The 120,392-nt window shown below is 42.4% G+C and overlaps 7 protein-coding genes and 1 long non-coding RNA gene across 10 annotated transcripts; 2 read left to right on the top strand and 6 right to left on the bottom strand.

The window, feature by feature from the left end:
* Positions 1-4,870: 4,870 nt before the first annotated feature.
* Positions 4,871-46,854, bottom strand: pde8b (phosphodiesterase 8B). 2 transcript variants are annotated; one of them, XM_030084504.1, is made up of 22 exons: positions 46,658-46,854; positions 30,718-30,774; positions 23,898-24,088; positions 22,230-22,289; positions 21,363-21,420; positions 21,016-21,104; positions 20,719-20,797; positions 20,072-20,212; positions 19,893-19,981; positions 19,756-19,810; positions 16,187-16,238; positions 15,646-15,723; positions 15,248-15,324; positions 14,009-14,173; positions 13,408-13,453; positions 12,437-12,566; positions 11,363-11,561; positions 10,527-10,744; positions 10,277-10,415; positions 9,322-9,489; positions 8,994-9,123; positions 4,871-7,153 (listed from the first exon to the last, which is right to left on the bottom strand). In XM_030084504.1, the coding sequence occupies exons 1-22, from the start codon at positions 46,703-46,705 to the stop codon at positions 7,044-7,046; spliced, it is 2,379 nt and encodes a 792-aa protein (XP_029940364.1). In that variant the 5' UTR covers positions 46,706-46,854; the 3' UTR covers positions 4,871-7,043. The 2 variants fall into 2 exon arrangements, with proteins under 2 accessions (XP_029940364.1, XP_029940363.1); XM_030084503.1 differs by lacking the exon at positions 46,658-46,854 and adding an exon at positions 42,776-43,595.
* A 3,622-nt stretch (positions 46,855-50,476) lies between these two features.
* Positions 50,477-80,000, bottom strand: LOC115383072 (uncharacterized). Its single transcript, XR_003930628.1, has 4 exons — positions 79,869-80,000; positions 77,581-77,693; positions 51,361-51,450; positions 50,477-50,653 (listed from the first exon to the last, which is right to left on the bottom strand). It is a non-coding gene; the product is annotated as an uncharacterized LOC115383072 (long non-coding RNA).
* crhbp (corticotropin releasing hormone binding protein) lies at positions 58,695-86,574 on the top strand. Of its 2 annotated transcripts, XR_003930627.1 has the most exons (9): positions 58,695-58,843; positions 58,933-59,026; positions 59,602-59,759; positions 60,161-60,371; positions 60,602-60,747; positions 63,418-63,535; positions 63,619-64,097; positions 74,015-74,021; positions 86,561-86,574. XR_003930627.1 is itself a non-coding variant. In XM_030085096.1 (7 exons), the coding sequence occupies exons 1-7, from the start codon at positions 58,742-58,744 to the stop codon at positions 63,771-63,773; spliced, it is 984 nt and encodes a 327-aa protein (XP_029940956.1). In that variant the 5' UTR covers positions 58,695-58,741; the 3' UTR covers positions 63,774-64,215. The 2 variants fall into 2 exon arrangements, 1 of the variants encoding a protein (XP_029940956.1); XM_030085096.1 differs by lacking the exons at positions 74,015-74,021; positions 86,561-86,574 and having other exon boundaries at positions 63,619-64,215.
* On the bottom strand, positions 71,304-74,285 carry s100z (S100 calcium binding protein Z). The gene is made up of 2 exons (XM_030085098.1): positions 74,133-74,285; positions 71,304-72,946 (listed from the first exon to the last, which is right to left on the bottom strand). Exons 1-2 carry the CDS (start codon positions 74,271-74,273, stop codon positions 72,788-72,790), a joined length of 300 nt encoding a protein of 99 aa, XP_029940958.1. The 5' UTR covers positions 74,274-74,285; the 3' UTR covers positions 71,304-72,787.
* ch25hl2 (cholesterol 25-hydroxylase like 2) lies at positions 84,031-85,474 on the top strand. The gene has a single exon (XM_030085097.1). The coding sequence runs from the start codon at positions 84,180-84,182 to the stop codon at positions 85,077-85,079; it is 900 nt and encodes a 299-aa protein (XP_029940957.1). The 5' UTR covers positions 84,031-84,179; the 3' UTR covers positions 85,080-85,474.
* A 2,605-nt stretch (positions 86,575-89,179) lies between the features above and the next one.
* On the bottom strand, positions 89,180-91,770 carry LOC115383474 (proteinase-activated receptor 2-like). The gene is made up of 2 exons (XM_030085665.1): positions 91,632-91,770; positions 89,180-90,862 (listed from the first exon to the last, which is right to left on the bottom strand). Exons 1-2 carry the CDS (start codon positions 91,696-91,698, stop codon positions 89,772-89,774), a joined length of 1,158 nt encoding a protein of 385 aa, XP_029941525.1. The 5' UTR covers positions 91,699-91,770; the 3' UTR covers positions 89,180-89,771.
* Positions 91,771-93,834: 2,064 nt separating this feature from the next.
* LOC115383481 (proteinase-activated receptor 2-like) lies at positions 93,835-96,853 on the bottom strand. Its single transcript, XM_030085671.1, has 2 exons — positions 96,687-96,853; positions 93,835-96,364 (listed from the first exon to the last, which is right to left on the bottom strand). Exons 1-2 carry the CDS (start codon positions 96,757-96,759, stop codon positions 95,310-95,312), a joined length of 1,128 nt encoding a protein of 375 aa, XP_029941531.1. The 5' UTR covers positions 96,760-96,853; the 3' UTR covers positions 93,835-95,309.
* A 798-nt stretch (positions 96,854-97,651) lies between these two features.
* Positions 97,652-100,765, bottom strand: LOC115383276 (proteinase-activated receptor 1-like). Its single transcript, XM_030085409.1, has 2 exons — positions 100,613-100,765; positions 97,652-99,458 (listed from the first exon to the last, which is right to left on the bottom strand). Exons 1-2 carry the CDS (start codon positions 100,680-100,682, stop codon positions 98,209-98,211), a joined length of 1,320 nt encoding a protein of 439 aa, XP_029941269.1. The 5' UTR covers positions 100,683-100,765; the 3' UTR covers positions 97,652-98,208.
* Between the last annotated feature and the right edge of the window lie 19,627 nt (positions 100,766-120,392).

Here is a 120,392-nt window from a genome sequence, read left to right as displayed (position 1 = left end):
ACCAATTTGAAGCTAAAAAAGGCTGGTTGTTTGCAGTGCTGTCAAAAAACAAATGGTTCCAACTTTAACAAAAGTAAAATATAAAGCATGCTTTGTCTTATTTCACACTCGATATGTATTCATTCATAGTTTTGATACCTTCACTGAAAATCTATCATGTAAATAGTCGTGAAAATAAAGAAAAGAAAAAAAAACATTGAAAGAGAAAGTGTCTAAAGTTTGGACTGGTAGAGTTCTTCCATGTCAAACAACTACTGCAGCTTCCTGTCTCTGCTGTCACGACTGGAAATATCCTGATAGGTTATGTCAAGGTGTCAGACTCTGCACTTGGCAGTTTCTTCATACTTACGCCCGACAAACCCATAACTCCTGCTTGATGCTAAAGTCCTTTTGCAGGCAACTAGGAGTGAGAAAAAAAATTGATTTATTGAATGTTCGTGTGATTTAAAATATGCAAACGATAAATAAACACTTGCAAATTGGTAGAGTTTGGGATGGAGTCAGAGGTGGAGCGTGGGTCTCAGTACAGAGGGGGCGGAGCATTCTCGATGGGCCCTCATGATAGTAATTTTACCATTCAAACAATACCTCATGCTACCATCAAACAACACACTAATGCTCACTTTTATTGAGCCAAGCAAACCTCTATGCCTCAGAAAGCAGAATAAAGTCACAAACCAGTTCACAAACTTGTTCTGAAGAACAAATACACATATGCACGCACACACACACACAAATGCAGCCTGACAGGTGCCAATCTCATAGCGTCCGCTGTCCATGGTGCTGAAAACTCAGACAGAAACTCACGGGCTAAATCTGTACCATCTTTGATACGGCTTAAATATAAAATGAACACAGCTGGTTTAAAATTACATAATCTATTCAGATAGATATAGACACAGCTATCTATATCTTTTGGAATTCACGTATATTAGAGAAAAAAAAATAGACTCGGAGGTCTCTTACAGTTGAGAGCAACACAAGGCACATTCAAATAGGCAGGTGTTCAAGACCACAGCATTCTGATAAAGATCATATTTTTGAAGGTTTCACTGACTCACCAGTGGCTCCGATGTTAGGGTTTGGGTAGTACCGCTAGCGGCTAGCATAGTGTTTAGCATGCTGTTTAACTTCACTCCAAAGAGTTCAGATCAAGAGCCAATCAGCGCTGGCTTACAGCTCTGATGCATTCACGGACAGTCGTAAGGTAAAAATTGGCAAATTGGAGCACACAATCATATGCATATACCTTCTCGCACACACTGCACATTTTATTATAATAATTTATTTACGAGTATATGTGAACACATCACATGAAACGGGGCCCTATGACCTTCAGGGCCCTGAGGCGACCGCCCGCTTGCCCCCACTCTGGCTCTGCTACAGGATGGAGTCTTTCAGTGTAGAAAGACTCCACAGGCTGACAGATACCTACAGTCTGAGAGCATGAGTTCACACTGCTGACAGGAGACGACCATCAGAAAGGATACTGACCATTCCCAAGCACAGATAAGAGGACTGATGCTCATCGCAGATTATATATTATTATTATAGTTCAGAACAAGGGAAGTGTGGCCAAATTCTTTTATATTAATTGTGCCTGCACTGGAAAGGACAAACTGTCCAATCTCACTGTACACTGTATAACAACAACAAAGATCATTCTGATTCTGATGGCTCTAGTTTCAGTGTTCATGAAAATGAAGCATGATTCTTTTCTACCAGAAGTTTGGTTTGAAATGTGTATTGATGAAGCCAGCTTTGTACTGGTTTAATGATCTTCACATGGTAAAACATGAGAATAATATCACAATAACCCGCTTCAAAAACAAAAGCTACAGTAACCCAAACCTGCCAACATTGGACTGAGAAAAAAGGGTGATTTTCTAGGAGTGGTTGGTTCGCTCCACAGAAAATCTGTCACAGATAAACGGAATTGGGGACGAAATTCGTTCCTCTGAGCAACGTATTTGAGGATGCAGTTTAGTTGTCTCTGAATGTAATTTTGGGAAGGTACAGCTGCAATAACAGATTCTTTAAAGTGCTTTGTGATATATTTCTTCATTGTGAAAGTTAATCATTCAGCACCACAAATTTAAAACAAACATCACCATAAATGTTATTACAGTGCTAAAATTTAAATTGTATGTCTGCAAAGTTAGACTCTTGTGCTGATGTTGAGCAAGTAGTGTTCAATGAACACATGCGGGGTAGAAAAAGTGTTTTTATTAATGAATATATGATATTCAACTATATATAATACAAATATTAAATTATATATAATTATTATAATACACAATATATAAATACAATATATAATATGTGGACACTATGGGCAATTCTAGTTCCTTTGTTGTTGCTCTGAGGGCCTGCGCTGGCAGAGCAACACCCTGTGGAAATGTGGAAAGGCCCGGCTGTGTTGCTCTAGCAGAGTGAGCAGACGTACGTCATGCTGTCTTGCTACATGTGCATCCTTCCGGGGGACACTGCAGGTGCTTGACGCTGCAGGTCCTGGTCCAGTTTGGCCTGGATCTCTCTCAGGACCGCCGTCAAATCGCATTGATGATCCTGCAAAGCACTGGCACCTATAACACTGCATTTATTCCTAAGATAGAGTCTTGATGTTGATGTTACAGTCAGTCACCTTCATGGGACCAAAACTGGATGTGCAAATGACATGAAGAGTGTGTATTTAAAGAATGCTTTTAATGTCTCTCATAATACAGTTTTGTGTTTGACATAAAACACCAAAATAAGACATGATCCAGAGAGAGCAATATACATAAAACGTCTCAAACAAACATGGGCGAATTCAGGTGACTCTAACATAAAGCTGTTGTAACTACGAGGCTTGAGGCAGTAAGATCTTTCAAAAAACACGCATTAAAAATCTCATGGCCGAATAACGATGAATTTCTTTGAAAAATAATTTCTGTACCATATATAATGTGACTTTCTAATTGTTTACAAATGATACAAAACACAGAATTGGCACGTATTTGCTGCCACGGCCATCAGTGTCACGGAGGAGAGAGAGAAACCACTGGAAGTGATGAAGGCTTATCATGACATAACTGGCAGTTCTACAATCTGGTTCCGTCTCAGTCAACTCAAAGCGAGGTGTTCGAGGACCCGCCGTCATTTCATATAATCGATCTCGTCGTATTCCAGTTGTCACTGCTCGCAGGATCAAGGCAGGGACAGTCGATCTCAAATATTCAAATCGTCTGAGTGAAATAGAAATGTTCATCGTAGATTAGCAAAAATATCTTCTCATGATCAGTGATAGCAGCTGTGAAACATTCAGAGGGGGTGGAGCCACGTTTCAAGTCACTGTGAGGAGCTGTTTTTCTTTGTGGGGGGAAGTCAACAGCAACATTTAACATTCAACACAAAGAAGTAAGCAAAATTTAATAAAATGCAAAGCAAAAAAATGATAATTGGCAAAGTATTTACAAGAACAGCAGGTACATTAGGTAGTTTACAGTGTATCGCAACAACGGCAGACCTAAAAATGTGAGACGAGTCAAGATTAAGGCGTCTGTTAAAAAAAGCGACTGTTTTAATCATGAAAACACTGAACACGGATGTGAGCAGATTCAGCTGTTTGAAGTGTATTAAAACTAATTGACAACAGTTACAAAAGAAAATGCACGTTAGATCCCATTTACACATGGCATTAAGATGTGTTGTAAATGTGCAAACATGCTCATGATGCATTCAAGGACTTGTTAATCTGTCTATAAATTTAGAGGAAACTAAAATTGGAAGTTGGCCATTTGGATCTCTTGCTGTCTGTCTGCAATCGATTAACATGACAAGCACATCTTTGGGTTGTGCGAGGATTTAGGGGAAGCTCACACACACACACACACACACACATGCAGGGAGAACATGCAAACTCCAGTCGTCAGGCCCCGGCCTGGCAGCAAACACACCCCATTTTATTTTATAAGGTCTGATGAAGTTTTCTTTGGTGAATGCCGAATCACAACACAAATGAGTACAAACAGTTAACTTTACGCAGAATTTCTGTGGAAGGAGTGGCAGCACGGGGCAGGTGTTCGGGAATTTAAAGGCTCTCTATCGGAGCGTTCAGATTCAGAGAGGAAAACATGGAGCAGTGGTCAAGTCTCCTGCATCACAACGAAGCAGCTCCTGGTCTGATTCTGATCGGACTCTTTCTCTGAAGAGTTTGCGTGTCCTCCCAAAATCACAGTTACTCCACTTTCCTCTCAGTCTAAAATATTTATTTGGTGACACTGAAATTGCCTGAAAAAACAAACATGAATTTCTTTGTTCATCTTCTATCTTGCCTCAATCTTAACCTTCTACAGTCTTAACCTTCATACATCCTGCAAAAAAAAAAATTTGAATTTGGTTTTTGTGCCCTCGGTAAGATTTTTATTCTCTTAAGAAACTGTGTGAATGAAAAAGTTTCTTAATTTGTAATGATCTCACTTTCACGGCGGCAGCAACCCGCGACGCTGAACTGAATAAAGAAATATAAAAGATTAATGGATGGATGTCTTAAGGCTGCAGCAGGTGATATGGCCAATTCCATGACCTGATTGAGAAGATTTTATCTTTCTTTTGTGGTTATACAAGGCTACATAAGTCAGCTGAATATCGTGGGAACGCTTTTCAGTATGACACGTGGATGTCAGTAGACTGTTCTCTTTATATGAGACACATTTGAATGCCAGATGTAAAGAGATGCTTTCATTCAGTCGCACTAGATTTTACCTTCAGCCCCATTTGTTACAAAACACAGGATAAGACGTGAAGACCTTCGTGACGGGACAATCAACACGGACTCGCCGACTGAAAACTGCAGCACAGGCCATGAAGCAACATTTTCCACCTCAGATTTGTTTTTTTGAAAAATATCTAGAACACATATGGCTTTTCTTGCTTTTTTTTTTTTTTTTTTCTTTTAGCTTATACAGGAGTGGAGGAGCCGTCGCAACCAAAACAGCTAAGTTTCTGTAAAAGAGAATGAAAAAATAAGGCACCTGTAATAAGCTCTCTGTGCCTTTGGTTAACACTGCAGTGTGTGTGTCCTCGGGGTTAAAAACACACATATTCTACACACAGAGCTACATGTCCTCCTACTTCACTACCAACCTCCACGTGGATGGAAATATGGAACCGCCGACACATTTTAATGAAACTACATAATCTCTGCGCAGCTGTGGTTCACTCAGAAATTTCCTATTTTGATTTCTAATTGAAAGGTGAAACTTTACAGACGCAGGGCCAGCAGCGGTGGTTTCAACACCTTCGCAAGTGAAAACTTGAGGAAAGTGATGCAGAAAAAAAAGCTGATTTAATGTCGTTTCTGTTTGGAAAGATAGTGGGTCAGTTCTTACTTCTCTAATAGATAATACACAGCTTTATGTGCGCACGTCTATACGAAATACTTTCACAGAGCCAGCAGGGGGCAAGCACCTCAAAGGAATTCTATGATCTACTCTCTAATCTACTTTTTTTTTCTATATGCCCTAATTTTCTGACTTCTTTCCGACGCCTGCAGATCGGTGGTGTGCGATGCCACAATGTGGCCTCTGAGCCCGTTTTTAGGCTTTTAGAAGCTTCTTCTTTTTACATTTAAAGCTGATATTTATTGTAAATACACTGTAGATTGCATTTAAATCTTTCTCTGGCCGTCTGGTCGTAGGAGGAGATGCGCTGGAGATTTTCCTCCAGGTGAGAGGGAGTCTGTCTTCTCCACTGATTGTTCGGGTCGTTTTATGATAATAAAAATTATTTGAGCTGAAATGATTCACAGAGTGAGTGGAAGGTGAACGCACAGACGCAGTAAAAGTGAACAGAAGCTACGGCGAGAGGCAGAGCCGGAGGAGGCGTGGATCGGCAGTCCACACTCCACCACAAATACTTCACTGGGTTTGCTTAACGTCACTACAGCCAGTGTCCTTAAATTATTCATTCATTTATTATTTTCTCCTCTGGGTGTAAGTGTCTACAGTTAGTGTCACGAAGCTATGGATGTAGTGTCTGATTGCTAAACAGCTCTGATACAGTGCAAGTAGGGCTGTTCTGACGTTACGCTCAACTGGCTGCTTTCACAGTGCACAAAGAATGGTGATCGAGAAGAAAGTACAACAGTGAGTTTTAACCTGGTGAGACGTTTAACAATCGATCCTGCAGCTACATGATGTAAAAATCCAGCAATAAACACCCCCCCAAAAAAAACCAAAAAAGTATAAAGTAGACGTTGAGCAGCCCTCCTTCGACGGCACCTCAGTCTGTGAGGCTGGGTCTTTAGAAAACCTGGTACTGCATCATCCTGCTCGGCCAACCGCGCGCAGAGTTCCTTATTATTAAATCTTTTTCCTGCGGAAATCAGGGATTGTTAGCAATTTGGTCCTAGACGCAGGTCAGAGAGTTTCTCACACTGAAATCCGTGAAATCTGACGAGTTGGCCACTTGAAAAGGAGGCTGGACGAGGCGCCCTCACTCACATTTACAGTCCGTGCCTGCAGCTTCTCCTTCATATATCTTTTACCAACATGTACAGAAATATCATGAAAAAGTGTTTTTTTAAACTGTGAAAAGCAAAAAACAAGCAAAATAAAGAGCAGAGAAGGAAAAAAATATCTGGATCCGCTGAAGTGCAGGTTTTCCTGCGCGTTACACTGTACGGTACAGATTGTCACGAGGGCCGCGAGGGCCACAGTTTCATAGAGGTGCTCTAAGGAATACTTCACGGGGGTCATAAAGTGACAACGGAGGGGTGGGGGGGTGGGGCTCAAATGACAACCTGTTCTCCGCTGGCGGGACGCCGCGTCCAGCTGGAGCCACACGAGAAAAGAGGCTGTGATTTGAGACGGAGACGGTTTCCCCCCCGGCGTCGGCTCCCGGAGTCCCCCTCCCCCGCCCGCCGCCGCCGGACCGCCGACCGGGTCCCGGGAGGTTCGCGGAGCTCCGCCGAAGATGGCCGAACCGTCCCGCTCGCGGCGCTGCGTTCACTGTCCTGCCCTGCCCGGACCGACGGGCGCCAGGAGGCGACGGCGGCGCGGTCAGGACGGAGGCGGCGGGCGCAGGCTCTTACACTTCATCTCGTCCAAGTTCTTCCAGTACTTGTAGTTCTCCGACAGGTGCTCCATCAAACCCGGCAGGCTGGCAAAGGCTGCGAGGGCAAACCATCAGACACAAAGAAGTCACGTTGACAAACGCAAACACAGGTTTAGTCTTCTTTTATTCTATTATTATAATTTCAATCCAAATGGTTTCAATCTAATGCCTTTCAATATTCATTTTTAATTAATATAGAGACCGAGATTCTTCTGTAGCATTTCAATTTCCCATTGGGATTATTACAGTATCTACTCACCAACCGAGAAGCAAGATGTAAACATGAACACGAGATAAAATCAATAAATACAAAAGCAATAAGCATAAAATATTAACTTGTATTAATGTGACTGAAGATAAAAGGTCCCGACTAATTTATTTTAAAGCTGTAATCACATCTATCTCTCTATCTATCTATTTTGAAAGGGTTATTGTGTGCGTGTGTGTGTGTGTGTGTGTGTGTGTGTGTGTGTGTGTGTGTGTGTGTGTGTGTGTGTGTGTGTGTGTGTGTATGGTGGCTGATGTTATGTACACTCCGCAGTGTTGCTCCCACATTAGAAGGCCTTCTGTGGTTAAAAGGTTGAACAAACACACACACACACACACACACACACACACACGGCCCGCTTTGTTTACATCCTCCTTTCCGGCTTGTCGATGACCCACGCCGCTTCTCTGGAAGTAACAGTGACCTCCTGCTCTGACCCTGCGGTGACCCCGCGGTGACCCTGCGGTGACCCCGGCCATTTGGAAGCGGCTGCATGTGCGTTTCTGCGTTTACGAGTGTGTGAAGTTCTGCTCCGCCGCTCGTCCCTCAGCACATCCAGCGATGGTGAACCCTCGTCCCAGCTCTGCAGCCGTGTTTTTAAATTTCTCTTTTTCATGTCTAAGCCCCCCTCCCCGGACGCTCTGGCACTTTGCGTTTGTCCCACTGGCTTTCGGGATCTTTCCGTGACATCAGAGCCGTGTTGACAGTAAACACCATTCCTCTTGGGGAGACGATGCTGAGACGGGAATTCAGTGGGAATAGGGGAGCTGGTAAAAACCCGTTCCCACTTTTCCTGACTTCTCCTCCTCTGAGGATGTGACTGCAGCAGGTTTTTTTGTCAGCGAGGCTGAATTAAACTCTTTGCTTCATTCATTCTAAAGTGCAAATACGATCCAGCTGTGGGAAATATTTGAATTAGTCCGAATCCAAATTTAGAGAAATCAGTTTACTGTCATGAAGCCACTACGATAATAACTTAGTAATAATGTAATAAAATACTGAAAACATTTTTACAACTACAGCCATAATTTATGTCCTCAATAAATCAATAAATATGGTAATCGTGTCATCCACTAGATCTATTTTTGGTCAGCAAATGTATCAAGAATTACTGCTAGTTATGTATTTTTAAATTATTGGCTGCATCAATAACTTTTTTCTTATATTTAAAAAAAGAAACATACAATAACATCCACTCATAATGTATTACACTTTTATATATTATAGTCAATTATTTTAATTCTACTTCAATAATGTAATTATTTATTACACGATTGCCAAAATATTTTTGAATTATTGGTTCAAATATTATAGTACACTATTGGCAAATTATTACATTATTGGATTGATTATATTCAAAATGGCCCAAATTATTACGTCATTGCCCATTATTACAGTATTGGTTGATCCACACATTGACTGTGGTCATGTTGACGCTCTTAAATGCACGCAATAGTCTGCATGTTGATAATTTAACAATCTGTTGCTGCTTTCGAGCAGTTTCCTCCAATTAACCGAAGCATTTTCAGCTCGGCTGGACGGACACACGGACGGATTGGACAGCTTGTTCCGTCCAGGAGAAAAAAATACAATGAAACCAAACAGAGACCGAAGGCGTTGCTCTCACCATCCCAGGCGTCGAACATGTCGGTGATGAAGTAGTCTATGAAGGAAATCTGCGATTTGGGAACGCTGCAGGTGTTCCTGTCGAACACTGGCATCACCACCGGCAGCCCCTGTCTCTTCTCCTCGTCCGTCTGCACCAAAAACACACAAATGAAGACACGCTGAAGACGCATCGACATGAATCATCACCCGAGTTAAACATTCAACAGAGGGCTAAAGGCCGCAGATGAATTTAATTATGCAAAATGTCACAATAAACAGACTCCGGCCTGCAGTTTTCTCGTCGTAACACTCGATTAAACGGAGCCGAATCAGCGCTGCCTCCACACCTGCGCAAAGTACTCCTCGGAGATCCGTCCGGCCCACTCGATGCAGAGCTCCAGGGGTCTGCAGGGGTTTGCCACATCTGCACACTTGATCAGCATCCTTTTTATCAGCAGGCGGTTCTCTGGGGAGTTCCTGATGTTGGCCTGACCCTCGCAGTCGCTGTTTATGCTCTGTGGGAGAAACGCAGCGCACATGAGCATCTGTACATCCCGGAACGCATGGCACAGCACGTTCTTTACACTCTGTTAGCTCAAACACACATACCGAAAAGATGCATGTTTCTCCGGCGTCCACTGAAGGTTTGTTGAAAGGAACTAATTTATAAGAGATTTTAAATAATTTGTAACATCTAGATTAAACTGTGATAGATTAGTTTTTTTTTTATGCACTGTTACTTTTATGTTCTGCAAACTCAAAATGAATCTAAATCGAAAGAAAAGAGCAATACATTTCAACTAATTCAAAAAAATTGAGCTATGATATTTATTGATTGACAGCCTGAAATACTTCATATCTGACAGCAGCAGAGCAGAAGTCTGAAACAGAAAAATCAAGAAAAACTGACCAAAAATAACAAAGTCAGCAAACTGTTACAGTTACGAAGCTGCTGGTGAAAACTACAAACACTCATATGATGAGAAAAAAAGGGTTTTAAAAAAAAATGGTGGCTCATTTAGCATTGAATATGACCTTTGTTGAACTTGATTATTTTTAGGATTTTTCCAGACTCGACTCAGTCTTTGATCTTGGGTTATTTGGCTCATCCTGCATCCTTCACCCACTGTTTATATGACATCCATTCAACTGATTTTTGGGTCGACTCTCACAAGCTTATTCATTTCTTAGAGCATTTCTTTCCTATTATACCTGTGCAATGGAGAATTTATCAGTTTTTTGGTTTTTTTTTTTAATAAATGGATGAAATGTTCTTCGTTTTTCCCCGGCAGCCTCACTCACACTCGTGCTGGTCTCCTCGATGGCCGCCATCGGCTTGTTGATGCTGTTGACGAACTTGCTGACGTGCTCAAAGTGTCTGGTCATCTCCGTGGCCAGCACCATGTCGATGATGGCCTGCCGCAGCGTCCGGAACTGATTCCTGTCGTGAGACAAAAAAAAAACGGGTTTTAGGCCTTCCGATTCTCCCGGGGAGTCTCAACTTTCCCACATAAGCCAAAAAGTCTCGCTATCGGCATATATTTGAGCCGACCTGTCGATGTTCTTGAAGATGTTGCTCTTGCCGTCCCGGACGGTGAGCTGGAAGGCGAGGGCGGCGTGGTGGCTCTCCAGGACGGCCGTGTCGTTGTACAGGATGGCCAGCTCGCTGCCGGCGTTGCACAGGAAGGAGTTGGTGCGGCCCGGGTGGTCCACGTCGTGCACCGTCGCCGCGATCAGCGCCGCCACCTCGTCCAGCTGGTCCAGACTGCTCTGGAGTGAGCAGCGGGGAGGAACGGCGACGTCAGAAACTTGATTGACAAAAAAAACCTGTTCACATTAACATTACGGTTCATGTTTTCCTGATTATCTGGACACATAATTCTGAGGAAAATGGTGGAGATTCATTTCTGGTATTATACTCTGGTTTGTTATGTAAAACATATGCATATATGCATTTTTTTTTTCACTTCCAACAGCTAATGAATGAGATATGGCTATTCAAATACAAATGAGGCTTTCTATTCTATCTATGCAAATGCATTTTTTAATAGAATAAAAACGCCTCAAAACGAGTGCTGAATGAATGTGAGATTTGCAGAAGCTGCAGTAACACTTGTTGAAGGTGGTGCACAGATGATTTACCTGTATCCACAATGTTTTATAGAATAAAGGTTACTATAATAGAGTTATTTCATGAAGCTTAAAATGCTAAATAATCATTTTTGTCATCTTTGGCCACTTTATTTGAAAAAAAAAAGTTGTAAAAACAAATGTCATCGATAAAGGTTTAGTCTTCTTGAATGAAGCACAAATTCCCTTTATTGTCTGTTTGTGTAAAAGTGGTGCCGGTTGAGAATGTGCGCGGTCATGTTGCCAGATTGCGCCAACCTTGACTCTCTCCTTGCGTAGGAAGTACGCGGTGGCGTGCAGCACGTCGGCGGCGTGCGTGGAGTTGTGGTAGGAGTTGGAGGAGTGGTAACTGGCCTCGATCAGCTGCAGCCAGGAGCGCAGCATCGCCTCCGAGCAGTTCAAGAAGTCACACACGCCGAAGCTGGTGAAAATCTTCAGGCCCAGGTACGTGAGAGGTCTGCGGGGAAACACACAGAAACACACGCATGAACGTGAGGAAGAAATATTAAATTCCATCTTGAACATGTCTTTCTTTACTCTCTAACCGGGATGACTTCAAACCACTAAATTCTGTTCAAAGCTTTATTGTTTTTAAAAAGGACATTTTCTGTAAGTGGAAATACTTCAAATATTTCTTCAGCTTTATTAAATCTCTGCCAAAATTAAGTGTAAAATCAGATGATTTTGTTTGTTTTTTTATTAGTACCATGATTCAGGGAAGAACTCACTGATAACTCACCTGGTAAATGTTTGTGATGTTGGAGAATTCATGACTAACATGAAGCTGGTGTTGTAAAAAAAAAAAAAACCTCCCAATTGATCACACTTAACATGAAAATAAACACATTTCTGTTTCTGCATTTGTTTCTATTCTACAGTTTTCTGTGCACGTAGAGGTGAAGTATTTAAATTAAATTGCTTTTGCAATTGCCTTGTTATCGCTTTAAACTGGTTCGTGAGTAAACAATATTTTAGAAAACCAGAAGCCAAACAGTTAAAACTTCAGTCAACAAAATTTGAGAATGATCAGAAACATGAAGTACATGTAAAAGTATATTCTCTGTGAAATTCACATTAACCTTCCTTCTTGTTGATTCATTTTAAAAACAGCAAAATACCTCCACCCAAATGTGATCCTTTATTTTAACTCTTTTATGTCATGAGTATGGATAAGCTTAAATGACTCACTTTATATTTCAGTATAGTGTCATAACAGCTACATTGGGCTGCAGGAGTGATTGCTAAATTGAACTTTTACCGAATGACGCTATCTTTACCAAACTCCAGAATACCTGAGGCGTTGTTGGTTTCTGAGTTCTTTCCTTCTCGTACCTTTTGTGCGTGGCCGCCTCCAGCTCCAGGATGTTGAACTCCCAGCACTCCTCATCATTCAGCATCTCGGCGATGGACGGAGGGACGTCGTTCAGAGTGACTGGAATGGCCAGCTGGCTCTGGCTCATATCTAGCCGGCAGACAGACAAAGGCGTTGGCACACACACACACACACACACACATACACTCGCACGCCTGTGTGGCTCAAGGTTATTTGACCATAAAAGGAGCACGCTGTGTGGGGTTTGACAGGTAAATAATGAACAACCGTACCGATCTTGGCCCTGGAAACATGTGCAAACACAAAGTGGCTCATTCTGTAAATCTGGATCTCTAAGTCTGAGCTGGAAAGGCGGTTTTGCAGAAGTGGAATTGTTTAAAGAACCGTATGAGTGCTGACGGAGTTCTAGGCCTCAAGTACGAACACAGTCTTCATTTTGATGAAAAATGAGACGATTTCTCAGAAAATAGACACTTGATTTAGATCTTGTCCCTGCTAAGTGCTCTTGTGGCTTTAATCACTGTAATGGGCTTACATAACAGGGCGAGATGGTAACAAAGACATTGTGGAACGCTGCGAGAACATGTTTCTGCTTTAATCAAGGCCTTTTAATTCTAATATTCATGCATGAGATTCAATCAAGACCGAAGATCTCTAAAACATATGCAAAGAAGAAAAGACATTCTGTAGGCCCACTTCGTCTTTAACCCTTGAGCTGCTTTGTTCTTGTCTTCATTTTGCTGCTAATATAACGTTTCATAATACTGTAATACAATGGAAGACTTATTTTTCATGAATTGTTTGATTTTTACACTTTTAGTCTTGTAAATCCAAATACACTTGATGTAAATTTTCTCAGCTCAGTTTGAAATGCACAGTTTTCAAGTTGTTGAAACACAACAAATTCAAAGTAATAGATTATTCTTAATTTCCAGTCATTAGGAGTCTTTTGAGATTCTTCCAAACTTACTTTTACAGAAAACATATTCATTCCCCGAGAGTCGCCGCAGCCCATCCTGGAGGGGAAACAGAAACAGGAAAACATCTGAATTCACTGATTAATTAATTTCAAAAGCAAAATGTTCGGGTCAAACTTGTGACCAATTTGAATTACTTATAGAATACTGACACAAGATGTTTGACAGTAAAACCCACAATGCTATGTGAATTTCAATTTTCTAAATTAGCCATTTGTTTGAACGAAAATTATTAATTTACAGACAATAAAACACAACTTGACCAGGAAAACACAGATCTTCCAGCTGTCAGCAGAAGTGAACCGATCCCGTCAGAATACACACATCTGCATGCAGGGACTCACAACACATTTAAAAAGATGACGTTGAGCAAACCGGAGTGTGTTGCTGCTTCAAACACTACTGATTCCGTTTGGAAGCCAAAGATTTTGTGGGTCAAGAAGAATGCACGTTCAATTTCTCAAGCATGATGCAACATTTTTACTACGTGATTAAAAAAAAAGTACAATTTCATCTCCTTATAAAGGGTTTAAAGAGCGTGTTCTTATAAATTCAGCTAGATATTATAGAGTGACAGTACTGACTGCCTCTTACACTCATGAGCCCCCCGACTAGGTCGTTGGTGTGGGGGTCGTCCTCTTTGGAGGCGAGCTGAGGGGAGTAGAGCTCCGTGGTTCTCAGGATCTCCAGCACGCGGTCCAGCGCCTCGGCCACGGTGACCGGGCTGCTCTCCTGGGCGGCGTTGATGATGTTTATTACCTGCGGACGAGGACAGAGCGGGACCCCTTATTCTGCCGGTGGAACTTTCACCCCATTTAAAAGTGTACAAAGAGCCTCGATGCTAATAACAAAGTGTGCCTTTGTTTGCGGGTGTGTCACGGAGTTACGCATGTGATGCTGTGGAAATCTCATCCAGGGCAAAACAGCATCACAGGGCTCAGCGTGGGAGACAATGTCACACAGTGTTGAACCGAGAGACGAGCCTTGACCTGTGTTTTTACTGATACTGCGTCTGATCCCATCACGATACCAGCAGTCAGGGAGGATTCAGCAAAAAGTCCCATTTGAAATGCTTAGAAAAAAAAATCCATCTGCCAAAATAACTTTGAGAACAAGTAAAATGCAGCTCATGGTACAATCTAATTCTTTAGAAGGAGAAACAAAACATTTAAGAATTATTTTCACTCTAAAATGACTTAAGTCTGACATTCCTGAAAGGTGGTTAACATCTGGAATGAGAAAAACTAATATTTTACCAAGCTTCTTTTGGACGTGACACATCTTACATTTTCACATCATCCCTGTTTTTTTCCACCTCAAGCGAGCCAGACTTCACCTCCTCGGACAGTCTTGCTTCATTCCTGCAGGTGGGAAAGCTCACCCGCACCCCGGAGCAGACCGAACAAGTCTGGTCCCAGTCAAAACGCAAGTCTCCGTTCGCTCGGAGGTGAACTCTGGTGCGCTTCGTTTACAGTGGGAAATACAGTAAACACAGGAAGTGAACCGAAGAGGGTGAGGCTGCAACTTGAGTTGGAAAAAATAAAAAGTGAGCTGCCTGAAGAAACTGAAGAAAACAAAGAAAAAGTGAAAAAAATCCCTTTTTTTTGTGTTTTTAGTTTGAGGCTAAAAGGTCTTGACTCTCTCTATATCAGTGCTTCTGAAAATATTTGACATCCACTGGATGTAGAGAGGCTTTTAAAACCACAAGAGAAATAAGTCAGCTGGGAGAATATGACTGTTGCTGCGAAGAGAGCCAAAAAAAAGCAAATAAAGAGTCGATTCTTTGAACCGACTGGGACTTCTGTGTGATCTGAACAGTAAAAAGCTTCATACCTTTGTGATGGGAGCCTCGATTGTCATTGAATGAATCCGGGCGACTGAGGAATATCTTCGATTCTGTAAACTGGGAGCTGCAACACAGAAAATAATGAGAAAATCATTTCGTTTCTGTCGCAGAAGCGACGTCGGAGAGAGTCGAGGAGGGAGGCACGCGTGCCATCCGCCATCGGCCCACAGCGTCTCTTCAGGAGCTCTTTAGTTCAAATGCTAATCACAACGCAGTCTGACTCACTGCGATGGTCCATCTCCCACCACACCGCCCCCCTTCTTCCTCCGTGCTCCATCCTTCACCTTGTTCACTCCCTCTCTCCACTGTCTCCACAGAAAGTGGGGCTTCATCCGTTCAAACTGCGGCTCTATAGAAAGATAATGTACTTTTGAAAAAGGCTTACCGTCACTGCCGCGGGAGCTGAGCGATCTGGCGTCCATGGAGTCTTTCCTGCGGTCTCGGTGACGTAGAGAATGGCACTCTGCAGAGGGAGGTAATGGGCAATAAATGGACTTTATGTATTGTCCGGCGAAGAGACGCATTTTTTTTTTTTTTTACTGGTCCTGGGACGCCTCAGTAATTAATTTAATTTAACAACAGGCATTCGAGAGACAGACTCACTCAGCTTTCAGTTCTATTTACTGACTATTGCACTCACAGCATATAAAGTTTTTAAAAGGATTTTCTCTCAAGACTTCAAGACAATAACCTCATGGGTTTGTCAAAGTCGTGGCTCAGTGTTAATATGGAATATCAAGCGTCATCTGATAAATGTTGGGATTGCAGATATTCGGGACACGAGCAAATGTCTTCCAGGCAGATAGAAACTTCATTATATTTCTGTACATTACTGTAAACAGCAGAGGTGTAACAGTTATGTCATTTCAAACACTGTTGATATTTGTGCATTATATCAAAAAGCAGAGGTGGAGGTGTTCAGTTACCGGACTGAGAATGCTCCCCGCTGCACCGCTCGTCTTTGTTGGACTTGTGGACCTGAGCGACACAGAGCAACGAGACGATTTAAGTTACAAAGTCGAAGTTTGACGCCTTAAAACAAAGTTCAGAAACATAATTCACTGAGCTGATTTTCACCATCCTTCCACGCACAATGAAACAGATGGAACTGAGGACTGATCAGGAAGACGATTCTTCTTCTGAAAACTACGCGTCGGTGGCAATTAAAGTGATGAGTTCCTTGAAAACTGACGCTGCATTTCACCAGGATTGAAGAAATATGTTCTCCTGCAGCAGACAGTGTGTTCAGTACATCCTGTTAGTCACACTCGGGTTGTGCCAATGTGGAGGTGTCGAGCCTCTAATCTGAGATTACAGGAGATTTTCCTCACCCGGTGACTCACTGCTCCTCTACAACTCGCTGACAGGGCAGGACGCACATTTATGTAATGATTCATGTTTACAGCAAAACACGCTGGAGAATAGAGTCAAAGACTTCAGATCAAACCTCTCATGAGATCAAATATCAGCGAGACTTTGACAGATCGCTTTCAAATCTATTTCATCAGTCAACTGTAACTCATTTTGACTTATTTTTCTTAGGTTGTGCGGTCTCAGGTCTCTTTTGCCTCCCAGACTGAGTAAATATGATTAAGACAGCGTAAACACTTCTAATGAAAAGAGCATCTTGGGCTGTGAAGCACAAACAGACATGAATAACATTCAATAAAACCATATTCTGACTTAACTGGACTCTCAAGCTCGGTTAAAATAGTTGAGATCACGATGGCTCTGAACTAAGAGTCAAACAAAAGTGAACCGAAACCTGCTGTAATTCTGGAGTGTGGAGCAAACACGACAAACTAAACAACACAATGAAATGAAATCAGCAAACCGCAGCCCAACGACTGGGCGGGATGAAGACGAGAAGACGAGGAGAGGAGCAGCGATGTCTGGTTTTTAGTGCTCAGCGAGGAGACAATATCAGATCAGACGGATCAGCGGTATCCTGAAAGGACCTCTGGGTTGCTGGATGGGTTTTATTTAGGGGAAAAACACAGTCCACGCTGCATGACTCACTCGAAAAGAGGCTCTCAACACTGAACTTTACTTCCTGCTTTGCTCTAGTTCAATGTTAGGGCTCAGGTCACGACGCTTTATTTTTAAGTCCTCTGTCTGATGTCTCTGTGTGGCGCTGACTCGTCTGCAGCGTCGGCTCATGTGGGATCGCCTGACAGCTGTGCAGTGAAAAGGCTTCTTAAGCTGCGGGTTTCTGGTCAGATGACAGGAAAGAGACTTGAGCACTGCTGAGAATCGGCCCACCGCCCGTCAGACTGAACGAGATTCTTCACAATAGAAGTAATAGCTGTTTTTTTTAATACTTCTAAGTTTTGCATTTTATTGCTTTGTAACATAGTTTCATCTTGTTTTCAACCGACGAAACCTTATTTCAGGACTTTACATGTAGTCCTTTACAGAAGATTGGTACAGTCACAGCGCGACAAAACAAGGAAACAGAAATCATTTTAAAAGGTTGTTCGACAAATTGAAATCTGAGGTAAATCCATAGAGAAACAAGTTAATTTTAGCAATAAGTTAAGAAATATGTGTGATTTTTTTCAATACACACAAGCCATATATTAATGAGATTTAATTAATTAAATTTTTTTTACTGTTGTTACTTCAAAACCACTTCAAAAATTTTAACTTCAGGTGTCTTTATAGGCGTCCTTTAAGAGACTTATATGAAGCTAGATGACAAATACGTTTAAGAGGACAAATCAATAAGAAAAATATTAAAACCATTGCAAGTTTTAACTACATTGAACTGAATTTAAAAAAAAAATCTAAATAAATTGAAAAATCCTACATAGAAACTAAGCTTTCGGGTGCTTTGAGTGTACAATATTGATAAATGTAGAATATTCTGATAAGTTATGATTTTGTTTAGTTGGTTTACAATTTATTTTTCACAAATTTTCTTCCGTTTGACTTTCTTAGTTAGCAAACAATATTTTTGGTTAATTCTGTGCTGAAGCTGTTTTTTAATGTTTCAGCCGGAGCCAACCCTGAATCTATTCTCCTTGTTGAGACTTTCTGTTGTGAGGAGTCATTTTGATTTCTCACATCTGACTGATTTTTTCCACCATTACCTCTTGTTTTTATTTCAAGCATTTAAATCCCTTGCTGCCTTTCATTTATGTTGTGCCCTCACACCAGGTAGATAAAACATCCCTGTTTAGAACATCTACTACTTTAAAAGGTGGAAGTTGATGAAATCCTGACTGTAACAAATGTAAAAAAACAACAACAACAAAAAAAACAGTTTTTTAATGCTTCTTCCTTCTTGACACTTGTCAGAATCTTGTTTAACTGACAGAAGGCGGCTCAGGCTGCGGGTGATGATTTCCACGATGTGGGGAATGGGATCAGTTCCTGCCGTGTCGGAGGATTCCCGATCCCGGGCAGCAGGAATGAACGCCATGTGGCTTTGGCAGGCAGACGCCAGCGGCTGACTCACCTTCGTGCACACATGATGAAAGAGAGCAGCGAGCTAGAGCTGGTCCCTGTGTAGCCCCGCCAGGCGTATAAATAGCTCTGGCGCCTGGCTGCTAGCCTTGCTAGGCCTTAGCGGGGAATCCTGGTGCTTAGTCGTAGCTTAGCATAGCATGACGTTATTGGCCGGGAACCCAGCTGAGCGCAGCGACACACCTGCTCCAGCGAGCTGGAAGGCCGATGAGGCCTCATGCGCCGGTATTTAAGTCTGGCCTCCAGTTTACTTTAAGTATTTACGTAAAAGGAGCTGCCAGCAGTTTGCAGTCCGTGACGAAGTGCCGCTTGGACGGCGTCGCTCACGTCTTCACAGGACTTGATTGGGCCAAGCTGTACCGAAGCATTACAGTGACTGACGTTTGTTTAAGCTCCACAACAGAAAAAAATCAACTCGCTATTAAAGTTTATTCTTTGGCAAATGACTTTTAGCTGCCAGCAGGCTTATGTGAGCGGACGGTTTATCATGTGAGCTTACAAGTCAGAATTCTGGGCACATTTCAGAGAGAGGGATTCGAGGCAAAAGTGTGCAGCTAATGTTGAGGAAACACATTGGTACGAGGAAAATGAGGATGGAGACTTTCAACCATGATGTGTAAACCCTTGTTCTATGAAAATACCATATTTGGTAACGACACTGATGAGTGACAGAATACTAAAGAAAACGCAAAGAAGGGTGGATCTGCTACTCTGGAGTTTGTGGGAATTCCAGAATGTGTAAGGGTTTTAAAACATGAGAGTTAAAAAATGTGATGAACATTTGGATTGTCTTGGAATATTCGTACACAACCCCCTGGAATGGGTTAACATAAAGTCAATGTCAAAAAATTACAACTTCTAAAAGCTTTTAATTGAAACAAGTATTGCTGTGGGTTATGGGTTAAACTTAAATCTAATTTTACATTTTAAATTGTCTCTGTAATTTCAATATTTCATCCTGTTCATTTATCTCTTTGAAAGTATTGCAGTGATTGTCTTTCTATGAGGCCTCTGAGACTCGACTCACCTGATTGTTGTTGTCAATATGAGGCCTCTTGATAGCTACAAAATGGCGAATTTTCCTGCAGGAAGAGACAGAAGTTCATGTAAGAGTTCCCATTCACGCTGAGTTCATGATGATGCTGGATTTTTTTCTCCTCTTACCCTCCCTGGCCGATGACTGGCGTTATCTTCACGTGCTGCTGTATACTGTCGCCCGTCTTCTTCCTGGCGTAGTAAATACCTTGCCATTCCTGTCATTCACAAACAGCGAAACGGTCAGGAAAACGAGACACCGACTCACCTGGCGGACGGAGGTGACTGCCTGGAGACGGGTGACCCACCTTTCCTTTTTTGATGCAGGTGTTGATGGTGTCCAGCAGGTCCGCTCGGTTCTTGTCGCTCTTGGGAAGTTCGGTCAGCTCCTTCCCGATCAGCTCCCCCTTATGATAGCCCATCATCCGCTCGAACGCTGGGTTCACATACTGCCACAGGGAGAGGAGAGTTACGGAGGGTCGTTAGTGTTTAAGAACGCCGGTGCAGTTTTTTAATCTCTTATAAAAAGAAATGAAAGTAAACACATTATACCTGCATTAAAAATTGTTTTGCATGGTGTTTCTATTGTATTTGACTGAATTGCTCAGGGGTTATGCTGTAGTGTAGTAGCATTCTGTCAATGTGATCGCTGCTAGGCCCTGCAACCCTAAACTGGATCAAAATCCATGGGAAAAGTGATATATTTATAGGCCCTTTATCTGTGTTCTTTAAGAAGTTGGGTTATTTTAGTGTGATCGTTTGATTTCAAATTATGTTGAAGTCTCTCTACTCACTGATCTATACTTTCAAATATTATAATGACAGAATGAAATATGAACTGAAAAGAAATATTACCTGTGTTGTAGTAATACAATAACTGTGCACCAATAAAAAATGGGTTAAAAAGAATGGAGTTGAATTGGATTGAGTTGCGTTGCACATGTATATGACCCACCTGTATGATGTGGTCTTCACTGGTGATCTCCACAGCTTCCTGACAGTGCTCCAGAGCAGTGAAGACTGAGTTACAAGCCCTGTGGGTGAAAAAAAAGAAGAAAAAAAAAACCCAACTGTAGCTTAAAATAAAAACCTTCAGCATCAAGTGGTGTACTTGTGCATGTAGCTACACCAATCATCCATAACATTAAGACCACTTGACAGGCCGATATAGCAACAAAAAGCTAGTGGTTATAATGTTTTGGCTGATCAGTGAATATCTACATGGCTCAGGGTCCCTTCCCGTTCATCGTACCTGAGTTTGAACTGACAGCGCACCTCTCCATGTTCAATCTGGATGAGCTCGTTGTAGCAGGCCGACACGCTGCTGTTCTCCACAAACCTCTGGAGAGCAAAGCAGGTGGAGAGAGGGGAAAGAGCGAGAGAGCGAGGGAGAGGGGAGTGGAAAATGGAGTGAGTCACTATTCACTTGGTAGCAAGTTGTTCTGAAACGTTCGACGTCATTTTCACACCATTGAACACCACCGACACGAAGAGCCTGTTTGAAAACTGGCAACATGCTGCTATTTCAGAGTATGGAATCTCTTTAGATGGCCGGAAAAAAAAAAAAAAAGAAGAAGAAGAGCGAGTTGTTGAACGTACTCTGCTGAATCCAGCACAGAGGAGAGGAAGAACAGATGGCTCCTCCTGGTCCGGCGGTCTGCACATCGACAAAAGAGAAACATTATTATCATCTGCAACCGCAAACATTTGTCACCAACATATCTCCAGTACAAAGAAAACAAGACAACATTTTCTCTAACCGAGTGGCTGCGTCCGGCTTGATGCAGTTTGAGTCATTCCACTGAACGGAATTCTGTAGTTCCATTGACTTTTTCACACACTTAATGAGACTTTTTGCTGAATGTTTTTCCACTTTTTCATTTTTAAGTTGTCATTATTTCACTTGGCGCTGTCATTCAGCTCAAGATCTATTTTCAGTTTTAAATTACTATTGATTGTTGTTATCGAAAGTACAAAATGTTACATATGTTGTCTTTAAACATCTCTTTTTTTTTTGTTCTTGTCTGAATAAATTCAAATTTTTTTCTATACATTAAAAGTCCCCAAGTACTTTTTGGAATTTGATTTAATTATCGTGGATATATTTGAATGGATGTATGCATGATAAATACGTGTGTATGTTTGCAAATACATTTCTTTTTAATATATTGTCTATTATGTCTAAAGCAATTTTAGGCCCTGTATGAAAAAAGAATAATTGACTGATATTATTGCATATTGGCAGATCAGTATGGGAGAGGTTATGGCCAAATTAATGAAAGGAAAGAGGTCTAACCAGGCATCAAGGGGTCAAAGGTTGGTTTATAATGAAAAAAAGTTAATATTGCCAGTATAAATATTAATCAAACATAATGGAAAGACACATTTGCAGAATCTCTGAAGCCTAATCTCAAATATATCCTTTTCAATAACACAGAATGTCGATACTGACTGAATGAAACTTACTTTTGTGGAAGAACGGCGAGAATGACCGTGTTCTCAGACGGCTTTGTGGCACGGATCATCCTGTAAAACGAAACGAAGGCCGATTAAAAGCCAGCTCTGAGCTGAGGAGAGGCGGCCTGGACCCGCGAGCGGGCGGGATCAACACGTGGCCGGACCGGGGCCTGACGTCACCACCGCAGGAGAACGTTTCACCAAACACAACGTGCGCCTCAGAGGTTCGGCCACAAAGCCACACGGCGGGCAGGACGTACGGGAAAGCGGCCTGAAGGAGGAGGAGGAGGAGGGATGAAGAGACAGTGATGGAGAACGAGGGCACAGATGATGGAGGAGAGAGAGATGGGGGGAGGAAAAGCGGTGCTGGGGAAAGGAGCGAGCAAACGGACAAACGGGGAGGAGCTGCCAGGCGGCGGCGATCAGGAGACAGGCGAGACCAGTGCGTCTGTTCTTTCACTCTGGGAAATAATGAAGCACTTACAATAAATCACTCAACAAAATATACGGTGGTGGCTTTCTGTGTTGAGCTCTGGACGGGTCTAACAATAACCGAAACCCAAAAGGTCTGCAGAAAAGACTGACTCTGACAGAACGAGCTGCCACAAGTCACAGCTAAAATAATAAGGGATAGGTTGTCTTTTAAACAGATGTCAGGGAGCCGAACGGCGTCCAGCCTTCATTCGCTGTTTGCATTAATCATTGACAGCATTAAATCAGACGAGGACATGAAAACCAAGCAAATATTTTGAAGGAACTGGGCAGGAAGGGGAGGAAACATTTTACGATGTGCAAATTTGAACGAAAAGCATGACTAAAAATACTTCCTAAATAAATCCCGGAGTGCTCGGTAAAAGGAGACAGGCCGGTGTGCCCGGCTTGACTTCAGCTAACAGCTGAGAACAAGCAATGAATTAAGTTATTCTACAATCAAATGATTCTGTAGAAACAGCGGCCCGGGGCGTTCCATGTGAGAAAAATAAACCGAAGAGGTCGAAACGTACAAGGGTCTTCCTGTGTTTGGCTTCCTGGGCCACAATTCAGCTTTCATCTCCGCAAACAAACAACCTGCAGTTCGTTCTGACTGAAATGTCTCTTTTCTGTAGCTGCAGGATCAGCTGCTGCTTTCTGAACCGATCGACCTGTTCGAACCCTCAGCTCAGAGGCCTGCGGTGCTTCTACTGAACACCAGATGGCACCAACGAGCCCCACACAGCAGATTCACACAGTTTTAATCACAGGAGAAATAATCAATATGGCAACAAATGGATTTTATGGAAAAAGTAAAAAATCAAAGTATCTGATAATATTTTACTGAAATAAAGAGCAGAGATCAAGGTCACTGTATTATAAACAAAAGCGAATTGAGCATCAGTATTGTTTTTATTAGAGGAAATGTTCATCTTTAATATCCCGGAGACGAGCAGGGCAGTAATCTGTGTTCACACAATGAGGATCTTTCTTCTGTATTGATGAGGAAACAGCTAAATGCATCAAATAAAATACCTCAAACAAATTAAAAAATGCTGACTAAGCTTATATATAACTCATGTTGTCACGAGGGAGCTGGTTTAAACTAACTAACTCCATAGATTGTTGATTTGGTGACATTTTGGAGCAACGAAAAGCTTTTTTTGGACTGATAAAAAAAATCCACAAACACACGCAGGCTCTCACCGGCAGACCGCCTCGGGCTCAAAGTAGCGTGAGTGGCGCCCGTCGATGACGATGATCTCGTGATGCTTGTCGAGGAAGCATTCCACCGCAGACTCGGGCGTGCGGGCGATGTTGCACCTGAAGCCGGCGCGGTCGCACGCCCACCAGAAGGCGTCGCTCTGGCTGTCCTCCTTGGCGAACACCAGCAGGACCTGAGGGACGGGGAGGGAAGACACATCGGGGTGAGGCGAGGCTGCAGATGCTGAAGCAGCTGCTCCGTCCAGTTGTTAAGTTAAATTGGTGTGTCTGGTTTTGTGTGAATCTGTGAGAATATTTTCTATATACACACACCCCCTTTGTCACCTATTAAGCTAAGATGAAAGCTGAAATATACATGCAGGTTGCTTGGTTTTTACTTTGCCTAAAAAACAGTCGTCAGGTTAGAAGTCATTGCAAAGTGAGACAGCTTGTTCATGTCTACAGTCTGCACCTCCACGCCTGGAAAGACTCCAACCGCCCTGCACCATTCTAAAAATGGAGTTTGAAATGAATAGAAGCGGCAGCCGAATTACCACGACGGCGTCGACGTCGCCGTGACGCCGTCTCGTGCCGTATCGCTCTCTCAGCCGAGGCCGAGCCTCACAGAGTCGCAGACAAATCCCGTGTTTCACACGCGAGTCCAGCGGAGCGCCGACTGCTGTTTTTGATCCCACAGAGCACTCCGGCAACCTTTGCTACAGTGGTGAGGAAACGCAACACACACACACACAGCAAGAGGGATGTGCGCTCCTACACACACACACACACTCACACACACTCGCACAGGCAGCTGGGCCGCAGCCAGAAGCAATAGCACTCGGCTCTGCCTCGCAGCAGCATCACCTCCTGACTCTCTCTAAGGACAACAAAGGATAGAGTGACGGAGCGAGAGCGAGCGAGGGAGGGAGGGAGGGAAAAAAAAACGAAACAAGCATGAGCGTCGACCCTGCATGCTTCCTGCAGCGTTTTAAAGCCTGGTGGAGCGATGGCAGTGGATGTTATCCACATGGGGCCTGTTTCAGTGAGAGGGAACTGTCAAAACCTGGAGCCTGGCTCGGAGAAGAGTCACTTTCAGAAAGTGAGCCAAGTCAAACTGTTAAGATCCATTAAAGATCTGTAAACTGTACCTACCGGCCGGAGGGTTTTTATTCCTCATTTCCACTCTCTCCATCTTTTCTTTCTTCTTTAACGTGACTCATGTTGTGTCAAAGTTCAATTCATTTGCACTAGAAGATGTTTTTAAAACAGCAACACACGGTCGAGGGGGCGTGCTCCAGAATTGATTGACATTGATCTTATCCACAATTAAGCTGATAACCCTAAAGCCAAGGAGAGGACAGAGGGCAAGGCTGCATGTTTTCCTGTTCTGATATCAGTCATTCAACATCCCTGGATTGATTGTTCAGAAGCAGAAATGTCCAATTTCTGTATCTCGGGATTGGTCGTCGCAGTCGAGCCTTCCTGAAACACGCTGCGGGGGCTACGAAAGGCAGAAAACGTCAAAACAACAGGTGAGAGTGGTGAAAGGAGACGTAAAAAGAAGGCGAGGACAGAGGAGGGAGAAGACGGGGTTGTACTGGTGAGTGGCTGTGAAAGGTCCACAGTCTTTGATCCCGCGCTGGCTTGTGTAACCACGGTGCGAGCATGTGAAATTCCACACACGGCGTACCCGGCGGGCCCTGGGACGACACACACACCGCACACACATCTCTGACCCGCCACCCGAACATGTCGCCAATGATAAGCCTGGCAGGAGGCGCCGTCGGGCTGAAGACCCCAGCTCACGAACACACGGTGAAACAGATTTACAGCGGTGGCTGCGCCCCATCACGACTGTCACTGGAACACACCCCTCCAAAATAAAACTCTCTGTTAACAGTGCGCGAGAGAACATGAGATGACTTTTCTCCATTCTGAAAGAACCGGTCTTTACAGAGAGCTGAAGGTTCGTATGACCACACGGCGCGGTTGGCGTTCAGCTGGTGCAGCTCCTCTTTGACTGCCGCTGCGAGCCGACTCACATTTGCAGAGTTCAAAGGTTAATCTGCCACCTTTGCACAAGCCAACCAGATGCTGCCTCCCACCGGGAGACTCCCGAACGCGGCGTCGCCGGGCTAACGAAGCAACGAGGTTCAGGTGTGGCGAGAGAGAACGTCACGAGCACATTTGAAATATTTATTCAATATTTTCGTTCTATCTTTTGAACAGTTGATGTTAATCGCTCTGATTTGTGACTATCATATGCTGCTTTTTGTAATTGCTGATTTAGTTGATTTAGTTTGGTGTGTTTGGTGATTTAACGCAACGCAAAACCTTACGGTGTACACTTCCTACAGAATAATCAAAATGTAAAACTGAAAAAAAAAATGCATGCAAGTGCATCTAACTAATGAAGATGTGAGGACTAAAAATCATCAACAAAGCTACTAAATGTGCATGGGGTTACCATGGATGGAGTTCACAAAACTTGTGAACTGTTTCTCAAAGTGAACGAGTGGAGCCTCAGCTGAAGAGTGGCTGTTTCAGACTAACTGTGTCAGCTCGTCTGATGACTGATTCACTCGTTTGAGGTTACATAAGTTAAAAGAAGAGGGTCTTAAATATGGATGCCACAGCTTCTCGGAAGAAAGAGATTTATGAGCTCGTGACGACCAGAACGGAGAGCAACCAGCAACACGCAGAGACGACACGCATTAGGCAGATCTAATAAAGGGAATTTAATGCTGGTTTAAGGCTCATCAGGCCGCTGCTGTGAACACAGACGAGCGCTGATATTCCTCACTGTGGGACAGGATCCGTGCTGCCGTCAGGAGAGCCGATTCAGTTCAGGATTAAAGAGGCCACAGCTTCAGATGAAGCTGAAGTTAAGAGTTGCACAGATTTTTCAACTAATTTCTTGACAGGTAATAAGTCATTCATTAAAAATGCAGTTTGAAGGTTTTCAATTGTTCTTACGGCTTAAAACTGTTGCTTTTAATGATTACTGTTTCTGACTGGATTCGAAAAGAGAAAAATAGTTTGCTTAGGATATTGTGAGGTACCTTCTTTATTGCTGCAATATTTCACATCACTGGATTTTTAAAAATGCGACTGAGTGATAAAAAGTGTGCGTCCATTGCTGCACACAGACTTTATTACATTAAGCAGACGATAAAGTCCTCAGCCTTGTAAAGTTCAGTCAAGCTGTTGACCTTTGGATGCTCATCAAGCATTTAGAGGTCATGTAGATAAATGTGGCAAAAAAAAAAAAAAAAAAATACATTTTTGATTCTCCCAAAGGATTATATAATCCAGGATTACAAACATAGGGTTAATAAGAGAGCAAGGACTGCTGTTTTCAATTTTAATCTCAGGGCTGTAAAGATTACTTGTGTATGTTTTTCATTTAATTCCATAAATAAATATGTCTTCACGTGCTTTTTATGTCCCAACTGATTAAGAGACGTTCCGCTCCATTTGTAACTGGGCGTTTTAATCCTGCTCACTTCCACTGTCCTGCCGACACCCTGCAGGTTGGACACGTTGGTGCTCGGAGAATAACTCGACTCCCAATCTTTGCAACCACGTGAAAAGATCTGTACGTACGTCGACAGGAAATACGCTAATATATGACTTGTTTTACATTTGCTTATCTGTGTAACGGCTGAAAGGCATGAAGGCGTAGATAAAGGCGAAGGAGGCGGGCTGTGGAGCAGCTGACACTCCACAGGGCTGCGAGGCCGCCGCAGCAGATGTCAAGGAAACCTCCCGATGTATAACTCTCTCCTGCACCGCGGTTTATCTCTCTTTTCATCTCTCTGTTCCTGGGGAAGGATTGCAGTGGGAGAGGGGCGGGTCAGGTCACGCATCCAGCACAGGTCTGGAGGTCTAAAGTGGGCTGTTTTTTTTTTTTTTTTTTTGAGCAGGGGGGAACAGTTTAGGGGTTTTATGGAGCATGAGATGAGATCTTACAAGACTTTTTTTTAATAAAACCCTCAGCCTCTCCACCTGCCTGCATGCGGCCAGAGATTCCTGCTTCAGTGCTTCTTGGCGAGATGAACCGGGGGGAGGAGGGGGAGGAGGAGGAGGAGGAGGGCGACGGGATCGAGCAGGAACACCAGTGGCGTGCCAGGCCTCTCACATCACCTCACCGGGCTGAACTCACAAACCCCCGGAGTTCAGCTCGAAAACCCGGGCAAATTAAATCAAAGCAATAAACCGGCACCTAATAAAGCAGCCGGTTCTGCGAGCGGGAGCCGTCAGATCGGAGGAATGCTTTGTGTTAGCAGCTGGTAACCTGCAGTCCAGGAGCTCTTACTTTCTGTGTTACATAAGGATAAATCTCACTAGCGCACGTCCTAATCCCCGAGCAGAGGGATGAGCACAGACAATCCCTGACTCAGTCCTGCCTACCCTTGCCGTATTCCTAAGGTCTTGAGTCCCAGCCGGGGCGGTGTTAGAGGACACACAAGGTGCCTGGAGGCCATCCGGGATCAAGACCAGACTCCAGCAGAACAACAACAGCCTCGAAACGCAGCTAATCCAGAAAACATCTGAGTCAGGAGGCCACAGCGGCGTCCAAAACTATTGATCAGCAGAAGGTTTAAGTCACTGCAGCGCAAAACAATAAGCAGACGGCCTCACAACTTTTTAAAGTTGCTAAAATCTGTGTCAATAACACCAGAAGTACATTTCAAAGCTTCTTAAAGAATTTGTACTGAGCGTAGTCTTTCTCACAACTTTCTGCAACTTTCGTCTTGGCTGTTTTAGTTTTCCTTTATAAAGAGCTCTTAATGTGTTTGTCCCATCATCTTCGCCTTTCTAGAAAAACGCAATTCTTTTGAGTGATTCATAACAGATGGAAAAAAGACAAAAATGAGGCAAATTAAAAAACACACTCTTTCTCTCATATCTTTAATCTCTTCCTCCTTGGTTGTACTTATTGTTCATGTATGTATGTGCAGGTGTGTATATATGTGTTATATGTATGTATACATATACAGGTGTTTGTATATGGGTATGTAAATATATGTATGTAGACTTCATTGCATATAAATTTTTATAAATTATATATTTTTACTTTTGTTTGCATGCTGCTGATGCTGCTGCAACAGTTTGGGATTAACAGAGTAACACTCTGCTCTTTTTAATTAATTCACACCACACACTTAATCTTTTAAAATCCTCAGAATTCTGATATTTTGTTACTACATCATTATACTCATCAACTAATCTGTAAAATTGAGGACTTTATGTGCATAACTATTCATTCGTTATGACGTTGCATCTTTAACTTACAGTTTTACTCCCAAAAATTATGTTTTAAAGTTTCACATCACGGACTGAATAATCTGCAATTCTGATGCAGTTTTCCACATAACTGACTTCATATCTCATGCCTACGACCCGGTATTTCAGATTCAACTGAACACTCTCACCTGACAGCGAAAACGTTCAGCGGCGGGCTGACAGGCCTTTCTCTGTGCAGTCTGCATGTTCTCCCTGTGCACGTGTAGGTTTTCCTCCAGCTACTCCGGTTTCCTCCCGCAGTCCAAACACCTGCTTTGATGTGTCCGCCGGCGTGAACGTGCGCCGCCGGCCGCGTCTCTGTGTTTGCACTGTGATGAACTGGTGACCTGTCCACGGTGTACCTCCCATTATTCATCTGGGATTAGCTTCCGTCTAAGGCTCTCAGGTGGATGAAGCAGTAAAGCAGATGAATGAGTGGAGGGCCGCGATGATGACATAATATTCTAGATAAACAATTTAATATTCCATAATCCCAGCATTTAAATGAAATATTTTTCAGGGTTATGTTTGACATAGTAAAAAAAAGAAGTTACATTTCCGACATGACTTTGCCCACATCTAAATCTGAAAATTAGCATATATATGAATTATTTTACAATCCACAATTTTGAACATTACAGCTAAACATGACTCGGTATGTTACATGAATGACTTTATCTCATACTTTTGATGTGAAATTTGCTAAAAATGATTAAGATTTAGTATATTTCATATAAAGGCACCTCCTTATTTATAAAAAAAATGTATGAATTTGTCAGATCAAAGATCTCTGAAAACTTCTGTCTGCGTAAATAAGGTGTGTCTGTAGTCTGTCTGCCTGTGGAATGGAGGATTTCTGCAGCCTCTCTTCGTCATTCTGAGGGAATTGTCCCACATTAAAGTGTCTCTCCTGCTTCGCCAGGGGAACATCTGCTCCCTCTGTAACATTGCTTCATCCCTTTTCCTGCTTTTATCATTTATTTATTCATATTTTCATGCAAGCATCTTGTACTCCAAGTAAAGAGAGTGTGTAGCTGTGCGTCTAGGCTTACAATCCAAAGTCACGTCAAAGCAGGGCTATTAAGGACTGCGGTCTCAAAAGGCTCATTTCTTTGTTAACCATTCTTTACATGCACTCACTTGTAAACATTAGACTTTGAAAGCATTTCCACTTTGCTCACTCAGGAAGTTGCTGGAGCTGGCTTTCCCAGTGGGGAGACATATTTGCGCGATCCCAGTGTGACCTGAACTTGTCAAAAGAGCACAAGCAGTGTATTGGCGCTCTCTCCCCAACTCTATATGGAATTTGTGTGTATAAATAGCAACTGAATAAACATCTGCAGATGAAAGTGTGAGAGAAAGACGATTGGGAAATCTTTTTCAAAAAGATACTGGAGATTGCATGATGCTTTGATCCGGAACCAATATATTCAGTAATATATAAAAAGATGCATAACTCAGCAAATGATGCATTTGACTATTGTTATTTGTGAAATGGTGCAGAGAAATTCAGCCTCAAGCTTTTTCCTCCTACCTGAATGGGCTCTTGGGTCAGTCTCATAGGTCCTACACATTCTTCTGTGGATGAGACCTGCGGGAAAAACAGTGACGACAGTTTAGAAAAGCATCCTCAAAAACAGTGCGCATAAATCACGCGTACAAAATAAACACTTCTCACCATTTTACCATTGATGTCCAGAAGCATACTGGCATATTGCTTTTCCTGTTTCCTGCACAACCTGACCGTCCCTGCTGCTTCTCCGACACCTTTAATCTTCTTTCTCACCGCCCACTTTCAGTTTTAAGTCCACAGAGCAACAAGCCGAGTGTTTCCTCCACTGCCAGACAGATGTGTGGACTCAAGCGAGGCGACAGCGGCCCCTCAAAACGGCCGAGGTTTGCACATCTGGATTCCGCACGACTTCTTTCTTGGATTGACCTTTCATATACGCGACACACGCATATGTCTGAGCAGCATAAGTAGCCCCAGAAGAGAGCCGTCAACTGAAAACCTCTTTGCAGGGTATTAGCCACCAGCCGCAGATTGAACTCACAGGTTTACCTGCATAATCCCACTGCAGGAGCATCGCACACTGTGCTGTATATATGCGCGTGTGTGTGTGTGTGTGTGTGTGTGTGTGTGTGTGTTTTGCAGTCCGTCTGGGCAGCTTCAACAGGCGTCTTAGCCGCATGCGTCATCCCAGTGTGAATAAGCAACTCAGCTCCATGTGCATCCTTTCAGCGTATGCATGCACACTCATGTTTACACCACAGTCCAAACACACAGTGAATCAGCAGTGTAACATAACACACTGTCTCATAGCGCCGGGTGCCACGCCCAGCCATTAATCAGCACGTGTACAGGTATTCTGGTGCAGCGTCCTGCAGGAATGAGTCATTTTTCACATGCTTTTTTTTTTATTTTTTATAGCTGTTGCTATTTTCACAAACAGCCAGACAAAAAAAAAAAAGTTTCTGTTTGATAACAAATACAGATTTCCATGCACCACTTCATGTTCTGTTTTCAATTAAAAATGCTTCAGAAACAACTGACTTGGTATTAACGCTTTTGAATTGTTATAAAATATGTGTCCATCCATACATTTCGCCTTCTACATCACTTTAACCAAAATAGGGCTGAAATGGAGCAATAGAGCCGGACATCGGCAGAGGCAGGGGACGCGCTGGACAGGTCACTCGTCCATCACAGAGTATGTTTTTTGGACAGTAGGAGGAACTCGAAGCAGACATGAAGTACACACGTACAGGAGGAACGAGCATATTCACAAAGAAATCCCCTCTAAGCTCCAAGGAGACAGAACTAATCCTTACAACACCGGGCAGCCCCGGTTTATGTCCTACACACAAGGAAATATAAGGTTCAAATCATTTGCACATCTCATAGTTTAGTTTAATTTGCAATTTCCACAGGATCCCTGGTTATTCAGATATTGTGGATGGATAATTTGTCTGTTAAACACACATATGAATAGAAAAGACAGAGTGACAGAAGTGATATGACATAAAATATGGATATTTCCAAGATGAGAAGGACTTTTTTTTTTTCTAATCTAAATGTTTGGTATCGAAAATCAAAGTAAAAGTGAAAACTTCAACAGAAAATGATCTAGCATGAACATTTAGCAATGTTTAAAGTGGAAAGCTGATACTGTGGCATTAAGTGTATAGAGAAAAGATGTATTAATTCAGTACACACTCATATAATTTGATGACTACTCTCACTGTAACAGCATTTTGAAAGAAAGAAAATAGCAATGAAAAAATAAATTAATATTAACAATGAATATTTGCCAGGTTTATAGAAAAAGTTACTGGATTTCCCTGCGCTCCTGTCCTTGGATTTTCTTGAAAGTTTAATATTTGACCTTCATCCATTTAATTAAGTCACAGAAAAAGAACAAGAAATCCCTCAAACACAAGTTTTACAGTTCAACTCGAAAAAAAAAAAACTTTACTTTTTGTTTTTTTTTCCTCAAACAAATAACCTGGCTCAGTGTCTGTATTTCTACTAAAGAGATACTTTTGCCAACTCTGCTCATAATGGCCTTCATTAACGTCTCTCTCCCACTGAAAACAAGCATCATTCCCTCCTTACAAAAAGAGAACAGAAAGATTGGAAAGGGAGGAGGAAGATTTGAGTTAATTCCACTGGAGGTATGAGTTCCATAATGATGCAGGCCATGCACAACCTCGACAAATTGCATGGCTACAGCTTGGAGGGAGGCAGAAGCTGGTGACTCAGCCTCCCATCATTACAGCGTTATTTGTCAGAGGCAATTAGGCTTAAAGGCGGACACGTTTTGACCACATCTCGTCTCGAGCAGCCGCTGCCGGTCACTCGTGTCATCGGAAACATTTCAGGGGGCCTGTCTGGATATTTCCTGCTCGTGTTATTTTGGTAAAAATCACAAAACAATGAGGGAAGAAATAAGCGCGCACACAAACCAGCTCGGTATTTAAAGCTTACATGTACAGTGTTGCCTCTTGGATGCTTCAGTTCGATAATATAAAAGCACGTTGTGAGTTTATCTGCTGCTCATATTGGCTGTTTCTAAACAATTCATGGAGACTAATACAAAAGAAATTTTACTTCAGCACATCATCTACACTGATAAGTAAAACAATGTCTCAAATGATCAACTTCAAACTGTCCATCTATCCATCTGTCTGACAGGGAAAACAGGTAAGCCACACTAAAAGATCAAAAAAAGACTGGATACAAACAAATGTTCCAGTACAAAATGATCCAGACCAGCGTTTATAAGTGTTACATTGCTGTTAAACCATTTCTTCAGTCAGTAATGTGCTGGTAGCTGATTATGAGTAATGCCATTACAGCTGAAGAATTTTAAATGGGGATGCTGCTAAATGTTGCGAGCGCCTTTGCTGTCTCCTTCTGTCCTGCTCATTTAGCCCTTGCATTATTCAGAGCTGTAATCTCCAGTGAGGAACAGCTCTGTTATTTTTGCACTAAACTCATGTTAGTTTTAGTTGGGGGGGTACGAGTGGTGAAAGAGCTGCAGAGCTGCTGTCTCTGCATCAGCTGATGAGCCTCAGTCGTAGTTAAAACATTTTTCATGTGTGGTTTTGATGATGAGAGGATGGTGCCTCACGCCGCCGAGCACAACGACAGCAAGAACCACGGTCAGCAACCGTTTTGTGGCTTAACGCAGCAAAACACCGACGTCAGCCTCCGAATGAGCGGATCGGAGGACAGTGAGGAGGAGCGGGAGCATCTGGTGGCTCGGCGTCAAAAGGCAAAAGACTGGTAATAAAAAGAAAATCCCTGCTAAGTGCTCTGGTGACAACAGCAGGCAGGGGCTCCAAATATATCAGCGGGTCTGACAGCCGAATATGAGTAATTGTGTTTTACTTGAGGTCGGCGCAGCCAGAGCCAGACGTGAAACAGAACAGGAAGGAAAGCTGCAGAAATGAGCAGAGTTCAGGCATCGCCGCCGCCGCTGGGAGGGGTTATTTGGAGAGAGATCAGACCGCAGGGTCTGGAGATGATGGAGGAAGTGGCGGGCCGAGCCGTCACTGGTCGCCGTCACTTCTTACAGAGTAGGTGACAAAATCCTCACGAAGAGATGGGAGGAGGGAGAGAGAGCGAAGGAGTCTGGATAGAGGAAAAAAGAGCTAAAGCCACTTAAAAGAAGTGGCAGGGAGAGGTGGACGGAGACGAAGAGGAAGCAGGAAGGCTGACAGCTCGTATACTTTATTCATGATTCTTCACTAAACCAAAAACAAGTGAAAAAAGGAAGAGGAGAGAGGGTTTGAGGAGGGAAGATAAAGTGAATGGAGATCAAATGCAAGAATCTGTAAGGACAGTGAAGAATGCCAAATGAAAGTAATTTACACACTGGAAAGAAAAACTTGAGACCTGATTCCTCAACAGTTTCCTTCAACTACTGTGCGACCGGTCTGAAGTTTGAAGATATAATGTTAGATAATTCATTGCAGAAACTGTTTTCTCAGTTGTATGTATCCACCTTTAGTATCGACGGGCATTTTCTACATTTTCTGATATCTACAGAGCAAACAGTGGTCAAAGAAACCAACATTATTCAGCTGGCAAAAACAATTCAACTGTACACTAAGAGGGTAAAAAAACATGATTTTCTTTAACTTTGATTTAAGAGAAGTGACCTGGAAGGAGATGGCATTGATTACTGAATAGGTCCAATAAAAAAGTGACAGGAAAAAAAACCACTTCAAAGACAAACAATCTCATAAACCGGAGCAAGAGTGTACAAAACACAGCGACACATGAAAACATCAGAAAGAAACACACAAGAGTCTAAATGTTCACAGAGACAGAAAGTGACACTAAAGACCATTTAGAGACATAAAACCTCCTAAAGGAGACAAAATGACGACAATAACAGAAGAAATGATCCTTAAGAAAGGGAGAATGAGCACAAAAAGTCCCACAGTGACGATCACAAGACAGAAAGCAGCCATAAAATCAGACTGTGACCACAGCTGAGACACCACTGAATGATACACTGAACGATGAGAAAGAATCAACACAAATAAACCCAGGAAAACAAAGTAAGACAGAATCGCTGAACAGAAATTGTCCCACAGGAAAAGACTGTGACACAACGGGCAGAGAGGAGCAGCAGAGCAGAACTGCAGGAAGCGGTCGGGATGTTCGCTTCTTCTTCTGCAGGTGGAAGCTGTAAATATAAAATGAAACCTTCAGAAACGCAGCTTCCTGCTGCACGAACCCATCTTAAGATACGAGGAAAGGTCAAAACCACATCCTGTATGTCCCCGAACGCAACCGATGGCCTCGTTTCGCTTCTTGCTTGGTATAAAGCACAGCAAAAACTCAGACAGCACTGGTGGACTTTAATTTGAGAATTCACACACGATGCAGGGTGGCGATATCTTCCCACCAGTATGTGTGATGTTTCAGTGACCCTGGATCTAAAAATATGTGCACCCTGTCTCTCCCAGCAGCAGCTGCTGCAGCTGTTGCTGCCGCAGGTGAGCGGTCAGACTTCAATAACCTCGCAGTGCACCCCTGCTCCTTTTAACCTGGCGCTATATTCTCCTCGTATCCACCCCTTCATGCCTCCTCCTCTCCTCCTCTCCTGGATAGAGTCTTTCCTGCACCTTTACTTTCTTACTTTTTTTCATTTTTGCTGCCTAATTCCATTGTCTTGTTATTGCACCACTGTTGTGCACGTTGGAACTGTATAAATACACCTTGAACGGTGCGCAATGCCACTGAATATAATGTTCTGCATCGTTCTGGCGCCGATCAAACTTAGCTTTCATTGTAAACTTCTCCTGCAACATTTTACTGCCCACTTAGCCGAGCTGTTTATCCTCCAGAATCCAATTAACTTCACATAAGTGACTGTATGTTTAATCTGCCGTCCTGTGTTGTTAACAAGCTGGATTAGACGGATGACGGATTAGTTTACATTATGGATTGAGAGCAGAAAGATTTACGTTTCTAAAATGTAATATTTTAGGTAAGTCACAAAGAAAGGTGCATTTCTCTTCTAAAAACTTCAGAGTTTAAAAAAATGTGATCATGAAGTCCTCCAGAGGGGTTTTAAATCCCACTATGGACTTATTTATCACTACAAAAAGACACTAAAACATATGCGTACAAAGAGTACAAACTGGCAAAGATTACTCAGGTAACAAATTAAAATACAGAAAGACGCATCCACAAACAGAAGCAACATATAAGCAAAAAAAAAGTCAGAACCACTTCAATTAAAATGACTACAAGAAGCAAAAATACCACAAAAAGACTGAGCAGAAAATGACAACAAAGGAGACTGATAAAAAGTGAGAACTGATCTCAATGACCTGAAGACAAAATCTTCTGGAATTACCCAAATATTCTCACGCACCGGAGGAAAATATTCCAAACTTGCTGTGAAAGTTGACAAATGCAAATTAATGGTGTTTGACAGATTCTGACAACCACAAATCGATGATCATTAAACTTCTTCTTACAGACTAATCTTCTCAGCCGTACACGACTTTCATGATCTCAGAAGCTGAAATCCAGTAACCAGAAAAAAAAAAAATAATAATAACTTCGGGCTAAACCTAAACTCCACCGCGGTCACATGACGTCAGCCTCGTCCTCCACCGCTCAAAACCTCAAAGCGCTGAAAAATAGAGGTCCGGCACGTCACGCCTGCCAAGCAACACAAATCCATTCATAGCTGTGAAGGTGTGTGTGTGTGTGTGTGTGTGTGTGTGCTTGGTGAAGGTCCGTATGGACTGAAATGTCAGTTATGAATAAATTTGTGTGACTTGGCAGGGACAGAGTGCGTGACCTTTTATTTTTCAACACTTTTACGACTATTTTCCGACACGCTGGTTTTTCGCGGATGTGCAAAAACGAAACAATAAATCCACAAAGGAGGAAAGCTTGAACTCTTGAATACATAATTACAACGAGGCTGTCGTGTCACCATGGCAACATATTGTCTGATACACCCGTGCAATTAACCCCGTGTGCAGGGAACATGAACATCAAGCTCTGCAGTGTAGAAATCTAGTCCGAAATCTTCCCAGGAAATCCAGGGAAATCCAGGTTAGTTATACAGTAATAAACTGTTTTTAGTCTCAAGTCCTGTGAGCTTAAGAACTCACTTCCCTTTCAAATATCTCAGTGTCACCATCCACCAGGAGCTCGGAAGCATGACTGCGCAGACTAAAAATTCGGACTATGCCCCAATGAGAAGACATGCCTGTAAACACACACCTAGGGGAATTTCCTTGTGTGTAAACAGTCGTCTCGGTCCAGCATTCAAAGTATTTTCCACTTCGCAGCCTGGGTGAAATTCACTGTCTTACAAGCAGACTGCAGCCACAGAGAGATTGCGAGAATTAAGACCTGAACACACACACACACACACACACACACACACACACACACACACACAGTGATGCCATGACTACAAAAAAAGACAACAGTGACAAATAAAAACCAGTTAAAACTGTCTGATGAGCCGCTGCAGTAGCAGATCTATAAAAAATGATTGCGAAAACACTGACATTCCAGCAGATCTTGTGATTGTAATAATGAACATAAAGTCAGCAAATGTCTCTGATGCTCAAACTGGCTTTTAATTTTCCAGAGAACTTCCCCCATGTGAACCACAGAACAGGATTCTGGGTTTGCAAATTCATTTTAGATGTAATCGTCGCACCGCCCCGGGTGGTACATCGAAGGAAGGGAGGCTCTGATTTCTCGAATGGAGTAAATTTCAGGTAATTCTCATAGACAGATTCATTAGTTCCTCCAAAAATCCTCTTTAAAAAAGTCCCATATGACATAGAAACTAAATAGCAGTTTAATGGATCATGACCTGCACAGGAAATTCAACAGACTCTGTTGCAGCTTGAACGTGAAGCCTCACTGGTCATCAAGTTTTCCGCCGCAAAAGTTACTAAAAAGAACTAAAAGTGTGTCCAAATATCCAGAATAATTCGATTTAAATCATGCTGCTTGTTTTTATCACTATTTTTAAACAACGCCTTCCGATTTGAACTTACCAAACCAGTTCCCCTTCGTCTCGGCGGCTGTGAAATGAGTTCTGCCTCCATCAGGGGCAACTTCAGTACACGATGGTTTGAGTTAATATTGGACATTTGATTGATACTAACATAAAATGAATAAAGGCAGCAGAAAGAACCTGATTTCACAGCTTCATTGATCCAAAAGCACAAACTCAAATACATTACATTGCCAAGTATTTTTTTTTTCCATGGTTCTTGAACTAACTCTCTCAACGCTTGGCTTCTGTCAAAAAGAACATGAAGAGTTACGTCATGTTTTCACCCCAGTGCATGTGCGTCCGATCAATAATCGGAGGCGAGGCACGGTGTACAGTGAGAGTAATTATGTAAACACATCAGAGTCTGTAAACACGGCGTATTTTGAGAACACCATAAAGGATCCGGGCACCGGGAGTTTTAGTATAAACAGTTACATAACTGATGGCTAAACCAAGACGACAACCTGGAGAGCGTGCACCGGACGTTTTCTGGGCTTTCTCGTTGTTACTTTACAGTTTCGCTGTTTGATGACGACCCTGGGATCTGCAAGCTGCTGCTCCTTCTATACCTGCCTCGTCCAAGGAACCGGATATGCTTTCATGTAATTCCCCAAAACACTGGGCCACAATTAAAACATTCAATAATCTTCAAATCAAACGTGTGTTGCAGTGATTAACGATTTTCTATCACAGCATGTCTGTGTTCATGCCTGGGTTTGGTGATTTTTTTTTTATTTTTTATGGAGTTCGTGTGCAACTCCGGGGATCATGGGTGTCGTCACTACTTGATGTTGTCTTCTAATTGTTTATAAAATTAAGTGTTTATCTGTTCTTCCATGTTAGAACAGTGATGGATGGAGAATCTGTCCAAAACTGCAACCAATGGCCAAACTGGGGTCATTGGCTAATTCTTTATTTAGTTCCTCCAATTAACTATTAATCAATCTATTTTCACAAGAACATATAATATCCGAAACACAGTTTTGTTGTGGTGCAGTTCCGTTTTAGTGTACCTGCGGCGCCTCGGGGCGCTCCTGCTGGGACTTCCTGCTTCAGGTCAGGGTCATGTGTCACATGACTGAACAGCTTCTCAGAACAGAAGCTCAATGAAGCAGACAAAGCGTGCACTTCTGCCACCTCTGCTGCCGTGAGGTGTTTTCTCACAACACAGAACGCGCTTTGTCGGCTGAGGAGGTCGTGAGTGTCTCGCGGAGTCGCGCTGCTGCTGAGAACGCCGCCGCTTCATGAACTCCTCTGTACTTTTCTCATAAATGTGACTGAGAGCAGAGTCCTGCGGGGATATTTGTACTGGCACCAGCATCAGCTCCTTTACATGTGACTGTTCACACCCCTGCTGCACTGACCAGAGGGGTAAACAAATGACTTGTGTATATAAACATGTACACACACACACACACACACACAAGTACACACAGGAGCGTGATCAACACGACGGCAGATCATCAAGATCCTGCAGGGGAAAGCAGAGGGTCTGAATAATAAATGCTATCATTGATCCTCTCGGTGCTCAGTGATAGAGTGATAGAAGAGAGAGTGAACAGAGAAACAGCTGACACACACACACACACACACACACACACACACACACACACACACACACACACACTGACACAAACTCCAGACACACTGGATCTGACAATTGTTACTTTGTTGCATTGTGTTCAGTCATCAAGCTAAAATTGTAGCGAACTGCTTCAACGTCAAAGTTAAAATGTTCTTTAAAAATTAATAAAGTTCAGATTGAAAAGCGTGGGACTCACTGAGGCTTCACAAAGCCAAGAGCCTATTGATTAAATGGTTCAAATTTCAATAAACAGATCCATAAAAGCTCCACAAATCCCTGTATTTGCATGTCACCACAGACTTAAAAGCGAATGTAATATTAAGAATAATCAAACCCTTCTGAGATCCCCTTCGAACACATGTTGACTTGATTCTGCGAGTGTGTGTGTGAATCTCGTCTCGGCACGACAGGGTTAAAAGTACCCTGAGAGTCTGATGACATGATCATCTGCTGCACTACTTCTTAACAAAACACAGCGATATCCTCCAGGGTTCGATCATAAATATGAAGAAGTATCTGTTCACATGCTTCCTCATGAGAGGGATCCGTCAACGGCTGAAAAGCACACAAACTATATACGACGAGACGCGAACAGACACGGCGGTCTCCAGTTTAACTCTCCGGTTTCACGCTGACTTCAATAACTAACCTAAAACTAACATCTGGTGCAAGTTAGGAGATTTGTCCATTTTAACAAAAACTCAAAGTTTTATCTGAAATATGGACACAGCAAAACTCAGTTGTGTTTAACATTTCCTGGTTATTTTTCGCGTAAGAGATTATCTATTTAGGTAACAGATAATACCTCACAGCTTTTCCCGCAATAAAGGAAACAGCTTAAAATGTAGCTTACTTTTAACTTTTTTTAATGATATAATCAGACCTTGTTACTAACTTGTTACATATCCTGTGGTGTCTTTTCCCTCCTTTTATATAAACCCCAGGAAGCCAACCACACAATAAGTTGCTTCACAACTAAAAGAACAGAGCTGTGAGTGATCAACCCGAGTTGTCGGATCACAGATGATTCTTTGACTTTTGGCGCTTTGACGCACGCTCGGCGTTGCCTAACCGATTGGATGCACTTTTCTCCCCCCCCCCCCCCCCCTCGTTCTGACAGTGCGGAGTCTGTTTCTCTGGAAACTTCGCCTTGGGGCTGGAAGCCTGTGCTTGAAGATAATAAACAATAATCTGTAAACTGCAACGTTGTAGGGAAAATGCACCGACCTGTCGGGTGCAGGGGGGTGAGAGGTGACACACTGACTTTCAGTCAGACCGAAACTCGGTGTATTGATATATCAACACATTTGGTTGGGTGTTTCAAATATCAGGGTTTTTTTTCTTGCTCCACTATTAAAAACATGAATTATTGCTGTTTTTAAAGCTGAAAAAGAACAACGTCAGAGCTTGATCGCACCATAACTAAATGGGATTCATACAGCCGTAGTTCACATTACTGTGACAGGCCAAACCTTCTTCTATGATAAAGAAACACATGATAACCTAAAATTAGTACTAGTCCCTAAAGAAGAAGGCTTTTTAAGCTTCTCTATAGAAGTCAAGGCTTTTTTAATGACCAGTATGACAATTCCCAGCATTTATAAGCAGTGAATGTCATTTCAAACGGTTTGTAAAGTGTTAATAGGCAGATATAAGGAGCATGCTGAAAGAGGATCTGAGGGTTTAGGAAGCACCAACTATGCTCCAGATTCATATGAATTAGAAACATTGTTCACTTCTGAAAGCAGTTTCAACCATGTTTGATCTAAATACCAAAAATCCCAAGGCTGAATGAAAATGATAGAGTTATTAAGCATTTAAAATGAGTATATAAAATCCTAAACATGCTGACAGATTCAAAGCAAAGGGACTATAAACACTTATCAAAAAAGTCTAACTTTAATAAACTTTTGCCAACTTTTTTGTTTCTGTTAACTTTTTCACTGAGTTCAAGGATCTCAGTCATCTCGAATCACGCGGCTCAATATTAGGAGAAAGCAAAGGTTCAACTTAAGCTGAACTAGTGAGTTCATACAGAGAGGGCAAAAGTTAAAAAGTAATAGAAATTGAAAATATTTGTAATATCCTGCAATGTTTCTTCACTCACTTGAATAAATGCTTAAAATATGCACTTGCCACTGTAAGCACGCTAGTTCAATATTAAAATGTGACAGTCTGAATACTGTAAGACGTCACGGTACTTTTCACCGCTCCAGAGTCAATATGCGTTGCAAACTGACTGATAATGAATGAAAAGAGAAAAGAAAGCATATGGTGTAATATGCAATGTGCATTTTGGTGCTTAAATAAATGTCCTAACAGCTACTTCCGACTATAATAAAGTGTAAAATTCTAAATTTTGATATAGGACACTAGGTTTTCAAACTTGATGACGGTATCAGACTTTGTAATTGAAACAATCTCATTGAAATAGTTTGAAATGCAAGTTGAAATGTTTAAAATAAAACCAATTTCTCCAGAAAAACTGGCAAAAGCAACTTATTCAAAGCGTCACACATCTGCTTTCAGCTCTAGAGCCGGTGCGGTAAAGTCCTGCTCCTGTCCTGCTCTTGAGCAGAGGACACCTGCGTCTGTCAGCATCTCCATCATCAATGGAGCGCTGACTCCGATCACCTGCACGTGATTTCCCCCGTGCGCGAGGACCGTCCTCCTGCACTGTGGGGACGTGCACGCGCGCCAGACCTTTAAATAGCACGCCCTCCCTGCCCACAACGCGGTGCAATGCAATAAATGAGCATCATTAATGCGCGCAGAGGAGACTGAATGAATTACAGCAGGCTGGGGCCTCCTCTGCTGACTGACAAACAAAAACACTCACGACCGCTGACGATGATGATGATGATGATGATAATAACGATGATGATGATGATGATGAGCCAAATACACATTAGTTAGGCTTTCACGTGCGCTGTGAAGCCCGCCGTTACCTTGACGCTGGTGTGGCTGGTCTGCGTCTCGGCCTCGATGCGGACGTGCCCCCCGCTGTTCTCCTTCCGATCCCGGCACGAGTTGTTGCGCGAGTGGCGGCTCTGGTAGGTGATGACGGACGGGATGGTCTCCGCCGCGTCGGTCTTGATGAAGAGCCCGTGCAGCGTGGCCGCGGTGCCCTGGGAGATGGTGGTGGTCTGGTGGGGGGAGTTGGACTCGTCGGAGTCCCGGCAGTAGATCACCCCGCTCTGAGAGACGTGGATGCTGGGAGCGCAGCCCATAACCTCGGCGGAGCCGGAGCCCGGATCAGACACACCGACGCCTGCTGGGTACCGCCGCCGCTCCCGTCCCCGTCGTGCGCGCGGGCTGCTCGCCTCCTCCGGGCATCGGCGGCTGCGGGGCTGGAAGCGCTCTCTCCTCCACACACCCCCGGGGAGGAGGAGGAGGAGGAGGAGGGGGAGGAGGAGGAGGAGGAGGAGGAGGCGCGGACGGGTCTTTCAATGCGCGCGTCCCATGAATCCGCTCCGCCGCTGCAGCGCCTCGGGTTTCGGCAGCATATTGAGGACGGAGCGTGTTTCCTGATGGCCTGTACCGAGCCGCCGCCGCCGCCGCCGCCGCCGGTGCATCAATGAAATGACCCGGACTAATGGACAAAATTAATAAATGGACTAAACCACCTGGCTGCCGCTCTTCATCACCTCTTGCTTCATATCCGGCTGTGCTGCTGCGCTCATCCTCACTGTCGGCCTGCGGAGAGCATTTATGAAATCTCTCCTCTGTCTCTACTTTAGTTATTCTACTTGCAGATCATTGGCCACGGTCCATCTCTCTCTCCTCCCTCCCTCCCTCCCTCCCTCTCTCTCTCTCTCTCTCTCCCTCTCTCTCTCCATCACACTAACATTATATCACTCCCACTATCTCTCCAGCATGACCCTCTGATCTCCCAGGAGGCCTTGCTCTGACTCCAGGGCTCCTCCTCAGCTCTCTCAGTCTTCTATTAGACACAATGCCACCAAGTAAAGGAGTGGATATGGAAAATAACTTTCACAGCCTAAACAGATTCCACTTTTACCTTCTCTGATGCATAAAAAGCTACAAAAAAGGTCAAACAACAGCAACAACTGTTGATTTCACTAATGAATAATCAACTCAGGTTCCAATGACTTGTTTAACCAATAAAATGTCCATCATGTCAGTTAAGGGGGGAATGTTTAGTTATAAAGTGTTGCCTATTGGGCTTGATGATCATTTATTGTCAGTAAAAACATAAGCATCTTTCACAGTGCATGCTGACAGAGCACGGCTTACAGAGGGTAAGAAATGCTGGATTATCATCTATTAGCCACAATTACTTCAAGGTAAAATTTACAACACGATGAAACAAACTTAAAATGGGAAAATCTGATTTCAGGCAAATACAAAACAATGAAAATCACATTGCTACTTGATGCCATATCAGCAACTGCATATTTATGAACTTTATTTTGGCTTAAATAATGATATCTCACTGATCAACAAATCAACACATAAAAAGACTTTATACTGTTTTCACAAACTATTCTGACATTATGAATAAACTGTGATTTTAAAAGTGCTAAAAAGTTAAATGAATCGCTATCGATATCTACTATGATAAATGACTGGCTCTTATTCAAAAAGTAAACACAGAGCGAACTGCAGCGACTCTCTTCTCTTTTGTCTATTTTACTTTCTTTTCTCTCATCGATTTCTTTTTCTTTCCAGCCTGCAGCTCTTAATGCTTCCTCATTAGTTGCTCATGGCGGCGGCGTTTTCGGATGGAGCAAATGTTTGCTATAAGTGCAGAAACATGACCCCGAACCCATAACAATGTCACTCTATATTTGTTGTATGTATAAATATGTCAGCCGTGAGTTACAGCCCAGCTCCAGAGTCCTCATCTGGAAGACGAATGTTGCAGTCGCAGTTGTATGTCAGCAAATTGTGTGAAAAATGCCAAAAACAAACCAGCGGAAAGGTTTTTCGCACTGTGCAAATAAACACCCGAACCTCCACGACTGACTATAAAAATGTGTTTTATCTAAAGACAGCGACTGCTAGAGACGGCGGTCATTATTACAAGAGCAATAAAGACGTGGATCCATCAACCCTCTGTGGTCGCTTAGTTCAAGTTACAGTCACAGGGGCCGGAGTCGGCCCCAGGGGACTCTGGGTAAAAAGTAGGGTACAACCTTGACAAGTCTTAAGGACTAACAAAGAGAGACACACAGTTACACCTCTGGGCCATTTAAAGACATTTGACCTTATAAACCGGCCTTTGCATTGTAAGGTATCCGGGGGAAAAAAAAAAAACAGGCTCAGAAAGAACATGCAAACTGCAGAGATGAATTCTTACTGTGAGGCAGGAGAGCTGATCCACAGACGAACACAAAAATTCATCCTGACTCGCCATTACAGTATGAGGAAAGCATGGCTTCTGGTATGCCTATTTAAGAATGGCCGGTACAGTACAAGACGGTAAAACCAATAACAGATTACAGCAGTTTAGCTAAAACCTTCTGCCTGTTCCATCTTGCAGTTAATAAAAGGTACATATTTCTCCCTCTTCAGCTCAAGTAACGCTGGATCCCTTCATGAAAACAAACTGATGATAAAGTGAAAGTCACATTTCACACACACTTTAATCTGACAGTGCTCCGAGGCTTTGAAAAGCTCTCCAGGACTGCATGTGTCACTGCAGGAGCAGGTCTGGGGAGCATCAAGGCCTGGACTCCAGGCAAAGCATGTAATTTTAGTGAGTGACAGTCAGAAGGCTATCAGCATCACCTCATCCAGTCCAGCCACATGGACCACATAACTGTGCAAAGAGTCCGATTTGATTTATTGATTGGGCAGGAGATCTCCTGGGACGGAAACCATGGAAATAAGAGACGGAAGAACAGGCCTGAAGCTTTTATAGCTGCAACGTTTAAAGAGAAAGAAGGGGGAATCCGTGTTAACAGCTGCACCACTTAAGAAAAAAGGCTTTGCGTCTAAACTGTTAAAACTACGTGAACAATCTTTTCATGCTACTTTTCACATTTGTGGATGTATTCACCTTTATCCTAAGCAAAGCGATCAAAGCATAATCCTCTGCATCTGGCTGGGTCAGCAGTATTAAATAATCTGCTGAGGCAGCCCTCTGGTGGTCGGCCACATATTCAACAAGTGGCTCAAAATTACAGTAACTAAATCCAAACCAAAGCCAGGTGGCTAAAAACTGCAGAGGATAAACAATGCACATGCATGTCACCATCACAGCTGCTGGCTTATTTATGAAGTGCAAGAACCAACCATCTTTTTTCCCCCTTTCTTCTCTGCTTTGAACCCCAATAACATGCTTTAAAGTGCTTTGATTTTTAGAAATTCACATCTTTCATGTTTGTATTTCACCTCCAGTAATTCATAGAAACAACACATTCTTATTTAATCAAACTACTAATAACAAAGAAAGTGCTTCTTTTCACAATATTAAGCTATTTTTTAGTTAAATGTAATGCTAAATTTAGTGAAAGTATTAAATAGGGGATAAAATAATGCTTTTTTTTTTAGCTACAATCATACAGTGACAAAACAATAAGAACATTTGATTGATTTTGCTGTAATGTAATGGCTCCAGTATTGGATTATCGTTCAAATACACCCATCTTTACTTATTAAATCGAGTCCAAGTCGGTATTCTTATATATTAGCTTTTTATAAAGAAAATTCTGTGGTGAACTGATTGGACACGTTAATATTTCAACACTCGAAGGTGATTAAAAACAGCATTAATCTTCACATTTTTGATTCTTAAAGCACAGAAAGTGTCCGGATGCGTCCCTCCACTCTCAGCCCCTATAAATAAAAACCTGATCTCCTACCTTTCGGGGTCCATTGGGAGAAAACTCCTGTGTTGACAGTCCACTCATGCCTCTCGGTGGTTTGTCCTTCTGCGTGTAGAGTCAGGTAAAGCGCAGGAGAGTCGCGCGCCTTTTCCACAGTCTGCAAAGCGACCGAAACGCGCCTTAAAAGACGCTCCGTGTCCGGTGCGCGCGCGTTAGTTCGGCGGCAGGTACCGAGCCCGGGATGGGTGTCTGGATGGATGTCGGCCTCTGAACTTTATAACCTTCTCTTGGTTCGGATCGCTGCAGGCTGCCTCGGTGTCCCTGCGGCCCTAGTGTCCTCGACCTGCTGCAGCCTGCGGGATCTTCACAGAAAACTGCTTTCCACCGAAAAGGTTCAGCAATAAGAACATGACGTGTAAATAAACTTATTTATCTAATCTTCGTGTGGCTCCACAAAAGGCCATATTTCAGACACTCTTATCTCGCAGCTCTTGGAGCCAAACGTGACATTTACATTAGATAGTTCAGTATCAACTGAAATATGCTCACCTGCCTCTTGCCTTTGACTGCAGGTGATAAATGTGGAGTTTCCAGCTGCAACTGTATGATGAAAACTCAGAGTAATACCAAACAAGGAAGTCTCAAAGGAAAATGACCTTTGTGGACTCTCGTATTCTTTACAGCAGCTTAACAGATCTACTTTTATATTTGGTACCTGCAGAGAAATTAACCTTTAACAAACTTCGTCTTAAAAAGAAAAAAAAAGGGCTCATTAATTTATTGTTGTATTGTGGGCAGGTTTTCCATTCAATAGATTTTTGTAGCAAAACTCAAATTAAGAGTTCAATTTCATTTTTGCATGTTTTCCTTATTTGCCTGAACGGTACTATATTTATTTAAAGAGAACTTATTGTAGTAATTCAACTATTTGTTATTTAGCTAACCCCCAAAAAATATAATTGAGTTTTCTTAAATAAAAAAGAAACACCAGAATGAAACTGGTGGAGGTACTTTATTCAAAAGTAATGAAAGATAAAACAGCTAAAAAGGAGGAAAAAGAATAGAGGCCAAAACAGTTAAAATAATAAAATTGGTAAAACTACTTAAAAAAAGAAAAAAGAAAAAACAGATAAAAAAAAAAAAAAATCTCCAAATCTGATGTATGTAATTTGACTGAATATTTGATATTCAAGTTTCCTGCTACAGGCCAGATGAGCCATAAAGAAACTCTGGAGGTGTCAAACATAAGGCATGTGGGCCACGTCCTGACCACTAGAGGTTCCTCATCTGGTCATGTATGACCTTATAGGAGGCAAAAATGACAAAAAAGGCTTCGATTGTAATTAGACAATGAAGTGAAAAGCAATTCCAAATCTGTCCACTAGGGGAAACAGCAATAGTGAGAAAGATGTGCACATTTTAGAACCTGTTTACGAAATGTTTTAAGAGCAAATGCATCATTTGTACGTTTCCATTTTAGAAAAGTTTAGCAATAATACTCCATTTTGAAACTAGTGTTCATTCATATTTAAATGGATTCATATTAAAATTCTATATTTATCATGCCAGGCCACTAGTGGGTGCTGTTGGTTGTTTTTGAAATGAAACCACACACACACACACATGCACACAGAGAACAGTCTGCTATAAACATTAACAATGGCGAGTACGGAGGCATTCTGAGCGGACCGACCATAAAACTGGATTGTTATTGTAGGTGACCATCAGCAGAGTCCCAGCAGGATATGGACTGGGAGTCATGACACTCTAGAGGCTAATGCTGTGAATCTTCATCTACTGGAGCATGTGTCCAACTGTTTACCTTGTCCATGGTGCACTTGTGCAGTTTCAGGATTGAGTTTTTGCCCATGTTCACGGGGACGGAGCATTTTCAAAAAGTTGTGTTTTCACCGTTGTCATGTAAACTAACACTCAAAGCACAATGGAAGATTTTTGTTTTCAATGCAAATCATTGTCATGTGAACTTGGGGCTCTATTTTGGTAGACCTGGTGCAAGCAGAGCACACCTGTCCTGCCCCTCGCCAACAGGGTACGTCCAGGGCATTTTACAATTTTTGTGCAGTCCACTGCCGTAGTCCAGCCTCTCTACACCTTAAGTCCTGTAGCGTCTCTTCCGTCAGGTCAAAGTGGCGTCCACAGCGTAAGGCTATGCAACGAAGAATTCAAAGAACTTTAGAATTCTGGTCTGAAATTTGGTTGATTCCTCTCTTTTTTCCACACTATGGCCCCGTTCCATACGCGCTCCAGACCATCTGGGGAAGTGGTTGGAGTGAAAACCCACTTGCCTTTCGGGCTCGTCACCTGAGATGCATTTTAATGACAAATGGAAACGGGGCCTTTTGTTATGATTCGAATTTCTGACTTCTTGATATTGCATGTTGGGAAATATACTTATAATTAATAAATTATTAAACCTCCATGAACCTTCTGCTGTCTGTTGCATCATGTTACAATGTTCTGCACATTTAGGTGGTGCAGTAATTTGAAGCAAGATTATCCAAGTTTTGTCCAGTGGAGATGGGTGTCACCGAATGAAACTGTGTCTATTAACAAAAAAAGCTTGTAGGCAACTTTAAAAGATGCACGTTATGAATATTATTCTACCTTAGGCATGAGGCCGGGATCAGCAGGATGAAGTGACACAGAAGATGGATAAAAAAATGTTACAGTTTCGGATCAGCCAGCAGTAAAAACAGATACTTCTCCACTTATAACATCAAAGTAACTTTTATAATTAACAGTAATTTGGAACGTTTAAATGAAGTTTGATTACTTTTTTCCATTACTTTAATGTAATAAAAATTTGAATGTCAAGTTTGTACCTGGAAAATGTTTACTACAAAAACATGTAGAGCTCTTTTATCTCTTATTTACTTTCAACAGATGGTGAGTAAAAACTATATATTAGAAATATATTTGAACAGAAACTTCATCTTGGTCATGCTTGTTAAACTTATCAGACAAAAAAAAAAAATCCAGAATGCAATTATCCTTAAAGTATATTTATTCACTATGGAACATGAGAAACACAATCTGATATGCAAAATATGAGCTCATTCTGAATTTGATGACAGACAAAAAAGTTGGGACAGGGGAAACAGAAGACAGAAACGAATGAAGACGATGTGACTAAAATAACCAGCATGTTAAACTAACAAATCGCTAACAGAACTCAATGAACAGAGGTTTACTAATCTTAGTCTAACTTAAAAAAAAATCCTCAATGTGGCATGTTTAAGACCACAAGTCACTATTATATATATATATTTCAGAGAATGTGGGGAAAAGCGTGTGCTTAAAAAACACGGCTTGGAGTGTATACTGAATGCTGCTGATCGATGAGTCCTTAAAACAATGAGAGTCAATCAATCAATCAGTTTCATCTGCAGGTCGTGAAACTACAGCAAGAAGTTCGAGCATGCAGAAATGCCTCTTCAACCTGGAAGAACCTCGAGAAAATCCAACTTACTATCAGCAAAATTGTGCATTTTAAGAATTTTGGCGACAGGATGAAATACAGGAACATAAAGGAAAAACTTCCTGCCTGCAGAGGAAATTCGATTCGGTTCTGCGGTGAAGAAAACCTTATTGTTTGAGCAGAGGACGGCCATTTATCCCTTGATGGGTCACTGAGTGCATTAGCTGGTCTCAGAGGAGCCAAGTCAGGTCGTTCTCCTGCATAAACAGCGAGGAACGGCATTCTGGGAACACAAGTGGGGGATGAAGGAGAGGATGGGCTGGGTCACTCTTCGGGTTGTTTTCATATCACCATAGATTTCTTCTTTTTTTCTTTGTTTTTTCGGGCACCTCTGATACAGCAGGCCGATGTCCACATATAACCCCATTTGCGAATTTTCCAAGAAGGCGCGGCTCAGCTGATGGAAAATGGAGGCCGAATCAATCGTCCCCACAGGAAGGCAAAACACAGACAGGTTTGTCCTCAGTGCAAACACAGGAAGACCAAAGCGGAGTGGCGGTTATTAAAAATGTCTTGATCGTAGGTCATATCTCCTGTTAAAAAAAAAAAAGAAATTAGCCGTCACTGAAAAAAAAAAAAAGTACCACGGCTATTTTTCAACAAAGTAGAAGTTAATGGATCATATATCTGCATCTGAGCTCATAAACATGAGAGGTGAAGTGATTAGCACTGCTGCTTCACAGCAAGAAGGTTGATGGTTCAAACACTGGTGAGGCCTTCCTGTGTGGAGTTTGCATGTTCTCTCGTGTGGGTGTCCTCCATGTTCTCCATTTTCCACTCACAGGCCAAAAACATGCACGTTAGGTTATTTTGGTGACCTAAATTTGAGTTGGTATCTTTATTTTAAACATGTTAAAAAAAAAAAAAAAAGGATTTATTATTTTTATTTTTCAAAATAATATATATCTCTGAATCACCCTTGTTGGTAATAAATATCCTACACAAAATATACCTACGGATATAAAAAGTTTGGCAGCCCTGATTTATAATTCGGTGTCAGCACTTGTTGAATGAAACTGATTTATGGGCTCAAAAAACAGGAAGTAAATAAAGGAAGTTAATATTTATTGAAGGCTGCTTTACATTAGTTTGTGATGCTGTCAGGAAGCCGGTTAAAGGTAACTGTCATGCTGAGAGCATCAAGTTATGTAATATAAAATCAGATCGAGTCAGGTGTCAGTAACTGTAACTCAACATAATTTAGGATTTACTTTCTTGAATAGAAGTTCTCTTTCTTTACCTCTAAGTTACACCATATGTATGTTCCTACACCTCCACTGGCCCCTTTCCTCTGTGACACAGGAGGAGAAACACTTTTGAGCTGAAACGACTGCAACACAAGTGGAAAATGCACAATTGTGCAAACATGAAACATTGTATGAATAAGAGGAAAGAGTTAGCACAAAGATTCAAAACCTTAATGCCCAAAGAGCCAGTTTTCTTATCTTTCCACCAGATAAAATTAGTTTTGAGTGACAAAACACGTTTACTTAAAAATAAACCTTCATGTCTGCTGAAATTGTATGGTATTTCAATTACTTTAGCTTTTAGTTATTTGTTTATAACAGTTTTAGCCCTTTCAAAAATGTTTTAACCCTTACCTTGACATTTTTCAAAACCTTTTTTGCAGCTTCAGCCATTTTCGATTTTATCGCTGTTTTCACTCTGTCTATTGTTGTTGTGATGCAGTTCAACTATGAGGAAAACAGTTTTTTGAAAAAAGCTTCTCTTTTTGTTTGTTCACCAAAAAATGGAAGAAAATAGAAATATAATGTCGATATTCAATAATCAATGGGAAAAGGGAAGTAATATGACGACCACCGTGTTAGGCGGTAAATAAAGTTATTTATTGATAAAAGTAAGGTGCAAAACGAAGTAGAGGTAAACTGGAGAAATACCATCTAACCAGAACAAAAGGAGTCTCGGACCTGGAGTTATCAGAACATAGAAAACAATAAGCCAAAGGAAACTAGAAGTTCCTGAAACCAAAACCAAACAAGAACCGAGTGTCTCGATCACTGACAGAGTTTTATCTACAAACACCGAGAGGCACGTGAGCGTGGCTGGCTGCAGCGAGCTGCTGGTCGCTGGCCTGCCAGCTGCTTTCATGATTGGCTGAAGGGACGGACGAGCAGCTCCAGGTGCAGGGGGAGGAAGAAAGAAAGAAAGAAATAATATTACGTAATGGTGAAACCTTAGAGCAATGTTTGGGGGAAAATAATTTTCACTTCCCCCAATGTCAGAGGTCAACTATTGATCTTCTCCACAGGTCATTGTTTGGGCCAAAACATGCAGCATATTTTACACGGTTTATTCGCTCCAGTTACTGGAACATGTTACAACTAACTTTTTATCAACAGCTGAAAGGCAGAAAAAGACAAGTTTTGTTATAACACTGGCACTTTTTCCATTTACTGCAATGCTTCACAGATATTCATGCTCATGAAGACTGTGGTTGACTTATTTTTATGAAATATAAATTATTACAAGTTGGTTTTTGTTGAAGAAAATGTTGGATTTCCACAAATTAATCCAGAATTATATCCAGTGACCCACGAAACAGGCTTTTTTTTTTTTTGCAAAATAAAAAAATAACTAAAATACTGTCATTCATTTGATGGAGATCACTTCATTACCTCCAGTAAATTGGTTAATTGTTTTAGGATTTAAAGAAATCAACTCTCTGCAATTGTTTGCAGGTCCATCATTGAACCAGCAGAGGGCGTGAGAGCTACAGCTACTACAACTACTAATCCACTTTATGTCAACATTCGACAGTTTCATCCTGCTTGACAATTTCAGTTTCTGTAACATCACCAGAAACTGTTAGGAAGAAGCAGTTATTCGAAATGGAAAATAAAGCTTTTCGTTCCAAGTTAGAGAAAAACTAAGACTCAGGTCACATCAAGGGAACCGCTGTAGTGAAAAATGAGATGTGGGATCAAACTGACCATCATCATCATCATCATCATAACTAATTTGTCTAAAAAAAAAAATCAAATAAAGACATCAAACCAGAGAAACAATATCATGGAAGCAATATCATATTGACTGTGGTTGGTTTGTCAGAGGAAGGAAAAATCCCCAGAAGACAGGATGCTGAATGTGCTCCCATCCCATTCACCCAGAAGCTGGATTTCAGTCGCTTCTGCTTAACTCACAGGAATGTGTAGCTTAATGCTGTTATGACATAAGCAGGCCTTTGTTTCTGCAAATCTGAATTATGCACGGCTGCACTGAATCCCTCTAACATGCACACACACACACACACACACACGCCCATAGACCAGGTCGGCTTCAAAATGTGTTTGTACAGACACAGGAGAGATCTGAGGAAGCTACAGACCTCAACGTTCTCAGGTGACTGTGGCTCTTGTACTACTGAGCTAAATTACAAATTGTAAGTTTCAAAATGTATCATCTCACTGTATTGCCGAGAGGCCATCAATAAGGCGTGACAGTCTACAGTCAGATAAGAAATCCAATTTTCTTATCAATGAAAATACCGAGTAACAGGGGAAAGTAAAACTTCGCACATGGTGCGAGTTTCCATGAGTGTTTTCTCCCGAATCCGGGGGCTGTTCATCAGTGTCAGCGGAGAGCAGACACAAGGCAATATCACAGTCCGCTCGCAACTTCTCAGTCACAGCGTTTGGCTCAGGACGCTGTGAAGCAGCCTGCTCTGAGGTCCGATCAGCATCCTCACTTCTGTTATATCCTACATGCGTCTATACGTTCCACAGTTTTTCATTAAACTCTGGACAAATGCTGATTTCTGAATGAAATGCATTCGCGTGCAACGATGCAATCTCGAACAAAAACACAGGTTTCTAATGTAAAGAGAGAGAAAAATAAGTGGCTTCACACAAAAATTAAGAATAATAATAAGAAGTCACATTGCAATCGTAGACATTAGTTCAATCAGAGGACATCCCACAGAAATATTACGAACATTGTTTCTAGAAAAGACAACAGGCGGCGTCAAATGAGACAGAATCTAATGAAACTCCATCAACAGCACTTTAATGCTTCCAGCTATGCAGCCATTTAGGGTCAAATCCAGAGCTTCCTAACCAATCAAGTGGTGTGTGTTTTTCTTCAGAGAGCCAATCGCTGGAAATGTATCCAGTGATAAGGTCAAAGTGAAATTTCAAACCACCTCAAAAGTGGGTGCAAAATGAAAAGAGGATCTGTAATTGAAAACGGAAGCGTCCCTGCATTTACATTTAATAGACAATTCCTACAAAACGCCCGTCGTGTACATGTTATCATAGGCCACAATTTGTCCTTGAGAGCAATTTGGTTCCTGCTTTGATGCGCCACATGAGGTATAAACAGGGGAAATCAGACATACTCCGTGCACAAATCAACATATATGAGGCCGAGGAGTCGCTCCAAACACAGAGAGTGGTCTCCACATCATGTGTCATTCACATATAACTATAAACGATAAATGCAGATGGACTTTGTGATATGCTGTAAGAGCTGAAGAGATGAGATCAAAGAAACCTAATTTAAAAGTTTTTCAGGCCTTAAATCAAGAATGCATTTTCACTGAGTGAACCAAAGCTGCGTGCTGCACAGACGGCAGAAAGAGCTGCGTTACACAGTCTGTGAGGACGGCTGCAGCTCGCAGCATTTCGAAAGAAATACATCCATACTGGAGCCTTTATTTTTGTCATAAGGACAATGCATATGTGAAATAAACCTTTTTGGATAGAAATAATTTTTATCTCCCCAACAATCTAATTCTAACATAACAGCAAAAAAAAAAAAAAAGCACATCTCATTCATATTAACCTGACCAAGGGTAAAAAATGTAGCTTAGACCAAAGAGAGGTTCAATTCTTTCATCATTTACAAAGAATGATTGATAAAGTCTCTCAACTGTAAATAATGAAAGAAATCTTTCTATGATGCACATTATTTTGTATGTTATGAAGGTAACAGATAACTCCTTTTCCAGGTTGTTAAGTCTAACTATAAAGCATGTGGAAGGCCTTACTTACTTATGTCAGTTTAATAACCCAGTATCCGTTTATTTCTTTCCTGTGGACATTTCTGTTTATGAAAAGTAATATTTATCCCAGCATGTCCGCATATAGTTTCCCACTATACGACTGCCAGTAGAAGAAAACCCGTTTCATTACATTTTAATGTGACATTGTCTAAAATATATATACAAGATGCTATTTGCCTTCTGGGTGCACAAAAAATTTCAAAGGACCTTTGGATTCCTCCCGTTTTAAAAATAGCCCAGGACATATAGCACATCCTGCAGATGCAAACATGTTGTTTTGAGTGTGGATTACACCGAGGCCCAATTTCAGCATTTGAATGGGCTGACCTTTCGGAGAGCCCGAGGCTGCAGCAGACCTGGAGGGACGGAGCCCAGGTGGAGCCTGGAACGCCGTGTCCTTGACTTTCAGCAGTCTGTGAACGCTGAAACTTTCTTTTCGCTCATATGCAGCCAATTTGCTTCTTTTTTTTTAACACCTGGGAATACAGGACATTTTCAATACTGTTTATTTTACATCGAAAATGTAAAAAGTGCATTATTCTATCAGCTTGGTTTGAAGAATGTTTACAAGAAAAATATCTTAGTCAAGCTGGAAATGTCATAATATAATGTTATTAATCAAAATTCTCGGTATAAAAGTTAGGCCAATTGTCAGGCCTGTAGCAGAACCACCTCCATGAGAAATTTATTTTTAAAGGAGATTTTTCTTTACATATGCAAATATATTTTTAATATATTCATCATAAACGAGCAAGTTCTTGAAGAGAGACATGCCCTGATTATCCCTTCGTCAAGATATATTTGTTAACGTCCACATTTCTTTGCATTTCTCCAGAACGAGCAGTATTAGAGTGAAGACAGTCACAGAAAGCACGATTAAACTGATGTGTTCCATATTGAGAAATAGATCCCGCACCAACAGCACTAATGTTGACAGTTCAAAACACTCATCATGCGGATTTAAATAGGGTTTTCTCTATTTACTTTGGTAATGCGTATCACATAACGTTGGTTTTCTCAATGCTTTTTTTTTTGCTTGGTTGATTCTAAAAAGCTGGATCTGTGCAGGATTTCTGAAATGCTTCCGAGTCTATTTGCAGACCATCATTTAAATTCTCCCCTCTGGTGAATATAAAAGCACGGGAAGTGTTTGTTCACCACTTTGAGCCAGACTTTTCTCACTCTCTGAAAAGGAGCCAGACTACAGTTTGTCATGACCGCATCGCACACGGCGGCGTGAAAGCAGCCCAGTGAATGAACTCCTGGTGTGAAGCGAAGGCTTAATAAATCATCAGGTTGTGACACGAGTTGGATGTCACGGTCGTGTTTACATAAACTCTTGATCAGCCAATGTTACGGTCAAGATCAATACAAGACGTGTGTATCTGTCAAGCTGATTAAACCAGATGAATGCAGCTTGAGGGTCAAATGTAGAATAATGTCATCAAAGATCTACTTTGAATTCAGAACTAAAAAAAAACAAACTACAGGTTGATATTGTGCTATTTAAGTGCACATCGCTGTCTGATTTATTTATGAAAATCTATATAAATTTGTCCTTTTTTCCAATCTTTGGCCTTTCCTGGAAGTTACACTTCTGCATGTTAAAAATGTTATGTATAGGTTTGTGTTTGTGTTCTTATTGAAAGTTATTTTCAGCTGAATTTGTGATTCTGGATACATTTTCAATCATTGTTTTTAATGCATACTAAAGTCTTTATCCTCCCTAGTTTTTATGAGTTTTAACATGTTTTGTACTTGTCAATAACCTGCAACCAGACTGATGAATAGAAGAAAGGCATCATTGGAGCACTGCTGCTTTTAATGGAAATGTAAATTAAACCAGAGTTGAAACAGAGCAGTAAATTGGATCATATATTTATTTCCTGGTATTATGAGTTACAGTTCCTAAAGCTTCAATGGGCTGAATAGAAATAAAAACGGCTGCAAAGCTGCTGTCTCTCTGGGCGGAGGCCCACTGAGTCGACTGTGCAAAATGAAGGGAAGCTCTGTTACCATTTTACTGTACTCCTGTTTACTGAGGGAGGAAGTTTCAATAAACTCCGTCTCACTGTAAAGAAAAACCAAATAATGAAAACATGAGCCTTTATTAGAAGTCCTCAATAAAAATTACCCCCTTTAAGCTGTCTGTGTGCATATTGGATTTCCTCAGTGGTTCTGTTGCCGTTTAGTTAGATTTCTCTCTTAAATCCAGTGCTAATATCTGAAATATTGCATCTTTCTTGAGCTAAACTTTATGGGTAAATCAATAATATGCACACTAGGCCTGCAATTTGAAGCCAAATAACAGTAAGACAATCAGTGCTTTAACAAATAACCGTTTCGTGACCAGTAACATAATTCACTAATTTTTAAGTGTCAACTTCAGCAAGGGCGAATCCCAATTCTCTGCTTAATCCTCAATCTTACTCCTCATTCCTCAAAATGCGCGCTCCCGTGAAGTTAAGTGCTGTCCCATTCCTTAACAAGTTGAGGAAAGGAGCGATACTAAGGAGAGTTATCTCCCTTAATTTTGAGATTCTACCAGACCTACCTTGGAGTTAAGGAGAATCCAGAATGCTTGTTAATAGTTCGTTTTGCTGTTATTTTATTAATAAAAAATGGTGTATATTACTTTGGGAGTAGTTGTATTAACTTTCTATCACAGATAATATTTACAAAGGCTATTAGAAAGAAATCAAGAAAATTCATTTGAATGCATTTATTAACAAGGTCACACATGCAAAATGTTAAACATTTCTAATGCAGGGCGCATTACTTACAGTTAGAAAGGGCGTTGTTATGGATCATTGACCAAAATTATCACTGCTGCCACCCCCACCACCCCCCACCACCACCACCACCGCGCTAAATTGTGCAGCGCCTTGACAACGGAGAGGGAAAAAAAACAGCGGTCCACGCGTGTGCGCTCTCTCTCTCCTTCGGACGGTCCACAGAAGCGTCGCGCTAGCCGCTAGCCCCCTCCCGACGGTCCAAAAACTCCCCGCCGCACGCTCCCCCCTGGCTACACTTTTTTCCTGCAGGAAACGCTGCACTTCTGGCTTTCTTCTACCCTCTTGCGCAGTGCTGCCCCCTGTGGTCCAAGGACGTAACTGTCTTTAAGGGTTGTCCCATTTCCAAGTGACATTACATTCCTTAACACTTGTTTTTAGGAGGCACTTAATTTGAGATTGAGGATCAAGGTTGAGGAGTGAGGATTAAGCAGAGAATTGGGATTGGGCCCAAGACTTTTTAGCAACTTTCTGAATATTGCAGGAGAACCTCAAAGCTAGTGCTTCTGAACTGCCCCCATTTATGGAGTTGAATCAATTCCAGCTACAGAAGAGTTGATTAATCAATTAATGGAGGCATAAGTGAGTCCGAGTCAGCCGCTTCAGACATTTCAAGAAACCCTGTCATTATCGCCGGGTCCCCCTCCCTCCTCCTCCTCCTCCTCTTCTTCTTTCATCTTTGCTCTCGTCACAGCCACGCACGAGCCTGGGTGAGACGGGAGGTCGCTCCCGGGTCCCTTCCTATATAAAAAGCGGCGCGCGGCCGCGCAGCGCCTCACACCGCTCAGGTCCGCTCAGGTGCGCCTCGCATGATGTCACAGATGCGCGTGACGGAGCGCACGCTCCGCGAGCGGCTCTTCCTCCTGCTCGTGTGTCTGTCCGTGCTGAAGGGGGACGCCAGGTACATCGAGGTAAGGTCAGCCTTGTTGTCTCTCACTAGTCTTTAATGCACGCGTGGGAAATGTATAAAAAAACAAAACTTTGCGCTTTGTTTCTGCAGAACAACGAGATCTCAAAAGATGATTTATACTCATTTTTCAACCCCGAACCCAAGAGAGAAATACCAGAGGAGTTATTGTACCGCCGACCTTTGCGTACGTCCTGCAAATATATTTACTTTGCACTGATATAACTGTTTGGAAGAAAGAAAGAAAAATAATTATTGAGCGTTTCCTCGAAATATCACTATTCATACAACATCTACACTTTAATATATCAATTAGGAAAAATATATATGGTCTTCATAGTGTGACCTTTTGGTCCCACTAAAGCTTCTTTTTTATGAAAACGTGCTCATTTTGCTGTCATGGCTGCAGCAGAGAAACAAGACACATGCTTTCGAATAGATTTTATATTCAGCCTGTATAATGAATGCACATAGCCTAATCAAAAACAGTTGAGTATTCAGTTTTGGGGATGACAAGGTAAATTTCTTAGTCCCTTATTTTCAGACTCTGTGAGCTTCCACTTTGATTTCTTTAATTCTCTTTTGCTTAAGGAATTTTGAATATTTGTTGCATTATTTTTCATTAAAATAATAATGCAAACTTTATGTGAATTATTGAACAAAAACTGCAGTAAAATGTAAATATCTGATCTTTCAGGGTTTGAATGAGAATGACTGGAGTGTGTTACTGGCATGTATTCATTGCTGCGTGTCGTCTTCCAGGCTGTCTGGACATGGTCGCAGTGGAGGGTCAGTTCACCTTCACGGCCGAGCGTCCTCAGCTCAGCTGTGCCGCCTTCTTCACGGCAGAGCCCAATGAAGTGATCACGGTGGATTACGACAACGTCGACATCGACTGCAGAGGAGGAGACTTCATCACAGTGAGACGACAAGTCCACCCAAAACACAGACGTTAAACCTCTAATTCAAATAAAGCATCATTTCAAAATAGCTCCAACTTCTGCTGTATCAAGCATATTATGTCATCCTGTGCTTGTTTGGCTTCCAGTTTGTTTTGTGGTACAGTCTGTGCTTGTTTACATGCTTGACCTGCCTGTGTGAGCTTAGCAATGCCTCCTAATCAGACAAAAAGCTCCTTTAACCTCAAGCACTTGTGTTTAACCTTCATACTTTAGCTGACTTGGCCTCAAATCACCCCTCTCAGTATGTTATATTTTCGACCAGGAGATTCCTAATTGACCAGCCAAAATTACTCCCATACAGAAACTTGCAAAAGGCCTGTGTTTGGTGATCTGCTGTTTGTTTTCTGCGTCTGTTGAAGGTGTTTGACGGCTGGGTGATGAAGGGAGAGAAGTTCCCCAGCTCCCAGGACCACCCTCTGCCCGTGTACGAGCGCTACGTGGATTACTGCGACTCGGGCTCACTGAGGAAGAGCGTGCGCTCCTCTCAGAACGTGGCCATGGTCTTCTTCCGCATCCACAACGCCGGCAGCAGCTTCACCCTGACAGTCAGGAAGCACATCAACCCCTTCCGTGAGTTACAGACTGTCCTCTTCAGGGATGAAGGGCGACATGCACATTTTAATTGAAGCGATAACCCAAACCCTGCAAAGGCTGTCCTGCAGTCGCAAATCACTGAACTCCGGAACAGCAGATTTAGCTAAAAACCTCAGTCAGCTCAGTATTTACAGCTGCATCAATGTTGCATCTGTGTGATTCTTGGGGAAGTCTTCTTCACCACTCTCCTCCTCCTCTCCCTGCAGCCTGTAATGTCATCTCACAGTCACCAGAGGGCAGTTACACAATGGTGATCCCACAGCAGCACAGAAACTGCAGCTTCTCCATCATATATCCAGTGGAGATCGACGTCTCAGAGTTCAGCCTGGGACACTACAACAACTTCCCCAAGGTGAGCAGTCACTACACACACTTCAGCACCGCCTCAGGCACCAAATTACTCTCATAACAATTTTTTTTTCAACTTATTGTTCACATACTTATAACACGACATAGCCTACATACATTTATTAGATGATAAAGTATTGCGCAACACTGTAAGACCTTGACTTTTTGTACAATAAATTATAAAATTATAGCATAATAATGATAGCAATAATAATAATGACATGGCAGAACAGAGTGGTGTCCTGGTTATTCAAGGTTTACATGTTCTCCGTGTGCATGCATGGGTTTTCTCTGAGTACTCTAGTTTATTCCCACACTGTAAAAACATCCGTTTGATGTCGTTTGCTGACTTGTAGGTGTGAGTATGTGTGTGTGTTGTCAGTTTCTCTGCATTTTCCCTGTGATAGACTGTTAAACTATCCAGACTGCTGAATTCCTTCCACCACAGTCAGCAGGATGAAGTCAGAGATAGTCGTACAGAAGATGGATGAATGGATTAATGGATGAAGACTTTATAGTTCCCCTCAGCGTTACAGACCATTTTAACTTTTGTTAGCTTGTGAAGTTCACAAGTTAACATTTTTCTTTCAGGTAATGCAGCAACTGACAGCTGTTGGTGGAAAAAAGCCTATTTTAAATGCATTACACACTTCCTCTCCTGTACTAAAATGTTACTCTTAACAACCAAATATCTTCAAAGTATGCCTCTTCTGAATGGTATGGATATAAAATCCAGCTATATAATTAATACATTTCTTTGTAACCAAAAAAGTGATTTCTTTGGAAATCAACAGTACAAAATAATCAAGTATTAAAATAAGCACACTAAAACAAAATAGAAAAAAATACGTTCAGGCTTTACTTTAATACAAAACATTAAACAATATTTGAAAAAGCTGCTTCAACAAAATATTTTTAGTGGAACAATGTGACAGATGTCTAAAGGCGTGAGCTACAACAGTTTCCTCCTGAACCTCGTACACCAGTGACCTAAGGTGTCCATTTGCTGCAGATGTTTTTCAAACGTTTTAGCTGGAATTAAACAGATGCATCAAAATTACTGCTCCAGTCTTGGAGAAGCTGCAGCTGGTGAAGTGTAAAACCTATTAAGACCTGAAGCTCTCCAGGTGTGTAACAGAGAACTTCTGCCTGCAGAGGTGGATATGTGGACGCCACACATCCAGTTTACAATTTACAAACCGCAGCTTCGGTCATCCCTGAAGTCTTAATGGGTTAAAGGAGTCACTGGCAATGGATTTTCATTTATCGTGTCATTTGTGGTTGATGCTTGAAAAACATGGCAAAAATGTTATATCACTGAGCACATCAAACAAAATTAAACAACTATGGACCAAATGTTTAAGAATTTAAACACATGGAGTCACCAGGAACAGTTCAAAAGAGAGGACTTTTCTAAAGTTTACACTTTATAAACTCCTTAGGTCGATCAAACAGATTTGAATGGCTTTGAGATTTCCATTTTCTGTATTGAAGAGTTATGAGGGGAACAGATACAAGATGAAAACTAATTAGAGGCCAGAAATCAACTGCAAACACTATCAGAATATTGTTTCACTAAATTAATTTAAAGGGGTTTTACATTTATATGTGAAGCCATAGTCCTAACGTGTAGCTGTGGCCGTTCTGGTATTGAGGATGAAAGATGTGTGGTTCACACTATGATCAAAGTTGCAGATTTTTGATTAAGATCATTATGCAGTATTGATCGGTTCTCTAAGAAGTCCTCATCAGTGAGCCCCATGAATTGGCGTCTTTGAATATTGTTTGAGAGCAGGGTGATAATGCTTTATACGAGTGGCCGGTCCAAATTACAGACAAATATGGTTTTCCAACTTGATTCAAGCTCCCTTGAACAAAATAATTCTTTTGTGCATTTAATCTTTTGTGATCCTGTAAATCATGATAAAATCATGGAAGAGGAAAAAAATAGACAGTTTAAGAAAAGCTGTAGCTGACAAAAATGGGCCAATAGCAGTGATTTGATGAATATGTTATGAAGTAACCTTCTCTTATACCTCACTAAAATAGGCCTGTTTCAGTAAAAACAATAACTGTTGCAATACCTTATGTGAATCAGTCATTTCTTCAGCAACTCGTTTCGCTCATGCCTCCAAAGACGGAAATGATTCCCACTACTGGTCACATGAGGGAGGACTTCAAAATTGTGCCTTTTCTTGATCTGCTGTAGCAACCCACAAAGGAGCAACCAGACACTGATCACCATGTAATTCATTCCAAAATCACTTGATATAAGAGAGATGATCCATTTGAATACGTCAGTCTGCTCAGTTTTCCTTTAGAATTAGTGCTTTTCACTCATAACATTCCATAAATTCAAACACCAAGTACGATTCCGTAAAGTCATTCTATATATTAAACCATTTCATATAATTCTAGAAACTAATCCCAACTAACAAAGGGCAAAAGCAGGGTTCATCATGGACACGTCACCAGAGACAAATCATCACACACCAACATTCACACCTTCACACACTTTAGAGGAATCGCCTCAAACCATGGGGGAATGGGGATCTACTGGTCCTTTGTGACTCTGGAAAACAAGGAAAAATCCTTCAAAGTAAAAAAATAAAATAAAAATAAAGCACAGAGTTGACTGATCTTTACGTGTTTTCATGCCGGCTGCCTTCCACAGAGGTCCATTCCCGGCTGCGGGGAGTCTGGGGACTTCGTGCAGCTCCTGGGAGGAAACGGCATCGACACGTCGAAGCTGTATCCCATCACCGACCTCTGCATCACGTTCACGGGACCCAGTGAGTAAAAAAAACGCAGAGCCCAGCCTCCCCTGCTCATTAACGGCAGACTCAGAGACGTGTCTCCTGCTTCCCCCCTGCAGCCCACATGAAGATCGGCTGCGAGAACACGGTGGTGAGGATGGTGTCGAGCGGGAGGTTCGTCAACCGGGTGTCGTTCAGCTACAGGCTACTGGACAGCCAAGAGCTGCAGAGCATCAAGCTCAACAACGTGGAAGATTTCTGCTTCAGCAACTAAATCCACTTTTCTCCACCGAACATTTTTGTTTATCAACTATATTTTGAAAGCAGCAGATCCATCCTCTGGTTGCATACAACATCGTGAGCCACAAAAAATAAGGTTGTGCCATAAAAATATTACCAGACTTTACTTTGTTGTTGCTTTTCTTTTAACCTTTTTGTCTTTTGACCGACTCACATCGTTGCTAAATAAATCCCAATGAATTTTCTTTTGTGTTAACTAGGATTGCGAATTTTATTTATTCTGTGTACATTAAGAGGGCAGGACTTTGGGTTGTGACATTACGGGTTTATGAGGAGACTTGATGGTGCTAAAATGAATGTTTGACGAGAGAAACGTGATGCCCTGAGTCGTTTCCTATAGATATCAAGGGTAGAGGTTGGAGAACGATGACAAATACTGATACTTATTGTCATGAAGCAGTAAAATTTGATAAAAATCACTTTTGTAATAAAAAATTTACTGCATGACAAAGCATTCAACTGTGTTTGTCTTTTTTTGTAGTTTCTTGTTTGTGCTAAATGTGCTAAAACAGAGTAAAAAGAAAGCTTAGTTTCTTGACAATGACAAGAAAAAACTGAATCTTCATTAAATCCGAGCTTCAGTCACAGAAAGAATTAATATTCTGTCTGTAGGTATTATTCCACACTGAAGTGTGACATTATACATCCATCTAAACTGCTGAACAAGGCAGAGACAGTCACACCTACAGGCAAGTTTGGCATCAAATCCAAAGGTGCAATGTACAGATTTACATATTATGCCCCAGTGTTTGAAATTATTTACCAATTAAAGATCCAACTTGTGAAGAAAACCACATTTTTTTTCTCCAACATGCCTTAATTCTCACAATTTCTGAAAAGAAATCTTGAATTTAAAAAAAGAGAAAAGGAGAATACACTATGAAATGCATGTTTATAAGTAATGTAAGAGGGTTACGGTCTTCAACACAGCTGCATGTTTTTAATAGCTCAACATGAAGACTCACAATAAAAATCTAGATGTGATGATTCAGACACACAAAAACCAAGTCGGACTGTTTTATAGCTCCGGTCTAAAACCATCAGTGCAATCACTGTTGGCTCCATATGAGAACTTGTTGAAGGACTGTGAAATAAATAAAAAAGAAACAAAGTTTCTGTTTCAAATACAGCTTCACTCCTTGGCATAGAGTGTGCGGCTTTACCTCGATTTCAAGATACATCTATCTGTTTTGTCCAGCCTGCTGATGAAGATGCCACCATGAGGTGAGGATAGATTTATTTTTTCTCTCCCTGCGATAAGATCGTTCAGCAAATCCCCTCCATCAAATCGAACCCTGTGTGGATCAGCTTCCTCCTTTTTGCTGACCGTCTGAGGGACGTGCGAGTTTGACAAACGCCTGAGTTTTGTAGCAGTGGAGAGACATCCCACAGCCACGTTCCCTGAGATGGGTGTGTGTGCGTGCGTGTGTGTGTGAGAGAGAGAGAGAGAGAGAGGATACCTGCCTGACATGGGAGCTGTGCTCACTGACCTGCTGCAGGGTGCAGCTTCTTGTTGTTGTTGTGGATAATAAACTTCACACAGATTGCACCTCGTCTTCACTCACATTTGTGATTTCTGGGGACGGGGTGTTGAGGTGGAGCTGAAATCAGGAGGACAGAGTCTGAACTACAGTTTGTTGACTGTAAACTTTTGTGTTACTTTGGTACAGGGACACAGTTTTAACATTATGATAAAATAGTCACACACAGTTACTGGAAATCACTGAAAATATTTCAGTTTCCTTTAACTGTATGCAGTTTATGATTTATCTCTCCTGATTGTTATGAACTTCTTCATTGGGATGTACTTAAATAAACTGTCTTTTAAAATGAAAATAAATCAGAGGTGTCATTTCTCATGCATCAACAGTGATGCTAATTTGAATAAAATGAATAAATGAACTGAGGATTTTCTTTTTCAACCTTTTACAATGATATAAAGCCTACAACCGGACATGTTCCATGAATACATTGTTTGGTTTTCATCACATTTACATCATATTTAGTTTTAAAATGTTTCTAATAAAACATCAGTTCTGATCTGAAATTACTCCATTTACATTACTTTCTGAACCAGTCACAAAGATGGCGACGCCTGGTGTTTCCACAAAGTGTATTTGTCACACAGACACACATTTTTAAGCATTTACAGTAACCCACTGTGAGCTCTCTGCAGTAAGATAAGCACCCGTCGTTAAACTCCAGTCTCCTGTCTTGGCGGTTAACCGCGATGCCACGCGGGACTTGCGTCGTGCACGTGCGTCTGCCATAACCCTCGGATGTGTCACCGCGGCCGGCCCATAACGGCCCCTCGCTGTCACCGCTACCAGGAAAACAGCAGGCGATATCTCTGGAAATAACGACGCGGAGGGTGCAAACCAATGGGGCGGCCTGCGATTAAAGCCCCCGTAGGTCCGCTATCATCGATACACACCTGCGGCCGCAGCTGGTGATCAACAACCTGCTCGGATCTTTACAGTGGGGAGAAATGTGCGTGTGTGTTGCATTAATCAACACCTCTGATGGTCTTTCAGCAATCTGGTTTTAATAGGACGGGAGCGGGAGGTGTGTGTGAGGGAGCCGTGCGGGAAGCTCTTCTTTCTGAATTCATCCTTTATGAGTCATTCCTCCTCACAGTCCTCACAAACAGATGTCAGTGTGGTTCAAACATTCACGAAATGGGAAAACTACAACAGGCGAGACAATGGGCAACGACGAAACTAACAAGTCGGACATCGGCTCCTTCAAATAATGAATTGGGTTTAGTCTGTGTGAAGCAAGTCTGAGCAAATCATTATTCTGACGACAGTAAAAATGATCTTAACCCATGTTATGCATCATCGTTCAGGTGGAGCAACTTGTCAAGATGACTTTTATGTTGTTGCAACTGCAGTTCTACTTAATTTGGTGTGTAACATAATTTTACATGATTAGAATATTGCTTTATTGCTGGGGAGGAAGAGAGTTAGAGGGTTAACCCTTTATTGGTCAGGTGACTTCTGCTTCACACAAGCACATCAGATCGAAAGAATGACGACATTATCGTTCCCTCTCCAGGCTCTACTGGAGTCCTCTACTACTACTGGAGAAAGACATGAACGCAAAAAATAGAATGATCCTATTCAGAGGACTTTGTAACGCTACAAATTATTAAATATATATGTGTTTTGGAATTCTAGTCTGGAAAAAAAAAGCTCACTAAATGTTTCATAATCAGTAAATGCCACAAAAACACAAACAGGTGAACAGTGTGGGTTTGTGGAACCCACTTTTCATTATGAATTAAGACCTTAAACTGCTGTTTACCTTTACAAAATAACACTGCAGCTCATGAGTTTAAAATAAACACATAGCTGGCTTCCTCAGTTTAGCTGTTTTTGTGTCCTATATTTGAAACTGCGTCTTGCTGTGCCCCGTCAGTCTGAACCTTCTCTCTGTGCTCGGCGATATGATGAATGAACAAGCCCTGTGACGCATTCACTCCCCGACGTGAATAATCCCAGATAGCAGAGAGTTTTGTACGCACCCTTGCACACAGTTTACGACACCTTTTCTATAAATTCCAAGTTAAAGTGCACAGGACCGTATTTTACACCCCGAAGCGGTCGAAGCGCTGCTCACAGGAGTGTTTCGGACTGACAGCTCTGGTTTGTCGATGCGGATGCTGAGCCGCTCCGTTTTCTCCACAGACTGAGGAATTAAGGCTGACATTTCAATCTAGCATCACTCAGTGGAAGATCATCAATAATTTGTCAATTACTCTGTGGTGGATCAGAGCAGACGCTCAATATTTTGAGTGCCGTGCCTCTCGGAATATCACACTGCATATTTATGAAGCCGCGGCGAAGCGAAGCCAACTGTTGCTTTAAAGATAAGTTGAACCGTTCAGTCTAGAAGCAAGCAGTGTGTATTTCCTGTCTGAACCCACAAATGAAGTTGAAACAGATCTTCTCTAGATGTTTTTGGCCAAAATGATGCAGATTTTTTTGTTTCAGAATGAAATCTTTGCAATCACATTTTATTTTGTCTTCACTTTTTTTTTTCATGCACACAAAAATGTACATATCAGGGTTTGTTAAAGGAAAACTAAGGTGACGTTACTGACATGAGAAAGCAGCAAATACACACACACAACACAAAACAGATGCACGCAGACACAAAAGTATGGGAATTTTGGCCAACGTGGAGGCCCGGGGCGCTGGTAGCACTAAAGTGGAGGTTGGATGAAAACCGAGCTGGATGAAGCACCGAGCTGTTCCCCAACGCCACCATCTGCCCAGCAGTGTCGCAGATCTAACACTGACACCATCCATGCTGCTGTTTAAAGCCTATTATTTATTTTATTGCATTTTTTTGCTCAGTTTTAAGCGGATTTGATTCTTTCAGCTCTCTTCAGTCTTTTATATGTTTAAAGAATTTTAGTATTTTCAGCTGATTTTGACATTTCGGTAATTTTTTTGTGAATGGTTTATCCTATTTACAAAGTTCTGAACATTTTTAGCCATTTAACTTGTTCTTTAACGGAGTTAGGAGTCACATTTGTCTCGTCGAGCTGCAGGATTTGGAAGATATTGCAGCAAACTAAAAACGAGGAAAATGCTTTGTTTTTCATGTATAATTTTGTAAAGGTAACAGACAGCCGCTATAGAGAGGCTGAGGAGCCACATGTGGCTCTAGAGCAAATTACACACTGTTTTCTAAATGTTAAGTAGCTTAATTTTGTATTAACTCTTTATTTATTGACTGTTCTAATAACCTTCAACACCAAAAAAATCGATTTTTTTTTTTTTCCTGAAAAACAAATCTGGAGTGAAATCAGCAATATTTGTACTCATTAATGAAGTACACACACACACTTGCTCCATTAAGTCCACTTCACCTTTCATTTTCCCTTCACTCATCAACTGACTCTTTAAATAAGCACAGAAAATGAAACCAACATACACACACACACACACACACACACACGCTGGTCGCCACTAATGAGGAGTTATGGCACTGACAGTGACGCACAACGTGACGAAACACGGGTCGCGGACAGCACGCGGGAGATAAGAGCCCCGGGCGGTTTTTGAAGACATTCGTCACAGGTAGCGGCCACATTTGGACGGATGACGCTCGAAGTGAGGAGGAGAAAACCGTCCCGGAAACCTCTAAACGCACCAAACCCGACCTACAGCAGCGGTGATTTATCTGCCGTCCGGGTGTCCGGTAATATAGCGGTTTCTCCTCAGGCAGTTTCTTCGTCCTTGTCCTGTCCTTCCTCGTCACTCTCTCCTGTCATTATTGAAGAGCTGTTCCTAAACAACTGCAAAAGTATTCAGATCGCAGGCCAACCTGTTTGATAAATTCTGAAATAGAGCCTATAAATAAGACTGACATGTTCAAAAATGATGACTGTTTTCTTAGTAGCTGATCTACTGCTGTATTTTGCAGTGGAAAGTAAATACACTGTTTTCATGATTTAAAAACCTTCAAATTATGACTAATAGCTCCATATCAGGTACTCATTTCTTCCCTCTTTGCTTTTTAAGCCGGTGTTGTCATAACGTCAGCAGCTAAAGAGCAGCATGAGGCCGTCAGAAGAGGATGTCTTTCAGTCTGGAAAGGTCTTTCAGAGTTCTCTACTCTGCTTGTTATAACTCATATGGATGTCAAACTGTTGCTGTTTTGTTCTCTTTGATGGACGATCCACCAAAACTCAGGACAAGAGGAGAAGTGAGGTCTGGAAAAAGCCCCAAATACTGAATGCCAGTAACTGCAAGTAGCCTGTCAAAGTGCATGTTCACAGTCAGGAAGAACTGGAGGAGGAGAAATGAGCTGACTGGGCTGCTCGTGTGTGTGTGTGTGTGTGTGTGTGTGTGTGTGTGTGTGTGTGTGTGTGTGTGTGTGTGTGTGTGTTTTACCTCCACTAAACATCACTTGTGAGGCTGAATCAATAGCCTTTTTTCTATTACTGCATTTAAGCACATGTAAATGTGATACATCCGATTTTCCCAATTACCTTGACATGAGGTCTCTCATGCTCTTTCTATACATTGTCATGAAGAGGATACTTTAAGTGCCGTTATTTAAAACATCAGCGATGAAGTTTCCATAAACACAGCCTGTGTCTTGAAGTTGAGAAAGTCAATATTCTACCAATCACTGCCCACTACTTTAGAGTTGAGTTTTAGTTCTTCACTTGTGTTATGATTTTATTATTCCCATTAATCAGATTTCTATGGTCATGTAAACATTGGTGACAGCTGACCTGCTCTGCCTGTGCCACCTCAGAGGATTTCATGGTTTTTTTTTTGCATGTTTGTTTAACCACACTGAAAGCATAAATGTATTTTATTCTAACACACCTGATACAAGTTGATGAAATATAAGAGAACTTTTTTAACTTGCCCATTTCGCCTGTCCTGGATGTTTTGCCCGCAAACCCTCCTCTACTCTCATCTCTGATTCCGCCTGTTGGCTCTAACATGCGAGCTGTGGCTGCAGACACTCCAGTCTCATTAATTGCCCTGCCTCATTAGGGGAGTTTTTTTTTTCTTTCCCCTCCACACCACCAGGACTTCATGACTCCACCAACGCGAGAAGCGACGATCTGGTCACGACTGATGACTCAATGCTAATGATCTGCGGGAAAAAGTTTTCCGCAGCTGAGAGCTGGTTCCTGAACACGACATCCGCAGGAAATGAAGAAACAGCCAATCATGAAAGTGAGACTATAAATATCCACTTTTAAAAATGATCAAATGACACTTTGGATTGATTGCAACCTTTTAAAAACTGAACAAAAAAACAAAAAAAAACCCACTATAATTACTGCATGGCACCCTGCTGGGGGAGATGCGGTGATTATGCTGCTCGATTACAGCCAATCACACACAAATTGCATTGTAACGGTGACGGTTTGTGCAAGCGCCATCTGCAAGCATAAAAGCGCCACTTGCCAATGCATTTGGGTTTCAGTGATTTTTTTTTTTTTTCTTCTCCCCTGCGCGTCACAGCTGAGAATGTCAGAGCAAATTAACTGTCTGGTTTGGTATTTTGGGAAACGGACTCAGGGAGGAAAACCCTGAGAAGATTCAGCTTCTGCCGACACGTCTGTCCCTCCTCAAAGTTGAGAACGTCTGCGTTTCCGCTGGAGGGGGAGACATGTCGGTGTGTGTGAGAGGGTGTGTGTGTGTGTGTGTGTGGGACCCAGGTGCGCTCCGGTCCTGGGATCGCCATGCGTCATCCAGACAGGAAACGCCGTCATTTCCCAAAAGCACAGCCACTCTTGGACTGGGGAGATAAAGTGAGAGAGGGATGAATGACGCTGGCCCGAGTCCACAGACTCACACATTCAGAACTGAGAAAAGTCATTTTGCTCAAGTGGAGAAACTTATTACACGCTCCACTCTGCTCCCACAGTTTATCTGATCATAAAAACCTGATCCGATTTTCACCAAACGTCACAAACGGGAGAGTGGACACAGAATTTATTTATTTTATAATTTTGCTTCGTTATTGATTACAAAGATTGAATATTTTGCTTCACCAGATGTGTGGACCTGAGAATGTGGCTTGGCTGGACTTTCTGTCTCTGGTGAAATATCAAAGAAAGACTGCAGGACTGCCACTTTGCAAAGAAAAGGGAAAACATGCTAGTTTTACTTCAATAAAGGCGAATAGTCTTCATTTGTGTTACTGAAAAGTACTGTGGCTACACTTTGTACGGAGGTTCCTGGAGCCTTTTTAAAGATTTTAAAACTTGTCCTGGAAATGTATTTTGTGTATGAAGAGTCAATGGAAGCTTTTAATCGCCATATTCAAAATCCATATTGGACTTTAAATGCTGTAGAATAACGAGGCTTTTTGCACCGTACTGTTAGATCAGTATTTCACCTCCTAACACAGTAACATCCTTGGTCAATATTAACTTATCTTCCACAGAGTTATTGTTTTGATGAGTTTAAACAAATAAAGCATTACATTACATCTAAACCATTTTCTGAGACGAGACATTTAGAATATTACGACCCGGGAAGTAGAATTAAAATGCTGTGTGTTATGCTACAGAATCTCCCCTGGATTTTCCTACTGACACCAGCAGACACGGTTCAGTGTAGGCTAAAATATCAACGCTTGACTTGATTGTTGCGGGGCATCGCTCCTCTGTAGATTATACGCCAGTTTTCAAAATGACACATCGTAAACGCCGTTTTGACAAGATGACAGCGTCAATGTATTTCTACTGTTGGTGCATCTACCTCGTAAATAACAAAAAGTCATGATATTTAGTTGCCAGAAGGTGCAGCGTTTTTCATTTACTGCATTTTATTTTTACATTTTAGCCCCCGAGAGCCATTCACAGGATGTAACATTAAAATCAATACTAAAAGCTAAAGGCGTGAATTTTAAAAGCTTTCCAGATGAGTCAGGGAGGAAATACAGACGCACGACGCAAAAACACGACACGACACAGGCTGTTTACAGTGAAGCCCCGACACAAACACTCGGCACATCTACTGTGATCCCGCGCACTTTTCCATGACTCCAGCTTAGCTGGAGCGTGAGGGGAAAAAAAAAAACAGTTTCCCCCAGAGGATCAGAGACTGACAGCAGAACTGACAAGGGATGGAAATGTTTCCCACTAAATGCACCATCAGGAAAATATTACACATTAACCATCTGACATTTGAAGACTGGGCGAGAAGGGGGCGATCCTGTAGGGACGACAAGAAGAAACTATGAGGACATGCTTTTTTTAAAACCGGTTTTCAAAGGAGAATTTCGGTTTAAACTGCAATGTACATAATTCAAAGGTCACGGAGTTGAGTTAAAATGAAAACCAGTACAATTTGGAGACACAACGCTGAACAGCTCCAGGCTGCAACACCTGTATTAAAGCTACACTCAGCTCAGACGGTACTATTACGAATCATTCAACTAAGGGGAAAGGATCAAACTTCAGCTGGAGAGTTACAGTAGTTTTTGTTGTTGTCGACATATCTACTTGGCTTTCTTCATCTGCTGCTCCTGGAAGAAGTCGTTGCAGGCGACGGTGAGGGCGGCCACCAGCACGACGAACTCATTGAAGTCCACCTCGTTGTCTTTGTTCGAGTCCAGGTCGTTCATGATTTTCTCCACAAGCATCGGGTCTTTCTGGGACTGAAGCGGGAGAAAAGACGAAAGCGAAAATTCATACACACAGATTGATCCAGTTAAAACACCAAATACATTGAGGCCGATGCTGGACAGTGGGGGGATTCTGCCGTCGGAGCCAGGCGGAAAGCAGAGCGATGTTGCTGTTAAATGACCCGTGAGCTGCCGCCGATCGCTCGCGACATTTACTCCTCTGAAGAAGACACGGCTTTCCTTTCCACCCTCTGCCCTCAGAGGCAGCGCTGATCTTTCTTCTATAGCGGCAATCATTAAAGATCAACATTTCGCCAAAGGTTAGGAATTAAACCCCCCAATCACACTGCAGGCACATTTTTTTCCAGTAGAGCTGCGTGCGTGGATGGAGATACACTTTATAACTTGGAAAAATGACACAATCCTTCATTAGCAGTCAGAGATAATCAATAAACATGAACAGATAACATTAAATATATAGTTTAAGTCATTCTTTTTATTAGATATCTCATTCTGTGTATATCAAGGTATGTATCTCTAGAAATCCCAGTATGCATTTATACATCCCACTCGGTGTCTATATTAAAGCAATAAATTAAAGTAATCGATTACAGGTCGGCTGAGGTGGAGATAAAGTTACCGGCGCGGTTATCAAGTGTCAAAGTTTCCCGAGAGCGAGAGTCTCAGTGAGGCTGCTTCTATTCTCAGAGGTGACTGCAGCCCACGGGGAGGCGGGGACATCATGAGGATGTCTATATTTGGAGGTGATATGGGCCACCGAAGACGATGATGATGATGATGATGATGATGATGTGTGAGCACCTGAGGCTTCCCTTCCCAACGAAGGAGGACAAGCGAAGAAGAAAAGAGGAGAAGGATATCTGAAGGTATCTCTAAGCTCTCTGTTAAAAATCGACAGGCTCTCAGCTACGCGCCGCTATCTCGGCGACGCAGGGGGGGCCGGGATTTATCTTAAACGACCTTATCCGTCTCCTTCCCCACCTTCTTTATTTCCTGCGGCGCCATGATGCGGGAGCCGCCGGCGGTTTACGCTCCGACAGCAGGATAGCAATCAATGAGGCGACAGCATCGCCCAACAAGGTCAACCGTGTTGAATCGTGTGGAAACCGCTCTACGTCATGTGACCTTCAGGCGAAAAAAGACACTACGAAAACTGGTCCAGGTGGTTGAATATTTAAATAAAAGCGTGTGTTTTTACCGTGAGGAAGTCGGTGAGCTCGCTGTTCAGCAGCTGCTTCAGCTCGCCTTTGTTGAGCTTGTATTTATCCCCGTCGTTTCCCGAGTAGTTGTAGAAAACCGTGATCAGCGCGTCCATGGCGCCCTCGAGCTGGCTCGGCATTCTGCTGGCAGGATGGGGGGCGGGGGTAAAAACTTCCTGAGAAGCAAAACCGTCGACATGCCCCATTACCTCAAAAGATCGTTTATGTACGCCAGAGAAAATTGACGGCAATTACGCGCCGGCGAAGGGAAGCCGCCTTACCTGGTTAGAGTCCCACGCAAATGTGACGAGAGACGCCGCGGCTCCGCTTGTTTATGAGGAAATGAGGGGAAGGTAAGTGGGCCTTCCTCTATCTGTGCGCCGATAATTAATTCCACAGGTGAGACGGCCATGGCAACGCTCTTCCTCTCCTGGTTTTAATCAGCGTGGTTCAGTGAAAAACAAAACATGTACCAGTGTAACCCTGCGGGCCTCCGGGGAATTCAGCCGTCTGCACCACTGAACGCTTCGGCAGGACGGGAGACCGTCAGGACCCGAGCAGATGGAATCATCCCAAAACTACAGGACCGGGTTTATTTGAGGTGATTCTTTGTCTTTGCGTCAACAGTAAACGATATCTGGAAGCTTTGAAAGGTGGAGATGGAAACGAGAACCCTAAACCTGCCCCGTTTGAGTTGGATTTAAAAAAGAAGGGCTGAAAAAGGTGCTCTGATTTATTAGACTTTATTTATTTTTAAGTATCTTATTTTATAAGTCATATTTTCTTACTGTTATTTTGCACTTTGAGTATCTTATGTGTTTGTGTAAACTGTTTTTTTCTCAGTCTTCTGAAAATTTTATATGATGTTTTGCCTTTTTTTCTCTTGACAACTTTTGCCTTTTTATTTCATATTTCTTTTAAAAACCACCCATTTCTTTTCATTATTTCTATTCGGAGGTTGAGGCCATTTTGAATGTCTCTCAAAAATTAACAAGTTCATAACAGATTTAATGGGAAAAGACAGGATAAAGCTGAATCCATATGGACATGCAAATACAGAATTTGAGTGTGTAAGCTGAAACAACGGCTTTTATCTTTACTTTACTCAGCAAGAACTCTGCCGCCATGTTTCATAAACCAGCTCTATCACCCTGCTTCTAATGTTTGCTTTTTTTACTATAAAGTTCAGACACTTTTCTCAAAAAAAAAAAAAAACAGCAGCATACTCAAAGTACGAGTTAAGACTTTTCAAAGACTGAAGTTACTTTTTTTTTTTTCTCGTGGCATGTACGAAATGACCGCCCTGCTGAAGGAACAATGCCAACAGTGGGCCGATGTCTGGTGAGGCTCTGGGGAAGCTTCTGGCTCCTGAGAAAGTAACACTGATGACGGCAGAGTGATGTGAACACGCTCATCTCAACTCAAGTGTCATCTAAAGCCTTCCAATTCAAAGTCCTTTTTAGAAGCTCAAAGTTTGATCACCTTCTGAATTCTCACTGAATGCTCAAACCACCTGACACACACACACACACACGCACACGCACAATTCTAGTAGTCCTCTAGGAAAAACTGAGTTCAGAGTCGAAGAGGAGGCGAGGGATTGAACCATGAACTTCAGAAATGGAAAGTGATCTGCTCCACCAGCTGAGCCCCAGTGGCCCAACGCTGACTTTAAAAAACGGTGAAGAATAGAGAGAGTCGGGGCGTCAATAAGTGAAACGCGTGTTTGTCGGCTACATGAAGCTAAGGTCCTGTTTACGCAACGTTTCTAGTGAAAATGTTTCCCGTTTGCATTTTTGTTTCAGAAAAAGTTCAACGTTCACACGGCAGCGTTCAACGCTGACGGCGATGTAGTTTTCCTGTAGGGCCACTAGTAGTTGCTGCTCATTGTTTTTACAATAAACCCCCCCCACACACACACACACACACCCACAGAGATCAATACACTGCAAAGTGTAACAACGGCGAGTATCGTGGTGCGCAGGTGCAGGTGCAGCGTTTATGCCATTGAACTTTTGTGGAGGAAAGGGACGGAAGCTGCGACACCCTCACAAGTATGTGGCTCTGTTGTCCCAGACACTAATTCAGTGTGTTTTCTCACACACTTCTTACAAAACCACAACTAGCCTGTGCAGAAATCAGAGCTGGAGCTCATCTGTCGTACATCAGTGACTCCTGATCTACCGCGGCTTCACCACGTTGCCTTCCGTGTCTGATAGATGAGGACTTCTTTCGGGTATGAAAAGCTGCAGCTCTGGAGGAACTGCTGCAGGACTAACCTGGAATTGGGACGTTCCATCAAAGTTCTGATTCAATTGTCCAGCACTCAGAACAGATTACTGATAAATATATAAAATGATCTAAATCAAATATGTTTAAACGCATTGGAGGTACAAGAGCAGTTGCTTTTCTCTTGTACACTCAGAGGGTCTTAGCCTTTAAAAAAAAAAAAAACCTGCTGTTTGTGTTGAGATTTTTTCAGTTTCACCTTGTGATTCAAGAGGTCACCTTGTCAGTGCCGCTTTTTTTTTTTTTTTTTTTTTTTTTTTTAGCAGCTGCAGGTTTCATCCTTTGTCATTCTGTGTCCGTTGTTGCCCTCTCATACGTGACTGCCCCCCCCCTCATCCCATAACTGACGGAGGAGAATAACACTCCATCCAGCCCCCGGCCCCCAAAGACTTCTCCTCGGGGACACTGAATTGTCAGGTGCGCCTGCAACTTTTCTTCCACTCGTCGACGCCGCCACCGAGAAAATAACTTTCCATTTGTTCCGGTGATGAAACAGTTTCCCTCGCAGCTGAGCGGGGGAGTCGCGCCGCGAAGCCCGAGGCCTGAGCGGACAACACATCGGCTAGAAACAAACACAGAAAGCATCTTACCTGCTTCAATGTGGGGTTTCTTTTTTAATCCTCGTAATATTACTATATATATGTTGTTTTTCACCCACTAAATTCATGTCGGCGTCTTGGAAAGTTGGACCTGACAGATTAACATTTGTAGGTTTTTCAAAGTAAAACAATCTTGGCAAATCAGGTTGTTCTGTTAGCAAATCCTTTTCCTCGTATTATGTGATATATATACACCCCATTTTAACAGTTTCTGAAAGCTGGATTCCTATTGCTGGTATAGTTTGATTTCACTGCTCACAGGATGATGTGGGACACAAACTAATGAGTTGTTTTTGCTTTTCCCATCATATTTACTGAGAAAAAGATTAAATTTAAAACTATGAAAACCCACAAAAAATCTCTCATTATCTCCCTGAGTACACTAACAATTTATTTGCGATTTCACGAAGAACTTAGTTGTAATGAAAATGTTTTCACGAGCCTACATGCTCACCTTTTGAAGTTACCAATAAAACTCGATCATATTTTACATTTTAACATCATCTTTTTACCTAACAAGTGTAAAAACAGTCCGTGAATGCCGTCGTCTTTCACCCACCTGACCTGACAGACGAAGGACCATTTCACACCCTTGCGTGCATCCTCGGATTTTCTGCATAATCCTGAAGGTCGCTAACAAGACCAACGTTCCGGTGCGTTTTCAGTCCCCTGCTGCAACACAGAGGAAAAAGAGGCAGAATTCAGATAACTACACTGAACAATCCCACTTTATGTAGCAACATATCTCATCTCAATTTCCCTCTTGGGGGATGAGTGCCGATTAAAAAAGATTGTAGATGAGAAGAAAAATGTCTGCATTTAGACTGATACACCAGAGTTTTGACTGTACTGTAAAAGTGAATCCGCTGAGCGACGGCACAGTGCTGAAATCAAACACATCCCACTTTCACATCAATACTGGTACATTTCTTATCAAACTGTCAAAATGCCCATACTGAAACTCAGTGTATCGGTGTGCGATACTTCACACACGACCCTCAAAAAGCAACAAGAAGAAAGGTACAAAGAGACATGCTGACTGAGGATCACTACACTGGTCAAAAGTAAAGGCTGGAAGGAAGTTTTATACACAGCTTCGCTTATTTCAGAGGTGAAGATGAGCAGAGGTTCTCTAATCTGTGATAAAATCTGTCTACACTCTTTTTTCCAGCAGAAGTTCACAGTGGGATGCAGCCTGCAGGTCACATCTCAGAAAGGTCACTCGTCAATCACAAATATCAGAAAATGTTCTTTGAAGTAAAGCTGTGAAGACCTCGAACATCCTACTATAGTGGAAAAACATCAATAGACATCAGTTTACTCACTGCTCTCTTCTCTTATTTTTGGTGGAGTAATGTCATTTCTTACAATAACAGTATCGACTCATTTGATCCGATTAATACTGTATCCACTTTAATCGTTTCTCCTCACAGAATTTTACTGCCATTTGGAGCACTTGCACCCGGGAGTGCTTTATATAATACATATACAATTACTGTATTTCCCACACTATAAGGAGTTTTTAAAAACTTTTTAATATAGGCGCACCGCATTATCAGGCGCGTAGAATAGACAACCCAGTCATAACTATGACTGAAATATGACTCGCGTAAATTAATCTATAGAATCCTGTCCAGGAGCAGTGCTTTGCACAGTTTTTTCATGTCCCACGCCTCTCTTTTTAAACTAATACATTTCAATGAGAGTCGCCCGGCCACGCCCCCCTCACATTAAATGAAGCATATACTATTGTTTCTTTTATTCAGATGCTCAGATAATAGCCAGTTTTACTATTATTGCCCTGTCCACGCTAAAGGTAACTTCAAGGTGTGCTAGATCAGACCGTAGAGCATTATGGGAACCGTGGTCAAAACAACACTGACTGACAACCGGGTGGTCTTTATTATTACCGTATTTTCCGCAAAAAAAGGCGCACCAGACTATAAGGCGCACTGCTGGTTTGTAAGAAAATTAGAGGCTTTTAGGTGTGCCTTATAGTGCGGAAAATACGGTATGTGCTAAATTCCCTGACTAAGTTTTTAAATGTCAGCAAGACATGACAAATGTTGGTTGTCGGCAAACAAAATGAAGCAAATCACGTCTTGCTGAAGTTCAAAAGTAGTATTCTAAAATGAAACAAAAGACTGAAAACAATTAAATGAACTTTGGAAAACTCTTCCTATTAAGATCAGAGCTGCTTCCTCTGTTGATTCTTTTAAATCATTGCTGAAAACCCATTTCGTTTTACTGGCTTTCAATTCAAGCTGATTTTAAGGCCTTTTGGTATTACAATTTGATTGTATTAGCAGTTTGGTTTCTAAATCTTGTGTTTAATGTTTACTATAGTAGACCTTTTATTATGTAATGGTAGTTTATTGAATTGCGGAAAGCCCTTTGGGGCAGTATGTTTCCGTTTTTAAATGTGCTATATAAATAAACCTGACCTTGACCTAAATGATCATAAAATCAATTTTCTCTCCGCATATAAATTGTATTGTTTGAACTCTACTTGTGACACATCCATTAAAACTTAAGCGTTCATCAGTTCAGGAACAGGAATTGGCATTCCAGCAGAAGAGGCTCATTTCCGCCCCCAAGATGCTAGATGTGCACGGTATGTTAATTTAAACATTTTGGACAGAGCTGCAGAACGAATGATGGTGAAATCATATTAGACCTTCAGATCAACAGTAAGAGAAGACTTTCATAACGTGCGTGCTAAATAAAGTTAGAAGTTTGCTCAGAGCTTCCTGAACTTCGGCTCACAGAGATGCCGTGGTTGCTGTTTTTTTTCTCGCTGACACACACACACGCACACACACACACGCAGCGGGCCTGTGAACAAACCTGCTGATGTGTCTCACGCCGACTCTCAGGGTTCTCCAGCCCTTTGTTCAGCGGCGGGCTGACTGGACTCTCTGTCTTCAGACTTGCACCTGTTGATGAGGCCTGACGTGGCTCTGTCTCTGAGGATGTGCTCTTTTCAGAGCTGCAACACACTGTGGGAACAAATGCAGCCACACAGCCTGAAGCGGAGAATCACAGAGGGGGGAGAGAGAAAGGGCCACACAGACGACCGGGGAGATACAAATGTGGTCGAAAGACGATTCTGCAGAACTCTGAATACCAAAACTAATAAAGTAAGATCATTATAGACATATGCTGACAGGTGTCGGTTGCATCGGTGTTGAAATTTAAATTTGATAATAATAACGACAAGAAAGATAGAAGTTGCACAATCTGTGGATTTCCAGCTTTGTTGAGGAAACTTGCCTCAAAGGTTTTTCATTCTAAAACTGAAAATGAGAAGAAAAATTGTCCACAGGAGACAAATAATAACATTGATGTGGATTTTTAACCATCTTCTACTTGAGCCCTTAATGATGACAGCTGATAATGAGAGTGACAGGAAAACTCTCTACATGTCATTTCATGGTCAGCAGTTCACCTACAACAACTGTCTTTGGACTGACTGTACCTGGAGAGAACCCAGGGAGAACATGGAAACTTCACACAGATTAATGCTCGTGGTTCACGTTTCCTGTTTTTACACTTTATTAGAATTCACAGTGAATTCAGTTTTGACTTTTCTCTTTTTTTTAGTGGAGCATTTTGTAACCTTGGTTTTGACGAAGTATGATATAAATGGGCATTCTTATTACTACCAACAAGTGGATTTACTGTGAAATCCCTGCTAGCCTGAATACTCTCACTTTGAGGCCAGCTGCTCACATCTGGATTTTCAATGAAGACAATAAAAACACCTGTTTAATTGTTTTTAGATCCCTCATTTAGATTGTACCGAAAACAGACAATTTCCCCTCATTTCTTATCTCACTTTCTATTCCCCTGTTGCTGCATACGTTTTTAAAGGCGTTCTGTCCTGTGTCGGAGGTTCTTGGATGTTCTCCCTCATTGGCACTCAGGGGTGACGGGAGGAGTTTCACACCTTGTCATCCACGCTTGATGCTGCGTTATGATCGATGTTGCGACATGCCGAGATCCACTTCTCATTTATTTTTGCCAACATCCTCCTGCCAGATTCAAAAATGCCATGTCTGTCCGGTGACTTCTTGTCATTGGAAGGTGCAGAAATGCCAACATTTCCACTGCATTCCTACAACCCCAATAACTTCATAGTTCTGAAAGTGACCAGATCTTCTGCTATATATTCATAAAATATAATAAAATACTTATTTATTGTGTGATTTTCGGTTAATTTGTTATGGGTTATGACTTTAATACAAAGGACCCGGAGGAATCATTAAAGCCGGGGGCTGTTGTTATTCTGTCTGCAGACAGCGTGCAGCACTCCACACGTCTTCACAGTGTGTTATCAGTGAATCACTCCTTCTTCACACATCTTAATAAATAGGCTACTCCCATTGTCACCGACATGTCCAACTGTCCAGGGAAACACTCTGCTGCTCGTCAATCAAGAGCCAATTATTCACATTGTGGGTGGTTAAACAGAACATTTCAATATTATACAAAAAAAAAAAAACCTTATTTAAAAAAAATGAATTCCACATTAGGATGAACCTGCCTTTGAGCTTGTGAAGTCAGTTCTCACCTTTAAATCACCCTAAATAAGCTCACATCAAATTACTTTTGAAATAAGCAAAAACTGACGTGTTTGTAAAATAATTCAGCTTTCCCTTCATTCACCGTTTTATTCTGTGACTCTGTCAAAGGTCAAAACTGGGTTTTTACTGCTCCCTAGTGGTTGATCATCGCAAATGATGCACCTCAAGTGAATTTTTCTCTAAAAAGATACTGTGAACACCATCTGCACTGCCTCACATTTCTTTAGAACTAACAACAGAAACTCAGCGGCGACCAAACAATAACACAAAGAATGATGTTGCTTCTGCAAACATTTACGAAAAGAGCGAGACACTTCCTGTTTAAATTGTCTTATATCAACAATATCATCAGTGTTTCGCCTCTATGCTTTGGAAAAGCATGTTTGCTCTTCAGTGGTGCACCTTGTGACACACAGGACACAAAACTAGTGCAGGTGACTGTGTGTAAACAATGACTGACTTTTTAAACAAATCAAGAGCCTCATTGAAAATAACTCGCAATCAAGTGAGCACCTGAATTCAGAAGAAACAAAGAAAACTGAATCACTTCAATGTCCATTAAGCCAACCATTAACCAGGTCATCTCTGACCTACGAGATTTTTTTTTTTTTTTAATCAAATCCAATCAAGTTTTTAAAGATATTGGACATTTAAAGGCCAACTATCTCAGAATTTTAAGACAGCTGCATCTGGTCTATATCTTGATATGGAGGGAATCAGCATTTAGTGCAGTAAAGTAGTATTAGAGTAAAAATTGAAAGGAGGTAATCAGAATCGACCAAATTCTCCGTAAATAATCTAAATGGACAAGTTCAACCAATTGTGCATTTTTTTTATTTTGCATATCTGTTGCATTAACGAACGAAAAGCCTCCAAAAATGGAGATTATAGGCATTTTAACAGCTTGAGCTACAAGAGAACCATAGGAGAGTAGAAACCATCCAGTTATTGAAATAACAGCTAATACAGTGCAGAGGAGGAAGGACGAGCGAAATGTAAACAAATCCATAAACCAATGGCGAACTCAAGAGAAAACATAAAGAAGATACTTTTTTTTATATATAAGCATTTTCAGGGAATATGTTCATCTGCTTCCAAGATGTGTGGCAGCACTCACCTGTACATCAGGCGAAAGCAGAAGTTTGTAGAAGGATTCCACTGAGCGCAGAACGCACTCACGTGCTCGTGAGCTTCAGCCGTGTGCGTTTGATCTTTACACCTGCGGGTCTTCCTGGTCACATGACCTCCTGTGTGTTGACTTGAGGTTAATTAAGGAAAGATGCAGCCTCTTTGCTATTCTTTCTCCTCACCAGTAAACAGCAGTCGTTGCATTATCGTGTTTCCTTCGATGATTTTATGACTTTCTCAACTGATAAGCCGCATGATATATCTGCTACCTGCTTCAGACAGGAGTGTCAAACTTCATCTCAAGAACAAATGTCAGGTTTACAATGTATAAAACAAAAAAACTAAAATGTTTAAAGTTTAAATTAACAAAGTAATATAAGTAAGAATAATTAATAAGAGAAAATTGAAGAGAAGAAAATAGTGTTTTCCTCTGTAATATTAAAAATTTGCTGTGTCATCCTTCAAGTTAAAGTTGGCCCTTTGTAGACAGACTTGGTGTATTTATTTATTGTTTTGTCATCTATAATTAGATCTTCAGACTATCTGCTTATCAGTTTTGTTTACAAAGTTGTTACATTCTGATATTCCATGAAAATGCTGCTCTGTCAAACTGAAACAAATCTGTTGAAATCTATGAGCGCCTGACTTATAAACCACATGGTTTCTCAACATATTTATTCAGAAATCCAGTCTGAACAGAATCATTGAATCACTCCACAGAGATGACAGCTGGGATTTCTGCTTCACTTCAGTTCTGAACAACGATTTCCTTTTTCCCAGTAAACCAGACTCAAACTGAGCACCAAACCAATCCGCTGCCCAGCATCGGAGAGGAAGTTCTTTCTGTTTTGACAACTTGTCAATGATTAATTACTCTTTCGGGCTCGCGCTGTGTGCACGTTGGTGGCTCGGCACCATCCCAGTGGTCTTATTAAAAGACAACGGCAATAACACGCTCACAGTAACACGTAGCAGTGAAAATACGAGTCAATAAGATGCATTGATCTTGCTGGTTTTTTTTCTCTCTTGTGGCTAAAAGACGAACTTCAGTGTGTTTAATGTGACGCAGTGAAATTCACAGGAAGGCGGAAGCTCTCGCTCCATGATTTGGGTCAAAAATGAGAGCTGCTGTGGCCTGGCTCCTGAGTCCTGGCTGCGGTCCTTGTGCCCGTGAAAAAAGGGGCCTTTACAGAGCGCCTTCTTTTAGAATGCAGAGGGTGGGTGAAGGGGTGGAGGTGGGGCTTGAACATACATAAGAGACTGGGACGGTTCGCCAGTCCAATTTGGCACGGCATCGCCGGACAATTTGTGTGCCGCTTAACCTAAAGGAGGAATCTGATTGGACCCTTCCATTCATTTAGAGCCTCTTTATCCTCTCCTGAGGCTTGTTAGGAGATAATCCTCTTGGACCAGCCCTCTTTAGGAGAGAAACGCCAAGATAGTGATGAGAACAGGCAGATTACTAAGAAGCGAGGCTTTATCCTGGATGTCGGAGGTGGACAACGTGACTGGGGGCCAGTCTGGAGACCTGGTCCTGCAGCCCATTTGGGACTACCTCCACCAGAACCACCACGACTTCCTGAGGAGCCCCCTCTTCCCCGTGGCGCTCTCCATCACCACCTACTTTCTTCTGGTTGGTCTCTACACCGTGCTGGACCTGCTGGCTCCCTCCTGGCCCTGCATCAACCGGTACCGGCTGCACCCGGACAGGCTCGTCACCTGGCCCAACATCTGGACCACCCTGGGGGTCACGGTCTACAACCACCTGCTCTACATCTTCCCCGCCGCGGTGGCCCAGTGGCTGTGGAGGCCGCCGACCCCGCTGCCCCGGGAGGCGCCCACCCTCTGGAGCTTCTCCCTGGGAATCCTGGGCTGCATGGTGGTCTTCGACTTCCAGTACTATCTGTGGCACCTGCTGCACCACCGGGTGCCCTGGCTGTACCGCACCTTCCACGCCGTGCACCACCAGTACAACCAGCCGTTCAGCCTGGTCACGCAGTACCTGTCGGGCTGGGAGCTGTTCAGCGTGGGCTTCTGGGCCACGGTGGACCCCATCCTGCTGCAGTGCCACTGCCTCACGACGTGGGCCTTCATGGTCTTCAACGTGTACGTCTCCACCGAGGACCACTGCGGCTACGACTTCCCCTGGTCCATGCACAACCTGGTGCCCTTTGGCCTCTGGGGAGGCGCGCCGAAGCACGACGCCCACCACCAGCGCCCCGGCACTAACTTCGCCCCCTTCTTCTCGCACTGGGACTGGCTGGGGGGCACGCACTCCGTGCCAACCGCCTCCAGCCACACGGCCGCCGGAGAGCCAGACGACATGAAAGAGGGAAAAGACTAAAGAGCCGGAATTAATCCCACATTGACTCTCCCTCTCTCGCTCTCTCTCTTTTACTGAAACTCCCTCTTTTGTAGCTGCTCTCGTTCTCAGCTCTCCTGCAGACCAGTTTATCTCCTTTCTATCTCCCAGCATCCTCTTCTCTTTCCAATATTTTGATATTCTCACATTATATTGGTATTTTCCACTGCTTTCTAACAGAATAAGGATATTCTTCGGTGATAATCAGTCTAACATTTCTTGACTGTCTGGTAAGTTGTGTTTTTATTTTATGTACAATGATAGTATAGATTATACTGTTGTGTTATGTACAATTATCTCTTATTCATAGAGATTTTTCCACCCGTGTTATTGCATTGATGTGTTTCTACATGTCCCTGTGGCATTCTCAGGTCCGTTTCCACACATCTGACACATGTTTTACACTATTGTGAAAAAATAAAAGTGATGAAAACACACTTAAGGTGTCTTCTTTTCTTTCTTTGCTGAGTCCTACTGGGTGAGGGTAGATGGTGTGATCTGTCAGAATGATTACCCACGCGTTAGCACGTACGATCTCCATTCTCTCCCTGCTCGGCGCTGACCCCTCACACTCCCACACATGAATAGCGGTCTTTTAGCCGTGTCCCAGTATGACGCGTGGGCGAAATACTAATCCATCACTCTCTTTCTCGCTCTGAGACAAAAGAGTTCCAGGAGTAGTTCCTCCAAACCTCACACCTTTATAACAGCACTGTACAGTTTTCAAAATGTTTGTCAGAAAAATAAAACTTTATTGATAAAGACACCTAATCATTCGAAAATTGAGCAGAGAACATTTGTGATCGTGCACAATGTGATGCTTGCTTCCATTAAATGCATGATTTATTTTACAATCTATGTTTCTTAAGAAATTGGACTTTTTTTTTTACCTTTGCAGCCTCAATATTTTTAGGTTACAAATTGAATTGAACCAGACTATTAAATTCTACGGCAAAGAAATCATATCATAAATGAAAAATATGACAGGATTACATTATGTAATTATGATTATATAATTCAAATAAATTTTAAAGCTACAAAGTCATCAGCTAGTAATGCATTTTTTTAACTTGGCTGCCATCTGAGTTCACAGTTTTTTCATTTTAGAGCGAAAGGCGTGACTTAGAACTTTAAAAATGTTTAAAGTTATTTAAGGATGCAAATATCTGCTCACAGCCGCCACGTTACGAACTACGTTTATTTGAAAAATTTAATTATTTGCGCAGCCAGGTTGTGGATGATCGCTGCAGTGGTGATTACTGTGAGCGGACACTGAATTCTGTGAGTGTGTTTTGCTGTTTCTTTCTGTTTGCTCTGTGACGGACTGGTGACCTGCACAGGGTTTACCCTGGACCACGAACCCTGAACCCTGAACCCTGAACCCTGGACCTTTGACTCGTCCTCAGCTGGGATGGACTCCTGCACATCGTGACCTTGGTTAAACTGGTCCAGGGGATTAATAGGTGTGTTTTATGAGGACAGAATTGACCTGCAATGCAGAGTACCAAAAAACATTCACATTGCTTAAACTTCAACAAACTAGCCAGCAGATGTCGCTCTTCTTTCCAACATGGCAAGTTTCAAGTAGATGCAAAGCAAAGAGACTGAATACTTGTAGAAGAAAAAGTTAAACTCCTCTTTTATTATAGAGCTCTGTATGAATGTTTATGGATATTTACTTAACAGGTGGGTTGAGTCATGGTGTTGTAGTGGTGCTTTCAAAGCCCACACCTACTCTCCATTACTCTCTGTGACTCTCCACTCTTTGTTTTTGGTCGCCGTGTTCTTTGCTGACATGCAGAACTGGTTTTGCATGTTTCTGGGGAAGTGACTGTTGCCACAGGTGATACATTTTCCTCAGGCACACTGAGACAGCTGCAGTGTATCGGTTTGTCTTTATTTCAACAATCCAACAACACTGTATTTTTAGATTCTATCCCCGTGTTTGGGAATCGCAATTTCATAACTGTTTCAAGTGTGAATTATTCAAACCAGCTCAAGAAATCAGACGATCAGCAGGGATTTGGCTGCAAGGTCATGAAAGAAAACTGATCCTTTGTACAGGAAAATGCAATTTCTTGTATTATTCTAATGTTGCATTAAGCCCTCCCACTTACAACTTTTAGCAGTTCACCTTCCACGCAAGCAAACATGTCAGGCTTGTCGTCCCTCCAGCATTGTTGCAACTGACAAGTAGTACAGAGAACATACCTTAAACATTTCATCACAATATGCGACACAAACCACAACATGAAGAAAGCATGTGTGCAACCAGGTTGTTACCTAATGGAAGCTTCCTATAGGCATCAAACCATTTATTTCTTACAACTCTGAGCATTTATCAATTTTAACAGCCCCTTTGAAGAGTGACTGCACCCTCTCACTAAGAGTTTTGATGCCTTTCCTGTATTAATTCCCTTATTCACCCAGGAAACGGCCAGCCAAGCTGAGCTCAGAGACTGGAATCAAGGAAAACTGTGTGACAGAGACAGAATCTGATTACAAGTGTCTTTAAAACTGAACAAATACAAATGTTGCTCTTTCAATCACACACTGAAACTCCCTGAGAGGAGCTGCGTGAGCATAGCACAGTTGGGGTGTGGCTCTGCTCCGGGTGAAAAACAGGCTCTCTATTCACAGTGTTGACAAAAGGTAAGACGACACTACGCAACAATCATTTACCCCATTTTTAACAACTGGGACACAACCTGTCTTCAAACCGGAAGCCCCAGGATCACAGGCTGTTTACTCTGAGAGGGACATTCCTTGGGGAGGGGATTTTATTTAAAACAAAAGCAGCTGATTTACTCCTTCTGTGATAAAAGACCTTCAAATGGATTCACAACATTGTTGGCTCATTGTCTCATGAGGCTTTAACTTGGATTAGATTGTTGAACTTGGAAGTTGGATTCAGATTTTGATTTCAGCGTTTGAAAATGACAAACACGTTCATCTTGTCCTACTTTAAACATGCAACAGATTTAGTTAACTTTTCTCCTTGAAGCCCCGAGGTGAAGGATGTCAAACATATCACACAGACTTTTCAGCGCTGATATAGCTATTGAACCAGTATCAGTTGCACTCATAAAACAGCACTGAGAACCTGAAGTCAACGGCAGATATCATCATGATTAAGACTGCTAATGTGATAACACCAGAATCAAAGCCAGTTCATAAATTCATTGTCAACATTTTGAAGAATTCAAATAAGAAGGCAAATTTCGCTGAGGAAAACTTAACCATAGTACTATAGTTTATTGTTCTGGCCCCATGGAGATCAAACAGTTCAAAGTGTGGTTATTATATTATGTTGAGTTCAACAGTCCAGCTCTTGTTCTGGCGTGGATCCAGCCTCTACAACACCAGTACAAACAAGAGGCTGAGATTTTGCTGTATCATCTATTAAAAAAAAAGAATTTATGGCCTTTTCTCTTAAAAGAGCAGATTATGAAACAAAGTGCCACACATTTTTTAATCTTTGCAATCTTGGTTGTTACAGTTCTATATCATTTGATCATTTTTTTGTTTTTATTCCCCTCTTTAGGTTCTTGCTGTGTTCTACGCATTTCGTGTAACACTTTGCTGGTTTTGTCATTTTCTGCGCACATGAACTTTGTCACAGTAGTGAGCTGAAACTGCAATAAAAAAAAAAACTTGTCAGTTTTCTTATCTGTTGAGTCATGCTGGATAAAAATAGCTACGAGGAGTGAAGTATCACAACTTGAATCTGGTTTCAAACGACACTGAAACCAGTGAGATGACACAGTATTTAGATCACCCTGCGCGCATGCCCCATCACGCCTGAAACTCACCCACCCTCATTCTGACACCCCCCTCTCTGCCTTCTCTCTGAACGGACAAAGATTAATTATTAACCACAAGCTGACAATTAAAGCACCAGTTTAAAGAAATTTGGCGGGGGTTGTGGACATGGAGTTGCAGAATACCACATTCCACAAATTCCTAAACTCTTCATCAGAGGACTGGACTCCGACTGCTGTCTGAAAACGTACCGAGGGATCCACATGACGCAGAACACAGGGTGATTACGCAACGCCGAAAAGAAGGTTCATACAAACTGTGTTCTTTGGTTTTTGTCATTTATTTAGGAAACTATGTGACAATACAAATCTCTGCTCACTGCCTTCTTTTAAAAATAATTAAAAAAAAAGGCTCATTCTCAAAGAGTTTCAGATGGGAACAATAAAAGTTGCACAAGCAGATAAGCACTAAAAAAAGGTTTAAAAAAACAGAAACAAACATTATAAATATACATGAACTCTTGACCCATTTCTCTATAAACACCAAGTTAATGCAGGTGTTATGTTTTCACAGATAGTTTTCCCTTTAAATGAGCTTCAATGATGTGATTGAGTCAGTCAAAATCTTGGGAGATATATACATATATATGAAAAAAAGTACATTTATCAGAGAATATGAGAAGTCCGAGCTGCTTATTGTCAGTCTTTACCGGTCCTTCCTCCACATATGTTTATTTTAGCACCAAGCTGAGGTACCTGCACAGCACGAACGCTCTCCTTCCTGCTCGTCATATTTCACATTTGAAGTTCATCTTTGGCAGTCTCTGGTTACCCGTCTATCAAAAAGTCTCCACAGCGCTGGTATCAGCGCATCTGAGAGCAAGCCTCGGCACGGCGTGTGGCTATCTCCTCCTCAGCAGGAGCTGCTCTGCGTGTTCCCGCTCTCCGACACGTACGACTTGCTCTTCCTCGAGTATTTCATGGAGCTGAAGGACACCCTCATCCTCTCCACCGTCCGGCTGCTGCGGCAGAGCAGCGTGTTCTTCACGTGCTGCCTGAACTCGTCCGACACATAGTAGTAGATGAAGGGGTCCAGGCAGCTGTTGAGGCTGGCCAGGCACAGCGTGGAGGTGTAGAAGCTGTACCCGTTGTTGGCGATGCCGTCCTTCAGCAGGGAGTAGTGCACCACCAGCATGATGTTGCTGGGGACGAAGCACACCAGGAAGGTCACCAGGACGAGCACGATCAACACCACGGCTTTCTGCCGTTTCTTCGCCGCCGTGCTGTCCACCATGCAGTTCCCCAGAGCTCTGAGGAGCAGCACGTAGGAGACGACGATGACTACGCAGGGGACGAGGAAGACCACCGTGGCCATGAAGATGAAGTAGTAGAACGGATGCTGGACGGAGGGAAACGGGTTGAGCGGGTCGTGGATGACGCTCACGTCGTGGCACGTGGTGACGTTGGGGTCCTTCAGCTTGGCCGTGTGGTCGTACAGGTACAGAGGGGTGGTGGTGAGCCAGATGAACGCCCAGATGGCCACGCAGACGCCGATGGCAACTTTGTTGTTCTTTCTCTGCTGGGACAGGGGGTGAGCCACCACCCAGTACCTCTGGACGCTGAGGCAGGCGATGAACAGCACCGAGCAGTACATGTTCCCGTAGAAGAAGCCCACCAGCACCTTGCACAGGGGCTCGCCATAGGTCCAGTTGTTGCCGTCCAAATGGTAGGCAATTTTTAGAGGCAGCCAGATGACAAAAAGCAGGTCGGCCAGAGCCAGGTTGGCCATGTAGATGGAGGATGGGTGCTTCTTCTTGGTCCTGAAGAGAAAGACCCAGATGGCCATGCCGTTGGTCGGAAGTCCAACCACGAACACGATGACATAGATGACCGGGAAGAAGACGGTGGTCAGGTTACTCTTCAGAGTCTGTGAGGCCGCTTCATCCACAATAACTCGACCTGAATCCACAGGGTCCTCAAACCCTGCATACCCCCGACCTTGACCTAAAATACAGAACAAATTAGACATTATACATTCAGTTAATTAACTGACTAGTCTTAGACTATTAGACTAGTAATAACTCCCTGAAAACAGTTTTATACTCTGAATTTTATCAATACCAATAAATGACTATTTAGTAGTTTCATTAATGCAATATTTTACTGTAGAGAGTAGGGTTACCAAATGTGACTGTGAAGTGATTTTATAAATCATTACAAAAAGACAAATCCCTCAGCCAACAAAAAAATGACTCCCTACTCACATTTTTGTCCTGAAGAATAATTTGAGGGGTTTTTTTTTAATGCTTTCTAGAATTCCAAGGAATGATTGTCACTATGTGGAAAAGGAGTGGTGTCTTTATGTCTTTAATTAATTAATAGTTACATTTCATTCATACTTTTCCTGAGTCCAAGATGAACTAAGAAACTCAGAATTAAGCAATGTAGGGTCCTAAAACATTAAAATGTAAAAGAACTGTTAATGACAGGCATAACTTTCATTTTATCAAATAAAACTACATTCCCCAGCATGCCTTGCAGTGAGCGAAAACATCATAATGAAGCAACAAATATTAATTTTCCTCCCAAAATATTTTGTTACAATTACTAATTTTAAAACGCGAAGCCAAAAACAGAAGCACGGGGAAAGTAGACGGAATGTTCTCACTGCTGAGGCGACAGTGAACGTCTCATTATGTAAACCGCATAACCTCTGCGTGCACATACACACACACTCACAGACACATACAAACAATAACTTCAGACCTCTTACCTCGTAAACCTGAAGCTTGAGAGCATAAGAATAATAGAAGAAGCGATAGTGACACTTTTAGACCCATATCCGCGGCGCACGTCGACGTGACCTCTGGACTTGACTCGTCTGCTAAAAGCCTCCCTGTGAAGAAGAAGAGCCGCTCCTTAAAACGCCCAAGACACTTCCGGCCTCTGAAGTCACGCCCCGAGACTACCTGTGCGCGCTGACGTCAGCTCACACGCGCCCACCTGCCCTTCGCACGTGCGGTTTCATTGAGCCCAGAGAACAAAACAACCCTCCATAAAGGAACCACATCTGGCCGAATCCGTTTCAGTGTCGCTTGCTAATCTCTTATTTATCACTGGATAAAAAGTTACAACAAAAGCGAGGTGAATTATCAAAGCGAAAAGGCGCTGTCTCTATGAAAATATAATACTATTGTGCCACTAAATTTAAATATGAAGAAGGTGTGAACAACAAATGAACAACAGTCAGTAAACAGTCCAGAGTAAAAGGACAGACTAATCTGTCCATCTCCATCTTCTCTGCTGTTCTATTCCTTGTTCAGGTTGTTGTAATTCCAGCTGGGGGAGGGCAGGATGCACCCAGTCAGGTCATCACAGTGCATCACAGGACACACACACACACACACACACACACACACACACACACACACACACACACACACACACACACACACACACACACACACACAGTCACGTTGATAATTTTCGACTGTGGGAGGAAAATGGAGAACTGAAATCAAATTCACACACACATGACCTTTTCGCTGTGAGGTGAGAGCACTAATCACTTCTCCACTCTGTGGTCCAAAGACTCTAATGTACAACACTATTCTTACCTTTCTGTTAGACTATTGAAATTGGGGCAAATTTCATCGAAATGTGTAATAAAAGGCCATGCAGTAGGTGCAGCTAAATCTCCTAAGTCCTACCAGTCATCAAACGTGTCATCGACCCTGAGGTGGGGTTTCTGTTTAATTTAGTGAATTCAGCATGCTCAGTCAGATTAATGCTGCTTTTTACAGGTCTGATGGTCAAATGTGATTCAAGATTGAATAAAGAGAAGGTTGCTTCATAATATAAAAGTCGTAGGTAGTAATGAAGTAAAAAAAAGGTGAATTTAGACACAAAAAAATATATGTAAATAATCACAGCAACACATGTGCAGGACATAATAATAATGTTCAACTAACATGTTGATGACTGGTTGAAACTATAATGCATAATGTTATTAGATCAGATTTGTGACATAAGTGCTACTGAATGGCAGAATGGTCTTATAGCAGAGGGAAGTACTTTCTTCAAATCTACAGATTTTATCAGTAATGAATGGGTAAACAAAATCATGCTAACTTGCAAAATGTCAGTCGTAGTCCCTAAAGGCGGGAGTTTCCTGTAGAGTGAATAAACATGACACGTTTTTCAAGAGTGGGAATTTAGAAGATGGCTGATTTTATCATGCAGTGAGTAACAATTATGGCCATTATGTGTTTTCTTGTGGAGAAAAGTATAAGTATCACTAAGCCTGTTGAAACTTGTTTCAGACTGTTCATCATGCGATGAAGTGTCTCTCGTAGTTAAACTACAAGTCAAGACATCTGTACAAAATGTGCTCCAACTCAAATAAAGTTTGTACAGTGGAACACATCAGTGGATCCTAATTTAAAATTTGATCAAGATTCAGGAACACACAAACTCCACAAGTTCAAACTACTTCAGTACTATCATTCCTTGAACAAACATTTGTGGTAATAATATCGCATGGTGTGCAAAACTCAGACCGTCAATGTCTGTCAATGTTTTTCAGGTTACTTTTTTCCCCAAATATTAGGAAACAGTCAAAGAAAATGTGCGAATCAAATCTTTACACATTAATTGGCACCTACAAATAAAATCTACAATCTACAATATATACAAATATCTTCTTTTATCAACCTGACACAACAAAACCCAGCAGGATTTAGTTCATTATGATTTCAAACATCAAAATGCAGATGCATTCAGGAGACCTGGAAACATGAGAATGTTCTGAAAAAAACAAATTACCTTTGCAAGTATATAAACTGACACATTAAATCAATTTAATTTGAAGGAACTGATGTGTCATGGCATAATGGGAGTAGTTAATGTACATGTGACCCTGAAATTGGTGAACAGTAAATAAGATGGTTCCCAAATGACCCACAATAGAGCTGATTTTAACAGTATTTTAGTCACTTCCTCTTTGCGTTTGTATTTTTGTGACTTCTGAGAAGTCAGTTGAAATAAGGCTTCACAGTAATCACACCATTTGTCTCAACGGTGATATTATCAAGTGTGACAATTCAAAATAAAGATTTCAGTGAAAAAACTCCTGTAGATGTTACAGTCCCCAGTATTTGCACCAGTACCGATTCCATGGAGTTTTCTTGAAGATGGTTGCGATGTGGATTTTTTTTCCCCAGCCTCAAATAAGCATCAATAACCACTGTACATTCTGATATTTATTGGGCTTTCACTCATGTGGTGGTGATCAAATTACATTTTAACCAAAAATACGGGTGAAATCTCATCTGAAACGCTGCTCACACTGAAGTCGCGAGACAAGTTCAGGCTGTCTGGTTCATCTGAGGAAGAGTTGCCTGAACCACGTGTGAGAGCAAAGGTTAAACGTGTGCATGCTGCTTTAAAAAAAAAAAGGAACAACCAGCATGACATGTAAAAGTGTCTGACAGCTTTCAGTCACTACCTGAATGCAAAGCAGTTTATAAATGTGTGCAGCATGAAAAAAAATGAGAAGACCAGTGTGTTTTAGAAAAAGAAAACACACATTTCGTGTGAAAATTTAAGAAGTGTTGAATGTGTTCGAATAGCACCTTAACTTATAATTTTTCCTGCTTTTTAGTAGGATATGCCTTCCTTGAAAATCTCCAAGTGAAAAGTCACCGTCCATGTAGTTACTTTGGTATGTTGGCCATTCAACCCGATAGGCGCTGAATGGAAATGTAAACACTTATACAAATTTACTTCTTGTATATAAATATATTTGATAGGTTCTGCAGTAGATTACTTACACATACACATGTTCACATATAAAAGCATAATATAGACAGAAGTGAAACACATTTTTTGGGGATGTGGGAGAAAGTCTGAGCAACCAGTGGAAACATACATAGAGAGAGAGAAGTGTGCAAACTCTACATAGAAAGGCTCAAAATGAGTCTGGGAGTGTGAGGGGAAACTGGAGGAACTGGAGAAAACTCACACATGCACACTCAGAAAGAAAGGCCTAAGGCCCAGATTAATAATGGCTACTTTTTGATAACCACTGCTGTCAAGTGGGAAAAACGATTAGCAAGTCCATTCATTTTTATTAACAAACCTTTTTACAGGCATTCATTTGTTGTCTCACTTATATACACACACACATTTGTCTCACATTTAAGACCTAATGAATTCATCATGGATAATAATAATAAAAAAAAAATACAGACTGGTAAAATAAAGCAATCATTCACACTCAGTCAAACAGATGACTGCTTTAAGAAACGCACATCAAATAAAATATGAATAAAAATGTCAAGCAAGTTAAAAATCAGAAACTTAAAACTTCCAGGAAGTCAAAAACAAACCTGAGTATTCACTTCCTTTCATACCTGAGGTTCAAAAACAATCTTAAAAAGGGTAAAACCCTCTAGCACTCGGTGCTCTGTGTGTTCTCAGACTTTGATGTATAGCTGTTGCTCTTTTTGGAGTATTTCAGAGCGCTGAAGGAAACCCTCATCCTCTCCACCGTCCTCTCGCTGCGGCACAGAAACGTGTTCTTCACGTGATCCCTGAAGTCTTCGGAGATGAAGTAGTAGACGAAGGGGTCCAGGCAGCTGTTGAGGCTGGCCAGGCACAGCGTGGTGATGTAGAAGCCGTACAGGTTGTTGGGACGCTCGCTGAGCAGGAGGATGTAGTGCACCAGCAGCATGATGTTGCTGGGAGTGAAGCACACCAAGAACATCACCAGCACCGTGACGATCAGGACCACGGCCTTCCGCCGCTTCTTGGAGATGTTGGGGTCCTCCATGCTGTTTCTGAGAGCTTTGAGCGTGAGGACGTAGGAGATGATGCACACCACCGTGGGGACGACGAACCCCACCGTCCCCATGGTCAGGAAGTAACCTGCAGCAATTTTCCTCTGGCTGGGCCTGGTGACGTCGTGACAAGTCCGGATGCTGAGATTCGGTACACGGACTTCTTGGTCGTACAGGTAGAGGGGGATGGTGAGGAGCCAGACCACCAGCCAGATCACTGCAGAGACGGTCACAGCGAGGCCATTGCTCCTCTGCCGCTGGGACAAGGGGTCCACCACAGCCCAGTACCGCTGGACACTGATACAGGCAATGAAGGAGATGGAGCAGTACATGTTGCCGTAGAAAAAGGCCACCAGCACTTTGCACAGCCCATCCCCGTAGATCCAATTGTTCCCATTGAAGTGGTAGGCGATTTTCAAGGGGATCCAGATGACGAAGAGCAGGTCAGCCAGGGCCAGGTTCGCCATGTAGATGGACGACGGGTGCTTCTTCTTGGTCCTGAAGAGGAACACCCAGACGGCCAGAGCGTTGGAGGGCAGTCCCACGACAAACACAATGATGTAGACGATTGGGAAGAAAACTGTTGTGAGACCACTGGTCAGGACCTTCTTGGCCTGCTTGAGGGCCAGCACGCCATCAGTAGTCTCTGGGCCAGTGAAGCCTCGCTCTGGGATGAAAAAACAAAAAACAAAAATGAAAAACTGATAACTGAATTTCAATAGGTTCCTATGAAGGAGTAAAACCAGCCGACATCAGAAACACTCAGTTTCATCAGAGCTGTGACTCATGCACATTGCAATATCTGATTTAAAATTAGCTGCAATGAACGTAACGAACAAAACAGACGGACTGATCAGAGTTCAAGTACAGCAGTACAGTTTTCACACCGTGCAGCGAAGCACTGACCTAAATACGAGTCAATCACAGAACTGTGGCAGTCAGTAAAACAATAAAAACCACGGTGAGATAAACGAGGGAGGAAACTGTACCTTCCTGCGTCAGACAGGTGTGCAGGCAGCAGAGGAGCAGCGACACCTGAAGCCACCGCGTCCCGGAAGACATGGCTGAAAAACACGGCGAGAGCACTGATATGTCGGAGGGCGTTGTCCCGGGTCGCGCTGCCTTGACTCCGGTGTGAAACTGTCATCCTCTCCGAACGGCAGGAGGTTTTCATACCTGCGTGACGTCACCTGGTCACGTGAGCGCACGAGGCGCGAGCAGACTCACCGCAAGCTGCTCTCTCTCTCTCTCTCTCTCTCTCTCTCTCTCTCTCTCTCTCTCTCTCTCTCTCTCTCTCTCTCTCTCTCTCTCTCTCTCTGTCTTTCTCTCTCTCTCTCTCTGGGTGAAAATGAATGCTTGCAGGTTTAGGTTATGTTAACACTTGAATTCATTTTTTTTTAACTTGAAAAACTATCTTTTTAAAAAGAAATATTTAATGAAGAGTGTGAATTTCAGTAAAAAACGTATTAAATACTTTAAATATACGACTCAAATGAAACTCTTAGCTGCTGAAAATGCCATCAAAAAAAACCTTGCGTCAACTAGACAAGAATAGGGACCCATATTTTGGGAAATTATGGAAACACCTCCATTGTTCACAGTGGGAATGCCATCTTTAAAAATATACGTGTGATTTTATTAGCTTTATGTAACCGTCTGAATCCTTCTCAATATATATGATTTTCAATATCATTTTAGATAATGCTGAGTCATTAAACCAGCTGTTCTTAAATATTTGGAATTTGATTCCTCAGTGGATAATGCAGCTCAAAAACAAATGCATGTACTCGTTGGTGATTTGAGTCACAAAAAGTCAATCCAGCTATTTAATTTTTAACCTTTTATTGCCAGTAACGTAAAGAACAGTAAGCTTTTAATAGCAGTGTGGACTTCTCACCAGCAGGGGGAGGCATGCAACAAAATATAAATATAGGGAATTTGTTCCAAGACACAGTCAAAGTGAAAATAGCAATTTATTTAGAGGCAAAACACAACCAACAACAACAAATAAACAAATGGTGTGTGTATGGTCACCGGATATATACAAGAACAAAAAATAATGACATCTTTTCACAGGAAATATGAGAGCTTGAATGCAGCTTATCTGTAAAATAGAAAAAATACACATAATACTATTTTTTTCCATTAAAATGTTACATCTAAGGAATGATTGATACACTCATGGGTTTTACAGTGCAAAATAGAAACATTTCATTCTATGCAATGTTCCCTAAACATGTTTTTGCTTAATGTTGCCATCCATCATAATGACGGTTTCAACTTCATTCATCACTTATGGCTGTCATTGCACATTTTACCAGCTCACATCGGTATGATATTTGTTGTTCTCTTTTCACAACAGAAAAGCAACCACCGAAGATAAAACCTGACAGACTAACCAAGTGGCTCTAAAATTCCAAATGAAATCACTCAAATTGACTGAACACTTTTAAATGACATGAAAGAGTCAGTTAAATCACAGACTGAAGCTCTGCTTGGCTTGATGGTTGATCACACCAGTAGTTTCTTGTATTGGCTGTTGAGGTTTTCCTGGAAAGAGTCAATTTTGGTGACGGAGCTGTTTAATTTGGAGCTTTCTGTACGGCTGGATTTCAGAATTGTCCTGGTGCTGGATCTGCATGAATCAGAGGACGAGTGACTGATGCCGCTCCGCTCCGTAACCTTCCGACACCTCAGCAGGTTGGACAGCTGCCTCTGGCACTGGGACGATCCAAAGTAGTAGACCATGGGATCCAGGAGGCAGTTCAGGCTTCCCACGCACAGGAACACCAGATAGAGAGCGTAGGACCCATCGGGGGTCTCCCGGCTCTGCGCCACTGCTTGGTCAAACTGCAGGTAGTGCGCGAGCATCAGACAGTTTGTCGGCATGAAACAGAGCACAAATATCACCAGCACCGTCAGAGCCATCACCACCGCCCTCGACCTTCTGCGTGAGCTTCCGGAAACCCCCTTGGAGATGCAGCTCAGCGACCAGATCACCCGAGAGTAGGACGCCACCGTGACGAGCAGAGGCAGGAAGAACAGCGCGCAGCACAAGGTGAAGAAGTAGATCTTCAGCCACGCCACGTTGTCCACGTACTGCACGTCGTGGCAGGTGGTGATGTTCAGGTCTCTGAGGTAAACAGTCTGCTCGGAGACGACCAGGGGCACAGAGCCAGCAAAGGACAGTATCCACATGATCACGCAGGCGGTGACGGCGTTTCGAGGCCTTCTCCAGGCCAGCGAGTCGATGGGGTACACCACAGCGAGCAGCCGGTCCACGCTGATGCACGCGATGAGAAGAACCGAACAATACATGTTCCAGTAGAAGGCGGCCGTGACCACGCGGCACATGAGCGCCCCGAACCTCCAGTTGTTGCCGTCGAAGTGGTAGAAGATCTTGAACGGGAGCAAGACGGCAAAGAGCAGGTCGGCAGTGGCCAAGTTCAGCATGTAGATGGCCGCCGGCTTCTTGGGCCGGATGCCACGAGCGAAGGCCAGCATGGCGCAGACGTTGATCGGTACGCTGATAACGCAGACCAGGGTGTAGAAGGAAGGTATGAAGATGGTGGAGACGGGGCCCGTTAGGAACAGCAGCGCCTCTTCAGAAAATCCCGGCTTGTTGCTTGATATGTTAAGCACTTGAACAACAGCAGACCGATTCATTTTAATGTCTTCATCGTAGTAGATTGATTCCAGATCAAACGGTTCATCTGTGACTGAGCTGGGGAAGACGACAAAAGTCCTCAGTATGGACGATCCTGTGGAAACAGAAACAAAAAGCGTTAAGTCATAGAGTCACTGATACCAGACATCTAATAAAAGATCAATCCGAGTGACTGGTTCAAAACTGTTTATATTTTTATTTCATCTACTATATGAAGCAGTGCTATTATTGTTTTGAGCTAACTTTTAACAAGTGAGGATGACCAGTCCTGAATATTTTTGTGGAGATTGAGAACAGTTTCGACCTTTGTAGTTTAAAAACCAAGTAATTAGAAGTGCAAAAAAAAAGTCATACATTTAAATGTCAATATATTAAATGGGAAAATAGCCCATCGATAAAAACAACAACAACAAAACAGAAAGTTTGTATTCTTAATAAGTTCAACTGTTCTGACTTCCTCTGTGCAGAAAAAGGGTGAAGAGATCACAACACTGCCATCAACAATTGTGTTTGAATTTAGCACCTGTAGCGCAATTCAATGTTTGAGGGAGCCTTTCAAACTCACCCCCCCCCCCCCCCCCCCCCCCCCCCCCCCAACTACCACGACTGCCCCCCAACAACAAACAAACAAACACAGAAATCCAAAACATTGCAATAGCTGTATCAAATCAAAACCAATGTAATTTCATATTGATCATTTAGCCAACACTCAGTACAGTATTACTATATACTCATTAAAAATCTGATTATTTACTCCTTTAGCTTATGAAACAAAGTTGTGTGATCTTTCAATTTCATATTGCCAAGCCCTTTTAAGTGGGTATAGTAAGACATTTCATGATCAACTTAATCAATCAATCGATCAACAATCATATTTTTTGAAAGATTTCTGGCATTTTAAAAACAGCGCAATCACTAATAATTATCAAATATAATAACAAAAGATTCCGGAGCATAAAATTTTGTCTTTGAATGTCATTTTTTCCAGTTGATTGCCCAAAACAACAAATATCATAATGATCAATAACCATGAATGGTGTCAAAATTGAACTGAACATTTTTTTTTTTTTTTTTACATGTGATACAGTAAGATAAACAAAGATTTTCCTCATTATTTATTGAATCTCTAAGAGGTATTAATATTATGTAATACCAACATCTGTATCAAAGTTTTCTCATACATGATTTAAAGTTTCAAGTGCAATTTTTTTTTTCCCCACCCACATAATAAAAACGAAACTTTCTCACCATTACTGGTCACCGCTGAAGAGGCAGAACAGACGCACAGCAGAAGGAACAGACAGGTTTTCGGTGCCATCTCGTCCTCCGAGCTGCTTATCGCGTCCCTCCCAGGCTCCTCTGCTGCTGCGCCTCATCCGGACCGAGGCTGTAAACCGGCGGACTTTGGATTCCAACACTCGCAGAACCGACCAATCAGAGAGCGCGTTCCTGCAGGCTGACGTCACCTCTTCCCGTCACGCTACAGGCAGGAAGGAAAGGAAGAGAGAGAGAGAGAGAGAGAGAGAGAGAGAGAGAGAGAGAGAGGGAGAGAGAGAGAGAGAGAGAGAGAGAGAGAGAGAGAGAGAGAGAGAGAGAGAGAGAAGGAGCTCTGCAACAAAACAGCAACACATTCCTGATCATATTTGGACACTTTTCAGGAAAGGAGAGAGGTGGTGCAGGTCTGAGTGTAGTTTACATGTTCTCCCTGTGCGTGCATGGGTTATCAACTCCAGCAATAAAGACTTTTACTTTATGATTGCTGTTGCTGGTGAACCTGGTACAAGTGGACAGAAGTCTTCCTGTTGTTTACTGGAAGATTAAACGGCTTAGGGGAAATTTCAGCAAATCAGCTTGTGTTAAATAAATAAATGCATTCATTTGACGGCAACAGCATCATCCCTGGAGATGGTTAAGTGCTTCCTCTGTTTGTAGCTGTCAGATCATTGCATCAAAGTCCATCAAGATGATGTGTTTTGGAACAATTTTATGAAGAGCACACTTTGCACTTTGTTTGACCTGTCGGGTTGAGTTCAGATGTCATCCAACTACATTAAAACTAAAATATGTTGGAATTAATGTTCTATGTTTGCTACTTCAAGTACTATTTTGGCTTCTCTGGTCAAAAGTTGTGTTTACAAGTAAAAATAAACCCAGCGTTCAGATTGTAATCACCTTTCACATGGGAGAACAGCTTCCTCGGCCGCTGGTAAACACAACAAACTGCAGCAGTGTGACTGTTCAACTCTGTGCGGAGGCGAAAGCACTTAAGAATGAAGACACAACGATAAAAACAAAAAAGAGTGAGCAGACAAAGTATGTCTGATACAGGCAGAACGAAATGTACTGATTGTTTTCTCTGGGAGACGAATAGAGACAGAAGAGGGACATGATGGGGGCGGACGGGGGCGTTAGGCCTCTGACTCACTCATCCGGAGCTTCAAATCCACTGGGACTCAGTATCTGAGCTCACAGACAGTCAGACTAAACCTATTTCCCCACAAAAATAATGACCTTAATGACCTGTTTTTTTTTTTTTTCTACTTTCTGTTCATGACCTCATATATACGTACCTCACACAAACAGGCTTTTCAAAAGCTGTATGGAATCAGAAGGACACGAAAGTTCAGTCTTAGCAGCAGAAGAACTGTCTTTTACTCAACAGTTTTAACTGACATCTTAAAAACAAACAGCTGAGCGAGTTGCATCGCTCAAGCTGAAATCTATTGGATTCACGACTTTACCAAACCGTGAAAACACTTTTTTTTATAACAACTTTAAAAGGACACAACACTTTTGTTGATTCATGAGATTTCATTCATGTTGCTTTCATATTTAAGACACAAACACAATTTAACCCCCGCACACACCCACACACCCAAAAAAAGAATAAACAGTGATAACCGATCATAAATATGCACTTACCAGTTGCTTCATCCTGTCAGAGAGTGGTTTTATTTCTGTAACGTAGCTTCGTCCCACAATTTGAAGACGTATTCCATACTTTATTCTGTGTTTTGCATTTGTAATGTTCAAATGATCCTAAATTGGATGAATTAGTGTAAAATAGTTTAATTCATTGAAATCATCCAATTCAGGATTATGAGTCAGTGCAGCTGATCCCTGCTATGGAACAAGACAAAGTTCTGCCTGAACCGGGAACTTTTTCCCTTTGAGGTGAAGCCACTGCAGCCCCGACATAGATAATGACACAGGAAAAAAAAATCATGGCTAAATGATCTGTTACACCTGTTCTGGAAAATACCGTCAGTTGAAAAAGAGACCATTTGATTTCATTTTGCTGTCATTCTGGTTTTCAGTGGCCTGTGTTGCCCTTAACCGCTCCTCCCTTTTCTGTTTAATGTTCAGCAGGAAGCCTGCTGTGAGTCTTTTGTTGTTTCTTGCTGAAAACAGTTTCCGTCACCACTGAGAGACAATGCAGCAGCGAGCCAAAGCAACGGCCGGAAAGACGTAGAAAACTCTCTGGTGGGCCTCTGTAGGATGAAGAACATGACTTCTCTGTACCAGTAGTCTCATGATACCCTGTTGGCATATACAGTAAATACAGATGCTTCAGATGTCATGAGAAAGAGAGCAGCTGGAGATGGTATGCTGAGCAGAGGTCATTCTGCTCCTACGGCCTGCTGGTCTGGGTGTTCCCAAACTAACAGAAGCTCATTCCTGCTGTAGGAGGAGGAAGAGGAGGAAGAGGAGGAGGAGGAGGCAGGATGCAGACTGTGAGAGATTAGGTCCAGAGTGGCACAGATCCAGGCTGCAAAAAAACTTCCATTCCTGATGTTTTGGTGCATGTTGCTTCCAAAGTGAACATTTCACTCCTGTCTGGTTCTTGTCTTGTTGAAACAGACCCCTCGTTGAACAATGAGCGTTAAACTGTTCATGGAGAAAAAGATCAAATCTCACAAGCCCTCACATTAATTGTGTTTTCATGTGCAGACAGCATCTCATCTGGTTCACATAACTCTCTGACCAACACAAACCCTTTTTTTTCATCAGTATGAAATCATCGTCCGTCCTCTGTTTAATAAATTCTCCGTGTGTGTGAGATAAAACAGACACCAGCAGAGTGAATAATTGTTACAGTGTAGAACCACTGCTTTATGCAATATAGAGTGATTAACTGTAAACAGTTATATAAGTCAACGTTTCAGTGGAGCTGCTATCTGTTCTGCATTCAGCTCACATTTAGCTGTACGATTAGCTGAATTAGCTGCATCAATCCTGAACTTGAATCATGTCCAGCTGTTACTAACATCAGCATCCGCCTGTATCCACAGCTGCTGCAATTGCATGAACATATATTATCTTTTTCAAAAGCTGTTTGCATGTTGTTAGCTCTTTTTCACCTCATTTTTCTCTTTGTTATCAGTTCATAAATCCACTTTTTTAAAATAAACTGCAAATTGTAGGGGACTTTCCTCCAACTAACTGATGCAAATTTAGCTTCACTTATCATCAAATGAATCTTGTGGTAATGTGTCACAGCAACGCTACAATAAAACAGGTTTGCACACTTTATTAAAACAGGATGTGTGCGTGTGTGTGTTGACCACTAAGAAGAAACAAAACAAGATGCTATATAATTAACTCCAAAATGTCAGGCTTCCTCTTTTGTTTTTTTTCTATTCTTCTTCTAGTTCAAGTTTAAAGAAGACGAATAGTATTCTGGAAGTACACTTCAAACACTGATAATGTGGCGCTGAAAAAAAAAGAGCCAGAACAGAGGAACCTGAGCTTTACACTGGCGCTGCAGCCGTGTTTTCATATGGATTTTTTGTATGGAGGGGAATTTCTGGAGAGAGATTAATGCAGCATCCTGAGTGGAACTATGCTGAATGTAAACGCTTCTGTACAGACCGAGTGGAGTTAAAGCTCTGAAGCACCTTCAGCCAAAAAAGGAATACTATTGTGGTGTTTTCATTGTGATTCCCCATAGATTAGATGTGGGGAAAAATCAGCTGTTGTTTTCACTCCATCTGTCTTCTGCAGCTGAAGGTCGCTGGGTTCTGGAGTCAATAAGATTAGTGGCGGTTCTCAGTCCTTCACAAGCTGCATAAACATCAGAGGAATCGCAAAACTGCACAGAAAAGGCAACGTGTTCTCGCTCTCAGGTATTTTTGACCAGTGTCACAACAGAATGCCTTTTATTCTGTATTTTGTGATAAATTTTTGACTTTTTTCATTACGTTTTGTATAAGCACCTTTTGAGATTTCAGTTTTATATGTTCTCACTTTCTGTTTTTTAAGAGTAAAAAAATAAAGCATAATATAATACATGTGATGTATCCCACACAATGTTCGCTATAAGATGAACGAACAGTGGTGAATTAGGAGAGCATCGTCTCCTCAGGACACAGGGCCAGTTCAATACAGCGTTTCTGATTCAGCGTCAAATTACAACCGGAATCTGCTGAGAGCACTTTAAAAAGTAAGCGTTCTGTTACTAAAATATAGTGAATGAATCAGTTACTTCTTTTTAGAATCATGTTAATAGTTAAGAGTAACAACTTGGTTATTTTGGAAGTTTTTTTTCTTGTTGCTGAGACAGACTGAAGTTACTGGGTTAATTGGAGGAAGGAACTCGATAATTATTGCTTTCTGAAACAAACAGAAGAAAGGAAAACTAGAAGAAACAGCAAGAACGCAGCAGAAAAAAAGTTACTGTACATTCAGACTAACGTTAGTGTAATAATGGGACATCTTTCATGAGAATTTGTGTTTGCATCACTAATTTCATAATAATCACTGCCTTACAGCTGCATGGACAAATTTCTTATATTTACAACACCGCAAAGTTAGGCTAAGAGATTTTAATGAAATAAAGAGGAACTCAGGCGAGGGAAAAGAGAACTTTTGTATGTCCACCTGACTCATTGTCTCTCTGCTGACTGCCCTGGGTAAAACTATGTGAGAAGTACAATGTGGTTTTTAATGAGTAAATCCACATTCTAGCTCAGCACGGTCATTCAGGAGAAAACTACTTTACTTACTTTTTCATGCAAACACACTAATCCTACATTCACGTGTTTGTGGTTCAAAGAAAGCTTTGTGATTTTTTTTCCTTAACACTGTATAATTTGCAGGAAAACCCAACATTTCACTGTGTTAAATAAATCAATACATTAGTTATTGTTGTAGAGCAACGTTTCAGGTAAGAGAAGCAGATTTGGGATCATGCAGTATTTAAAAACCCGAGCAGGACTCTCTTCAGTCTGGCTTCAATTAATTTCAGCGCCCCCGACGTCTCGCCCCATCAGGAAGTGACCCAGCAGAGGGGCGGTTGGTCATCCGTGACAGGAAGCTCATCAGCGCAGATGAGTTGGCAAAACCGACTCTTATTATTCTGTCGCGCAGAGCAGGGAACTGTTGGCTTCCGCATCCTCGACAAAGCACAACCAATCAATACGCAACACAAAGCTAACTGTGGGGATTTATAGTTTTTTGTCTCAGCGGAGCATGTTCTCCCTGTGCATCCATGGGCTTTCTCCGAAGTTCAGAAACAAGTTTGAGGTGAATTAAGAGTGAAAATCCGAGGGCCCAAAACATGGAAAGTGACTTCTCTCAGATTTTTAAGAAATTTTGTGTATTTACAGCATTTGTCATGACAAATGACCAAAAATAATGAAAATCAGTTTCTAAACAGAGCATCTTTGTCAGGATAGCGGCCGCACCTGTAATTTGCTCTCGACAGGTTTATTACCACAAACCCTTCAACTATGCAGTAAATTCAATTTGACCTCCTGGGGCATGTAGTGACAGGAAAGGAGCCAGAAAGAGAGGTAGTCTTGTGGTTTGGGAGTCATTCTTAAGGCGTGGGAACTCGTGCAGCAGATCAGTGACACCATCCTTCAGAATGTGAAACAAGCACCAAACTTGGCACCAGTACTCCTTATGGGTCACTTCTGTACAAATAAAGTGTGCCGGCCACCCTGAAATTCAAGACGGCTGCCATTTTTTCAAGATGACTGAGATAAACGATGGCAAAACATAATTTTTTGCAATAAAAATTCATAGACTTGTCCAAAATGAATGATTCTGGTGTCAAATCATGTATTTTAGACCATGAAGGATGTGATTATTTTTAACTTACGAATAACTAAGATCCTTCCTTTGATCATATTTGGTGCTTTGGGTTAAAATTATATAATTGTGGTCCATATAAATAAATTTCTAAGTTTCAGTTCTGGCACCTCGTGATTTCCATGGAACTAGTCGTTTTCCCGCTGGTTCAAAGCATTTGGGAAGCAGTTTCAGTCTTTATTGCCAGTCACTGGCTGAACTAGCCCCAACAACACAAATTATGAGCACAAAATCCTTCAATGCCTCGCTAGAATTCCAGACATTATTGACACAGTCATTCCCTGCTGGCCCAGCTCCAGAGAATATGGAACCACAAAGTCAAAGACTTTCAAGGATGATGCAACGCTGCTGGTGCTCCCAACCAAACAAGCACGTTCCACCAAGTACCAGAGAACAGACCTGCTGTTGCAGGTCTTCCAGTCGTCAGTGCTTGAAGGCCGAGACGAGGACACAGTGAGGACACGGGGTCAGACGCAGGGCGACGGGTAGAAGTACAAATACTGCTACACTGATTAATGCTCAATTACACGTAAAAGTACTGGTGTCAGAAAAATACTTCGGAGTACAAACTATGTTTCCAGATAAACTGCTCAGAGTATTATTTCTTTAACCAATGGATGCTTCACTGTGTTGTCAGGAGCAGCCATCTTATTTGATTTGTCTGATACAATACTCCGTTTAAAGCCTTTTCTCAGATGAACAATGGAAAAACTCTGCCAAGACAGTTTGTCTTGTGACCAAATGTTAATATAATCAGGAATTTATTTTTATTAAATGAATTCCCCCTTCTTAAAAACATTCATTGTTTTTGCTTTATTTTGGTTTTAATTTTTTAAATCAATATAATTTCTAGATTATTTAAATTTTTAGATTGCAGAGTGAATCCCTCTCAGGGAATCAATCACATCAAAACCTTTCTCTTTGGTTAAAAACCTGCTTATTTTTCCTGAACTCCCTGTTCTTCCTCCGTATCTTCAAACTCTCTCTCTCTCTCTCACAGTGCATGCTCGGAGTGATTGGCAGTAGGAGTGTGAGAGAGCGTGGTGTGTGTGGCGTTGCTTTTTGCTTGTTTTTTGTGTTTGTTTAAGTTGTTAATGTTCACTGTCACTGTAGTTTATTGATCATACAGCACACAGGTTTCTTGGTGGGTTTTGCGGTCCATTTGGGGGTCTGGCTGCTGCCATGACCAACCTCGGACAGCTCACCCACAGACACGGTGACCGGGTTGTGGCCCCGCCCCCTGCGGCATGGAGGACGTGGCTGTGGAGGAGAAGGTGGGCGACGATAATCTGAAGTCGGCCGCGGGGATGAACAGCGCCGTGGTGATCTTCCTGGACAGGGTGGAGCAGGCCAACGCTGTGGTGGACTCGGGCATCACCGTCGGGGACAGGTTCGTCCCGGTCCAGCCGGCTGTCCGGGTCGTTCTGTCCAACGTCTGACGGTGAGGTGGAGGGACGGGTGGAGCAGGATCAGGGAGAGACAGTGATGGAGGAGACTAATGAGGCCGAGTGGAGGAGGGAGTGGAATTTACTTCATGCCAATAGAACTCTTCTCATCAGGCCAGATCGTTTCCACTGCTGCTCAAACATTCGACTGCTGCTCCTGCTAAACGCCTTGAAGATGGACGGAAGGAGTCTGAAACACTCGGCTTGTATTTGGTTTTATTGAAGAAGAGAGATATGAATCGGGAGCCTTTTTTTGAGGCACCTCCAAAATGTACAACAAAAGCTGACCCATTTATTTATTCAGAATACAAAAATACACATCTCAGTGACAAATCGTAATAAGTGGTTAACCATGCATTCTAACCATAAAAAGGCACAGAAAACAGTCACTTAGTAGTCATAAAAATGATCAACTATTTTACCAAAAATCATCCACATAGTAATACAGGTGAGGACCGTAACATTGTATTCCAAATGTGAGAACACAAAACAAATGAAACTGTGCCATTGTAAACGTAATGTAAACAAATGAAACTCACTTTTCTCCCATAGATTCAGGACGACATGCCAGCTCGCCGGTTTCCCTAAAGGTCGTTGCATGGGTTCTCCCGGGGTTCTGGAGAACCAGGCAGTTTGCAGCATTATGTACAGTCCACTGAAAAGACACGGCGAGGGGGGGAGGCGGCCAAACACACCCAGACAATTCACACACACACACACACACACACACACACACACACACACACACACACACACACACACACACACACACACACACACACACACACACACGCACAGTCTTGTATTTCTATCCTTGTGGGGACCTTCCATTGACTCCCATTCATGTCTAGCCCCTAACCCTGACCCTTACCCTAACCCTAACCCACACCACAACAAAGCCTAACCCTAAAGAAATGTTTTTGCACTTTTACTTTTTTCAGTAACAACAACATGGTCAAGAAAACACTGATTCTCCTACTTAGGACCGGAAAAAGGTCCCCACAAGGCACGTCGTTCCACGTTTTGCTATCCTTGTGGGGACATTTGGCCCCAACAAGGATAGAAATACGAGAACACACACACACACACACACTCTCTCACACACACACACACACACACACACACACACACACACACACACACACACACACACACACACACACACACACACACACACACGCACGCTGAGGAGCAGCATCTCGGTCACCGTTCAAGCACAAACCAGCACGAAGAGACGGAGACAGAACCAGAATCCGAAATGTTCAGTCTGATCTGACGAGACGAAAACACCTTCAGTCAGGAGCCACGAATCAGGAAACGTCTTTTGATTGACAGACTGTCCATTTCTGAGAACCAAGAGAGGAAGATCCCGTTTACACGACGACGATTCAGGTGAAAACGCAAAGTTTTAGCTTATTTGTTTCAGGAAAGTTTGATGTTGACATGGAAACGCTGAAAACGACGTGGCTAACCGTTATCATCTCCGCCCAAATGTAGAGTAACAGTGGTGAGTTTGAGGGGTTTTTATACACTGTTTGAAATAAGAAATCAGCAAATCAAGCTGCTCGGATCTCCTCTGATTTTGAGGAAACAATCAAATTAAAACGCGTCATGGAGGTTTGGTATGAACCCCGTCAGCTCACCTGGCTCCACCCTGTGTCGCTCCGTCGCTGCTGTCGCTCTGGCCTCCCTTCGTCTCTGCACGTGTTCTGATTCAACAAAAGAGAGAAATCAAGGAAGAAATAACTTTTACATACAATTTGAGAGAAAAAAAGGGTTTTTCTTCCATGATGAGTCTCCTGAGCTCAGGAGGAGACCTTACCAGAGTCGCCAGCAACAGACCATCCACGACATCCCTGAGCCCAGAACTCCAGTCCCTGTGGGTGCAGCTGGATGTCTTCATCCACAGGGTCTGGTTTGGGGCCGGCGGCCTGGGAAACTCTTGATTCTGCAAGAGATCAATCAAGGAAAAGCCTCATTATCACCATTCAGATGCAGCAGCACATCACAAAAAAAGACAGAAATTAATTGATTTCAATAATACGATGAAAACTGACAAAAAGGAAAATGCGAAAGCTGAAGTGTACCAGCTTCAGTGTTACATGTAAAGGTCCTGAAATCTGGAATGAACTTGATAAATCCATCCAAGAATCCACAAGTCTACATGTATTTAAAAAGAAACCAAAAGCAGAATTACTTCAGAAATATGTGTGATCCAAACCCCAGGTGGCTGATGAACTTCATTTGGTTTGTAAGTTTCTCTTTGCTTTGTTTTTGTTTTTTTGCTTTTTCTTTCCTTTTCTTCTTTTTTTTTTCTAATGGATGTGGGATTCAATTTGTGCGATTCTTAAATGTGAAGGGGTAGATTTAATAAGTTCTTCGAACTTCTCCCTGCTCCTTTTTGAGCACAGTTCAAATATTACTGAACTACTACTACTATAAATGGACAATTGATGCTATTATTGTTGCTCAAATAGAGAGAGAGATTGATTGATTAATGCATTCCCAATTGTCCATCCTGTGTTAGTCCATGCTGATCGGAGCCTTAACCTGTCATTTTCCTCTCTTCATCGAGGCTCTTGCTCGCTTCTCTCCCCCTCCCCTCGGGTCTCGTCTGCATCCAGTAAATGTGTACCGCACGTTTAATGTCCTCATGTTAGTTGCAAAGCTGCAAGCCGCTCAGCTTTGACTTGATCCAAATTAATTCATATGGATCACGAACCAATCGTGATCCATTTTAATGGATGAACGCGGAGACGCTGACGGGGGCCTTCCTCTTCTCGTTGGAGTCTCAGACCGCCATCGGCTACGGCTTCCGCTGCATCTCCGAGGAGTGCCCGCTGGCCATCTTCACCCTGGTGGCCCAGCTCGTCATCACCGGCCTGGCTGAGATCTTCGTCACCAGTGCCTTCCTGGCCAAGCTGGCGCGGCCCAAGAAGCGGGCGGAGACCATCAAGTTCAGCCAGTCGGCGGCAGTGTGCCGGCGCCGGGGCCAGCTGTGCCTGATGCTGAGGGTGGCCAACATGTGCGGCTACGAGTTCAAGCCGGTGCTGTTCAGCACGCCCAGCGGCCGCTACGTGGCCGACTTCAAGTTCTTCCACAAAGTGCAGGCGAGCAACGACACGGTTCGTCAGCAACAACACAGAGAAGCTGAAACTGGAGGAGGACTACAAGAAGAAGTAAACCGTTTATCAGGAAGGCAATAAAATGTTTTTTAGGTAACAAAGAGACTGAATACAAAACATGTAAAATACAGGAGAAATTCGTAGCAGCTTGACCAGTGAAATGTGATTTGCTGTTTCATGGAATTATAAGATAAAGTGATATAAAACTACAAAACAGCGTCAGTGGAGTTCACAGAATAGGATCCTGTTGGACGCTTCTCTGCAGAAGAAGACATAGATGTGAAAGGGAATGTATTTAATGTGTTCAGCAACTTTAATCATTGCAAAAACCACACAAATTTACACACCTTTACCACAAAAATGTGTGAGAAATAGAAAAGTTTAAGTTAATCCACCAGAGTTCACGTCTTAAATTTAAATCTCTGCATTTGTGTTTTTTTCTACCTTGAAATAAAAACCCAGTTACAGTCTGATCCAGTCATTTCAGTTGGTACCTGTTTCAGAATGTTGATCATCCTATCATTAAACGTGAAATCAATACCGTATTGGCCCGAATATAAGACGACTCTGAATATAACACGACCCCTATTTTTGAAATATCATTTTGTGAAAATAAAAATATGTTGAAGACAATAAGGTTACTCATGAGAGAACTTATTTTTGTACAATTATTTAAACTCAAAAACTCACAAGAGATAATATTTCACGTGATTTAAGATTAAAAGAAATATTACTGCAGTATTAAATAAAAATATATTCTCTTTCTCAAAAAAAGCAACAATAAGCTACAATTAAGAACCTCAAAGATAATCATGTAAATAACTTTATAACCATCAAATTCAAGTTCTGTTCAGCTTCATGAACATTAACAATTCAGCCTCCGTGAATGTTGGGTTCAGATTGGCCTGTGGAGAACAGTTCTTCAGAAAGAAAGCAGGAGATTTCAGCTGGTTTGAGCTTTTATTACTTTCTCCTGAAGACACTGTAAAACTGAAACACACCAGATATACACAGAAGTGAACAAATACACAAGATGTATCACAACATACATCACTGTCGAAAAACAGAACAAGTCAGTATTTAAAATCAAAGCCGCTAGCTCAATGCTAACTAATAATGGAAACGCCATTAACATGCTAACGGAATTAGCATCTCCGTTGAAACTTCAAAACAATCTGACAAACTCACAAGTTTCACCTCTATCCTGAACATCAACTAAGTATACTCGAGCACTTACAAGCAGATATTTTCGATGCGCTGTTTGAAATGAACCTTAGAAAAACACACAGCAGCCACACTGCTCAGTCTTCTTCTCACACTGCTGCAGGCTGACACTCTGTCCAGCTCACTAGCTCCCCCTGACGGGGCGGCTGAGTCACTGCATGCAAGCAGAGGCAGTGCAGGTCACCGGGACTTTGGCTCCATCTAGTCCTCGATTATAACACGACCCCATTTTTGAGAATACCATTCCTGGAAAAAAATATCGTCTTATATTCGGGCCAATACGGTAATTCATTCAACTGAATTTGCCAAATGTCACAATACAGATTGTGCTTCTTGCCTTTCAATAAACTCAAGTGATTTCAGCTCCTTGATCACGCAGGGGGTTTTGAATTAATGGGTTTGCTCTGTACTCGCACAGATTAAAAGCAGAAGCCTCTTCAAGGACAAAACTCGTTCCTCCTGCAGCTCGGCTGTTCAGGCTTTCAGGGTTTGTTATGGAAACATGGTGGAGCGACCAGCAAACTGGAGACCACTGTTTCTGATCCAAAACAACATCTGATCTTTTCCTGTCAGAGACAATAAACTAAATTTAGTAATAATTCTGTTGTTATTTTTGATATGGAACAACTTTTCTTTGTTGCTTTTCTATCAGCAGCTACACATCCGATATTTTCTCTGATGGACTGGAGCGACACCAGTGTTGCCAACTTAGCGACTTTTTCGCTATATTTAGCGACTTTTCAGACCCCTCCAGCGACTTTTTCTTAAAAAAGCGACTAGCGACAAATTTAGCGACTTTTCCTGGTGCTCTGGAGACATGACAGGACGTCTCGTTGCCGTCCTCAATGAGCAGCGGGTGCTGCTGTAAGCCCCTCCCCCATCCCAAAGCACTCACAAGCGGTCAGTCTCAGCAGCGCCCCCTGCTGCAGTCAGAGCAGAGAGGAGACCCACACCGCTCCGCCTCCACACTTCAAATGAATCGAGTGTGCGCAAATCCACCGCTGCTCCCGTCCTGGGTCACAGAGCGGGATGGACATGTTAAATGTTTCTTCACTGTCACACTTTTGTCAGTTCATTTGTAGTTCTAAACATATTTAGGGTGTTTTTAACTCACTGTTTGCTTCTCCCACGACGTTATACCTCTCTCCTACAGCGTCCATTACAATTACATGCAAGTTGCCATTATGCAAATTAGGTGATGACGTCATCTAGCGACTTCTAGCGACTTTTAGGACAGCCAATAGCGACTTTCCTTACTGGGGAGTTGGCAACACTGAGCGACATACACATTCTCACTGTAATTAATGAACGGGTGCAGGAAGCTTTTGGTTTTGTCTGTCAGACTGTACAACTCTACTGTATATGGAGAATATGAGCAACAACCCTGGACAAAATATCCTGCAATCTTGGTCAATTTATAATGTTCCTTTTTTTATTCTTTTTTATCAATGCACAAACACAAACACACACACACAAACACACACACACACACACACACACCCATTGTGACATAAAGTCCATTCCTCTTCTTTTCCAGCGTTGCTGTTCCTTAATAAAAGACACTTTTTTAAACCTATTTGTGCCTTTTTTTTCTTTTTTGGGGGTTTTATTGAAGTGTGCTGAGAAATTAGCTCTTTTTTTTGTTTTGGTTTAACCGAATTATGCCTGGAATGTAGCCCTCTTTTTGTCTTTTTTATCCTAAATTTGTTCTGAATTTTTTCTTCTTTCCCTCTGTCTTCTTTATCCCCGTCCCCAGTTTCCTTTCGATTTCCAAATTTCTGTCCAGCTGAGCGAACTGGACCGAAATCACTTCTTCCACCTCTTCCGGCTCTTCCCGCTGAAACAGCTGAACAGTGTCCTCCACCACCTCCACCGGCTCAACTTTTTAACCGGCTCCACCGGCTCTACTGTCTCTACCGGCTCCACCGGCTGTAATGTCTCTACCGGCTCTTCTGTCTCCACCGGCTCTTCTGGTTCCACCGGCTCTAATGTCTCCACCGGCTCTTCTGGTTCCACCGGCTGTAATGTCTCTACTGGCTCTTCTGTCTCCACCGGCTCAAATGTCTCTACCGGCTTCACCGGCTCTACCGGCTCTTCTGGTTGCACCGGCTCTAATGTCTCTACCGGCTCCACCGGCTCTTCTGGTTCCACCGGCTCTTCTGTCTCCACCGGCTCTAATGTCTCCACCAGCTCCACCGGCTCTACTGTCTCTACCGGCTCTACCGGCTCCACCAGCTCCACAGGCTCCACCGGCTCCACCGGCTCTTCTGTCTCCACCGGCTCCACCGGCTCTTCTGTCTCTCCCGGCTCAACTGGCTCTTCTGTCTCCACCGGCTCTTCTGTCTCCACCGGCTCAAATGTCTCCACCGGCTCTTCTGGTTCCACCGGCTGTAATGTCTCTACCGGCTTCACCGGCTCTTCTGTCTCCACCGGCTCAAATGTCTCTACCGGCTTCACCGGCTCTACCGGCTCTTCTGGTTCCACCGGCTCTACTGTCTCTACCGGCTCCACCGGCTCTTCTGGTTCCACCGGCTCTTCTGTCTCTACCGGCTCTACCGGCTCCACCGGCTCTTCTGTCTCCACCGGCTCAAATGTCTCCACTGGCTCCACCGGCTCTACTGTCTCTCCCGATTCTACTGTCTCTACCGGCTCTGCCGGCTCCACCGGCTCTTCTGTCTCTACCGGCTCCACCAGCTCTTCTGGTTTCACCGGCTCCACCGGCTCTTCTGGGTCCACCGGCTCTACTGTCTCTCCCGGCTCAACTGGCTCTTCTGGTTCCACCGGCTCTTCTGTTTCCACCGGCTCTACTGTCTCTCCCGGCTCAACTGGCTCTTCTGTTTCCACCGGCTCTTCTGTCTCCAAAGGCTCTAATGTCTCTACCGGCTTCACCGGCTCTCCTGGTTCCACCGGCTGTAATGTCTCTACCGGCTCCACCGGCTCTTCTGGTTCCACCGGCTCTTCTGTCTCCACCGGCTTTAATGTCTCTACCGGCTCAACCGGCTCAACCGGCACTACTGTCTCTACCGGCTCTACCGGCTCTACCGGCTCCACCGGCTCCACCGGCTCCACCGGCTCCACCGGCTCCACCGGCTCCACCGGCTGTAATGTCTCTACCGGCTTCACCGGCTCTCCTGGTTCCACCGGTTGTAATGTCTCTACCGGCTCCACCGGCTCGTCTGGTTCCACCGGCTCTTCTGTCTCCACCGGCTCTAATGTCTCTACCGGCTCCACCGGCTTTTCTGTCTCCAATGGTTCCACCAGTTCAACGGGCTCTATGGGCTCCAGAGGCACCACTGGTTCTGCAGGCTCCATCTGTGGCGCTGGTACCAATGGCTGCACCGGTTCCACGTGCTTCACCGGCTGAACCACTTTCCCTGTCAACAGAAAATGTAGAGTCACAGTCGTGAGTTTGTTGGGTTTTATACACTGTTTAAAATAATAATCAGCAAATCAGGCTGCTCTGATCTGCTCTGATTCTGAGGAAACAATCAATTTAAAATGAGTGTTTGCATCATGCAGGTTTGGTATGAACACCGTCAGCTCACCTGGCTCCACCCTGTGTCGCTCCGTTGCTGCCGTCGCTCTGGCCTCCCTTCGTCTCTGCACGTGTTCTGATTCAACAAAAGAGAGAAACCATAAAGAAATAAATTTTACACACAATTTGAGAGAGAACAAAGATTTTTCTTCCATGATGAGTTTCCTTAGCTCAGGAGGACACCTTACCAGAGTCGCCAGCGACAGACCACCCTCGACATCCCTGAGCCCAGAACTCCAGTCCCTGTGGGCGCAGGTGGATGTCTTCATCCACGGGGTCTGGTTTGGGGCCGGCGGCCTGGGAAACTCTTGGTTCTGCAAGAGATCAATCAAGGAAAAGCCTCATTATCACCATTCAGATGCAGCAGCACATCACAAAAAAAGACAGAAATTAATTGATTTCAATTCATGTGATTAAAACTGATAGCCCGAAATAAAGCATGTGTTCTGATTCAACAAAAGAGAGAAATTGAGGAGGAGAACTTACCAGAGTCACCAGCGAGAGTCGGTTCAATGGACTGCACCGGATCGACGGACTCCGCCGGTTCAACGGGCTCGACCGGCTCCAGAGGCACCACTGGTTTTGAAGCCTCCACTGGCTCCTCTGGCTCCACCTCTGGAACCACTTTCCCTGTCAACACAAAATGTAGAGTCACAGTCGTGAGTTTGAGGGGTTTTTATACATTGTTTAAAGTAACAATCAGCAAATCAAGCTGCTCTGATCTGCTCTGATTCTGAGGAAACACTCAAATTAAAACGTGTGTTTGCATCATGCAGGTTTGGTATGAACACCGTCAGCTCACCTGGCTCCACCCTGTGTCGCTCCGTCACTGCTGTCGCTTTGGCCTCCCTTCGTCTCTGCACGTGGTCTGTTTCAACAAAAGAGAGAAAACAAGGAAGAAATAAATTTTACATACAATTTGAGAGAAACAAAAAAGGTTTTTCTTCCATGATGAGTCTCCTGAGCTCAGGAGGACACCTTACCAGAGTCGCCAGCGACAGACCACCCACGACATCCCTCAGTCCACAACCCCAGACCCTGTGGACGCAGGTGGATGGTTTCATCCATGGGGTCTGGTTTGGGGCCGGCGGCCTGGGAAACTCTTGGTTCTGCAAGAGATCAATCAAGGAAAAGCCTCATTATCACCATTCAGATGCAGCAGCACATCACAAAAAAAGACAGAAATTAATTGATTTCAATTCATGTGATTAAAATTGACAGCCTAGGGCTGGACAAATTTTCGAAAGGAAAATACACCGCGGTATATTTTCATTCAAAAACCTTGATATGAGTTTGAAACACATTTCCGAAATTTCGATATAGTGCAGTACAGTATGCGTTTCACAATCATTACTTGCTATTCAAGCCGAACAGAAAGCGCCACAAGAGAGTGATCACGCACTCAGCGTACACACAACAGCTGGCCGTCCTCAGCTCATGCTACAAGCTAAGCTCCACCGCGGTAAGTCTGAGCTCCAAAATGAGAACTCGTGATGTAAACGTGACTGAACAAGCTTCCACAAGCTAGTTTGTGGCCACGAAATCATAAATCGTGGCCACGAATTGGGTCATTCACTGAACAGTCCACTAAAGTTCGCACAATATTGACAGATCCAGACTTTCGGTCTCAATAACTCTTTAACAAAACGTCAGTAACATACAAAGGGCGCCTCCTTCCCACCGTTGTCAGGTGGACTACATGCTACAAGCCCATTTTTATTAAAAGTATCTGTCTATCAAGCATTGATTTCTACGAGCAGCCGGTAGTGCCGCTGGATTAAGAGACTGTCTGCAATTTACAAGATGCTGCAACAGTGAAGACAAATTCCAAAAAAAAGCTTAAAAAAACAGTACAGGGATTCACTGCAGTGTCACCATAATCACTACAACCTTAAATAACTCTGTACTTCTGAGAACTTTTACTTTTCTTTGTGGTTGAAGAACCTTTCTTTAAATCTATAATAAAAACTGTGTTGTAGTATAAAAGTTAAAGCTATTAACATTGAAAAGGTGAGTGAATGGCAGTTATTTCAATTCCCTGTCTCAGTAATATTTATGTTTGTTATTGCTCACTCTTTTTTCTGTTTGTTGCAGTAATTGTAAGCACTTTTATTTTTCTTCCTGGTTGAGGCACCTTTGTTTAAATCGATAACAATAACATAACTGTATTTAAGTGTAAAGTTTAAGCTATTTATATTGAAAAAGGTTAAACTTACTTTTATTTGACGGAGATTTATTATTTCATAAATAAAAGGTAAAAATTTAATTTATTGTCGTTTTTTTTGTGCATTTTATACTGGAGGAGCTGCCTGGATAAATAATTTCTAGTTTGACAGGCAGCACATTATATGCATGATTCTTAACAGTTTTTCTGAGGCTTTTGTATTATTTATATCGATATCGGAATTATATCGTATCGACCGAAATTAAGACCTATATCATGATAAAATTTTTGGCCATATCCTCCAGCCCTATGACAGCCCGGACTAAAGCATGTGTTCTGATTCAACAAAAGAGAGAAATTGAGGAGGAGAACTTACCAGAGTCGCCAGCGAGAGTCGGTTCAATGGACTGCACCGGATCGACGGACTCCGCCGGATCAACGGGCTCGACCGGCTCCAGAGGCACCACTGGTTTTGAAGCCTCCACTGGCTCCTCTGGCTCCACCTCTGGAACCACTTTCCCTGTCAACACAAAATGTAGAGTCACAGTCATGAGTTTGAGGGGTTTTTATACATTGTTTAAAATAACAATCAGCAAATCAAGCTGCTCTGATCTGCTCTGATTCTGAGGAAACAATCAAATTAAAACGTGTGTTTGCATCATGCAGGTTTGGTATGAACACCGTCAGCTCACCTGGCTCCAACCTGTGTCGCTCCTTCACTGCTGTCGCTCTGGCCTCCCTTCGTCTCTGCACGTGGTCTGTTTCAACAAAAGAGAGAAAACAAGGAAGAAATAAATTTTACATACAATTTGAGAGAAACAAAAAAGGTTTTTCTTCCATGATGAGTCTCCTGAGCTCAGGAGGACACCTTACCAGAGTCGCCAGCGACAGACCACCCACGACATCCCTGAGTCCACAAACCCAGTCCCTGTGGACGCAGGTGGATGGTTTCATCCACGGGGTCTGGTTTGGGGCCGGCGGCCTTGGAAACTCTTGGTTCTGCAAGAGATCAATCAAGGAAAAGCCTCATTATCACCATTCAGATGCAGCAGCACATCACAAAAAAAGACAGAAATTAATTGATTTCAATTCATGTGATTAAAATTGACAGCCTAGGGCTGGACAAATTTTCGAAAGGAAAATACACCGCGGTATATTTTCATTCAAAAACCTTGATATGAGTTTGAAACACATTTCCGAAATTTCGATATAGTGCAGTACAGTATGCGTTTCACAATCATTACTTGCTATTCAAGCCGAACAGAAAGCGCCACAAGAGAGTGATCACGCACTCAGCGTACACACAACAGCTGGCCGTCCTCAGCTCATGCTACAAGCTAAGCTCCACCGCGGTAAGTCTGAGCTCCAAAATGAGAACTCGTGATGTAAACGTGACTGAACAAGCTTCCACAAGCTAGTTTGTGGCCACGAAATCATAAATCGTGGCCACGAATTGGGTCATTCACTGAACAGTCCACTAAAGTTCGCACAATATTGACAGATCCAGACTTTCGGTCTCAATAACTCTTTAACAAAACGTCAGTAACATACAAAGGGCGCCTCCTTCCCACCGTTGTCAGGTGGACTACATGCTACAAGCCCATTTTTATTAAAAGTATCTGTCTATCAAGCATTGATTTCTACGAGCAGCCGGTAGTGCCGCTGGATTAAGAGACTGTCTGCAATTTACAAGATGCTGCAACAGTGAAGACAAATTCCAAAAAAAAGCTTAAAAAAACAGTACAGGGATTCACTGCAGTGTCACCATAATCACTACAACCTTAAATAACTCTGTACTTCTGAGAACTTTTACTTTTCTTTGTGGTTGAAGAACCTTTCTTTAAATCTATAATAAAAACTGTGTTGTAGTATAAAAGTTAAAGCTATTAACATTGAAAAGGTGAGTGAATGGCAGTTATTTCAATTCCCTGTCTCAGTAATATTTATGTTTGTTATTGCTCACTCTTTTTTCTGTTTGTTGCAGTAATTGTAAGCACTTTTATTTTTCTTCCTGGTTGAGGCACCTTTGTTTAAATCGATAACAATAACATAACTGTATTTAAGTGTAAAGTTTAAGCTATTTATATTGAAAAAGGTTAAACTTACGTTTATTTGACGGAGATTTATTATTTCATAAATAAAAGGTAAACATTTAATTTATTGTCGGTTTTTTTTGTGCATTTTATACTGGAGGAGCTGCCTGGATAAATAATTTCTAGTTTGACAGGCAGCACATTATATGCATGATTCTTAACAGTTTTTCTGAGGCTTTTGTATTATTTATATCGATATCGGAATTATATCGTATCGACCGAAATTAAGACCTATATCATGATAAAATTTTTGGCCATATCCTCCAGCCCTATGACAGCCCGGACTAAAGCATGTGTTCTGATTCAACAAAAGAGAGAAATTGAGGAGGAGAACTTACCAGAGTCGC

Source organism: Salarias fasciatus, assembly GCF_902148845.1.
Source record: "Salarias fasciatus chromosome 7 unlocalized genomic scaffold, fSalaFa1.1 super_scaffold_4, whole genome shotgun sequence".
NCBI lineage: Eukaryota > Metazoa > Chordata > Actinopteri > Blenniiformes > Blenniidae > Salarias > Salarias fasciatus.
The sequence above is the reverse complement of the archived record's forward strand: the minus strand, read 5'-3'. Positions and strand labels throughout refer to the sequence as shown.

What these genes read in the sequence shown, in the direction of transcription:
- pde8b (XM_030084503.1), bottom strand. Translation starts at nt 43,057, where the DNA reads ATGGGCTGCGCTCCCAGCATCCACGTCTCTCAGAGCGGGGTGATCTAC. An exon ending in TAGTCGGGGGGCTCATGAGT is followed by an intron (nt 13,454 to 14,008) that starts GTAAGAGGCAGT and finishes TTTCCCCTCCAG; the next exon opens with GATGGGCTGCGGCGACTCTC. An exon ending in TACGCAAGGAGAGAGTCAAG is followed by an intron (nt 10,745 to 11,362) that starts GTTGGCGCAATC and finishes TGCTCACTCCAG; the next exon opens with AGCAGTCTGGACCAGCTGGA.
- crhbp (XM_030085096.1), top strand. Translation starts at nt 58,742, where the DNA reads ATGATGTCACAGATGCGCGTGACGGAGCGCACGCTCCGCGAGCGGCTC. An exon ending in ATTGTACCGCCGACCTTTGC is followed by an intron (nt 59,027 to 59,601) that starts GTACGTCCTGCA and finishes GTCGTCTTCCAG; the next exon opens with GCTGTCTGGACATGGTCGCA. An exon ending in GAGGAGGAGACTTCATCACA is followed by an intron (nt 59,760 to 60,160) that starts GTGAGACGACAA and finishes CGTCTGTTGAAG; the next exon opens with GTGTTTGACGGCTGGGTGAT.
- s100z (XM_030085098.1), bottom strand. Translation starts at nt 74,273, where the DNA reads ATGCCGAGCCAGCTCGAGGGCGCCATGGACGCGCTGATCACGGTTTTC. An exon ending in AGCTCACCGACTTCCTCACG is followed by an intron (nt 72,947 to 74,132) that starts GTAAAAACACAC and finishes CTCCCGCTTCAG; the next exon opens with TCCCAGAAAGACCCGATGCT.
- ch25hl2 (XM_030085097.1), top strand. Translation starts at nt 84,180, where the DNA reads ATGAGAACAGGCAGATTACTAAGAAGCGAGGCTTTATCCTGGATGTCG.
- LOC115383474 (XM_030085665.1), bottom strand. Translation starts at nt 91,698, where the DNA reads ATGGGTCTAAAAGTGTCACTATCGCTTCTTCTATTATTCTTATGCTCT. An exon ending in TCAAGCTTCAGGTTTACGAG is followed by an intron (nt 90,863 to 91,631) that starts GTAAGAGGTCTG and finishes TCTGTATTTTAG; the next exon opens with GTCAAGGTCGGGGGTATGCA.
- LOC115383481 (XM_030085671.1), bottom strand. Translation starts at nt 96,759, where the DNA reads ATGTCTTCCGGGACGCGGTGGCTTCAGGTGTCGCTGCTCCTCTGCTGC. An exon ending in CACCTGTCTGACGCAGGAAG is followed by an intron (nt 96,365 to 96,686) that starts GTACAGTTTCCT and finishes TTTTCATCCCAG; the next exon opens with AGCGAGGCTTCACTGGCCCA.
- LOC115383276 (XM_030085409.1), bottom strand. Translation starts at nt 100,682, where the DNA reads ATGGCACCGAAAACCTGTCTGTTCCTTCTGCTGTGCGTCTGTTCTGCC. An exon ending in TTCAGCGGTGACCAGTAATG is followed by an intron (nt 99,459 to 100,612) that starts GTGAGAAAGTTT and finishes CTGTTTCCACAG; the next exon opens with GATCGTCCATACTGAGGACT.